Source organism: Mauremys mutica, chromosome 1, assembly GCF_020497125.1.
Source record: "Mauremys mutica isolate MM-2020 ecotype Southern chromosome 1, ASM2049712v1, whole genome shotgun sequence".
Taxonomy (NCBI): Eukaryota; Metazoa; Chordata; order Testudines; family Geoemydidae; genus Mauremys; species Mauremys mutica.
In genome coordinates, this window is record NC_059072.1 from 158,431,038 (window position 1) to 158,573,739 (window position 142,702).

The window sequence follows — 142,702 nt, forward strand, 5'->3', positions numbered from 1 at the left end:
TAGGATCAGAAAATGATAATCATTGTAATAAACTATGTTTTGCTTGAACGGGCAGCAGGGATGCAATGGGGGTAACTGGGAATGCATGACGAAGTGCCAGTTTATTTCCTAATGACGACACCGGGGACATTATTAACAACTATTAAATGACGGAAGCGATAGTCGGGCGAAACGAAGAACCGGTTGGCCAAGTAGCTAATAATTGGTGCCCACGGGATCATTTCAGGGACGGGATCAGGCTCGTTGGCGCCACGTTTCTTTTCATGCTTTAGGGGGCCCCGTGACTCGGGCGAGGGAGACGAGGCCTCCCGGCCAGCGGCCCCGGGGAGCGCAGGGCCCCCAGCAGCCAGAGGCAACGTGCCTCGGAGCCGGGGCGGGACCGGGGCCTTGACACCTTCCGGGGGCCACCGGCGGGAGCTCGCCCAGCCCCACCGAGCGGCGGGGGGAGAGGAGCTGGCGCGCGCGGAACGGCGGTTCCCGGCCCACGAGGCAAGGGGGGGCGGGGCGGGAGCGCAGAGCCGCGAGGCCTCACCCGTGGCGGTTGGGGAGGGGTCGCTCTATCCCTCCGCCGGGGTCTCTGTGGTGGGAGGCGGCCGCTCTGCCTTCGTCTCTATGGTCGGCGGCAGGGGATGCGGGCTGGTAGCGACACCGCGGCGGAGGCAGGTGAGGAACGGCCCGGCCCGGCCCCCGGGGCTCTGAGGCGGAGGCGGGGGGGGGAAGTCACCGCCCCGTGGCCCGGCTCTGAGGCGCCACCAGCCGCCAGCCCTTCCCGCGAGCGGAACAACGGGGCCAAGGGCAGAAAGCGGGGCGGGGCACCAGTAACACCGGCCCCGCCCCCGCCCCCGCCGCCGGTACACCGGCGAAGCACGTACCCGCCGCCGGAGCCGGGGGCGAAGCTCCAGCGCTTGGCCCGTTGCGGTGACTGGCGAGCGCGCCGCACGCGTGCCCGCCCCCCGCGCCCGAGCCGGCTGCCCGCGCTGGGAGCTGCGGGTCCCCGGTAAAGCCTCTTTGCCTCCCTCTGAACGTCCCGCGAAGATGGAGAGGAGCATCTGGGCGCCTGTTGTGCAGGTGTGAAGTCGTGTGGGGCTGGGGGCCCCGGGGGGTGTGTGTGTGTGTACTGGGCTCAGCCCCAGCTGAGAATTGCGGTGGCTTTGCCTGTCTGTCTCATCAGGAGTTTGGGGTGTGCTAAGCCAAGTTGGAGTGGGTGGGGCTGTCAGTCTCACTTCAGAAAAGAGAAGGGGTGTGTATTTATAGGATGCTGTCAAGTCAAATTTGGCCCAGAGTTTAGTCTCTGTGAAAATTAAGTTCCTTCAACACCCAAGAATAGTATAAATCAGTGATACTCAGACCTCAGTGGTTCAGGAGCCAAATTAGCCATCAACATTACCCAAAATTCACAGTAGTGTGACTTCATTGTTTCATTTACTGTAGTATTATTCCTATTTAAACATAAGGGAAATCTTGAGATATAAAATTATTCTCACAGTAGATGAGTTAATAACTTAGTGCAAGTTGATAACATAATTGGTTAATAACATAAAAGCATACTGACTGGTTAATAATTAAATCATAGTGTTTTAATATCATGTTCTGTAAAGAGGGCCAGGAGACACATTAAAGAGCCATTTGTGGCTCATGAGCCAGAGTCTGAATATCACTGGTATAAATGTTTCTGTGAATTAAAGCAAGAATTCCCCTGGAGACAAATAAGCAATCCACTGCAATATATGTATAAGGACAACTCATATGTTGCAGCAATGGGAAAAGGAAATCAACTATAAACAAAAGAGAAACAGCCTTCATTGATATTTCCTTGTCTCAGGAGAAATGCAAAAAGTAAAGCAACAACATAAACAATGCCAAGTAACTGTACCCTTTAAAATTATTCTACTATTAAATTATTATCAAAATAGTAGGGAAATTTATTATTTGAATGTTCAGCATATTCAAAGCACTTTACTAGCATTGGCCCTCATACTGTGGCTGGGTAAGTCTAGGTTGATCCTTGAGTCTTCAGGGAGTCCCACTGAATTCAACCATTGCATTACCTAACACATTAATTGGACCCTGATCCAGCAAACACTTAAGAAAGTACATAACTTTATTCCTATGTAGTGTCATAGCCTCACTAGTTAAATGGTAAAATGACATATGTGCTTAAGTGTTTGCAGGATTGGGGCCTAAGACTGTAACCTCTTTGGAGTAGGGGCCCTGCTGTCTAAGGCCTCTGAGGACTACTGCAATGCAATACAGGGGCAGTGCTTAATATTAGATTTAAGTTTTAACACTCATTGCCATGAAAAAAAATCTTTGTTCATGGGAATTTACAGTGCCTTGTGCTCCTTGTACCATTCCAGAATGTGAGTTTAATTTCCAAAACTCCAACATTGGAAAACCAGGAAATGCAGAGTTAAGGTCCCCTTGTATCTTCCTTAAAAGATTAGCATTAGGGTTTAGGATTAGCACAGGGTTAGTGGCCTAGTGAACAGGGAAAAAAAAAGTCATAGATGTGAGAGATCTTGATTTTTTCATAGGGCTTTTGACACAGTCCCACATGACATTCTCATAAGCAAGCGGGGGAAAATGTGGTCTAGATGTAATTACTATAAGGTGTACAAAAGCTGTATGCAAAAAGTAGTTATCAATGGGTTTATGCTGGGTCTGGTACAAGTCAATATTTTCATTGATGACTTGGATAACAGTGATCACAAATTGAATATGAGCCAACAATATGATGCACTTGCAAAAAAGACAAATATAATTGGAGTGTGTTAACCAGAATGGACCTAAGACATAGGAGATAATTGTTCTACTCTATGCAACACTGGTGAGGCCTCTGCTGGAATATTGTGTCTAGTTTTGGGTGCCACACTTTAAGAAAGATGTGGACAAATTGTTCCTTTAGACCCTACTCATACATATGTAAATACACAAAACCACAAACATTATCTTCCCCATATGTCTTCTGTGGTTTATTTATTTTGCAGGATGTTTAAGTCTTTCTAGCCATGTGTCAAACTATTTTACAGATCGGAAAAACTGTAACAAACGGAATTAAGCCAACATTTTCAGAAGTAACCTCTCATTTGGAATACCTTGATTTTTTGGATGCCCTAGTTGAAACACCTAAGGTCTCATTTTTTTCAGAGCTGCTGAGTAACACACAGCTCCCATTGTCTTTAACGGGCTGTGAGGGCTCAACAACTCTGAAAACTAGACTCAAATAATCTCATCTTAAAACCAAGGAGCCCAAAGCTCACTCTTCAAAATTTCAGTCTGACTTGTCCACGGTCACATACAGAGTCAGTGGCAGAGCTGAGAATAGAAGCCAGTTGTCATGACTGAGGCATGGGCAATCTGACCTAGTGGTTGCACCAGAAGTTGGGTTGGGTCAGATGCCAGAGGTCAGTCAGAGACAGAGCAGACCAAGAGTCAGGAGTCAAGAGGCAGGCAGGGTCAGGTTCCCAGGAGACTGGGGTTAGGCATCAGGTTACAGACCGCAATCAAATAGCGAGGCCAAGGATGAATGAGGATCGGAAGCTGTAGTCTAGGATCTGTTGCTAGCAGGGTCTGAAGCAGAAGCAGGGAGGTTGTTCAGACAGCTCCCCATCATTGCTTCCTGGTTTTATATACTGGTATCAGCCCACCTGGTGGCTATCAGGGGCTACCAGTCAGGTCCTTCAGGAGCAGTACTTCCTGCCGAGCCTAGTTTTGTGGGGTCCTCCCAAGGACACCTAGCCTAAGCCTCTAGTGGTGATATGGAGGCATCAGTGGCCCAGAACCCCTATGGTCCTAGGTTCTAGCCTTGCGGGTTCTTACACCAGGAGTCTTGGGTATAAACCCTGTATGCTTGTCTACATGAACATTAAGGGCAGCTCTACACGTAAAGCTGCTTTAGTGAAGATGGTACTGCACAGATGGGAGAGCTTCTCCTATTGGCATAGTTAATCCACCTCCACGGGAGGTGGTAACTACGTCAATGGGAGAATCTCTCCTGTTGATGTAGCACAGTCCACCCCAGGGGTTAGGTTGGTATCTCTGTGCTGGTCAGGGATGTGGATTTTTCACACCCCTGAGCAATGTAGTTATACTGATGTAAATTTGAAGTGTAGACCTGGCCTTAGTTTGCAGCAAGCTGGGTGTGACTCTACCCCATACAAACCAGCTATGGCCTAACTGTCCATGAGGACACTGCTGACATGCATTAACAGTTTGTTAGTGAGCTTTGATCTAGTCCTCTTTGAAATGGGACTAAGTCAGAGCTTATTAACAAACTATTAATGCATGTCAGCCGGATCCACACAGATAGTTAGTGCATGGCTGGCTAGTGTGGGGTAGATTCACAGCCCAGCTTGCTGCAAACTAATTGTTCATGTAGACAAGCCCTATATCTCACTGAATCTGCCAGGGCTGTTGGGGTGCACTTGAAGAGAAGTATGGAGCACAAAACTCTGTCCTTGATGACATGCCACTGACTGACTTTGACTAGCTGATACTGAGGGCATGTCTATACTGGCAGAATTACAGTGCCAGGAGTTACAGTGCCGCTCAAAGAGTGCTGAAGGGAAACTGCTGTTGTGTGTTTATACTGTCAGCTGCCTGCACAATAGTGTGTTCACACTTGCAGCGGTATTTGGAGCAGTGTACTTTGGGCAGTGTAATCAGTTGGTCGGGGCTCGACCCTCCAGCGGGCAGGAGGGGAGCCACACCGACTCACTTCTTATTTCCTGCTAGTCTGTAGGAGTGACAGGGAACAACGTTAGGTGGCCCAGGCCCTCTGGTGCAGGTGCTGGGCAACAGCAGTACAAACAGGCCCAGGCCCTCTGGAGCAGGAGCTGAGCAAACAGCAGTACAAACAGGCCCAGGCCCTCTGGAGCAGGAGCTGAGCAAACAGCAGTACAAACAGGCCCAGGCCCTCTGGAGCAGGAGCTGAGCAAACAGCAGTACAAACAGGCCCAGGGGCTGGGCTACAGCAGTACAAACAGAGCAAGATACAGGGCTCAGTGTATAAGCCCAGGCCCTAGCTCAGGGCGGGGCAGCAACAGACACAGGGCTCAGACCCTCAGGCACGGCTGAGCAGCAGTTCAAGTTCAGGGACTCAGGTCCTCAGTCAGGAGCTGAGCAAACAACCGGTAAGTCCAGACGTTTGGTTGGGGTGCTGGTGTGAGGGGGAGACTGCCACCCGTGAGTGGGGTGGCAGGGGGAACACAGGCCCACCCACTCCACTGTGTCCCAGCCCGGGGCCCTAGCAGCGGCGTGGATCCGCTGCAGTCAGTGGGGATCCTGGCCGCAACACACTGACATCGGCACTTCAGTGCCTGCAGCCTGACAGGGGTCGGCTACCCCCGGGCTACACTCCATTTCCCCCTCAGGGCCTACCTCGTCGGCCGCATTGGGTTCGGGCCAGTCCGTCTGCATCGGCTCCTCTGGAGCAGGGCTTGGCGGCAGGTCCGGCAGCTCCTCCGGGAAGTCGGGCCAGGCCTGCTCGGGCGGCTCCTCCGGGTAACAGCAGGGCCTGGGGGGCTCCTCGTCGTAGCGGGCGCTAGCAAGCCTGGGGGCTCCTCGTCGTAGCGGGCGCTAGGCAAGCCTGGGGGCTCCTCCCAGTACCGGCTCCGGGGAGGCTCTGGGGACTCCTCGTCATAGTGAGCGCGGGGAAGCTCCGGCCAGGCAGGGTAGTTGCCTCAGGCCAAGGAGGGTTCCCAGCTGGGAGCTCCCGCCGGTACGTCTGCTCTCGGCGGTGGCTGGCCTCTGACTGAGCTCTGGTGCGCTCCTTTTCTACTTCCTGCCCCGCCCCTTGACTTCCGGGGGGCGGGGACTGGTGGCGGTAGCTCCGCCCACTGGGGGGTTGGCAAGGGAGCTCCCTCTGCCTGGCAGGAGGGGAGCCACACCGACTCACTACAGGCAGCTATCCCACAGAGCACCTCTTTCTCTTCTGCCGTTAAGAGTTATGGGAAGCTGGAGAAGATCATGGGGCATCCTGGGTCCTGTCTGGGTCCTGCCTGTGATGCATTGCTTCGCTTCCCAGCAATCCCTGTGTTTCTGTCCACATTTGGCACAATCTTTCAACAGTTTCTGTATTGCGCACCCTGCTTCTTCAGTCTGCAGGAATGGATCCCGAACTTTTGACCAGTATGCAGCTTGCTCTGACTAACACGTCATGAGTGGCATGCCCATTTTGATCCTGGGAGACCCCGCCTACCCCTTAATGCCGTGGCTTATGAAGCCGTACACGGGACAACTTGACAGCAGCAAGGAGTAGTTCAACAACAGGCTGAGCAAGTGCAGAATGACTGTTGAGTGTGCTTTTGGACGTTTAAAAGCCCACTGACGCTGCCTGTATGGGAAGCTGGACCTGGCTGATGACAATATTCCTATGCTTATAGCTGAGTGCAGTACACTCCATAATATTTGTGAAGGGAAGGGTAAAAGCTTCACTCAGGGCTGGACCACAGAGGCTCAGTGCCTGGAGGCTGAGTTCAAACAGCCAGAGACCAGGGCTATTAGAGGGGTGCAGTGTGGAGCAATAATGATCAGGGATGCCTTGAGGCAGCAATTTGAAGCTGAAAGCCACTAATATTTGTTGCTATGCTCAGGATTGCAGTGCTTGTAATGCTAGGAGGTGATTGGTGCAGACAATGCAATATGTGGGTTTAACATAATTGTATGTTGCTTTGCATGGCTCCTTTTGCTTTCAATTAATAGAATAAAGATTGCTTTCAAACCAACACAATTCTTTTATAAAAAAAAAAAGAACAACCGGAGGAGAGAGTCAAACAAAAAAAAAACCAAAAAAACCATCAGCAGTGATGGGGATGGGGGAAGGGAAAGTCCCAGGAGGAGGAGGAGGGGTCCTGAGATGGCTAAAGATTTGTCCAGGGATCATATCCAGCCTTCTCCTTTGGAATACAATGCAGCAGGTACTGTGCTTCAGCAGGGCCAAACTGCAGAGGGATTGGTGTTGAGTGCAGTAGGTAGTGGGAGTCCACACTGCTGGACTGTGAGGGGGGAGGAGTGGAGTGCCGCGGGTATAGACTGGAACCAGGAGGTTGATAAGAGTGTGTTGGCAGTGTCTGGGGGGAGCATGAGAGAGACTTTTGCGACAGCGGCTGCAGGGGAAGGTGGGCGTGGAGCTGCTTGGTTTTCAGTGCTAGTATCTCCTGGACTGTGTCTGCTTGGCGCTCCATAACCTTTAAGAACAGCTCCCTGGCTTCATTCTGGTGTGCCACGTTCGCCTTTCAGTCCCTCTTCTCGCTGTCCCGCCACTCCTTCAGTTCCTTTTTCTCAGCAGCGAAGTGCATCATAAACTCACGCAGAAAGTCCTCCTTAGGTCTTCTTGGCTGCTTTCTAATTCTGCGCAGCAGTTCAGCTGCCAATAACACAGGGGGAGGCTGGGCTCCCAAGGTCATCTCTCTGAAGTTTAAACGGAACATTTTACAGAAGCAGTATTGTTTGCAGCACAGACAACACCGATTCAGTGATTTAAAACACAGCCAGTACTCGCACACCTGTCACTAACTGGCTGACCGCAGGCAAGCACACATGAGCCACAAGACCCCCAAAATGGTTCATAGCCGCAGGGGCAGGTCAAATCACTCATCCCAGACCCTGCTGTATACTGGGCACGTGGCTCTTGGGAAGAGCCAGCCCTTTGGGGGGGGAGGGGCTGATAATCATTCCTGTCCCCTCACTTTCCACAGGAGGTGATCATTATGGAAGATATCTCGCTGCTGAGGGTGAGCAGGGAATCAAGGGAGGGTCTTCTCCAAGCCTGTGGCTTCTGCCTTGGCCCCATATGACTTGTCTGTGTGCAGCAATGGTCCCCTCCTCCCCCCACAGTGATGGCACAGTGGCATAGGAAAGATACCATTAATGAGGCAAGAAACAAAGCAGCTCTGCCCAGTATCTCCACAAGAGATTCCTGGAGATCTTTGAGGGAGATTCCCGTTAAGTGAGGGAGTCTATCAACAGCCTCTTCCGCTACTCAGACTAGGCATGCGGTGGGAGAAAAGCCTGCTTTCTGCAACCCTCCTTCCCCTGACCAACTCGCTTCAGCGACTCCCAAAATCAAATCCACTTACTAGGGGGCCTGATCTCCTGTTTGCACTTTGCCAACATCCACCAACAGTGACTGGCTAGCCTCCTCCCTGATAGAAAAGAGCTGGCTGTGTGCATCTCTGACCTCTGAGTCATGCTCTGCCTCTGGGTCTCCCCCCTCCACATCCTCGTCCAAGATTTCCTCCTCCTGGCTCAGTCCACTTTTGACTCGCACTTGAGCCGCCGAGTATCGCGTCCAACTCTTTGTAGAACCGGCAGCTTGTGTGCGCAGCACCGGAGCGGCGGTTTGCCACCCGTGCATTCCGCAGCTCCTTCACTTTGATTCTGCACTGCAATGTGTCCCGGTGATGTCCCCTTTCTGTCAGGCATTGTGAAATCTGTCCGTAGGTCTCACAATTCCTATGGCTGGAGCATGGCTGGGACTGTACAGTCTCCTTTCTCCAAATGCTGATGAGGTCCAGCGGCTCAGCATTGCTCCAAGCGGGGGATCACCTGGTGCGTGGAGCAGGCATGGCCACCTGGAAAGATGCGCTGAGACCACTGCACACATCACTGAGCAAACAGGAAGGGGACTTTAAAAATTCAAAAGGAATGTATGGGGTGGAACTGACAGTTGGTCACAAGAGGGCAGGGGAGTAGAGTTCAAACCGATGACCAGAAAGGTGAGACCAGGCATTGTGGGAGACATCCCAGAGGCCAATCACAGCTCTGTAATTGACCACGGCGTCTACACTCTCACTGTGGCACTGTAGCCCTGGCGCAGAAATCTGTAAACCTCTTGTTGGGGTGTGTTTTTTTTTTTTACAGTGCTGTAACTGTGCAGTTTCTGCGCACTAAGTGGCTTGGTGGTGTGTACATCTTGGGAGTTACAGTGCAGAAAACTGCTTTACTGTGCAGAAACTTGCCAGTGTAGACATAGTGACAATGTGATGGAGAGGGCTGTGGGTGTGGCTGGGGAGGAGGGCTTGGAAGATGGTGCTAGGCAGATTAACCTAGGTAAGGATGATAGAAGCTTTACTTGAAGAATCTCCATAAGGACAGAGGCTATGGGGGCTCAGGTGAAAATCTTCTTTGTGTTTACGAGGCTCTTAATCCTTCACAATCCAGACTTCTTACTGTTATTATTGTTCATTATTTGTATTGTGGTAGCATCTTTGGCAAGCTGCCCTCCTGGATCTGTCTGCATGCCTCCAGGATAGACTGCTGTCTGCTTTGGAAGATGGAGAGAAGCTCTCTACATACTCAGAAGGGGGAGGTGTGGGGGGAGGAAGGGAGGAGGAGCATGTAGGAAGGGACGAGGGAGTGGCCTGTGGGGTGGAAAAAAGCTGAAAGTGTTGACTTAATTTTTTTTTTTGATGGTTCCTGCAGTGTTGAGCTGACTCTTTCCTGGCATGTGCCAGGCAACAAAGGTCTCTTTGTGGTGTGGGGTTTCATGGCTGAGAAGTGTCTGCCATTCACACAGGAATCTCCATAACTCTGCACAGAGTGACTCCTCTACAGGAAAGAGAGCAGCAGCAGTAAGTAGATCTAATGTACTTGCTTCCTCTTGGTTTGAAAAGATAAAGCCGGTGCGCGGGTGGGGGGGGAGGGTTTGGCGGGGGTTGGTGGAAACTTAATAGCCATTGAATTCAGTGTTCCCTTTCTGGGTGAAGACTGAAAAGTTGGTTGAAAACATTTTCTTTTGGAAAAGGTAAATTAAGGAAATTAAGCTTAGCGTCTAGGCTATGGCTACACTTGCACTTCAAATTATTGAAGCTTTGAAGCGCTAAGTGTAGTCAAAGCGCCAGCGCTGGGAGAGAGCTCTCCCAGCGCTGTCCGTACTCCACCTCCCTGTGGGGAATAACGTACAGCGCTGGGAGCTTTGACCACACTGGCGCTTTGCAGCGCCACAATTTGCAGCGCTGGAGAGGGTGTGTTTTCACACCCTGCTGCAGCGCTGCAAATTTGCAAGTGTAGCCATGGCCTAAGGAAGTGCCCTAAAGCAGTGACACAGATTAGAGTTAGCTTAATGGAAAGCTAAAACATGTATTGACCTGAAAAACCTGTGAGAAGGGGTTGGAATAAGCATTTCAGAATTCAAGAGCTGTGACTGTCCTGCATGATAAGCAGATACCATAAGTCAGTATTTCTACTTAGTTGCTGGTAAACAGATCACCTCCTTGGAAGCTGTGGGCCAGAATGTTGTTTTGTCTGTCCATGCTGCCCTCAGCAATAACCTCCTTTCAACTTTGGGGATCCAGTTTGAGTACAGATGTTGAATCATAAACTGCAGAATTCTGATCTGATAAACACTGTCCCAAGAACTCTTCTATACTTCAGTCCCTGCTATAGCATGTGTGGACCAAATGTGTTTTTCAGTATGGGTTGAATTTTATCCCTTCTTCTGCAGGTATAGAGGAGCCTCTTTTAGTGGAACTGGTGTATTTCCACTGAGCAGGGTGTATTTGCCATCCCCTGTACAGCATTTTCATGGAGCTGTCAGCATGCTGTCATGCAAGACATGAAGCAGGCAGTGGTTGGAAGGCTGGGGCTAGATTATACAGAAATGATCAGGGTCAGAGAATTTGTCACTGTACGGATCCCTGAGTTGCTCTGCTGCTGCTCCCCATCCAGATTGCTGTGTGGGATTCTTCCCCCTCTCCAGTGCTTTGCTGAACTACTTGGGCTGGAATATGGGGAGATCTTGTCACTGCAGGAGCTGTTACCAGATCAGCCCGTTACTTTGGGGTATGCTCATTTATTCAGGTTACTCTTCTGGGGGGGTTCTGTAGTTCTATCAATGTACTGCTTGTGTCACATGGGTTTTCATACGGAGCTCTACTTCTCCCTTATGCAAGTCCCCTCCCAATGGAGCTATGCTGCAGGACCTAAGTTCTCGAGGGCTTGGTTCCTCTAGCCCCAGAGCTGGATGAACACACACACACACTAATAGAGCAAGTCTGAGCGGACTGGGTCAATCAGCACTATCAAGCTGACCCCTTATATGTCCCTGGGCTCAATGGGCTGGATCAAGCAGCACTTTCAAGCTGCCCCCCCCCATCCTTATATGTCCCAGGTTCAGCATGTCCCTATCCCCACTCTCACATCACAATTGTACTGGTAGTAACCTATTTGATGAGCAAACCCCACAGTATTTTGGGCGCTACAGGGATCTTTAGCTTAGGTAAAAGAAGCGTTGCTGTAGAATAAATGGAGGAAGCTAAAAACACAAAAGAGTAAAGTTCAGCAAGAGAGAGAGAGAAGCAACCAGCTTAACCATAAAAGCTATTTATTGAATAATAGTGATAACTACACAAGGAGGGCTAACCCAACATAACATACATTAAGGTTAATGTCTAAGGTAGAAAGGAAAACAGAGAGAGAGAAAGAGGGGGATCTCCACCCATTCCATGAGGCTTGAACTGGTTGGGGTTCCAAGGTAATGGTGGTAGCTCAGGGTCCTGAGCACGATCAGTCAGGAGAAGATGGAGTCTCAGTGGAACTGATGCATAGTTTGGGTCTAAGAATCAGAACACTTACTTGAACATAGGTAGGGGTTTTTGTAGAGAAACAACAATGGTTCAAGGGAGAACACTAGATTTGTTTATGGGCAAACTGATGACTCACGGGTTTTCTTTAGGCTAGACAATAGGAGCTGGTCACTCTTGGCTGTGAGTGGTGTTTTCTTCCAGGGAGCTCACAATGCAACTAGGCTGCTTCAGTATTTTGGATATCAGTCAAGGATTCATTACTAGAATTGGTCTGATAACTGCTGAGCTGGGTGTGGGCAGGCGTAGGTTCATTAACATCTGGAGCAGAGATTCCCATGATTCAGTGCTTCCCTGTTTTTCTGGTCCCAGAGTTCAGTGCGGTTCTCTGTTCTTCATTCTGTATGCTAATCTCTGTCCCATCTTTCATGCAGATGAGGCTAGGGGACTTGTCTCTGCTCTCTATTCTGTATGCAAATAGAGATGTCTTAATTTTGTCACTCTTGTCAGGATGGGTCTAGGGCCATGGCTACACTTGCAAATTTGCAGCGGTGCAGCAGGGTGTGAAAACACACCCTCTCCAGCGCTGCAAATTGCGGCGCTGCAAAGCGCCAGTGTGGGAGTGCGGCTCCCAGCGCTGTATGTTATTCCCCACAGGGAGGTGGAGTACGGACAGTGCTGGGAGAGCTCTCTCCCAGCGCTGGCGCTTTGACTACACTTAGCGCTTCAAAGCGCTGCCGCGGCAGCGCTTTGAAGTGCAAGTGTAGCCATAGCCTAGGTGTGTTTTCCCAACGCCCTTCACTGCTCTCTGCAAGCCTTTTCTCTGATCGGTATTGGTTCAAGGAGAGACCTGGGGGGGTGGAGGGCGTCCCTCATGAATCAGACAGGCCAGACACTGCGCCCTGATTTCCCCCAAAACACAGAGATGACTGGTATCAGAGCCCCTTGTGGATACACTAACTCAGTGTGTGAGTATGCAAATGTCACTGATCTGTGTTGTACCTGGAGGATGGGCAAATTAATTTGTTTGGTTTGGCAGGGTTGGTTGCAGTTTTATATAGAAATGTGGTTTGCAATACCTATCCTGGTCTTGAAACGGAGGGTCTGACGTCTGACACATATTGTTCTCAAAAATCTGATAGCACTGTTGGTAAAACCATTGACTTTGGTGTTCTGGCTAAATTCAAATTTGGATAATTGTGTTTTACCTCCTTGTATTTTCCGATGGAGTTTCAGTTGGGTATGATGGTGTTCTTTGCTTCCTGTCCTAAACTGCAGTATGTTTTTGCTGTGTACTGGTAAACATTTTACCACCATTGTGATTACACTTCATCAGCGGGGGGGAAGTGATTCCTTTTTATATGGTTTGTGAAGTTATTGTACAAAATAAATAAAATTTGAAGTCTGTGCATGTTTCTCAATTATCTCTGCCCACAGTATTCAGGTTTATCTATTGTGAGAGGAGTTTATCTAACTGCAAAGTCAACAGTTATACTTGGTATCCATATTTATGAGGAATAATTGGCCTGTATTAAAATACATAGATGCAGGCAGAACCATATTTGCAGAGCTTTGGAGGTATGAGTTCTCGCTGTAAAGTTTATATAATAGTACACTAGCTGACCAGGGCTGGATTAACCTTGTGTGGCCCCGGTGTCAAACATATTTGTGGGCCCCCTTGTAGTCGTGGGCTTCGAGTGTGGGCCTGGTGTGGCAGTGCCATTGGTGCCATAGTATACCTGGTACTGAATCTCAGAGACATTTTTCATTTTGATCACACACTTCTGCATGACTGTATGCATTGCCATACACAGCTCCCTCAGCCCCCAGTTTTTCTTATTGAGCTGTACACCCATGTGGGTTTACCAGTGTCCACAGTGAGCAGAACTTTCATAGTGATAAGGGGAAACTTCCCACAGATTTATCTCCTTCCTCATTCAGACCTTCTGTAACCACCCTGTCACCAGTCACTGTATGTGGTTCTGGTCTCAGCTCAATAAAGTTCCACAGCCAGCAGATACCTGATCAATTCTGACAAATGCCTTCCTCAGCACCCATCCTGCCACATACATATAAAATAACTATAACTATAACTATATAGTTTGTGAAGTTATATATATATAACACATCTCATTACATGTCCTATACATCGCATTACACATTTTTGGATTGGCTTGGTTACTTCGCAGGAACCAATCATCGTCCACGCTTGACCTACTCTTTACCTTATCTCTACATTCCTAACTTATCTTGTTTATAGTAAATGGTTCTTTGGGTGTTCTCCCTCTTAGCTGGCTCAGTCATTCTGTCTTTTTAGCCTACAATATAAGGTGAGCGGGGAAACTGAGTCATGCATAGTCTTTCATTAAAATAAAGAGTTCCCCAGTTCTCCAGTATGGGCTAGTAAATGTGGAACAAAGGCAAAAGAAAATTATTTCTACACAAGTATGTTGGGGTTCCCTCCGAGACCTCTTTCCATCCGCTCAGCTTCCCAAGAACTCAGTTCGACTCCAGACTTAATTGCTCAGGTATCTTTATTTAGCATATTCCAATGCTACCCTGACTGAGTCAGACTGAAATGCGAGTGTGGGAGAAGCAGGGTACATCAGAGCTCCAAATTTACTCAGAAACTCCCTCCTTTTATTTATTTTTATTGCTGAAATAAACACAGACTTGCTAAGGTGATTGGTGAGTTACAGGATGAATTGAAGCCTAAATCCCCAGTCTAGAGGGAAAGGGTATGCATGTTCCCACCCCAAGAAAGGTGACAGCTTGAGGCATGAGACCTTAGTGGGGGTACCCACAAGGAGGCCATGAAGGTGTCAGAGGTGTCATTACTGTGAAACTGACACATGCACACTTCGGGTGTGGGTAGCTATTTTACCTTGTTTAAAGGAATACATTCTCTGAAGTGAAATCTGCTGTTAATGAAACCAAGCCTATAGATGATTGTAGTAAGTTGGTCTTGGTCAAATGCCTTTAAACAGAGTCAGTTTCCAATATGTTAAGAGCTATATAAAGATAACTACGTTATTTAACTTAACATCCCAAAGTATCCTAGAGCTCTTTGCAAATCACACTATATACAATGATAACTCATCCACCAACTAAGGGAAACAACCTCTGGGGAGAAAAGTATCAGTTGTTTAATGATGCATGGCAACACAGTGGTTTATGAAAGATAGTGAAGACGAATATTGTATCTAGTAGAAACTAGAGGGAGAATTTAGGTAGGCAAAAGGTAAATATGTGAGCTGAAATTTGGCCAGAATACCAGGGTTAACAATGCCTTCTTCTACGTGAAGGGGATTTTTAATGACCACAATTGGGAGTCAGGACATCATATGAAGTTTTACTTCAGTGAGTAGTACAGTAGAAATGACAATGACACTAGAGGAATAGAAAGATCAGATAAGGCAAAACTTATTAAATGACAACTGAATGGGACTTGAAATTTGGGTGGAACGTACTGATGTTTCAGCAAGCAATATTAAAGAACAAATGCTACCCTGTTAACTTAGTTTCAAACTCAAGAGTGAGCAGTGATTTGACTCAAGTTATATTAGTCACAATATTTTGCCCTTGCCTCCTGTTACCTTCCTTCCTCAAATTTATTGGTGTGGTATGTCTGCTGGTGAGATTAAGCAAAATGTGGGAAAGTGACTTTTCAGAGCTGAAGTGAAAGTCAGTGAAAATCTCAGCATTTTGTTTCCTCCTTGTTTTCCCTTACCTTTTTCCATTTCTTCCTTGTCTTCTTTTCATCCCTTTTCCTTGTCTTGTTTTTTTTCTTCTCATCTGCTGTTGCCTCCTCCTCTTTGGCCTCTTCCTGACTGAGCTATTCCCTTCCTTTAGCTGCTGCTCCTTCACCACTTCTTCTTCTTATTCTATTGCCTCCTCACTTCTTAGTTGTTTTCTCTACTCCCTGGGGTTGCTGCATGCATTCTCTCTGCCTTCACTACCTGTCCTGATATGCTCTGAGTGCTCTTTCAGTAGCCTGCAGCTCATACTTAAAGGAGCAGGAGAAATAGAGAGTGGGTTGAGTACTGGTGACTGCAACAGTGTTGGCATTAACAAATCTCCATACCAATGTTCGGGTCCCTCTGGTGGCTCAGTATAAGCACATGGAGACCACATTATTGAGCTTGTTTTGGTGTTCATTGAACCAATGTACTGAGAAGTGCATTAGTCTTCCAGCATTTTAGAATGTAATAATGAAAGCCAAAGAATTGATAGACCACCATTATGCATGCACGAATGCCCTTGCGTAGAGATACCCGTCAACAAGGAGCAAGGTGAGATTTTGGGCAATCTCCAGAGAACCCCAGAGGGAGTGGTCAGAAGTGGTTGGTTGGGACTGTAAACCAGGAGTGGAAGCATGAGGAATCTTTAGTGCTACTAATACAATTGTAAACCTAATCGTGGAGTGTTGGCAGCCATGGAAACTCACAAGAACATCATGACTAACAGAAAAGTCAAACTGGCAGTGACCCTAGCCTGGTCAGTCACCCTAGCAGCACACAAGGAGGACAGGAGTGAGGGCCAAGCTGCTGCTGGACTGCTTTGGAGTCCTGTAGCCACTGCAGCCCACCTCCAGCCTGGAGTCTGAAGAGAGGAACTGGAAGAGACCTGATGCCCCTCTCACACCCTGAGCCCCATCCCATCACATGGGACACCTGTTCCCCTACTTGACACTCTACTCCACAGATCAGCTAACAGACCTACAGCTATCAGGGTGACCCATTGCTAGAAGAGATTCACTTCCACTTGATCAGCCACATCACAGCCACATGCCAAAGGTTGACCTGCTTATCATTGTCATTGCTCATGTGAGGAATAGCTCTGTAACGATGCTGGCTTTGGTGGGACCCAACTGAGAGTACCAATTCAGGACAAATGGCTTAAAGCAGGGCAGTTATAGCCCAAGGCTGGGGTTCCTTTGCACACCAAGGCAAACCAAACCAGCCAAACCAAGAAGACTTCAATTTTACCCCACTGGCTAACCATGAGTCACACAAGCAATTTCCTTAGACACTCCAGTTTCCCAGTATCACCACCAATGCCACTTGTTATGAGGACGAATGGTTATGAAAACCAATACTGCAGTAAAAGAAAAATGGTTCTCCCGATCCCAAAGGACCAAGCCCCAGACCTAGGTTAATATACAAGTTAGATCTTACCCACAAATCACGCTGTTGCCAATCCTTTAGCATCTAAAGGTTTATTCATAAAAGGAAAAAGATCTAGATGAGCGCTAGAATTGGTTAAATGGAATCAATTACATACATTAATGGCAAAGTTCTTGGTTCAGTGCTGGAATAAACTGCAGGTTCAAATTAAGTCTCTAGAATACATCCACAGCTGGGATGGGTCATTCAGTCCTTTGTTCAGCGCTTCAGTTTGTAGCAAAGTCCCTCCAGAAGTCAGAATCAGGATTGAAGACAAGAGGGAGGAGTTTTCAAGGCCTCTTATATCCTCAGCCCTGTGGAAGATCACAGCAGCAAGATGAAGCCTGGAGTCACATGGGCAAGCCACATGTCCATGCATGACTCAGTTCTTTACAGGCCAATGCCATTGTGTACATGTTAGTTTGAACAGTCCCAGGAAAGCTCAGATGTGGATTGACATCTCCCAAAGTTCATTATCAGCCAAGTGTTTCTTGATTGGGCACTTACTGAGAATAGTTCTTTCTTAAGAAGCTGACCAAATGCTTCACTGAGGCTACTTAAAATTAAAACACATTGATATTCAGATACATAGCTAATATTCATAACTTCAACTACAAAAATGATACACCCATACAGATAGCATAATCATAATCAGCAAATCATAACGTTTTCATAGACACCTCTAACGACGACCTTTGTACAATATTTGCTGCAAATATATAACAGTGATCTATACGGTTACAGGTTATATCAGTAACCTCACATGCTCCAAGTTGGGTAGCCACCTAGCGAAGCCTCCATGAGGTGCTGGAAAGGAAGCAGCATGGTGGATCAAGAGGTACCAGGCTCAGCACAGACCTAATCCATATAGCATGTAAAATACCAGTAGCTGCTGGCAGCCTATTTACACTTGGTGCTTCAGCTGTTGCTAACACCAATGAAGCTGAACTTGTATTAACAATGATGGGAAATGTTTTAAAAATTCCCCTATTATAGATAAATGTTATAGAATCTTACAGGCTTGACAAGCCTGTATGTTTCTAATTTAAAAGCAAGTAGGCAGCCCCCCTGCCTCACCAAAAACAACCACCACTTTTCAGGCTGCTTTTATCCATCACAAAGATGCCAAAAAAGGAAAACACCCAATTGTTTCCCCCATGGCAGGTCTTCTTTAAATGTTATGAAGCTGGTGCTTCCTCTGTTCAAAAACAGTACTGTGCATCAAGGCCGTATGGTTGTGAGGATGAAGAGTCCTGAGCTGATTAGAATGAACTTCAGAGCCAGAATTCAGTGGTCGCCTAGCAGGCAGCCTGTGAATCCCAGCCTTAGAAAAGGCAGCTGCTGAACTGTTTCCCAGCAGAAAGCTCAAGATGGCTTTACTTACATATTGTTCACTTGGCACATGCTTCAGGTGACTATGAAGTGAGCGGGAAGTGTTCCCGGTCTTTGATTATTGTAACATTTCACCTGTCTGATTTTATTCCAAACCAGTGAGTGTGTCAAGATTTACAGACTCAGGAGATGGTCTGGTAATTTTGTGGCAGAAGGGAGGTGCTCTTGCCAACAGGTCTGACATTGCGAATATATGGGTGCAGGTAATATTTCATGCTCTAAACAATGCAATGGCACCTTCATCACAGAACCACCTGCAGGGTCACCACCTTGGACATCAGTTAAACAAAGCCACAGCACATACTGGCTGCAGAGCTGCAGTAGAACATAGCCAGAGTGGGACTGGAAGCCAAAGAAAGGAGTGCTAGAGCGGCTGGACTCTCGGGTCTCACAAGAATCCCAAAGGGCACACAAGCAGTGTTATTTCAAAAACCAGTGTTGGAGGAATGTTAGTGACTTTGCCATCGGCTGTAACTCTGGCCCTTTCATCACTCACTCAGTGGCCATTGGCACTCCATGTATCTTCATACCATTTTCAGTGTTATGGGTGGCAGACAAGATGTGCAGTGGCCACTGTTGCTGCTAATGCAAGTTATGTGCACTGTTTCTTCAAATCCCATAGTACAGAGGTTGTGGGAGGTTCTAGGCAGAAGCTCTGCAGTGAAGCAGGGACAGACAGGCAGCATATCTTTAGGGATAATACTGTCTTCCTTATTTTAAAACTGTTTCTTGTTCATTGTCAGCAGAAAGTGACTCTGTAATTCTGACATTGCCACATAAATTGTGCACTGTTAGGAGCGTTAATGATATTCAAGCCTGTATATTTGCCTGAAATAGAATCTTGGCTCTTGTTTGCCCATTTAATTTTTGACATCTTTATATTCTTATTAATATGTGTGAACAAAGACACTGTTTTACATCTGCCCACAAACAGATTGGGGGGTGGGGGGGGAAGAGCTAAAGTGTTACTAAGCAAAGTGGGAGTGTAATATACAAGGATACGCTTGAAGGACAGTCCTGCCTCAAACTCCTCTCCTGAAATAAGGTCAAGCAACCAGTTGGGAGGGGCGAGGGGGATGAGGGGGGAAGGTATAAAAAACACTAAAAGGCCAAAGAAATACCTGTCCCGACTGAAGCATAACCTCACTCCTTACCCCTCCCATGGAATACTGAAGCCCCCAGACTCATGACCCTCCAAAATGGAACATGACCATAGATAGTAAGAAGTGGGGCCAAAGGTGTGCGTTACAGGTATAATTATGCCTGCTAAGGAGGGGGGAACTAAAACACTGGGAAGAGGCTCTGTGGTGTCAGAGCTATGGATATGCTTGCTTGAAACTAACCCCAATAAACATTGTATTGCCTGCACTTTGGACTTCTGGTCTTTTTCTTTCTGTCTGCGTGACAAGAATCAGGGGAGCGAGTGAAGGGAAAGCCCCCCTTGTGATGGGTTAGATCACAGAACCCCACCTTGGGAGCTGCCACTCGATGTGCCAAGACTACCTCTGCTCCTGTTTTCCCTGCCAGCTCAGGACTACTCCAGCACCCTGTCTTGCTGACCCAGACACTCTCGTCTGCTCCAACAAAGACCCAGGGTCTGAATTACTTGCCCGAAAGCTGCAGGTTTACCTGAAAGCAGCTCACAGAAGTGTGCTTGTCTTTAGCACTCAGATGCCCAACTCCCAATGGGGTTTAAACCCAAATAAATCCGTTTTACCCTGTATAAAGCTTATGCAGGGTAAATTCATAAATTGTTCGCCCTCTATAACACAGATAGAGAGATATGCACAGTTGTTTGCTCTTCCAGGTATTAATACATACTCTGAGTTAATTCATAAGTAAAAAGTGATTGTATTAAATACAGAAAGTAGGATTTAAGTGGTTCCAAGTAGTAACAGACAGAACAAAGTAAGTCACCAATCAAAATAAATTAAAACATGCAAATCTATGTCTAATCAAACTGAATACAGATAATCTCACCCTTAAAGTTTTTTTCCTCAGACTGGACACCTCCCAGGCCTGGGCACAATTCTTTCCCCTGGTACAGCTCTTGTTCCAACTCAGGTGGTAGCTAGGGGATTCTTCATGATGGGTCTCCCCTTCTCTGTTCCACCCACTTATATATATATCTTTTGTATATTGTCCCTCTGGGTTCCCATCCCCTGTTTCTCAATGGAAAAACATCAGGTTAAAGATGGATTCCAGTCAGAGGTGAAAGTAAGCCGGTCCGGTCCAGCGTACTGGCAAGAGCTGGTGCCGAATTTAAAGGGCTCAGACCTCCCCTGGCTGTGGGCAGCCCAGAGCCCTTTAAATCCCGCCCACGGCTCCGGCGGCCAGGCTGGGGCTGGATTTAAAGGGCTCAGAGCTCTGCGGCGGCCAGTGCCCCGGGCCCTTTCATTTGCCCCTGGGGGCTTCCAGCCACCTCTGTAGCTGGGAGCCCTGCATTGATTTAAAGGCCCTGGGGCTCTCAGCCACAGCCAGTGCACCAGGGCCTTTAAATCTTGAGAGGCTCTGCCTCTTCCGGTTGAGACCATGCCTCTTCTGGATGAGGCCACGCCCCGCTTGACCCCTCCCCCCCCTGAGGACACCACCTTGACCTAGGTACCTCCAGAGGGGGAGTTGGGAAGTAGCCTGGTGACAGCCGCCCCGAGTCTGGCTGCAACACTGCTGGAACCCATGTCAGTGTGTTGTGGCCGGGATCCCCACTGACACAGCAGTGGGCCTTTGGCTGCTGCTGGGGCCCCGGGCTGGGATGCAGTGGAGTGGGAGGGCCTGCGTTCCCCCCTGCCACCCAACACGTGGGTGTCCGTCTCCCTCTCTCCCCGGCTGCTTGGAGCCTGAAGCCTGGGTGTGCTATTTACCTGGGTTTGCTCAGCCACTGCCTGAGGGTCTGAGCCTTAGGGTATGGCTACACTTACAAATCTGCAGCGCTGGTAGTTGCAGCGCTGGTCGTCCAGCTGTGCAGGGCCAGCGCTGGTGTGTGGCCACAGTCACAGCTACCAGCGCTGCAGTGTGGCCACATTTGCAGCGCTGTTGGGAGTGATGAATTATGGGCAGCTATCCCAGCATTCAAGTGGCAGCAACGTGCTTTTCAAAAGAGGGGGGTGTGGGGCAATGTGACAGGGACTGGGGGGGGGGGGGGAAGAGAGAGTGGATTTTTGGAACTGACACTGTGCAAAATCAGAAAATTTTCCCACCCCCTTACTGTTAACTGCAAACAGCCTGCATCCAACATACTCTCTTTCCCCCCTCTGCCCCCTCCCCCCGTTTCTCTCAAGCAAAGCAAACACTCAACCCCTGTGAATGAGACAGGCAGGGGGTTATCTCATTTCATTGTTAACAGTAGTTACAGATTGATGACAGCAAACAGGAGCTGTTTGAAGCAGCTCCAGGTGCACGGAGCCCAGCTGAGTTGACAACAAAACCCAACCCCTTCTTCTTTAACTGCAAAAGCCTGCAGACCATTAGATTGTTCACAGATTGATCACAGCAAACAGGAGCTGTGTTTGTTTAGATAAGCAGCTCCGGTAGAGCAGCTCCGGTAGCAACAGAGCTCCGGAGGTTCACAACAAAACAAAGAGAGGCTGCATAACAAAACAAAGGGAGTAATTTAGTTAAAAGCATTCTGGGATACATGCTTATACCCTGGAGGCCAATAACAGCGCTGGTGTGTGGCCACACTTGATGACCAGCGCTGCAGCACCAGCGCTGCAATCCTTATTCCCCATGCTGAATGAGGTGTATGGCCAGCGCTGCAGCCAGGGAGTTGCAGCGCTGGAAGTGCCCTGCAGGTGTGGCCACTTACTAATTGCAGCGCTGGAAAGCCTCCACCAGCGCTGCAACTCGCCAGTGTAGCCATACCCTTAGACTCACTGCTGCTGTACCTATATAAACTGCTGCTCAGCCCGTCTGAGCCTTGAACTCCTTGCTACCCTGCCCTGACCCAGGGCCTGGGCCTATTGACTATATAAACTGCTGCTCAGCCCTTGCCTGAGGGCCTGAGCCATGAACTCATTGCTGACCCAGGGCCTGGGCTTGTTAATTGCTACCTGTGTTTGCTCAGCCCTGCCGGGGGCTTGAGCCAGGACTCCTGTGGCCGACTGATTCCCCAGGGGCCAGTGCATGGACTAAGGGAGGCGGTGTGGTTCCCCGCCGCCCCAGAAAGGGATGAGCCCCGATGAACCCTCTCTACAGATCTATTAACATGAAGAGTCTGCTTTATTAATCTCTATGTCCTAAATATGCATAATAATTTAAGACCAATACTTTATATCAGGGGTCGGCAACCTTTCAGAAGTGGCGTGCCGAGTCTTCATTTATTCACTCTAATTTAAGGTTTCGTGTGCTGGTAATACATTTTAATGTTTTTTGGAAGGTCTCTTTCTATAAGTCTATATATTATATAACTAAACTAGTGTTGTACTGTAAAATAAACAAGGTTTTCAAAATGTTTAAGAAGCTTCATTTAAAATGAAATTAAAATGTTGATCTTATGCTGCCGGCCCGCTCAGCCCGCTGCTGGTCTGGGGTTCTGTTCACCTAGGCCGGCAGTGGGCTGAGCGAGGCCTGCGGCCGGGACCCCGGTTGGCAAGGGTCCGTCAGCCTGAACCCCAGACCAGCAGCGGGCTGTGCGGGGCCAGCAGCCAGGACCCAGAGGGCTGGGGGTGGGCTGGAGTCAGGGCTGGGGGCTGGAGGTGTCAGGGCAGAGGGGGGACTAGGTATGGGTGGGGGTGCCAGAATCAGGGCTACGGTTGGGGGTGGGGGGGATGAATGAGTCAAGCAGAGGGCTGGGTGTGTATGAGGGAGGTACAGGGCTCAGGGCAGGGGCCTGGGAGGTGTGCGAGGCTCAGGGCAGAGGGCATGGTGTGTGTGTGGGGAGGGGTCGGGTGTCAGGGCTCAGGGGAGAGGGCTGGGTGACTGCCCCCTTAAGAACTCCCAACCCCGCTGCGCCTTGTCCCCTGACTACCCCCTCCTGGGACCCCTGCCCCCAACTGCCCCCCAGGACCCCACCCCTTATCTAAGCCTCCCTGTTCCTTGTCCCCGGGCTGGACCCTACCCCATACCTGTCCCCTGACTGCCCCAACTCTTATCCACACCCCCATCCCCAAACAGATCCCCAGGACTCCCATGCCCCATCCAACCGCTCCCCGCCCGCTGACGGGACCCCCAGAACTCCTGACCCATCCAACCCCCCCCACACTCCCTGCCTGCCCCAACCCCTCTCCACACTCCTGCCTCCTGACAGGACCCCCAGAACTCCCAACTCATACAACCCCCCCCTCCCAGCTCCTTGTCCCCTGACCACCCCCCCCGGACCCTCCTTGTTCCCGCTCCCCTGACTGCCCTGACTCCTATCCACCCCCTGCGCCCTCACAAACCCTGGGACTCCCATGCCCCATTCAACCCCCCCTGCTCCCTGACTGCCCCCTCCAGATACCCGCGCCCCTAGCCCCCGGGATCCCCCCCATCCAACCCACCCTGCTCCCTGTCCCCTAACTGCCCCCACCTCTTATCCAATCCCTCCAGCCCTGGGCCTTTTACCTTGAGGCTCCACGCAGAGCCAGACACGCTGCCCCGCGGGAGAGCACAGCCCTGGCCCTCAGAGCGCTGAGTGCGGCGGCGGCAGAGCTCCAGTTGAACAGGGAGCATGTCTGCCTCCCCGCGGAGCCAAATGCTGCCCCGCGGGAGCATGCAGCCCCAACCCCCAGCAGCAGGGCTCCAGGTGAGGGGAGAAGGGCGTGCTCAGCCCGGCGCTCCGGCCCGGGAGCGTGGACCCCGCGGCTTGCCGTGCCCGGAGAGTGGGGCCATTTGCCCACCCCGTGTGCATGGCTATGCTTCTGCTCCCTGCCCCCGCGGGGGGAGCAGAGGGCAGAGGAGAGCAGGCCAGGCTGGGAAGGATTTTTAATGGCATGCTGGAGTCCCGTCAGGCTCCAGCGTGCCATTGAAAATTGGCTCGCGTGCCATCTTTGGCACGTGTGCCATAGGTTGCCGACCCCTGCTTTATATAATTGTCAGTAACCTGACCCTCAGTTCCCTGTCAGGTTAGGCCAAGAATGTTGTTTCTCTGACCCTCTAGAGCTCCATGTTTCTTTGTTGCTTATTCGTTAAGGGTTTTGATGAACCAGTTCTTGGCGGAGGTGGAAGGGAGAGGGAAGTGTTGCATTGATGGTGATCAGCTTCTCTTGTCAGCACTGGATGGGGCAATACCTTCTGTGGGGTGTTATTTAGCATGACTGGAGGTAGCACTAAAGTGGGGGAGCTATTGAGAGGGTATTTGTAGCCAAGGATATCTAGAGCAGAAATGGAGGGGATTAGTGGAGGCTTGTGGTGGGGTACGATTTCCATGGCTGACTTAATGTGAGGTGGGAGGAGAACTGTATAGGGCATGGCATGGAGGCAGAGAGGGGCCTGTCAGCTAGCAAACTAAGTGTGGTTTGCTCACTTAGGACATGTAAAGCTGTGGGGTTTCCTGAAGGCTGGAGGATGGCCTTTTCAGGGGGCATTATTTGAGGGTAGGTTTCTAGTGTGTTCATGGTAAGGGAGACAAAATGGGGATGCTCAGTCAATGAACTATTGGCTGCAGCTATGGTGTGGGGTTGTGAGCTCCACTCCGGAAACACCCTCCATGGTGGGGATAATGTACAAGTAGCTGAATTGGTTTTGGCAAATCAGTGTGGACACTGGCTCACACTTAGCCAGTTCAGCAAGGCTAATGAGGACATGCTGAATTGTTTGTGCATCAACCTGTTCAGTTAAGTGTCTACTATGGATGACATTTAACAGTGAATGAGGGATGCCGTGCATAGTTCTTGTGCCCTCCTTCCCTCTGCACAGCCCACTGGAGTCACAAATAAGGAAGAGATGGGAAGAAGTTGCTGAATAGGAATCCTGTAGCCACTGCAGCCTACCTGTCTCCCTGCCAATGCATGTCCCTCTCATCAACTACTTCTATTTTGAAGAGCTTGTCCAATATAATATATTACCTCACCTACCTCTCTCTCTTACAGCTTGAAGTGTTTGTACTGAGAGTGAGCCTGGAGCATTGTTCTTCCTTCACAACTCCCTTCCCCACCAGCTAAGATTCTAAAATCTTCTAGAGGAGACACACCTACCTCAAGAACTAAAAGGATCCTATCCTCACCTTATCACTCAGCCTTTCTATCAGAGGGAACCTATTCCCAACCAATCAGCTCACAGAACTTGGGTGAGTGTGGAAGAATTCATTGATTTGTAGGGGGAGAGAGTGAGGAACTGATGGATGTTTTTGGGGAAGAGCATTTTACCCAGAGAATGTTCCATGTGTTGCTAACGGCACGTCTTCACTGGCAACGTTAATGCTGGCAACGTTAAAGCGTGGCTCCCAGCGCTGGTGCACTGTCTACACAGGCACTTTACAGCACTGACACTTGCAGCGCTCAGGGGGGTGTTTTTTCACACCCCTGAGCGAGAAAGTTGCAGCGCTGTAAAGTGCCTGTGTAGACAAGCCCTTAGTGAGGTAGAATGTTTTTCAGAGATTCCTTGTTAGAATCTTGGCAGCACATCACTCGCGGGGTGTGTGTGTGGGGGGAAATGCAAGTGCTCATGGCGCAGAGGTTGCATTTTTGGAATGGTGGGTGGTGTTCCCATGCTTCAGAGTTGGCACCCCAAGGCCACTTCTCTGCATGTGCCTCATCACCAGTAACAATGATTCTGCAGTCAGAATTTAGTTAGCTCTGAGGAAGTAGCAAGAGAAATAAACTCTTGAGTCAGTGTGTCTTAGTTGTATTTGCTCCGTAGGAGTAAAAAGCCGTAAAACTGTGCGCTCATCACTAAAGTTTGTAGATGCAAGATTCAATATGCACAAGGAGGAGATCTGCTGAGATGCCATTATTATATAGTTACTTTTATGACTTTGTGCCTTAAATGTGAGGGGAGTACTCTCTGCTGGATAGTGCAGTGGCTGTTAATAAGTGACTGTGTGAACCTTGAGTAAATTATTTCCCCCTCTGTATTCCTGTTTACCCATCTGCAAAATGGGGATGATGACATCCACCTCACAAGGGTGTTGGGGGATTTAATTTGTAAAGTACTTGGAGTTCCTGTGATGAAAAGCATTGTGTTTTACCAGTATTCTCATTACCCATGCTGACCTTTAGCTGCTGCCTCTTGTTTTCCTTCTGTATTGTTGGTGGAAGGTGTAACTTCCAGTTTGACATAACCCTGCTAGATCTGACTGAGCTAAAAATAGCAAAGTAGCCAGGTAGTGTGAGCAGCAGGAGAGGCTACCCATCCCAAGTACACTCTCGTCTGAGACCTTAGGTACATACTTGGGCAGCCAGCTTATCCGGCCACTTTCACATTCACTCCATTTTTAGTGCATTAGTGTGGGGTTGAAAGTGACCAACAGTGACTCGGTGAATTATTTGCATGTAATTTGTTCTCCTTGGTGCAGGTTTTATTTCTCTCTAAATCTAAAAAGCAAACAAACCGGTCCTTCCCGTTCTCAGAGGTCATTGCAGAGACTTGTACTGTTTACACATTTTACCAAATGTTCCAGTGCTTTTCCTTTTGAAATTCTGGGGGAAACGGTGAAAATGAAAGGCCAAGCAAACTCAGCTGCGTCCCTGTAATGGTGAGGTGCAGAATAATCCACAAAAGAACAGTCTTGCATCTGAAGAAGTGGGTATTCACCCACGAAAGCTCATGCTGCAAAACGTCTGTTAGTCTATAAGGTGCCACAGGATTCTTTGTTGCTTTTACAGAACCAGACTAACACGGCTACCCCTCTGATAAAAGAACACAGAGATCAGTGAGTACAGTCTCAAGGGCAGGAGAGATAGACAAGGGGGAAGGACTGAGAAGAGGTGGGGCTTTAATTTGACTCTTGTTTTTGTTTTTGGAAGGGAGATTCTGCCCCCATGCTCTTGCAGATGGGAACTAAACATTTAGTGGGGAGGTGTCAAATATTATTGCACTAGTCTCCTCTCCCCTGAGTTCATGCAGACTCAGGGCCTTTCCCTCTGAATGGCAGTGTTCCCCCCACTGTCCTTTCTGCTTTCCTGTGGCCCCTAGGTTCTCCTCTTTTATCCCCATTTAACCTTTCCCAGTTTCCTCTCGGAGCAGGAATGGGGACCCTGGGGCTTTGCAGGAAGTAGCGTTCCCTCCTCCCTGCTTGCTGCTTTCTGCCCTGCAACTGCTATGCAGAGCATCTCCCTCTCCTTTCATCTGTGCTTCTGCCAGGGGTGGCTCCAGGCCACAGCACGCCAAGCGCGTGCTTGGGGCGGCATGCCGCGGGGGGGGGCGCTCTGCCGGCGCCGCGAGGGCGGCAGGCGGCTCCGGTGGACCTGCGACCGGCAGAGCGCCCCCCGCGGCATGCCGCCGTGCTTGGGGCGGCGAAATGTCTAGAGCCGCCCCTGGCTTCTGCCTCACTCATACCACAGCCCTGTGAGGGGGGCAGGAGAGAGTTGTTCTGAGAAGCTGCTGCTAGGTGCCAGTGTATTCCCTGAAAAGGCAAAAGCCCTCTTCTCCTACCAAAGAAGGTGGAACCAGGGGTGGGTAAAACCAGGTCACTTCGCCAGCCACAGACTTGTCCCTCACACTCAGCAGTGCCCAGCTGAGGAAGCGGGAGGAGGAGACAGATTGTGACCACATAGCCCCCCATCCTGAGACAGCTCTGCTGGTTTCAAAATAACTTTCCTTGTTCTTAACACTGTCTATGTTTGATCCAACCTGTATCACTGGCCTTGTCTCTCACTGCTCCCCTCTTCTCACTTAGCACCAGCCTTCACCTTGTCCTTTCCCACTGCTTCAGTACTACAGGGAGTTGGTGCCAGAGCCTTCTCTGCGGCTATTCCCTGCTGGGCTGGAGGCAGGAGAGGATGGGACTTCCTCTTCCCCTGAAAGAAGTGGCTGGGGCTGTTTCAGATCTACCTCCAGAAACCTCCCTCAGCTGCAGGAAGATCAGCATCCTCCCCCGCTTCCTGCCCCCATCACTCCTCAGCTGTGGGGGAGGGGTAACTGTATGGAGAGCTGCTCCCCCACCCACCCAACCTCTGTGCATCCAGACCCTCCCATACCCAGGCACCCTTGCCAAGCCTCACTCGGTACATCCAGAAGCTCCGTAGCCCTTCATACTCGAACCCCACCTCACTGAACCTCAACCCTTGCATCTGGAGCCCCCCTGCATCCAGACCCCCTTTCACCAGACCCCCATCCCTGCACCCAGACCACCCCCCACTGAGCTCCTTGCACTCAACCTCCCACCCTGATTCCCTACCCCCTGCACCACCCTGAGCCCCCACATCCAGACCCCCACGCCACTGCCAACTAGCTGCACCCAGACCCCCCACCAAGCCCCACTCTGCCAGCACCCATACACCCCTGCTGAGACCCCTGCACCCAGACCCCTCCGCTGAGCCCCAACAACCTTTATCTGGAAGCCCCTGCAGAGTCCCATTGCCCCTGCATCTGAAACCCCCTAATGAGCCTCTGTACATCCAAATCCCCCACACTGAGACACCCCACAGAGCTGCCTGCACCCAGATTGTCTCACATAGAATCCTCTCACCTCACACCAGGATCCCCCCACACTGAGCCCCTCCACACTTGGATCCTGCCTGGTTGAGCCTGCCTGCCCCACACCTGGTGCACCTGGCACAGAAGGGCAGGGGCCCAGGGTGTTTCTGGGGCAGGCCCAGGCCTTATGCTGTGTCAGGGTTGGGTGCAACCGCACCACTGAGTCCGTGTCCTGGGGGTAGAGGCTGCAGGGTCACGGCCATCCTTACCCATAAGCAAAGCACGCAGCTGCACAGGGCACCAGGAAATTTGGGGCACCACATTTCTTGGTGCCCTGCGCAGCTACGTGCTGCTCCAGCCCCTGCTCTGGCTCTTCCCCAGGACCCCCGCCCCTGCCCCACACCCCCCTTCCCTGCCCCAGCCCCGCCTCTTCCCACCTCTGCCCAGCCCTGCCCCCACTCCCCTGAAGAGTTCAGCAGGGCTGGGCTGCTGCATTCATCGGCAGCGGGAGTGCAGCAACCTGGCCCCAGCCGCGCTGCCGGTGAGTGCTGGGGGGTGGTTTCCTCTGCCCCCCAAGCCAACCCTCCCCCCCACGGAGGCCTGGAGCCCACCCCCTGCTCCTGTCCTGCAGAGGCCTGGGGCCCGCCCCCTCTCCCCCACGTAGGGCCCCTTAACAGCTAGGGACGGCCCTGGGCAGGGGGATCTTCCACCTTCGTGCAACCTGTGCTCCCCACTGCCATCCTGGAGACTCTGCATTTATTTATTGACAAATAAAACTTGCAGAATTTTAAAATATTGTGTACAGAATTTTTAATTTTTTGGCGCAGAATGCCCTCAGGAGTAGTCTTATCAGTTTCGGTTAACAATTAAACTCTGCTGGCTGCCGGGATCCCGTGCCCGGTTGGGCTGGCAGAACTCCTTAATGGTTAACCATTTAACCAACAGAATTTTAATAGGTTAAATGGTTACTATTTTTAAACCCTATTTACATCCCTACTTTGGACTTAACTATCTTGAGTAATTTTGTATATTCTCCAAACTTTGCCACCTCACTGTTTACCCCTTTTACCAGATCATTTATGAATATATTTAACAGAGCTGGTCCCAATACGGATCCATGGGGATACCATTGTTTACCTCTCTCCGTTGTAAAAACTGACCACTTATTCCTATCCTTTGTTTCCTATTTTTTAACCAGTTACTAGTCCATGAGAGAACCTTGCCTCTTATCCCATGACAGCTTTGTTTAAGAGCCCTTGGTGAGGGACCTTGTCAAAGGCTTTCTGAAATTCTAAGTACACTATGTCCACCGGATCACCCTTGTCCACATGTTTGTTGGCCCCCTCAAAGAATTCTAATAGATTGGAGAGGCATGATTTCCATTTACAAAAGCCATGCTGACTCTTCCCCAACAAATTGTGTTCATCTATGTGTCTGATAATTCTGTTCTTTACTACAGTTTCAAACAATTTGCCTGGTACTGAAGTTAGGTTTACCACCCTGTAATTGGGATTGTTTCTGGAGCATTTTAAAAAAATTGTCATCACATTAGCTGTCCTCCAGTCATCTGGTACAGAAGCTGATTTAAGTGATAGGCTACATACCACTGTTACAGTCTAATTTCTCTCTTCCTTGTATGGTCTGTATCATGAAAAATTAACATCATAGCTATGTGATCATGGGTCAGTGAGAGGGAGTGTCTTCTGGACATGGAACCTGTGAGGTGGTTGGGGAAAGAAATAAAAGGTTGGTTCTATCATGCTGTCTGGAGTGGCTCATGACCATGAGTGCTTACCTCAGAGCAGACTGTCAAAAACAGGGCAGACACCCCAGACTGGTGGTATGTTGGTGAAATCTAATTATACAACCCAGTAACAAATGTGAACTTCTGGATCACTGTAATAGTCTTATCATGGAGTCACAGACAGTTCCTTTAAGCTCTCAAGTCTATCTTGTCACTTAGACAAGATGGACTTAGTGATAAATGGTCACTTACACCAAAAATCACAAAATAGTCAGGTTGCTTGCAATCCCAAGAGACTAGTCACTTACCCCAGCTCAAATAGATATCTCACAAAAGATGCCTGTAGCCAATTCTGTAATAAACTAACTAAAGGTTTATTAACTAGAAAAAAGAAATGAGTTATTTACAGGTACAAGCAAGCAAGCATATAACACAAATGAATTGCAGCTTAAATCCTTAGAGTGATAGAGTCCAGAGTGACCTAGACAAATTGGAGGATTGGGCCAAAAGAAATCTGATGAGGTTCAACAAGGACAAGTGCAGAGTCCTACACTTAGGAAGGAAGAATCCCATGCACTGGTAGAGACTGGGGACCGACTGGCTATGCAGCATTCTGCAGAAAAGAATCGGGGGATTACAGTGGACGAGAAACTGGATATGAGTCAGCAGTGTGCCCTTGTTGCCAAGAAGGCCAACGGCATATTGGGCTGTATTAGTAGGAGCATGGCCAGCAGATCGAGGGAAGTGATTATTCCCCTCTGTTCGGCACTAGTGAGGCCACACCTGGAGTATTGCATCCAGTTTTGGGCCTCCCACTACAGAAGAGATGTGGACAAATTGGAGAGGGTCCAGCTGAGGGCAACAAAAATGATTAGGGGGCTGGGGCACATGACTTACAAGGAGAGGTTGAGGGAACTGGGCTTGTTTAATCTGCAGAAGAGAAGAGTGAGGGGGGATTTGATAGCAGCCTTCAGCTACCTGAAGGGGGGTTCCAAAGAGGATGGAGCTAGGCTGTTCTCAGTAGTGGCAGATGACAGAACAAGAAGCAATGGTCTCAAGTTGCAGAGGGGGAGGTCTAGGTTGGATAATAGGAAACACTATTTCACTAGGAGGGTGATGAAGCACTGGAATGGGTTACCTAGGGAGGTGGTGGAATCTCCTTCCTTAGAGGTTTTTAAGGCCCGGCTTGACAAAGTCCTGGCTGGGATGATTTAGTTGGTGCTGGTCCTGCTTTGGGTATTGGACTAGATGACCTCCTGAGGTCTCTTCCAATCCTAATATTCTATGATTCTATGTAGCGATCTGTCAATTCAAAATGTCTCCTCCACCTCCCCTGCCCCCCCAGGCTAAACCATGCCAAGCATCATGGGGATCTCTATGGTTATGTTTAGAAATCCTTGCTCCTCCAAGTCCACATAGCATAAGAGAGATTCAGTTTCTCTTTGATAGGGATTTTTATCTCTTCCTCTCTAGAGTCCAAAACTGATGGAATAAGTTTATGCATAGGTCTCTCCTTCCTGGAGGGAGTAAGGAATGCAGTCAACAAAGACTCTGTCCTTAGATGCTACAAAATAGGTCAATGCTTTCAATGGGCTATTCTTGTATGCAGGACAAGCACTTCACTTTTATAAGTGCTTCTTTTCCCGTTTGTTGTGTAACACAGTTACAGAAGTTTACAATGCAAACACTCAGTATAATTTTGTACCATGGGCTATAGAGAGATTATAAATGAGAGTAATACATGTAACATCCTACAAGCATTTTATCAAGTCTAAACACTAAGCATGTTCTTATCAACTTAACACCTATTATCTGTTTTGATGATGCTAACACACAAGTAAACAAGACTGGTTTCCAGTTATGCATTTGTAAATGTTCAGTGAGGCCTGGGGCCTTGGCACGAGCTGGCACCTGGTCTGCCAGTATCATCGGGAAAAATTTCACTTGAAAATGAAACTCCCACTCAGAAAAACAGGAAAACTTGCCTCCTCCCAGCTAGTTCTTCAACATTCTGAGAGCAGATGAGAAGAAAGTGGAGGGTAGGGGTCACGAGGTGGTAATGGTGAGTGGGTGGGGAAGGAAGGATTTCTGACACTAAGCAAGCATTGTGTGGCTCACTCCTGGGGTGCATCCCTGAGAACATCTCTCCTTAAACTTTGAAGCAAAGCAAGTTTAATTCCTCAGAGGTAATTTCAGTTATACCTCACTTTTTTCAGGAGTGTGGCTAGAGGCAGGCCAGGCAGAGCTTCCTGCCTTCCAGTTGGTGTTAATTATTTGTACTGAAATAGTCTTAGAGACTCAAAATCAGGGCCCCATTGTGCTGGGCACTGTACACACACATAGTAAGAGACAGTTCCTGCTGCAGCTCATAATCTAAATAGGACCAGACAGAGAGAGAGGGTGGGAGGGGAAACAGAGGCCCAAAGAGTGGAAGAGATTTGCCCAATGTCACACAGCAGGTCAGTGGGAGAGCTGGAAACAAAACCCAGGTGTCTCGACTTACTGTCTCGTGCCCTGCCAACTTTTTGTAGTGCTGCTTTGGCTCTCCGCTTCGGCTCCTGCTTCTCTGTTAGCACCCCTTGTACCTCATGTTCTTCTAGTGAATTCGATGGGGTGGGCAGGGGGAGTGTGTTGCAGTGTAGCTGGGGGAATATAAATAACCTCTTCTCTCTGTTTTGGTCTAGGGTGAGTCATGTGATGTTTGCCCTCCAACAATCGCTGTACCAGAACTCCATGGATTCCAAAGCAACAGGAGGCTCAGCAGCCTTTGATATCTCCCAGCTTCCTGCCTTACTGTGACATTCCTTCTGGGTCCTTTATTTTCACCCTTCTGAAGTGTATGGTGAAAGGGCTGCATCGGGAACATTGCTGAGGGAGTGGCTTGCAAACGAGAGAGGGCCATGGGCTTGAGCTCTGTCATCCTTCACCTCTCCTACAAATTCAGGCTGCTGCTGCTTTTCATCTTGTGCATGATGGTGGTGGCATGGGCCACCTCCAGTTACCTTGTGGACACTGTACAGGAGACTCCCAAAGGAAAGAGCTTGATGGAGAATTTCAGGAAGGCAACCATGCTGGAGAAGGGGAATCAGAAAAAGAAGGCCATGACAACTGTAGAAGTTCACACAGTGAAGTCCACCATGAGTCACTGCCCTGCTCTCTCTCCCTACCTGCGTAAGTGGCTCAGTCTTCAGTATCTTTAATGAATGAAATCTGCTTTTGTGCTACTGATTCCTTGGTTCCCCTCTGGCCACCTCTCACCCAGGTGCTTTTCCTGTGAACCGAACTCACAGCTAGTGACTGTTGCATAACAGATAAACAGCATCCTCTTAACAGTTAGATATCCCTTCACCCTAGAAATACTTAAGAAGTATAAAGAGATGTGTAGGACAGTTTAATACATTATGGGGAGAGGTTGTTGGGTCCATGCCATTCCCTGCCCAGTGATGGTGCTTTGGCCAGGTGAATTAAACTAACTCTGGCAGCTCATGCGTTACCTATATAACTGTCTTCGTTCTGAAAGAATAGCAAAAACCCACCATGCTAACACTGGAAGGAGATGGAATGAGCTTGCCTGTGAGACTAGTCAGGCCCATCTGCACTTACTGGCTATGGCAGCCAACTAGACAGTGGGGACAGAAGGGGCGGGGGAAGGAAAACCCATCAAAAACAGCTGTAGCAGCCTGATATCTGGATACTGTGCTCCATTGGCAACTGTAAGTACCTGGTTACTGGGCTCATTGCAGGTCCCATACTGTACTTTTCATTGGTTAATCTGTTAAATCTGCAGTACTTGAGTACAGCCCATTTTCTGAAATGCATATTGCAATGTGCTGAACTCCAGAATAATAATTTTGTAAGAAATGGGTCTCTGCCCCTACCTGACTTGCTTGCCGATTCCACTGGTTCACTCTTCCCCCCCCCTCTTTATTTTATGCTGAACCCTGCTTTTGTGGTAAGAGATTTCCATCCTCCTCACAACCCATACACTTCCTTCCCCTTTCCATCTCCACAGCAGATGTGAAAACCCTGGTGGGAAATGAAATGCAGTTTCATAAGTGCACCTTCCTTTGACAAAGACTGTGTGACTGTTTAGGGGATTAATGCTGTCCTCCTGGCTAGGGGTCAAATGGACATCTTCAGAGGCTTCCTTAGACTCCTTGTTGTTTTCTTAGACTGGCCATTTTTATTAGTACTGTAGCTCCATGGAACCTTGAGTGGCCCATGGAACCTTGAGGTTCGCCATATTGGCCCATGCTACCTTTTTCAGCTTTACTGCCAGGGGGTGATTTCTATGTTAGCAGCACAAAGCTTCTGGACCACGTTGTCCTCTTTGTATGCCCACACTCATGCAAGCTGGTTGAGCAATACTGACATTTCTTCCTGAAAAAAAAAATAGTTTTAAAACATTTATTTTTTCCTGGGAATTTTTTTCAGTCAAAACTTTGCAACCATCTCTAGTCACAGTTGTGTGATTTCTTCTCCCTCAAGTGAGCTTTCTCTGTGTCAGCAGAGGCCATGATTAAGGATCAGCACAGCAGCTATTGAAAAGGTCTCATTTGGGCATGGGAATATTGGATTGAGTCATTTCCTGACCCTAAAATGTTTACATTCTTCTATGTCCATGGTTAAAGCCTATTCTCTCATCATTTCTATTCTCACATCTCTCTCCACTCTTGTTCCTCCCCTCCCTCTCTTTGAAGCCCATGTTGAAACCATGACTATCCTTCTGGTTGAGTGGGACTCTTTTTATGTATCACTGGCATTGCTTCTTCAATGAATAAATGCTAAGCAACTCCAAGTACCCACTCCCTCCAGGACTCATGTATTGCCTTTACAGCACTCTCCATTCCGTTTGATCTGGGAAGCAAGATAAAACAGAATTTGGGATTGAACCCAGGCTTCTCATGCTGTTGTATGGACTGTGTTACAAAGGAGGTCAGACTAAATGATCAGAATGGCTCCTTCTGGTCTTGGAATCTATAAATGCTGGAGTGCAGAGCCACTCCCCTGAAGGCACTGAGCTAGCCCGAAACCTGAAATGAATTAAGAATGCTTCCTGTGCTTCTCCTACAGAGGGCCCCAGCAAGCTCAAGTTCAAAGCATCTCTCACATTGGAAGAGGTTCAGAAGGAGAACCCACAGGTTGCAAAAGGCCGGCATCGCCCTGCTGAGTGCTCAGCACTGCAACGAGTGGCCATCCTGATCCCACACCGCAATCGAGAGAAGCACCTGTTATACCTGCTGGAGCACCTCCACCCATTCCTACAGAGACAGCAACTGGACTATGGTATCTATGTCATCCACCAGGTGAGGCAACAATGAAGGCAAGAGAACGACCTGCCTGGGAGGGATGGGAGACTGATTAACGCCTGTGCATCCCAAACTCTTCTGCCCTGTAGATATTCCTCCTGGCTTTGTGATGGTGTCTTAGGGCTGGCTGTCTCCTTTATTGGCTAGAGAACAAGGGCATTCCTTTTGCTCAGAGATCCTGTCTTAATTAGAGAAGCTCTTTAAAAATGTCCCACCTTCGCTAACACCAATTCAGTTCTGTCTATGTTAACAATGTTGCGAGCTTCAAGACAGACTGGTTGGTAGCTGCCTCTTGTGCTTTATGCACGGTGCCATCCAGCCTGCTCAGAACAAGTCTAATTGTTATAGCGCTAACATGGCTTTGGCAGTCCTTCTGCACTGGGGCTCACTCTGGTGCTAATACTGGGGAATCTGGACTATTGTTAAAGATGGGAATATTTTTAGAAAATGTCCTTGATGTAGCTAGAGCTTTTAAAATCATACATAGAAAGCCCTTGCCAGCCTGAATAAATTATTAAATGTATTGTAGCTTACTTACCGTTCCCGAGCTAGGGCTTGAGGTGACCTGACCGTCCTAATAATTTTGTTACTGATAAAATTAACTTACCTAGCACGTTAAACTTACACAACCAGGATGAAATGTTCTCAGGCCCAAAATTTTGGGGGTGTTCAGATTGAGGATCTTGGTTCATGGGTCTCTTCCACGCCTTCAGATAGTTTATTGATAGTGACAATCATTATTCACATCATAGTACTTGTGTACAAATTCCTGTTGTCTAGAACAAAACACTAAATAAGAACTCTTTGGCATACAGGTACCCTTTGAGTAGCAAAGATGAATGGAATGTGAAGTCCTGACAGTATGTTTGATACCTCTGAGATTCTGCGATCTGCCTGTTCACATTCAGTGACTCTGCTAACTTAATTGCTAATTTCGTAGAGCATTTTAACCCTTGCTTGGGTTTCTTTCATGCCCAGCACTGGTGCTGTGGTCAGGGTGAGCTTGAAACAGCAGCCTGCTCTGGGAGTAGAAACCAGCAAATGCTTTTCTCGTAACCCACTCTCAGGACTTTCTGTTTTTAAACTTCCATTCACATGTCTGCTCTACTCTGATTCACTATTCAGATAGCAGAAAACAAATAAATTAATGTAAAACTCCCCACCCCGTCCTGTTTAAATAACCTCACAATTGTGTCATAAACCAAGAAGAGGCAGGAAATTCTGAATGAAGGCCTATTTCTAGTTCTAAATCATCTAGGAACAGGAGCAGCAGTGATTGGCAGGATCTGCTTTTACTTGGAATATCCTGTCTTGTTTGTTTGTTCATTGCTCTGAATCAGAGTTGTACAGGTTGTCTGAAGACGGGGATGTCCTTCCTAAACTACTTTAGGACGTATTAAAGAAGGCCCCAAAGCTCCGTCTGTCTAATCTATCAACAGTACCAGGTCTTGGTTTCCCTGTTTTGCTGGAGGGTCTCTCTTCTGAAGACTCAGATGTGGACTGGGACTCTCCCATAGTCCTTTATTGTTAGGGGGTGGTGATGGATAGGCACACACAAAATCAGAACGTGTAAACACAGAGGAGGGATTTTGAGGATCTGCTGTTGCTTGCTCTTGTTAACTGTGAGGTCATAACCTTACTAGTTGTCCACACTGTGTTCCAGAAAAAGCAGGGTGGACCACACCTGACTTTTTAATACTAAATATGCAGGGACTGCCTCTTGGGTGATTTTGGGGGAGCGAGAAAGAGAAGCAACGTGCCTTTTAAGTCTTCTACACTGATCATGAAAAGGGCACCAACCCAATCCTTTTCCCTCTGCAGGTCACCTTCACATTATTTTTAAAATATGTATTTTTTTTTAAGGGTACTGGTGAAAGCCCTGCAGAACAAATGTTTCCTTTGTCCACAAAGTAGGTGCTGAGCTGTTTTCCGCAATTTATTCTTCCACCAGTGTGCCTTAAGCCTGCTTATAGGGGGAGAAAGGGGAGTTTAATCTCCATGGGTTATGCAGTCCTTGGGTTTAGGCTGAAACTGGCAACAAGAGGGGCAGTTAGAGCCAATGGTAATTGTGACGTGGCTCTCTGCATGTAGGAACTGGATTGGGATGACCTGATCAGTGACTCCAAACAGCTTTCAGATGTTAGATTCTTTGTAACTACCAGCCTAGGCTGAATTTGACCTAATATGTAAGTGAAAGGCCATACTCAACGGATATGCATGCCTGCTCTTCCCCCAGGTTTATCATCCCCTGGATGTGAGAAGGGCCAACTTCTTCAGACTCCTTCACAGAGCACTTCTCTGTCTTCCTGGATGGATCCTGAAAGGACCCCATCTCATTCCTCTGAGAAGGGCTTTTAAACTCTTTAGTGTTTTGATCTTCAGGCTTCCAGCTTTGGCAAAACAACTCTGACACTTCAGCCTGGAGACAGGATCCTAGAAGCTTAACAGCTTGTCACATTGTCTTCCAAGTGTGGTTTGAGGCTGCTTACCTAGGTTTATTGCGTTGTTTTCCTGTTTGTTGTCTCTTCAGATCTTTCTTAAGTTAGATCAGTAGTCTTACAGGAAATTCTATTAACTCACCATAGTTACACAATAAATGTACCTCCCTGATCAGATCACTTATCTATTCATATCATCATTGCACATCAGTATTCATAGATTAATACATTGCAGCTCATTCTCTGTCACAACTGAATCCTATGTGGGTGTGTGCTGCTTCGTCTGCAGGAAATGTATGTTAGCCCAGGGTTAAGTCCAGTGGCGACTGATAAAACAATATTGATCCTAATTTTTTTAGCAGATGGTTTTATAAAAATAAACATTGATAAAGATGGAAAATGGTTAACTTCCTTTTTAAAGGGAATGTGAACTGTCATTCTCTTTCTGTTTGCACTGCAGGCTGTTATTCACACATAGCCACAGGATGTGTGCTGCAGGCTAGTGTGTGAGTGGGTGCGTGCGTGCATGCAAATACATGCATGCTCATTAGACGGCTGCGTCATTTCTCTAACGTGAATTTTGTCACCAGCATAGGCTTATGAAACGACCAACTACAGCTCGAAATTCTGCAGCTACAATTTAAAATAAACCTCTAGAACTGATCATTCTGAAAAGGGAAGAGGCACCAAATTATAGCAAAAAGTAAACATGTACAATCCAGTAAAAAATAAAATAAAATCCCAAGCCAGAAGTCCCGGTACAGTTCCGTGTATATAAAAGACAGTGTGTGTAGATTGCGAGTGGGTTACCAGACTGGGTGTTAGGAGTACCACATTTTTTCCCCAGTTCTGCACATAATGTGTGGCCTTTAGCAAGTCACTACTTCTCTGTGCTTTAGCAGAAAAGTGCTAAATTTTATAATAGTTATTTTTGATGTTTATGTAACTCATGCTAACTGCATTTACACTCTGCACTTTCTAAGCTACATGGTCATTGCTCTTTCATTACTTTGCTTGATGGAAATTCTAAGGCAAGATCAGTGATGGGAGTAGAATAGTATCACACAACTTAGGTTACTTCTGGCAGCTAGATAACCTGTGCCTTGTCTGACTCTGTCCATGGCCATTCATGACAGGTAGGGGATGAAGAAACACCTCCCAATATTGGCTGCTTTGATGCCCAGATAATATGTCAAGGAACAGCTCTTTGTTTGGTATGAGAACTTGGTACAGTATAAAGGCTAAGAGCCATGAAGGATACTATAAACTATGTAGTTAGGATGGAATCCGGGCAGGCTGCAAATAACCTTTAATGGGTTTGATGTATGCCTTGTTTTCCTTTCCTTTTTCACAGGCTGGCAATACCAAGTTTAACCGAGCTAAACTGCTGAATGTAGGATACCTGGAGGCCCTGAAGGAGGAAAACTGGGACTGTTTCATTTTCCATGATGTGGACCTGGTGCCAGAGAATGACTTAAACATGTACACGTGTGACAAACAACCAAAGCACCTTGTAGTTGGCAGGAACAACACTGGGTACAGGTAGGAATGAAAGAGTTTGGACAATATTTTGACTAGTAACTGCCAGATTATTGGTAACATTCCCCTTTCTAAAGGACCCTTAGATTGGTGCATTCCCTGCCATCTCATACAATACTGTGCCCTTTTATAGCGCCTTCCATCCAAGGATCTCTACAAACATAAATTACCGGTAATTTAGTCTCTCAAATCACCAGTGAGGTAGGTCACTGTGGTTAGCCCTGTTTCTCACATGGGGAAATGGAGGTTCTGAGGGGGCTAAGTGATGTATCGCAGGTTATGCATAGACACTGTGGCAGAACTGGGAATTCATTTCAGGTCTCCTGGTCCTGTGATTTTTAGCAGGATCATCCTCCCTAAAGTTGCTCTAATAAAGTTTCCTCTTCTGTAAGATCTTCGTATCAGGCCTACATCTGTAGAAGAGGTAACTTTATTAGAGCAACTTTTGGGAGGATGATCCTGCCTCTCATTAGCTGTTTGTGCAGCTCATAGCACAGTGGGGTCCTGATATCACTTGGGCCCTCTAGGTGTTACTGTAACACAAATAATAGATCTAGAGTGTGAAATAGGAAATCAAGTCCCACCCTCCTCAAATAAGCGAGGCCCTCAAATTTGGCATGAATACTTAGAAGAGTTTGAGTAGGAATGCAGTAGCATTTTCTTTGAAGACATCCTTCCTTTTTTAATGCCATGCCAATCCAAATATTAGTGATAAATGTTGTGCTACTCAAAAGCTGATGTGTAGTGTGTGAAAGTAGAACTCCTTTATACCCTTTATAAAAAGATTGGGGGTGGGAGGTGGCAGGGGGCAGGGAAAAGACTAAATGTGCAAATCCTTACACGGGATAAATCTTTCCCAGATCTGAAGAAGAGCTCTGTGGAGCTCCAATGCTTGTCTCTTTCACCAACAGAAGTTGGTCCAATAAAAGATATTACCTCACCCACCCTGTCTCTCTTACCACTCAGTCAGTCTAACTCCAGGATTCCAACCAGCCTCATAACAGATTTCTGGAAGTACTGTGCCTTGCAGAGAGAATACCAAGGGCCATAAGACAGCCCACTGAACACAGTAAAAGCAAGCACCTCAGTTATTCAAGAGATAGTTGGATTCCAGAAGAGTAACAATGGAATGCTCCTTGAGGCACTTGAATGGCCTCAGATGCCCTAGTTACTACATCTGTTTTGAGTAATGAATCACAGATGAATTTTTGCTCTTAGTAGCGATTTTCTTACAGTTAATTTTCGAAGTCTTCCTTTGTCTCTGGGAAAGAGCTGCTAGTTTTCATTCAGATGATTTAGTGCTTCAAGCCTTGGTTTGGAGAGAGAGGAAAAAAATCTGTCAGAAGGATAGGTATGTTGTTAAGGCACTGGACTGGGATCTTGGTTTAATTCTTGGCTCTGCCACACACTTCCCATGTGAGCTTGGGCAAGTCACTTTTTAAAATCTCTGCCTCCTATACCCATCTTTAAAATTGGGACAGTTCTTCCCTACATCCCAGCAACTTCATTATCATGTGTGTGAGATTCAGATCCTATGCTCAGGAGACCCATGTAAGAAGCTAGATAGAGCCCTAGTGAGCCTGGAACCACATGTTAAAACCCCATCAGGGTTGACTCAGCCTTTTGTCCCGCTGAGGTGGATAAATGAGGCAGTTTACTATGTGCAGATCTTTCAAACAGGACCCAGGCGCTGACTGTTCTTATTTTTCCCGGTGGGTGCGCCACCCCTGATTGGCATTGTTCTGCCCCCTCCCCCAAGGCTACTCTCTGCTCCCCTCCCATAGCTGTAGTTTGACTGCTATTTTGTGGGGGGAGGGGTGCGCCCATGCATGCGCACATGTGCACACTGAAGCCAGTTTCTTTGGCTTGCTGCCTCTCCCCCTGCCTGGAGTGGTACCTGGACTGCCGGGACTGGGAGGTGGGGAGGGACTGGCTTAACGGGGGTGGGGAGGACTGGCTTAACAGGGGAGCCCCAGCAGCTGCTGGCAGCTGCTCCGGCACCAGCTGTGGCAGCAATGTCACTGCTCTAGTGCTGCTGCAGCCACCTCCCTGCTGGGGCTGCTGTTGCTGCGGAGCAGATGCCACATGCTGGGCTCCTGCTTTCCCCCCCACCCTCATTTCTGTAACCCCTCCTCTTCCCCATCCCCTCCCTCTTCCTCTCCCCACTGTCCCCTGCCCCATCCCCTTCTCTTCTCTCCACCCCACCCCTTGCCCTGCTCTCCCCCCCCAGCGGCACTCACTGTTGTATGGTAAACAGGCAGGCACTAAGACCCAGGAGGCAGTGGCCTGGAGCACTGGAGAACAGCTTCTCTGTCCTGCCCCTGAGCCAAAACAGCTTCTCTGCTCTCCCTGAGCCAAAACATGCTGGGCAGGGGGCGTTGGAGGGGGAGGCGCAGTTCGTGAAGGACAGAGCAGAGCCAGTCCTACAAGGCAGCTTGGCGCTCCAGAAATCGGGGGCGGGGGAGAAGGGGCACATGACCCCGTGTAACCCCCTCCACACACCCTACACCCCCCCTCACCTCTCTTTGAGGGGGGAGTGCTCCCCTGCACTCTCCCAAACTATGCCCGTACTCCGTCCCCTGAGCACCTTCCGCTGGCTGCTCACTCCTTCCTGCCCCTCCTGCCTTAAGGGCGTGTGATGGGGGTGAGAAGAGGGTGAGGAGCAAGTGGCGGAGGCTTCGGGGGAAGAGGTGAGGCAGGGCACGAAGAGGCGCAGCATAGGCGGGGCCGCAGGGGAAGAGGCAGAGTGGGAGCAGAGCCTCAGTGCAGAGTGCGGGCAGGGCCACTGTCCATGGGTGCTGAACACCTCCTTTTTTTCCCCCCATAAGTGCTTAAGCCCCAGAGCACCCACGGAGTTGGTGCCTGTGAAACAGGATCTTAAAATGTAAGGCCCTATCTGTTCTACATAGACACTTATAGGGCATTTTTTGTCAGAGGAGGGATTTGCCCCAGTGGCCTTGTAGAAAATTGCCTCTTATCCCCTGTTGCTGTGTGGTGACTGTCTAGTTGGCCGCTGCACTCTCCCCCAGAGTGACTACATTTAAGTAGTTCTGTATTTATATAATTTGCAATTTGATCTTCGATTCTTTGGGAGGGTAAGAAACTTTTCTCATCATGCTTATAATATTGAGTCCCAGAAGCTGAGGATGGAAAACCCTTCTAGCTCAGCCAGCCCATCTCCCTGGGGTCAGCACACAGTTGTTGCTATTGTATATTTTCTAGTGGTCCCTCCCTTACCCCCCACCAGTCTAGTTTTAAAAGTACCAAGTGAGAGGCTTCCACCTCTTCCCCTAAGGAAGAACCCCTCTGAGGTTGCTGAAACACTAATACACACACAACCAGGTCATTAGATGGAGCCTATCACTCCTTTCCGATGGCTTTGTTAAAAGCCCATTCACAACACTCAAAAGAGATTGACTTTTCCTGTTATAAGCTGTTTTCAGCCTTAAAGCACAGGGGTCATGCAACAGGGTGTCTTGAGTAAAGCAGGTTTGTGGAGCTTCACCTGATAAACAACAGATTAGAAACAGCGCTTTATTATCCCCACTGTTGAGCACAACAGGCATTCACTGTTCCGCAGATGGGCATCCTGGTATTTCCCCAAGGCTGGGATGGTGCCACTTGATTTGCTTCACTGAGAGAGACAACAAAATCACATTCACATTGAGGCCCATAGGTGTGATGGCTATAAACCCTTGTTTACTGTTCCAGGAAATGTTGATTATTGTGAACAATGGGGGTAATCACTGTGGGCAACACTATTGCAGGGAGTCCAATGACTCATTCAACAGAGAGCAAAACTGGATAGTGAAATGGGTGGGGTGTGTGTATATGGGGCCTCATTACAGTTCTATAAAAGCAGCAAAGAGTCCTGTGGCACCTTATAGACTAACAGACATATTGGAGCATGAGCCTTCGTGGGTGAATACCCACATCCGACGAAGTATTCACCCACGAAAGCTCATGCTCCAATACGTTTGTTAGTCTATAAGGTGCCACAGGACTCTTTTTGCTGCTTTTACAGATCCAGATTAACATGGCTACCCTTCTCAAACATTACAGTTCTACTTTCTTTGCACAGATCTAATGTCATTGGTGTGAAATGAATTCAAAACCTTGAATTGAAGTCAGTGTTTTATTGGTCCCTCCCCATTCCTTGGCAGGCTTAACCCACTGTCCCATTTTAGATCGCTAGCAGAGCTACTAATTTTAGGTGCTGGGATCACACTTTCAAATGGGCTTGTACTCAAACCCCCTTGTTCGGCTGTACAGATGGGGTAATTGCTGGTCCATCTAGCTGATCAAATCACTCTGCTTTTCTAAACCACCCCTCACTACAGTTTGTAGGTGGTGAGACACAGCTACAATTCACAGCAAGTTCTATCCAACACAAGACCTCAAACCCTTTCCCCACCATCAATCCTTGCATGCTGCAGCCTGATGACCTCCTTTTGCATGCTGGGGGAGGAGGTGAAGGGAAAGTAGGAAGAGAAGTTGCGAGAAGGAGGGGAAGAAGAGGTGAGACATCAGAGGGAGAGAGTATCCAGCCAGAACAGCATCTTTCATTGCTCACAGACCGACCAGGCACACTGTCTCTAGAGAAGCAGACTGCAGTCCCAGAGAGTGACAGGAGTACAAGGGGCAGCCTAAATCATCTAACCGTAGAAAGAAAATAGGCTGGGAAAATAGGTGGGTGGGAGCACTTATTTTGGTCATTGGTGGGAAACTGTTCCATGTTGGGCACATTAAAGAAATGAATAATAGCACTTGGATCTTCCAGGCTGTTTACATTGCTTATCCTCTGTATATACGGTAATGGACACCTTCTTCCAGTCTCTTCAGCTTATGCATTACATCTGCTTAGACTTACTCACACGCACTGACCCATATGTAATTTAAAGCCACTTGCATATCACCTGGCAGGCTGCGTTGTAACCCAGGCCTTAAGGTCAGAGGAGAGGAGTGTGTCAGAAAAAGCAACTAGCAAGAGGGCGAGTAAAGTGTGTCACCTCCTAATTGGTGTAATTTCCAGGACAGAGAAGCTAGAAGCTGAAATTAATCTCCCTTAGAGTCAAGCTCCCTTGCACTAATTTATCGCTGTGTAACTTACACTACCTTACACATTACAGTATCTTAACACATCACCTCTGAATTTGTCCTGCCGTGCCTTTAGCTCTGTACCATTGCAATCAGTTTTTCATATCCAGTCTTCAAGACTTTACTGTCAAATTGTGATACTACCAATCCGCTGATTAGAAAATAGCTCTCCTTCTTTTCAGTATGTCATTGTGTAGCCTTGCTGCCTCCCTTTTCATCTGGAGCCCTTGGGATACAGAGCCATCTTTGACTGGCAAGGAGCGATCTAGGGTTGAGGAGCAAAGTAAAGAATGCTCCAGACTGCCAGTTGGAGAGAGAGTTGTTCTGATTAGCACTCTGAAGTGAATCACTGTTTTTTGGAGAGAAATGGGCCTAAATCCAGGACCTGAACACCTTTGAATTTTGGAGAAAGTTCAGACCTTGATTCAAACTTTGCAGCTTGGGCCCAAGGTTCAGGGCTGTATTTCCAGTAGTATTAGTTCTTACATTTCATGTCACTTCTATCTTTCAGGTTTTTTCACTATACCTTCTTGTCTGTTTCTAGGTTGCGTTACCAGGGATATTTTGGGGGAGTAACTGCTCTAACAAGGGATCAGTTTTCCAATGTGAATGGATTCTCTAACAATTACTGGGGCTGGGGTGCAGAAGATGACGACCTCCGAATCAGGTAACCAAATGGCTAGTGGGAAATGGGTGTATGTGGTATGGTATAGGATTTGGATGAATGGGATATCTGCCAATAATATCCCAAGTGTGACTTAACATGAGCACTTCAGTTCAGAAGGAATAGGGAAGGGAATGTACCACTGGAAGTTCTTGAGATATGAAGAGTAAACGAGTCAGGGAATTTGCAATGCGCGTGGCAGGGTATTACTGGCTGATCAGCAGTGTGTTGTTGGGTGCTGGAATCGAGATGACACTTGATTGTGGTTGTGTCTGGCAGCAAGATACTTACATAGCTGCGCTCTCTGGGTGATGGGGAAACGATTGATTTCACCGAGAGCAAAAGCGTTAATTCTGGGTAGGATTTTCAGTGTTGTTTTCTTCTGTGTATCCAGAAGAGGGGCATCTCTTGAGAATCCTCCTCAGGGCTGCAGTGGAAGCAGTTACATCTGTATTCTGCTCTTTGTCTCGTATTAAACGTACTGCTCTCTTTTGAGCCTCCTCCTAAAGGAAGTTCTGTGAAGAGAGTCTGAGGATGCAAACTTCAGGCTGTGGCTACACTTAGCACTTCAAAGCGCTACCGCGGCAGCGCTTTGAAGCGCTAAGTGTAGTCAAAGCGCCAGCGCTGGGAGAGAGCTCTCCCCCACCTCCCTATGGGGAATAACAGACAGCGCTGGGAGCCGCGCTCCCAGCGCTGGGGCTTTGACCACACTGGCGCTTTGCAGCACCGCAATTTGCAGCGCTGGAGAGGGTGTGTTTTCACACCCTGCTGCAGCGCTGCAAATTTGTAAGTGTAGCCAAGCCCTGAGTGTGTCTCATTCATCTGACAATTTTCTGCTGTATTCAGTCAAGAAGCCTTAGGGCTTCAGCTCCTCAAACTCTATTTAGCTTTCTGACTGCAAGCTAGATGCTCTTTCAGCTGCTTTGGTGACAAATAGCCCTGGGTACGTCTCAATTCTGTGGCCATGAAATTTGCTTTCAAACTCTCCACTTGCAGGAGGATTGTGTTCCATAAACTTTTATTTAAAAAACAAAACATCCAAAATGTTCAAAGGTGGGTGCCTGAAGTTAGGCTCTTACTTGAAGTACCTCACATACATATGCATTTATTTAGTGCTTGTTGTTGCAAAGAGACCCTTCAAAATGTAAAGAGGTTAAACTGATGCAATGATGTGTCTCAGTCTGCAGACAGCCTGAAACAATAGTTCGAGAGGTGCCAGCTGCCCAGTTACTGCAGTAAGATGTTCACTCTGAACCCTAAAGATGAATGTGAACCTATTGACTTCATTGGGGCCAGAATATCAATATTATTATTTCCTTGTTCATGTGCCTTGGTCCTTCTGACAAACAGCCAGTTTGTGTGTTTATCCCGCTATGCTAAACTGCCTCCTCCGTTGCCAAAATCCACAATGGGTCCCCTACCTTAGTAGTTGACATCTTTAGCTTCCCTCTAACTTCTTCAATGCCATTGGATTTTCAATGTAAAAGCCTGTAGCTCATTGAAAATGGAATGGGCAGCATAAAATAATGTGAGTTTAATATCAAAAGAAATAATAATAGAGTTAAATATGCATTCCATAGACTGTGTTGTTTTTAATTTTCCTGGTGATACCCTGGCATTTTCAGCTCTCACCTGAGAGCCTTAGAATCCAGGGCCCTGCCACAGAAGTTGGGCCAAGTTCACTGTAGAATGAATGAGGCCTTGCCATAGACTCCCTGGATGAATACAGCCAACATGAAACAGACCACAAGGCTAGAGAGAACGGCTGTTTAAATGCTCTGTAGTATAATGTGTTTAAACCCCCCAAATAAGCCATACTAGCGTAACCGTTAATTGCTTGTGGTCAAAGGGAATGGGTGACTGGAGCCCTAACTGAGTGCTCTGTGGGAGAAGAGAAGTTTGCTGGGCTCCATTTCTATGGTGGAGTGTGGTGTGGGGGAGAGAGGAGGGTGTGTCTGAGTTCTTTGGGGGTGTGGCTCTCTGTTCTGTCTATATACATGTTTTAGCTCCCCATCATCCTCTAGGTGCCCTTGAGAAGTCTGTGACCCTCTTCTTGCCATGCTTACAGGTACTGTTCTGCTCACTGTAATGTTATTACTTTCAGGGTTGAGATGCAGAAGATGAGGGTGATGCGGCCATCCCCTGATGTAGGAAAGTATACGATGATCTTCCACACAAGAGACAGAGGCAATGAGGCGAATGGAGAAAGGTGAGTAAGGACTAGCACTCCATTCCACACCCTCTCCCTGTAGGGGGAGACAGAAAGGACTGATGGCACAGCCTCTCTCCTGCTAACACCATCTGGGAAAGTGCTTTCTGCAGTGTTCTTCTCCTGTGAGCCTTATAGGAGAAAGAGGCTAACAATCTAGGCTTGTTCCTGGAGACCACTGCCTGGTATCTGAGCACCTCTTAAAATTGTGCACATAAATGCCTCCCCTCTCCCCCCCGCCCTCAACAACTAAGACAGAGTTACAGTTACAGGCACATATCCATCATTTGGGTGCACCTTATCTTTCAAGCCTCAAAGGTTAGAAAGCCAGGAGTTTTCATGAAATTATAGGCTCCCTGTACATGTGTGTCTGATCCTGCTGAGGGAAGGGAAAGCAGGACTTTCTGCTTCCCAATACACATGCACACACGAGAATAGATGTAAAACTGGGTAAAGGAACACAGACTTTAAAGTGCTCTCACTTCTCCTTCAGATCCCCCAATAGCATAGGTGCAGGGTAGAGCTTGATGCTCCTCTGCTGTGAATTGTAATGGCACCTCCAGCTCTGGAGTAGGGGTTTCTTAACTCCACAGGCCTATGCATATTTTTTTCTTTGATTGTATCCTTAGGATGAAACTCTTGCGGCAGGTGTCCCGAGTGTGGAAAACAGATGGGCTGAACTCCTGTTCCTATAAACTGCTCTCGGTGGAGCACAATCCTTTGTACATTAATGTCACAGTGGATTTCAGCATGCCACCCAAGATCTCGTAACAGTGTTTCCTGTAGATTCTAGGAGACGGGAATAGATCTTCCGCTTGCGGTAGCTGCTGCAGTGCCTGGAAAGGCAGTGTTCTGCCGGAAGGGCTCCCCCAGCAGCACAGAGACAGTGCAGAGGAAATAGCTTCTTTCATCCTTTCTAATTATTTGGTTACTAATTTTGTTTTGTGGCAGCGCTGTGCGTTAAGCAGGGGACCTGGACTGACTGAATGGATATGTCGCCGTGCCTGTTAGTTTGTTTTCACTAGGATATTTAGTCGACTTGTTCGGACTGTTGGCTTTTTATTGGCCTTGTTGGGAACTTGAACTACACCCACTGAAAGGCTTCAGCTCCAGTAGCTGTTTCCAAACCTTCTGCAATTAGAGAGCAGGACACAGGAGCCAACACTGCCGTGTTTTCAAAAGGAGTGAGACGGTGTTATCATACAAAGCGCAAGAATATTTCATAGCCGAAAGTCTTGTTTAGAAAAGCTGATTTGATCTCAGCCTGGTTGAGCGAGGAAAGGGAGAGGGAAGTAAGCTGCAGCCACATTGAAGAGAGTTTAAAAACTCTCAATAAAATACAACCCATTTCACTCCAAAGGATTCCCTTGTCCTTCATCAGTTCAATTCAGTACCTAGTGGGAGTGCTCAAGAGTCCTGTGGATATATGAAAGGCTCACTTATTTCTGCAGCAAGACTGTAATACAGACACTAGTATGGTTATCACCTTTCTACTGTGCCAGTCTGGGCTGGGCATTGAGGGAATACACACAAATAAGTCATGTATAAAATGGATTGAGACTACCCCCCGTTTCTTGCTTCCGAGACACTGTTAGCCTGGTGCTCAGTGTGGCATAAATACCCAGCAAGGTAATGACTTGACTTTTTGTAGTTCTCACTTTAAAAAAAAAATGGGGTTGATTTGTGGATAAACTGGTTAGCAGTTGCGGTAAATTGCAAGTTTTCCCACTGCAAATGCATGGGAGTGTTGTAAGCCCCTTCTCTACAGCAGCAGACAACACTGTGTTGGTGCTTGATGGGTAGATGTTGGTTGCAATCAATAAATGTAAGATCATAGTCTTCTCAAGAAGAAAAAGCTTTGATTCTGATGTTTGTTATATTATTTCCTCCAGGAAGCAGTAATTTATTACCTAGAAACTTAAATGTTAAAAACCCTGCTCATGGTAATGTGAAGTCTAAAGAATTATTTCCTGTGGCTAGTTGCTAAGCATATTCATTCTATCCTGCAGAGGAAAGACTCAAGCTGTTACGGCTTACTGCTTTTATGAACAGTGTCCATCTTGGCCCCTGAGTTTGCCAACTGCATCCATTTGCTCTTCAGATTAGCTCTGAAATTACTAATATTTTGGAATGTACCAAAAATTGCTGAGATTTTAAAACCAGTACCAGTGCCAGATTTTTCCACTTCCACTGTTTTTCCTGTTGTTGCTGATGGTTAGGCAGGTGGTTTTTTGAGGGGAGAGAAAATAAACACTCCCAACTCCATCTCCCCTATGCAAAACTGTCCCAAAAGCAGCCTTTGCTCAAGCCCACCAGGGCTGAACAGGTTGACTGCATACAGTGAGGTCACAAAGGGGGTAGGTCCTTCCAGACACTCTGCTTCAATCTGAAAAGTTAGATTTTTTTTACACTCTTACCTTTTTCATCAAATCAAGCAAATGGGCCAAGTTTTACATTTCAGTCATTCTTGCTCTCACTGCATTGTGTGCCCAGAATGCTTTTATAATGGGAAAAGTGTGGAGGGTTTTCCTAACTTACTCCTCAAAACCTAGGATTTTACTTGAAGGTATGTTTGGATTTGGTTTTGTTTTCCAATTCTGTCAAAAAGCAAGAGACCGCATCTTGAGAACTTGAGACAAAAGGTCAATGTTTGGAAAATTAAGTGTGTGGCAGTGACAATTAGAAGTGATGTATAATAGAAATAGCAGATGTTTGCTATCATTAATGCTATAAAAGCTGAGACACTGCTCCACCCTGAACACTTTGAAAAGTAAATTCCATCATATGCTGCCATCTGCTGTTTCCCCCTGAACTCTGCAGCAATAAACGTTCCTTATAGTAAGGAAGCTGCAGCTGTCAAAAGTGTCTGCTTCATGCAGGGGAGCTCTATCCCACCACACATTCTGTTGTGGCTATGACACAAGGACTTCCTCATCCTGGGCTAGTAGACTTCAGACGGTGGAGAATATGACATAGTCTGTAGACTGAATACAAAGCAGTTGCTCTGGAGAAATGGTGTTTTTAGAACAGACTAATCTCTAGGGCTACCTAATGACAAAAGGAAATTAAACAGTATTTGCATTTTGTTTGGTCCTCTTGTCCCCCCTACAGAATGCTACCACCAGTCTATGCTGAACAGGAAGGCAAAAAAGACTTTGCAAGTGCAGAAGCCAGTAGTCTTTCTTAATATTCCTCAGCTGGTTGTGCATGCCAGAACTTATGCTCTTTCTAGTAGTTTCTGGATGCATTTGAGAAGTTGGTTAGTGAAAAACCCTGTTTTAATAGGCACAGGACATAAACTAGAACAGCTTGGTAAGGCATAGAGAAAGAGCAAATAGAGATAGTTGGGACACTGAGGCTTTTAATCCTAAAGTGTGCAGATTCAGACCCTGCTAGGGGAAAGGAAATTAAAAAAATAGGGCTTTCCCCTGAGACTGCCAGTCCTTACACAGCCAGTCTGTTGATTGTCAGGACATAATACAAAGCCCCTGTGTGTGTACTGCTGCCTTGTTAAGGGGTGGGAGGGATTCAATTTGTATTAAGAAACAGGACAGGATAACTAAGTGGTGCTTTACTGCCAATGTATTGAGAGGGGGTCTTTTAGAAATAGATTAAATCTATCTTGGGGGGGGAGGGGTACAAAGTCCAGCTTCAACCACTTCTCCTTTAGCCTCCAAGAAAGATGACAACTCAGTTGGTATTCTTATTCCCATTAAGGATAAGTAATTTTTCCTTGTTAACATGTCTATTTCCCCATCCTACAACAGAAATGATCCAGAATGGAAGGCAGTGTGAAATGAAAAATAAGGGGCTTACCTTAGCTGGAAGTTTAAAAGATTCAACAACCCAAGGGACAGACTGGTCTAATTAAACTTTATTATTGGCTAGACCTGAGGGTCACTCCACAGCTGTTTAGGAATGGGTCAGTCCCCTTCCCCTAAAGGGATTAACACATTTAGCAGTGTGACCTCCAGATAACACAGAGGAGTAGGGGACTGTTTAAATAGCTTCAGCTGCTTAAAAGATGTAACCCTGTAAGAAATACAATAGGAGCAAAATGACTTCTTTAGATTTATGACAAAGCTTGCTTGCAGTCAGCTAGGAATAAATGGCTGGTCACAGTGACACAGAGGAAAGGTAGTGAAATGCACTAGCTGTCTCACATGATCTGTGAAAACTGAAGAGATGGCCCACTGGATGGCTGAAAGGACTGGTAAAGGGGGAAGATACAGGCCTTTAACTAGGGTGTTAGCCCAAGATTAGTTACTAAAGCATTAAGAACTGGCACCTTTGTAGAACTAGCTGAGAGTTCACACACTCAATGGAGAAATGTCTATCACAAAAGTGATGTTCCCCGTTATTGCAGGCTCAGGGCTAGGCCAAGGACTGAACTGGCTGTGGAGACTGAACTCCCCTTTTATTCAGATTTCTCCAGGGCAGAGTTGAGGTGGTGGCAGGAATTTAGGGAAGCCTGCATTGTACTTCTGAATGGATGAGAACTTCAGGGTCCAGCTCTCAAGGCAGTGTCACTGCCAACAGCAGCGCAGAAGTAATGTTGGCAGTTCTGCAACCCCCCCTTCCATAACCTTGTGACTGCCCCACAACTCCTTTAGGAGTCAGGACCCCTACAATTACACCACCATGAAATTTACAGTTTTAAAAATCTCATGACTCTGAAAATGACCAAAATACACTATGAATTTGGTAGGGTCCTACCAATTCCTGCAGCTGAGGGGAGATTGGTAACTTATGTTTAAAGTAACCCTTTTCTAGCTCTTATAGATACATGGAATGTTATTTCTACCAGTCCCATGCTGAGTTTTTTTAGAACACTACTAAGTGAATAGATTATAAATTAGATCAGCACTGGCAGACACACACACACAAAAAAGTTATGCAGGAGGCCAATACTCAGGTTCCTGCTCTACTTATGACTAGACAAGACTTTGCTATACCAAGCCGCTAGACTTCCTGTGGAGAAGCTCATGTACATTGCAAGTGGTCACATAAAACAGGAACCATAAGAGGGCTATTAACTTTCAAAATCTTATATTTAAACTTCCTGAAGAATATTTACAAAAAAAATGTAACAGTTGGAAAGGGAAATATTTAACACTAAAGAAAAAACTTATTTCAAGAAAGACTGCAACTAGAGAATCTCTTTACCAGTGAGATGGGACTGAGGTTTCTTTCAAACAAAACATGAAACACCTCCTCAGAGTGGCTTTAACCCAATTACCATTTTAAAATACTAGGTTATGTAGCTGGCATTCAACTAACTATCCAGCTAATGGGTGATACTGATTTAAGAGTAGCAGCTTGGAATGGATTTGCCTGGTGATGAATAAGGATGTACTCCTCAAGGCTGCAACAGAGGTGGGTGGGTGGGGGTGTGTAAAGGGCTCAGTAAGCATCACATTTTACAGTGCTTAAAAAGGGATTCTCTACAATAAACTGAATCCAGTCTAGTAGTTGTCATGCCTCATTCCTGAAGACTTCTCTTTTAACCCTTGCATGTTTGGAGGAAAGGTGAAGCCCACAGCAGGAAATAATTCCTCAATCATTGTAGACCTCCAATTCCTGATTAACAATAGGCTGGCACCTCCTGTGCTGTACAATTTCCAGGTGCTGCACCAATACTCAAGCTCTCTTCTCGTTGTTTTTACCCTCTGGAGGCAGCGTGGGAGCATTCCCAATGTCCACAGTGATGTTGGTATAAAGAAGGTGCTTCTTTCTTGAAAGGAGTTTGAACTCTACAGAATTCATTCCATCATCCTTCCATGTTTTTTTGGTGTTATGCAGTGGAGCAGGCCTGAAGGGAGAAGAATACCTGTAGTTAGATAAAAGGACAGCAGGGGGAGACTAAGGGAGGTATTCCCAGCTTTGTCCACTCAGTTACAATACAACACTCTATATGTGAATATGATTAAGTAGCTTAATCAGAGAGGCACTTTCAGGTAACACTTGAAGTAAGATGTAGACAGGCACATAGGGAAGCTGTTCCAGGTGGCAGCAGTTTTATAGGTAAAGCCTGTTCCACAAAAAGACCTCAGATTGTTCCTTTGCACAAAGGAAACCCGTTCTAGACAAGCAGAAAGAGCAGAGACATGCTGTGAGGTGCAGGAGACGGGAGTAATTGTATGGTATTAAGGACCATTTGGAACAGGAGCCTGAAATGAATGGGGAGGACCAGTGGCATGTGTGAGTACAAGGATGATGTGGCAATGCTGATCTGTATTTATGAAAAGGCAGTGGGAGCACCACACTGCACATGTTGGAACATGGAGAGGTGGGGCCTGAGGAGGCAAAGGGGGCAGCGAGGATTTCAGAGGTAGAATGGAGATGCAGATGGCTGTATGTTGACTTGCGAACAAGTGAGAGAAGCTGTTAAGGAGCTCAGCCTTAAGGATAAGGCAAGTGGGAGGGCTGAGATGCCAATGTAGACAGCCTCCACACCACCAGATAAATACCTTCTTCCAGCTTTTGGTATGTAAGTAGGTCCTTGGGGATTTAAATTAGAGGGCCCACCTTCCCCACACCTGCTGAATTCAGTGCTCTGATTTCACATTTTTAATGGGTCTGCATACAGCTTCATGTTTGTCTACTCCTAGCATAATACTTTGTTACATACAAATCTTAAGACATTTATTTTGTCTGAGATGTACATAAAAATCTTGAGAGGAGGGAAGACATAAGAGAAACAAGCTTCAATATTTCCAAGATAACTTCCAAATTAGTAATCTCAAGGTGTCTTGGTTCTTCATATGAAGAATTTGGTGACTATTTAGAATTCATATTTTAACAAACTATTACTGTAGTGTCTGGAGCTCTAATCATAGGCCAGGACCCCCACTGTGCTAGGCTCCGTACAAAACTCTTGCTGGCAACTGCCAATCAAAAGAATGAGCTTACTAATAAGGACTTCAAACAATGCGATGAACTAGTATTAAAAGCATCTACACTTTAAAATATAACCACCGAAAGAAAGTAAGGTTCAGTTGTAATTGGCTTTTGACCAAACAATATTGCTGATATCACAAATGTTCTTTTGTCCATGAGTCCACAGGCTGCCAGCAGGACTGCAGGAATTTAAGTTGTAATCAAAACAAATCAAGCAAATGCTTCCAAACTGTGTGCTCAACAAAGCCAGAGACAGTTTCTTTAACTAGCAGCACTGAAAAGCAGGATGGTGAAAGGCACAGTCCAAGAAGCTGCTTTCTGCCCTGCATGAGGAGGAAGTTGATAGCACTCAGTCAGCAGGCTCTACAGACCAGGGATGGCCACGCTGGAATTAGGACAAACGAGGACAGGGCCCTCCTACAATAGTTACCTTATTGGGTACTCTTCACTCCCTTTGTGTTGCTCAAGATCCACCATTTTGTAGCGTCCAAGATGAATGGGGGTCCTGACTATTTTCATTCCTGCTAACTGAATCCTTTAAAATGAAGACAGAGCAAAATCCGGGTTTATACACAAGAATGCCAGCTCTAGGCTACACAAAGTACAGAGATGTTTCCTGGTAGAAACATAACCAAAGCAAAAAAAACAAAACAAAAAAAAAAACACACAACAGGGCTGAAAAGACAGTTCTTCAAATTCAAGAAGAGGAAGAAAGATTATGGTACTCAGTGGTACCTCCTGAATTATGGCACAATGCACCACTAAACTGACTGACACTACTTGTAGAGACTGTGATGGGAACACTTACTTTACCTGAAACTAGTGTGGTACATAAGTGTGAGCAGGCCAGCAGCAGAGCATTATGCTACCATTCAGATGAGCTAGAGTTTCAGAGGCCGTAACTGCTGTGTCTGAATGCCCAGGCTAGGGAAATTTACAAGTATTACTAGCACTCCTGCCACTTGAAGTGAATCACTGGCAGTTCTGGATAGATCTCAAGTGCAGAAAAGGCTCCCATAGCCAGATCCATTGCTACTACCATGTTCATTTAATTTGCTGAAGATTTAGGCAGTTTAATTTGGCAAATTAACAACTTTGGAACTTTTTATTCCATTTCTTTCAATAAAAGTTTCATTTTAGAGATAAGTGCTAGAAATAGATAGCAGCAAGCTGCACTGCTACATTCCTGCTCCTAAGCCCTTGGGAAAGGCCAGTGTGCCAACAATTTAGACTAGAATGATCAAAAGAAACCCAGAAATGGTATTAATTCATTAAGGGAGTATGTTTTCTGAATGCAAACATACAAACTCTTGCTACAGCCCAGGTTGAGGTAATGGTACTTTACACTGCACAGAAAAATGGACACAACTGCATAAAGCTGAGCTAACTTTGCTGTTGAACTCTAGTCTGGCAATGCCAGACTAACTGTAGCTTTTTGTATTTAAAGTTGTATTACTATGTTAATGCAACAATGAAAAACCCACAAAATTAGCATAAACACCCCAAAAACATGGTCTGTGCTTTATGTTAATACTTAAATGGTTCCAGTTAAGATGTTGAAGCTCATTTCTCATAGGAGGTGAATGAGAAGGATACTAATGCCTGAGTTTAAGGTTTAAAAACACAACTAGCTGATGCTGTTGAACCCAATTTGGCTTCATCCGTATTGACTACAAAACAGTGGTCAGCGTTGATTGGCCAACCTGGCTCTTCAGTTGTGTTTAATATAATAAAGCTTTATAGAGAAGACAAGGCCAGCAAGGGTTCATGCCATACTTCCAATTTTATTTGTGCTGTTCTACGGCATAGGTGCTCAGTCCTTTCTAAAACTCAGCTCTTAGGGGTCTCAAGCTGGTCACTCAAAATTGAGGCACCCCAAATCACTGCAAACTTTTGTAAACACAGGCCTGTATGTTTGTGAACAAAGAATTATTATTAGCCTCCACCACCAATAGCAATGTGCCCCTCAAGTGGCTGTGGTTATCAATTATTTGTAGTACATAATTCTCACAGGATATTGCATGGGATTTACTTTCCTTCAAGGAAGGTATGTTTGGGGTCTACTCAGGCTAACAGTGCCCCTTGAACAGATTTATTCCTTTAAAAAAAAATTATATATGAAGTGCACCCTAATGCATAGTACTCTGGTAGGGCACTTCTCACCACTGGCACCCCACTTGAGACCCATGTTAAGAGCGGAAGTAGTGCAGAAAGCATTGGGATGGGTCTCCCATTTGTTTTTAGAAATTCAGGATGCACTATAGCCTGATATTCCATTAATCAAATAGTACTTTCATTGCTTTAATAAGATCTCTGCTCAAAGGAAGTAACTGTGTTAAACACCTAACTTTCCATTCTCAGGAGCACAATGCTTGGTAAGACTCCCAGTGTCCTTGAACAGAATGTGCCACTGAAAATTACATAACCTGTCACACTGTGCAAGAGCAGGAAATAAATGTACGATTTTTACTGCCAGCTAAGTAGTATAACCTCCCCAACAGTTAGTAGAGCTGTACCACTGGTGAATTACAGCTACAGTGCTTGTTAGGGTAGATGAGGCCAAGGGGTCTTTATTCTGTACTCTACAGAGCTACATTGGGCACAGCAGCTGTAATTAAAAACTCTATATTCACACCCATAGCACATCACCTTCCTAGCAACAAAACATCACATTTTGCCAACATGGACGCATATGGTACTTTAAGGCTCTATGGTACGTCATTACGTGTCTGACAGTTTAAAGACAGTAACGTAAGGAATCCAGATACCTAGCTCCCCAAATACTGTGTACTTACTGAAACAGTCTTTCAGGTGGTAAATGCTAGGTCCTGAATCCCCTCCTATTTTTAAATCTAAAGCTTCCCTTAAAATGCCCTAGCTACCTTCTAGGTTTTCTACCTTGTCGGCCTAGTATTCTCTCCTATGGAATGATTAATTTCGGTGAGAGTCAACTATCAGTCACTAGTGGTTTATACAGCTCTTGGAAGAACCCCAGAGACAGCACAAGGGTATTCAAGGCAACATTATCTAGCTCCTGAAGCCCAAGCTATCTGAAGAAAGCTAACCTCCTACTGTACAAAAGTGATACTTTAAACAGTATTAGATCTAACATGCCCCGACCATCAATTCTGAATTTAAATGTCTCCAGAACTGAACTCTGGAAGGATGCTGATACATTGCAGAGGATTCAGAGAAGAACCACCAGAATCATTAAAGGATTACAAAACATGCCTTACAGTGATAGGCTCAAAGAGCTCAATCTAACCTATTTATAGCTTAACTTTAAGGGGTGACTTTATTACAGTCTGTAAGTATCTACATGAGGAACAAATATTTAATAGGCTCTTCAATCTAGCAGAGAAAGCATAACTGTCTAGTTTCAACTTCCAGCCACTGGATTAATTCGGACTGGAAATAAGGTGTAAATTGTTAATGGTGAGACTAATTAACCATTGGAACAATTTACTAAGGGTTGTGGTGGAGTCTACATCACTGACAATTTTTAAATCATGATTGGATTTTTTTTCCCCCCTAAAAGATGGTCTAGGACAGTGCTTCTCAAGCTATCTGATGTGGGGGACCGGCAATTTTTTTCTCCCCCAATGTGCCAGGGACCAGTGCCATATTATTATCCTATTCGACGGTCTTATGAGGAAACTCGCTGCGGACCGGCAGCCGATGGCTCGCGGACCACCACTTTGAGAAGCACTGGTCTAGGACAGGTGTTCTCAACCTTTTTCTTTGAGCCTCCCAACCCCCCCAGAACATGCTATAAAAACTCCACAGCCCACCTGTGCCACAAAAAATGTGTTTCTGCATATCCAGTAGGTTAAAAGCCAGGGTTAGCATTAGGGGATAAAAAGCTGGGCAACTGCCTGAGGCCCCATGCCACAGGGGACTTCGCAAAGCTAAGCTGGCTTCATCCCCAGGCAGTGGGGCTCGGGCTTCGGCTTTTTTCCCTGGGCCCCAGTGACTCTAGTGCCAGCCCTGCTCTCAGATTTATTTCTGGTTGAGAACCACTGGTCTAGGAATTATTTTGGGGAAGTTCTGTGGCTTGTATTAAGTAGGAGGTCAGACAAGATGATCATAATGGCCCCTTCTGGCCTTGAAATCTAGGAATCATAGCACTATATAAAATTAAAGTTGTCCAGAACCTATTAGCTCTTTTATAGGGCTAATGGAGCCCATGTAATATGTTGTTACTTTAGACCTTTATTCAGTTCTATTTTAAAATGGCCCAGTTCTAGCCATTAGTACCTTGCAGCAATGTCATCGTCTTCACCACGACTGCCCCAGTAGGTGTTTGGAAACCCATTTATCTTCATGTAATGCTCTGGAGTCAAAGCAGAGACACCTCCAAAAAAGGACCAATATGGCAAACTGGAGAAGAGCAAATTGTCAAAATTGAGAGTTTACATCAGTCACTTGACAAACTGTCTTACACTACAGCGATAAGTCACATGCATGACGGTCTCAGCTTATTGTACTTGTATTGCACAAGAAGCTGGATGATAGTTTTCATATTTATGTGGCAAGTGTATTGAACTAAAAAGAACCTGTAGAAAGTTTTCGTCACTGAATAAGTGGGATATTAAGGACTTCAGTGCAGAAGATCAGACTGGTAAATTCAACTGAGATTCCTTCTAACCAGCAAAATTCAGAGATAAACTGTTCTGCAACTCAGGCATTTTTTCCCCCCAGTGTGAGGGAAATACTGTACTCTGCTCACAGAGCAGGAAAGAAAATAATTAGCCATCAATCACAGGAAGATGCATTTCAGTTTGCTTTGAATAGCTGCTGAAGGCAAAAAGGGGCCTCAAAGGACTGGGTTTGTCCTGGTGTGTCATAAAATGATCCATGATAATTATATAGCTGTGGAGGAGGGAAGCCATAGCTGTTGAAAGTGATGTAGATTACAATTTCATCAACATCTCAAAAGACAGCTCAGTGTTCAGATCCCTACTCAGCAGCAGTATGTCACATCACATTTACAACGAGGGGTCCAGTGGCACCTTAAAGGCTTACAGATTTATTTGGGCATAAGCTTTCATGGGTAAAAAAATCCCCACTTCTTCAGATGCATGGAGTGAAAATTACAGATACAGGCATAAATATACTGGCACATGAAGAGAAGGGAGTTACCTTACAAGTGGAGAACCAGTGTTGACCAGGCCAATTCAGTCAGGGTGGATGTGGTCCACTCCCAATAATTGATGAGGAGGTGTCAATACCAAGAGAGGGAAAATTGCTTTTGTAGTGAGCCAGCCACTCCCAGTCCCTATTCAAGCCCAAATTAATGGTGATAAGTTTGCAAATGAGCAAAAAGCATGTCACATTTGTGCTGCTTAATGCTCTCCATCTTGCATCTTAGGGAAGAAGAGAACAAAAATCTTTCAGTTTCAATATGGGTGCATGGGGGAAGAGCAGCAGGAATCATTTGACTAGCTACTCTGACACATGTCCCTTCCTGAAACAGCCGCCCAGGTGGGAATACATTGAGGTAACATCCTTCAATGTTCCATGAAAAGGGACTGCTGATAAGATCATGAAAAAAAAAAAGTGTCCATCCCAAATGCAGACCTTTACCTGTACTGGAATTTGTCTATGGCACTGGCAATGTGTTTGGGGTAGTATTCATCACAGACGTAGAGGTTATAATCATTTTCAGGAATTAGGTCCACGTCATGCAGAAGCAGACAGTCCCAGTCTTCATCCTTCATGGCTTCCCGGACACCAACATTAAGGAGCTTGGCTCGGTTAAAAGTAGCATTCCCAGCCTGGAAGAGAAAACATACAGTTTACTCACCAACTCCTGGAATGGCTTCAAGGGTCTAAGGCTGCTCACACTGAAGTCAATGGCAAAACTCTCATGGATTTCAATTTGAGTGAGACTGGAACCAAGTGATGCTGGGAAAAGTTTTCAGAAGTCCCTTAGATGCTTTTGAAAATCTGACCTACTGCCTTAGCAACTCTATGAACTTTGGGAAGTTGAGTCTTTTGCACATGAGCATAAAGAGAAAAAAGGTATTTCTAATCTCTGTAACAGACTAATGTAGATCTTAAACTATACTTCCCTGCACACAGAGATTATTGCCCTCATCCCTCTTTAGGATATGTATTCTGATTTCTGGCTTCTTTCTAGTTACATACTATTTAAAAAGATACTCCCCTTCCTAACTAGCCATCAGTTTTCACCACTAATTAATTCCCCCCCCTCTGAGGATTCTTCACACCACCACCACCAGAACTCATCAGTAACACCAACTGTTTGGCCTATGTAGGTGTGATCAAATCAGAGTTTGTACCTCACTCTAGGCAAACAGTAAGGATACCCAGTTCCACTCTGGCACCTCCTTCTGACTGACTCAGAAGCAGCTCCGATGAACTTGAGAGGACCCATATTCAGTCCTCTTTCACAGGAAAGATCACCCTTTAAGTTTAAATTGTCCCTCCAAAAAAACAAAACAAACATGGAACAGTATCTAGTGCTAAGATACAATGACAAGCGCTTTAGAGATACAAATTATGTGCCTCTGTACATTCATATTCACAAACTCTATATTTCTCAGGGGGAAATTGTTTGTCCACTTTTCATTCACAGTCAAACCACTCCTTAACTGGAAATCTCAGCAGCAGTGATAGACACACATCGTTTTGATTTACCTGGTGAATCAAGTAGATGCCATAGTGAAGCTGTTGGCGCTGTAGGAAGGGATGAAGATAATAGAGAAGGTGTCGCAGGTGCTTCTCCTGGTTCTTGTGTGGTACAATGATGGCTGATTTGTAGCGAGCCAGGCAATGAGGAGGGCTGTAACAGCCTCCAAACTGAACAAAGGGATTTTTTTTTATTATCATTCTTTCACTGGGGAATGCATTAAAGGTGATGGTTAATGGACCAACTGTAAGAACAAGGGAAGGGGGGGGGGATAAAAAAAGTGAAAATCTGGTGAATATGAGGTTGAGCCAAATCACTGTTCAAATCCATCAGAATAAAAACTCATATCTACTGCTGGAAACACTTGAGCTATACCCCACTATACTGTTCCCTGTTGGGTATCTACAAGGGAGGCCTTTCAATGGGCTGATCCACAGTCCTGTTCTGACATTTGCTGTTGCTCACTCAAACTAGAAGAGAAGACCCAGACTCCTGTGAAGTACATTGTGTAAGCAGACCACAAGGGTGTCCTGATAAAAGGCAAGATATTTATCATTGCAGGATGGTTGTTTCTCCAACTACTCTTCTACAGTCACATCTGCCTTCTTTATTACCTTTTCCCATTTATGTATCAATGTCTCATTTCAGGTAAGGGATCAAGGACAAAGTGGTCTGGAGGAATTGTGGTGACTACAAAGAAACTATTTTGGAGAAAATAGAACTTAAAGGGAACAGGGGCACTTTCTATCACTGCAGCCCATGCCACCCAAAGATAAGTTCCCCTTCTGTTCTCAGGGCAATCTGATATTATTTAGCAGTAGGTGGAATATTTCCTACTTTGAGAGTTCACAGCAGCTCTCAGTCCATTCTGTTGTGAACATGGGCTCTGACGCCTTCTTAGCATCAGGAAAGCAGACCCTTGTAACCCTACAGTTTATTTTGGTGGCTTCTTTTCCCCTCCCGCACCACTTTTTACCCCTCTTAATGAAACCGAAAGCTTTAAGTATTTAAAATAAAATAATAATAATAAAATCATCAAGGAACCAGATGTCTAACTAATAAAGAACTCTGATTTTTGACTCTGCTACCAAGAATTTTTCTAACCAACTACTCCCATATTTGCTTAACTGCAACAAACAGAATGGCTGTTCTTCAGGGAACTGTGCTATTGAGGGGGCTGGGGGACCACTCTAGATCATACCTACCGTGGCTAGGTGATTACTATGATTGTATTAGCTGCTTCTAGGGAACTCTCCGCTTCGGTCTTTAAAAACAAAAGACTTTATTCCATTATTGTTTTTAATCTGTACATTTCTATTATACTGTTTTTTATATTTAAAATAAAAAGCTAAAGTAACTGTTTTCATATGCAAGTATTAACTATTGCTCCAGTGTCAGTTGGCGTTTGTCTAAGGCCTGGTCTACACTAGGACTTTAATTCGAATTTAGCAGCGTTAATTCGAACTAACCGCTCAACCGTCCACACCAGGAAGCCATTTAATTCGAACTAGAGGGCTCTTTAGTTCGAATTTGGTACTCCACCCCGACAGGTGGAGTAACGCTAAATTCGACATGGCTAGCTCGAATTAGGCTAGGTGTGGATGCAAATCGAACTTAGTAGCTCCGGGAGCTATCCCACAGTGCACCACTCTGTTGACGCTCTGGACAGCAGTCCGAGCTTGGATTCTCTGACCAGCCACACAGGAAATGACCCAGGAAAATTTGAATTCATTTTCCTGTCTGGGCACTTTGAATCTGACGTCCTGGCTGGACATCGGGGCGAGCTCCGCAGCACCTGCAACGATGCAGAGCTCTCCAGCAGAGGAGTTCATGTTATCTGTGAATAGAAAGAGGGACCCAGCATAGACTGACTGGGAACTCTTCGATCTGATCGGTGTGTGGGGCGAGGAGTCTGTGCTTTCGGAGCTGCGCTCCAAAACAGGGAATGCGAAGACCTACGAGAAGGTCTCCAAAGCCATGAGAGACAGAGGATACAGGCGGGATGCAACGCAGCGCCGCGTGAAAATCAAGGACCCCAGACAAGGCTACCAAAAAATCAAAGCGGCAAACGGACGCTACGGAGCCTGCCACCACTGCCCCACCAGTGACCGTGGACTCTGACGATGGGACAGTGTCGACGGCCAGTTCCTCGGTGATGTTCGCGGACGGGGAAGATGAGGAAGGGTTTGTGGAGGACGAGGCAGGCGAGAGCGCTTACAACGCGGGTTTCCCCGACAGCCAGGATCTATTCATCACCGTCACGGAGATCCCCCAACAACCCTCCCCGGCCATTAACCCGGACCCTGAATCAGGGGAAGGAGCAGTCGGTAAGTGCTTTAACCATGTTAACTTTTATTCTTAATATAACAGGAATCTTAACTGTGTGAAAAAGAGGTCTCTCTAGATATGGGGATAGAACAGAAATCATCCTTGGAGATCTCCACGAAGCTCTCCTTGCGTTAATCGAAAAGCATCAGCAGGAGGTTCCTGGGGAGAGCTGCCTTATTGGGTGCTCCGTGGTAGCACAGTTCTCCGCGCAAGGCTTTCATGAGGTACTCAGGGAGCACTGCCTCCCCGAGCACGGCTGCATCGGGCCCTGGTTCGTGCTAGCTTTCACGCAGCATGCGCTCTCTATCTCCTTCAGTGACCCTCCTCAGGGTGATCTCGCTCGGAGACTCCTGCATCTAATTAGGGTAATTACTGTAATTTTACGCCTGGTCCAAAGTATTTTTAAAAAATCTATGGACAGACGGCATAGCACAGACTCAGCACGCAGCTGCGTGACGAGCGTAACGGAAAGCCAAAGAATATAATGGACGCTCATGGAGGGAGGGGGGAATGAGGACGCAAGGTATCCCACAGTTCCTGCTGTCTCCGAAAAGTATTTGCATTGTTGGATGAGCTCCAAATGCTTCTAGGGTCAAACACAGTGTCTGCGGTGGGTCAGGGCATAGTTCGGCAATTTGCGCACACACCCCACCCACCACCAGAAGTGAAAACAATCCTCTCTTGACTCTTTTACATGTCACCCTATCTTTACTGAATGCTGCAGATAGACGCGATGGTGCAGCACTCAACACCAACATCCTTGCTCCCCCCACGCTATGGATGGCTGATGGTACAAAACGATGGAAATCCGTCCTCATCATCAGCCTATTGGCACATGGGGCAGTGCAAAAGGGCTGGTAACCATGCCGACTAGCATCAGTAAGGTCGATCAAGGGCGCCTGTCCCTAATTTTTGATGGCAGATGGTGCAATATGGCTGGTAACCGTCCTCATCATTGCAACAGGGGGCTGAGCTCCATCAGCCCCCACCCTTCATTGTAAATAAAAGATTCAATTGCCCCTGGACTAGCAGAGGGATGATGGGCTCCTTCATCCACACTCCTTAATGTCCTGCCTGGACTATCATTGCAGCTGGAGGCTTCCTTCCACTCATTTCTCACAAACAAGTCACTGTGTCTTATTCCTGCATTCTTTATTACTTCATCACACAAGTGGGGGGACAATGGTATGGTAGCCCAGGAAGGCTGGGGTAAGAACAGAATGAACAGGTGGTGTTGTTGCAGGAGCACCCCCTGTGAATAGCATACAGCTCATAATTTATGCAGGATCGGACACAGAGCATCTGTGCTCTCTGGTTCTATGATACAGTGGTTCTCTAGTACATTTGCCCATAATCTAGGCAGGACTGATTCTATTTTTAGATACCAAAAAGGAGGGATTGACTCAGGGAGTCATTCCCAATTTTTGATTTTGCGCCCCTGGCTGCTCGGCCAGGGGCACTTATGACAGCACCAAATGGGGCAGTGCAAAAGGACAGGTAACCATGCCCATCTTATTACCATCTTATTACCAATTTATGGTATGGTAGATGGTACAATATGGCTGGTAACCATCTCTGCTGTCATGCAAAAGCAAAAGCATGCTGCTGTGTAGCGCTGCTGGCCCGCCTCTGTCAGCGGCATCTAGTACACATACAGTGACATACACAAAAGGCAAAACAGTGTCCATGGTTGCCACGCTATGGCGTATGCCAGGGCAAATCTGGGAAAACGGGCTTGAAATGATTGTCTGCCATTGCTTTCCCGGAGGAAGGAATGACTGGCGACATTTACCCAGAATCCACCGCGAAAATGATTTCTGCCCCAGCAGGCACAGGGGTCTCAACCCAGAATTCACAGAGACAGTCTAGACTCAGTTAATTGTTCGCAAAAATGTATCTTTGCAAGGAATTCACTCCCTGTTTCCCATCTCACAGCTTCCACTGTCTCCAGACCTGCCACAGCATCCCCCTCGCAGAGGCTGGCAAAGATTAGGCGGCGAAAGAAAAAGACAAGGGACAAGATGTTCGAGGAACGTATGGGCTGCTACCTAGCAGAGGCGGACCAGCAGAGCCAGTGGAGGGAGACCGTCTCTCTGTGCCAGCGCTCACACAGCGAACGGGAGGAGAGGTGGCGTGAGGAAGACAAGCAGGCGACTGAAACAATGCTTGGACTAGTGAGGGAGCAAACGGACACGCTCAGGCGCCTTGTGGATGTTCTGCAGGACCGCAGGAGGACAGAGACACCCTGCAGTGTATCTGCAACCGCACTCCCCCGCCACAAAGTCCCATACCCCCCTCACCGAAAATAATCAGGAGGAGGGGCGGCCGGGGACGTGAATACTGTCACTGCACCACAGCACAGTGCTCAAGTACCCAAAAGCTCTCATACCCTACATTTGCCGAAGTCCTTCACTTCCAGACTCACAGTAGTCCCAATCCCAGTCCCATCCCCTAACTGTCTACTTAATTAATAAAAATGCTTTGCTGTTAATTACTGTTTCCGTTATGTTTTTTCAAAGAAGACTGTGTTTGAATGGGGGGCGTGGGGAAGGGGGTGGTTAATTGCATAGGACAGTCACCTTTCCCAGGGTACAGACACGGGGGCAGGATCAGCAGCGGGTCACACACACGGTGCAGTCAGTAGGCACCCTGGTCGGTTTTTGGAGGTGGTTTCCAGGATCTGTGTGGGCGGGGGAGATGTGACTTTGCAGCGGGGGAGGGCGGTTACAGATCTTATACAGCGGTCCTTGTCCTGGACCGCTGAGTCACGCAGCTGAGGAATCTGTATCCGTCCTCCTCCACCACAAGGTCACATATCCGCCCGCACACAGAATTCCATAAAGAGGGATGGCAGGCTCCGTTGAAAGAAGCATTCCGGCACTGCGGACCGCTCTAGGAGCAGGAGCCTGTCATTCCTTGAGTTTAGAGGCGGTCTTTACATCACCGCACACCCTACCCAGCACAGCCTGCGTCCCAGTTTCAACCCTTTCACGAAAAGTCATGAATAAAGAAACCTTTGTTAAGTAATAATGGGACATGTATTTTATTTTTACACGTGTGCTGGAAGTGGGGGTAACGGGGTGAACGGGGTATGTAACCGAAGAGGAGAGTCAACAGTAACTGGGTAAAGAAACTGGGGCAGGTTCAGCTTCTCTGTAAAGAAACTGAACAGTCACAGGTCACGCTGCTCGCTGGTATTTGAAGAGTTCCTTGTCGCTGTCCCAGGCGCCTGTATAGGGCTTCATGAGCAAGTGCATTAGCGGGCAGGGTCCCCGAGGATGACTATAGGCATCTGCACATCCACAACAGTTATTTCGTGGTCCGGGAAGAAACTCCCTTCCTGCAGGTGTCTGAGCAGCCCACAGTTCCTGAAAACACACGCATCATGAACCTTGCCCGGCCACCCGACGTTGATGTTTGTAAAACGTCCCCTATGGTCCCCCAGTGCTTGCAGCACCATTGAAAAGTAGCCCAATTTCTCATCAGCTGACTGTGGAAGAGGTGGACGATAAAGTGCGAGGAGAAAACGGCGATGATCGCAGCGGGCTCCGTGCTTGCAGTGCTGTGGCGTCCGCGCTGTCGCTGACCAGAAAAGTGCACGAACAGATTGCCCGCAGGCGCTTTCAAGGAGGGAGGGAGGGAGGTTGTGATTGACGGTTCAATGACGACACTTACCCACAACCACCCTCGACACATTTCTCCCCCCAGCAGGCATTGGGGGCTCTACCCAGCATTCCAATGGGCAGCGGGGACTGCGGGAACTGTGGGATAGCTTCCCACAGTGCACCGCTTCCAAAGTCGACGCTGGCCCCGTGAATGTGGACTCAGAAATTCGAATTAGTGTATTTAGTATGGATACACAAATTCGACTTCATAAGGTCGAATCCACAAATTCGAACTAAGTTGATTCGAAATAGTCTTGTAGTGTAGACAAGGCCTAAGAGATACTAACAAAATATACTTGTATTCAGATTCAGTTGCATTTATGGGAGTCACTAAAACAAAGGGTATGAGGTTTTTTTGTTTTTTTTTTTAAACAAACAAAAAGGTGGTGGTGTTTCTTTCAGTATAATCAGGGCTCTGCATACTGCAGGACCAAATTCAGTAGCACCAAACAGCAACGCCTGCTTTCTAAAAATCAACCTTAATTTATTCTACTGCCATGCAATATTCTTACTTTTTTTGTTCTCCCACCCCCACCGCTCATAGATGAATTTTGGAAGTGTTTTCCCAACCATGATTATTTTAAGAGGATAAAAGTTGTTTGTCATGCTCTCCTGGCCACGTGGCTCCTCAGTTCCTGTGATGTCATCCAAGCAACCTAGCTCAGATCCTGCTTCTTTCCCTGCCACACATGGGGAGAAAAACAAGCTTCCTTTCAAGCTGCATCTATGGCTTGTATCCCCAAGGACTTCTGGCTCCCCCACATAGGGTGACCAGATGCCTCGATTTTATAGGGACAGTCCCAATTTTTGGGTCCCTCTTATATACGCTCCTATTACCCCCACCCTCTGTCCCGATTTTTCACACTTGCTGTATGGTCACCCTACCCCCACACTCCCTGGCTGCAAGCTGGACTTCAGGTCTGGTTCCCTAACCCCGGCCTCGTGGGTCCATGGAACAGCATAGAGAGCAAGCACTATAATACAATGAACTCCCTCTTGTGGGGAAAGTAAAGGCAGCTGCATACGGATCTCTGCAGAGCAGGTAGACAGAAAAATCATCGGTGTCCAACAGGAGCAAAATAGCAAATTTCAGGGCAAAAGTACTGAAAAATGCCATTGTCCAGAGTCCACAGTTAAAATGAATGGATCAGTTCACACCTTTCTGAGCTATTATTTCAACTCTGAATACTTGTAAATCGATGAAGTGCTGTTGGTACATTTTCAAAGTTCTCTCTACAACCATGAGTGCAATTGAAAAATAAAATATCGTTTATTAACACTCAGATTCTGGAGCACAATTCCATAGGAAGCTTTGCTGCCATGGAAGACCGGACCCTGAGCACAGTGCACTCTTGTACTGTAGCGGGAATTAAGACGCCCTTGCCCTGGCCACTATCGTTCATTCTCTCTCAGAAGACACTATTTACATAAAGACCAAGCTTCCAACTTGTGCTCCCTTAACCACCACTGGCTGATGGCATGTAACAAAGGCAAGCAGCAAGGAGTTCAGGTAGGAGATCCTCTCTTGAATCATATTATTTATGAAATGATTCGCAGAAAAAACAGGTTAGTACTACTGACTCAAAAAACAAAGTGTAATTTCCCCAAAGCTTCCTGAGCCGTTGCTCTGCATCTATAACATTACATGGACACCGATGATTTTTCTGTCTACCTGCTCTGCAGAGATCCGTATGCAGCTGCCTTTACTTTCCCCACAAGGGGGAGTTCATTGTATTATAGTGCTTGCTCTCTATGCTGTTCCATGGAGCCAGGAGGCCGGGGTTAGGGAACCAGACCTGAAGTCCAGCTTGCAGCCAGGGAGTGTGGGGGTAGGGTGACCATACAGCAACCATGTTTAGAGACATACAATTATCAACCAGAACAAGCAGCTTCTAGCTGCATATATAAAAAACCACAGCCCCCACCCATCCCTTTAGCTCATCAGCATCACTGCAGGACATGTTCTCAGCTTGCTTTACTTAGGTAATGCATTCAAACTAAGAGGTTTTTGCAGGTTTTGGCTGAATCCAATTCATTTCAAGAAGGGAAATGTGAGACCTTTCAGACTTCTTGTGTGCACACTTTGGATCAGATGACCTTACAATGGTCCTCTTGGTACACATTTAATCTGGTATAAGTGGGTGCAACACCACTGACTTCAACAGATGACTTCAATCAGCACGATTCATCTTGTCAAAGGGGAACTTAAACAATTAGGTTTTTGCACTACCCTGAATGGAAACAGCTTGTCCTCATGGGGAAATTTATTGGTAGAACTATGTCAGTACAGTATGATTATACCACTATGGTTATACTGGTATAACTCCCTGTGTGGACTCCCTGAATCCAGAGTAAGAGTGTCCACATGTGCAGTTATATTAGCGTACTGTAGGGTTACCACCAGTCCTGAACTGGACAGGACAGTCCCAAAATGCAGAGTTCAAGTCCTGGTGTGAATGACTCCAGGACAGCATGTGTCCTGGATTCCCTGCGGTGTCGCTCCACGGCTGCCTGAGATTCCGGGACTGCATCAACCTCTTCCTGGGGTGTGTGTGGGGGGGGGGGCGTGGGGGGGATGAGACAGATGACTGAGGTGGGCCTTTGTCCCCCCTCACCATGAGTCACCCCCTTTCTCTTCCCCCCACCCCCCAGCAGCCAGAGCCAGGCAGTAGTAAGAGCTACTCAGGGACCCCAGGTCGCTGTGGGGAGCCACTAACCCTCCACCTGTCCAGGGCGGGGTGCCTGAGACTACAGAGGCGGGTGGGACTCCTGCATGTGTCCCGCTTTTGCCTTTTGAAAAGGTGGTCACTCTAGTGCACTGGTACATCACCTGTTATGTCACTATACTGGTACAGTAACTCCTCGCTTAACGTCATAGTTATGTTAGTGAAAAAAAATACGACTAATTCTTATGGGGAAATTTCTCTTAATGTAAATAGGAGGGATTAGGTTCCAGGGAAATTTTTTTCCACCAGACAAAAAACTATATATTATATAGATATACACACAGTATACATTTTAAAAAACAAACAATTTAATACTGTTCACAGCTACGATGATTGTGAACCTTGGTTGAGGTGGTGAAGTCAGAAGGTGGAAGAGAGGGATATTTCCCAGGGAATGCCTTGCTGTTCAATGATGAGCTAGCACTCGCTGAGCCCTCCAGGGTTAAACACATTGTTGTTAATGTAGCCTTTCATCAAGGCAGCATGAACAGGAGGGAGGGGAGCCAGCATAGCTGACAGAGATAGACATACACCTTGTCTGTGTGGGGGTGGGGGGGGGGGGGAGATGCACACTGCCCCTTTAAGTAACCTGACCCACTCTTATAGACTCATAGACTTTAAGGTCAGAAGGGACCATTATGATCATCTAGTCTGACCTCCTGTACAATGCAGGCCACAGAATCTCACCCATCCACTTCAATAACTCAGACATAGGTTAGGGGTTTGTTATAGAAGTCCTCAAATTGTGGTTTGAAGACCTCAAGCTACAGAGAATCCTCCAGCAAGCAACCCGTGCCCCATGCTCTTAAGTGCATTGTCTTTTTAAGTGGATCAGGAAGTTGGGGCAGCAGCTGCTGCCCCAAGCTCTCTGTCTTTCTCCATCTGTGTCCCCTCCCTGCTCTATATGGAGAAGGGGTAAGCAGGGGGCAGGAGCAGGGGGACACCCTGACATTAGCCCCTCCCCCCTTCCTCCTGCACAGCAAGCAAGAGTCTCTGGGAGTGGCTCCAAGGCAGAGGGCAGGAGCAGCACAGGGCAGGGGCACCTGAACTGCCAATTGCTAGTCTGCTGGGCAGTTGCAGCACAGGGAACTTTAGGGGAGGGGGAGCTGACAGGGGCCCGGCTGCCGGTCCACCCTGGTTCCAAGCCCCCACCAGCTAGCTGCAACGGGCTGCTCTTCCTGCAAGCAGTGGACAAAGCAGGCAGCTGCCAACTTTAAATGAGCATGCTCCCTAATTGATCAGCAATGTAACAAGGAAACAACGTTAACCGGGAAGACTAAGTGAGGAGTTACTGTACTAGCATAACTATACCAGAATAATTGTACACTTCCCTATGTAGACAAGCCCACATTGTTTAGATGAAGAAATAAGAAGAAGTAAAGGAGCATTAGCTTAAGCACCAAATCCTAATGATGGAAGATGGGCCCAATCCAAAAGTGTGTCCAGGCCAGGCCTCTCAACTGCAGCTGAAGGCTTAAACCCTATTCATAGAAATGCCCTTGCCTATTTTTTCCTTTTAAATACAAAAAAAAGTATGATCCCTAATAGAAAAGTATCAGATTGGTCCCTGCAGTCTTGTCACTCACTAGCACCACAGCAGATGGTCATGCTTCCAAGAGGGGTATGCCAGATGGGAGTAAGAAGGAGGGACTATTTTCGAAGACATTTGACCAAGTTTGCTCCTAGTATAAACCCATTTAATTCAGCAGGTACATGAGGGAGGAATTTGATCTATCTAATCATTCACACATAACGACAGAGTGTATATTGCTGAAAAATTCCTTGCTGAAAATCTTTCAGAAACAAGATTCTGCCACAAGCAAAAGATGAACTAGAAGAGACAATGCACTGAACCACATTGCTTCCAGTAGATATTACAAGCAAGGTGCAAAACTACAGGACTTCAAAGTTAAATGATAAATAGATTGATTCAGTTTGACTGGGCTCAAGTTGAGCATACAACAAACTGTAGGTTTGTATTTGACAAAAAAAAAAAAAAGAAAGAAATAGCAGGCAGCTGACTTTTGCTTAGACAATCTTCAAGATGGAGTGAAGACACAGAACATTTACCACACACATAAATGGAGAAAGGGCTGCACTTCATAGAAGGCCTAATCTGAAGCTCATGGGTATGAGAGTCTTTCCATTGACCATAGAGAGATTTGGATCAGGCCCAAAGCGACCTATTACCAGTCTCCAACTTGAAGCTTCAAGAATTACATTTGAAGTCTTATTTAATGGAGATTTATGAAATAAGAATTGGAAGGACAGATATTTAGTCCATATGTGACGCTTTTAATTGCAATGGGACTCAAGAGGTTTTTATTAATAAATAATTTGTATACCTATTTTAGTTCTGGGGAGAAGAGTAAATGCCTTTTACAGTAGCATACATTTAAAAGAGGTTTGAACACAATAGATCATGAGTATCTGGAGAAAATTTCTTTTTATGCACTAAAAAAATGTTATTGGTTAGAAAGTTAGCAAACTAAAGCAGAATCTTATTTCTCACACTGCAAGTGTTCGAACTCCTCACAAGGTTGCTTTTTGCAGTGTAATGTTTCAAATGCACAGTTCTAGTTTCCTCTAGAGGTTTCCATAAATGCTAATTACTCTAGAGTATTTAATCTAATTAAACTCCATGTTTAATTTGCTCTCATTTTGGCAGTGCCATATAAAACATTCTCTGATAGGTGAAAGGCAAGTTGTACAGTGCTCGGCATTTGTTTGTTTGGAGGTTAAAGATAATGTAAAGCCTCCTATTTAAAGAAAGCCTTTTAAGAGAGGAGGATTTTTGTTAGTGTTTGCTGAAAGGGAATGCAAGCGTCCCATTCACTAGTCTACAACTTGGGTCATAGTAAGACTTTTCAGTCACTATCTATCCAGGCCCTCTTAAGTGAATCGGTGAGCTCTAGTCTGCTCTAGACTGAGTCTACGCCTCAAAAAACAATAACTGGCATCTGTGCCAATAGTCTCACGGACAATTATTTCAATGGCCATGAGGAACATCGCTCACAGAAGTGGCTGTTTCCAAGAAGTGACTGAGGCATACAAGCAAGACAACATGAGTGAGAAACCATGCATATTGCCACCACACTGCCTGTTTATTTCATTTAATCTCAGCGACAGAGGGAAAAAAACAAAAGGTTGATCAAATATTGTTATAAAGCCTGTAGAGCTAGTCTAAACGCCCACCCAGATTAGTAAATCCATGTTTTCCAACTAAACCAGGCAACTGTTCCAAACAGTTGTGTTGTGCCCACACATTTAAAAAAAAAATAAAAATAAATAAAAGCTAAACACAATTATGTGAGGCAAGGTTGTGTATCCCCTCTTACCATGCTGCCTGATCACATTTGCATCACTACATCGCAGAGTATCTGGGCAGCTATCATATAGTGCGTCAGCAGTGGCAACTGTACATGAAAGACGTACACAGATTATGGCATTTGCAGCATGGAGGCAATAGACTGTGAGGTGCCCTACCACAGAGAGCTTGGAGGAGGGAGGACTGGCTGAACTGGTTACACAGCAGTTAGAAAATGTAAAAACATTTCCAGATTGAAACATTTTGTGATGTAGCTGAATCAATACTACCAACGGTGAAAGTTCTAATGTAGACTAAACACAGTTTATTTTTTAAAACCACTGTGTCATCTAGCCCTTCTTAAAGCTCTGCCAGACTGCAAAATTACCTGTGTCCAATTGGGCAGAGCTCTGAGAAAAGCTGGACACTGGTAAATATAGCACAGCACCCAATCTACACTACAGCTTGTACTGCAGCAGCTACAGTGCTACCTACATCACTGCTGGAAAACTGGTACAGAATTTCTGTGTGTACATAAAGATCCAATCCAAACAGCATTACAAACTGGCAATAAGAACATGGGCCAATCAAGGCCTCTAGGAATGTAAAACACTCAGCTGCCATGGTTACTGAGTATTAGCTATGTTACGTGTTGACAAAAACCAAAACAAACAAAAAACGTATGTAGTGTATGCAACATGGCCAGCTCTAACTGGTTATCAGCTCACTGTGAAGTATAGCATAAACAGGGCCTAAGCATACACTGAACAAAACCACCTGCACTGTTTGACCACATCACATGCTATCAGAATCAGTAACTTTCTATGCATCCGAAGAAGTGAGCTGTAGCTCATGAAAGCTCATGCTGAAATAAATTTGTTAGTCTCTAAGGTGCCACAAGTACACCTGTTCTTTCTGAGTAACTTTCTAGTATCTAGATTTAGGATGAAAGGAAGAGATTAATCTAGCCCCAAGAGTGGAAATGCTAGAAGAAGCTTCAGACATTGTAGTAAATTACTGAAAAATATATTTCCCTTTTGTAAAGTGAAAAAAAGTGTTATTACACTGATGCACTAGTTCAGACACTAGCAATTTATACATACCAAATATCGGTGACTGGGCTGTGCAATATGGCATAGTTTCTTCATTAGGAGCTCGGGTGAACAAGCTGAGATTTGTATACACATCCTGTGTTTTTGAGTAATCCCAAGGCTGAGGTGCATCTAAAAATCCTCGAAACACACTCGATGCTCCACCTCGGTACAAAATCAGGATAAATATTGCTTGAAAGACAGCTAGGAAGAGCAGAAAACAAGGATTTTCAACACGAGACAAGGACATGGTTTTAGGCCATCCACTGGAACTAGTCTTGTTGAGAGTTTAATTCTCTAGAACAACTTCACATTTTAACTTCAGGGCTACATTTATGTATGTAAGCATGCCTGTCCGCTTCAAAGGGCTCAGCAAAACAATATCTTTTGACTGCGGTGCATATTTCAAGCACGGTTTCGTTAAGTGCAGTCCAAACCGCTAAACTTTAGCCATCTTCTGTGCATCGCTCTTCATTCGTCCTCAACATTCAACCTGCGCAGCTAATTAAAGAGAAAAAAAGACACCTTGTTACAGTAATTCCACCTAGGGTGACCAGACAGCAAACGTGAAAAATCGGGACAGGGGGTGAGAGGTAATAGAAGCTTATGTAAGAAAAAGACCCAAAAATCAGGGCTGTCCCTATAAAATCAGGACATCTGGTCACCCTAATTCCACCACAGGACGCCGCCCGTTTCCCTACTAATCACCACGGACAGTCAAGCTGTGGCGTACCCGGGCCAGGCTGGGTCTGCCTTCCCCTCATTACCCCGCTCCCTGCCACTGGAGAAAACTATCTCCCACAGGGCTGCAGGCGGGGTGAGGCCCCCGTTGCCGGCAGCCAGGCCGCACAGACTCGGAGCGAGCCGCCCCTTAAGGCGAGGGGAGTTCGGGCTCGTCCCCGCGCCGCGGTGCTCCCTGTGTGGACGCTCGGATCCCCCGCCCCCCTAGCGCTGCCGGGTTTCACTCCGGCTCAACGCGGCGCGCTGGTGCCAGAATCGGAGCGTCCATACAGGCAGCAGCCGCGTGAGGCGCCAGCGCCAGTCAGAGGCGAGCGGGGGAGGAGCGGCCTGCGGGGCCTTGGGGCAGCCCTGACGGCTGCTGTTCGAGCCCCCCAGCGCTGGGTTATGGGAGGGGCCGCCGTGACCAGCCCCCCTCACAGCGGCGGGGACCAGTACGGGAAGGGCCTTCTCGTGTCTCCCCTCGCGCTAGAGCGAACCCAGGAGTCCGGCCGGCGGCGCGGCGCAACGAGCGCGCGCCACAGAAAGCCCCTCACCTGCCTGCGAAGACAGCAGGCGCCTCCGTTAAACCGCCAGCGCCGCCACTCGCCACGCCCCTTCCCGGGCCACGCCCACCCCGTAAAACCGCCCGTCTCGCTCCTGTAATTTGCATAAAATGGATCCACGCGGCCTCAAACTCCATGCGAGACCACAACGCCCAGCATGCAACGCGGTTCTGCAGGGACTACAGCTCCCAGCATGCAACGCGAGCGGGGGAAAATTAAAATTCCCCAGTGTACGCACTAAAGACCCCCCCACTCCTGTTCTACTGATAGGGAGCAGTGCATGCTGGGATGGGAGCTGTGGCCTTTAAGGGGTGACCCTCCAGATTGAAAGAGAAGAACCACATTTGGTTATAGATGTGGGCTGATTCTGTATATCAGGCCCCATCTGCCCTGCACTAAACCCATCACAGTGGGGTGGTCCCATCCCAGGCTAAAAAGCACCCAGAATCACTTATACAGAATTGCCAGTTAGTGTGCTATTATGATGGAGCCCCTCAGGAAGCCCCCCTACCCCTGAGAGGGCTGGGGTGGAGAATAGGCACAATGGGACATAAGCATCAGGCTGCAAACAGGGGCTGCTAACAGGGAGTTTCACAAGGGAGTTCTCCAGGTGAAGGAGGAGCAAATATAGCATCTGTGGGGTAAGTGACTGTGTGTAGTGTGTGTTTGTTTGTGTTTGAGGGTTACTTGCTGTGTGCTGAGCTTGTGTTTGTCAGTCTGTTTGTTTGTTTGGAGGACCGTGTGCTGTGGCTGGCAGTTGGAGGCCGCGAGCTTCAAAGGAAGGTTTGAAAGCTCGAAGCCTCTGGTAATTGGCTGAGCCTTAATCAGTGGGCGGGCCATTAACTCAGGCCAGGGCTTTATAAAGCCGTGCACAAGCGACCAGGGGCTGCTAATAGGGAGTGTCGCAAGGGAGTTTAGAAGGGGAGTGGGAGCCCCTTGTCGGCCCTAACCCCATCCCTGTAGTCCCCTTAAAACCTATAAACCAAACTACATTCCAAAACCTCCTTCTGTAAACCACCCTTTCATTAACTAGGAGACAATGCAGGCAGAAGCCCAGCAGCAGAGTGGGGGCTATCCAGTTTATTGTGCTGAGTGTTGCATGTATGATTACCTGCCCTGTGGGCAGGTGGCGTATGTGTGCAGTCGGTGCAAGGAGCTCCTGGCCCTCAGAGACCATGTACGGGCTTTGGAGGCCAGGGTGGCGGAACTGGAGGAGCTAAGAGAGGCAGAGAGGTATGTTGATGAGGCTTTCTGGGACACTGTAGAATTGTCCCACCTCCGCTCAGACAGCTCCTCTGCTGTTGAGGAGGAAGAACGGCCCAGGGAAGCAGAGCAGTCAATGGGAGCAGAGGGAAACCTTCCCGTAGTTGGGACCCTCCTTCCAGATGGTGCTGGGGTTGCCACTCGCACTGAGGTTGCCTTTCCGGGGGAGGGAACTCCAGTTTCTAGGAAAAGGCAGGTGTTAGTAATGGGAGATTTGAGTATTAGAAACGTAGATAGCTGGGTTTGTGATGACCGGGAGAACCGTATGGTGACTTGCCTGCCTGGTGCGAAGGTTGCAGATCTCTCGAGGCATCTAGACAGACTTATGTGTAGTGCTGGGGAGGAGCTGGTGGTCGTGGTACATGTAGGTACTAATGACATAGGGAAGGGTAGGAGAGATGTCCTGGAAGCCAAATTTAGGCTGCTGGGGAAGAGACTGAAATCCAGGACCTCTATGGTGGCATTCTCAGAAATGCTCCCAGTTCCACGCGCAGGGCCAGGTAGGCAGGCAGAGCTTCAGAGTCTCAACGCGTGGATGAGACAATGGTGTAGAGAGGAGGGGTTCACGTTCATTAGGAACTGGGGAAACTTCTGGGATGAGAGGAGCCTATACAGGAGAGATGGGCTCCACCTAAACCAAAGTGGAACCAGACTGCTGGCACTAAACATTAAAAAGGTTGTAGAGCAGTTTTTAAACTAGGAGATGGAGGAAAGCCGACTGCTGCAGAGGAGCGTGTGGATCAGACACAGACTTCTCTTAGGGGAGAGTCTGATGATAGAGAATCTCCAGGTTATAGTCAGGAGCAGAGGACTGAAGAGTATAATGTAAGGGCCGGATCAGATGATAAACAGTCACATAAAAAAGAATCTGGCACATCAGAAAAAGGCAGGCTAATAAACAGGGACAAGTTTTTAAAGTGCTTGTACACAAATGCCAGAAGTCTAAATAATAAGATGGGTGAACTAGAGTGCCTTGTGATAAAGGAGGATATTGATATAATAGGCATCACAGAAACCTGGTGGACTGAGCAATCAATGGGACACAATCATTCCGGGGTACAAAATATATCGGAAGGACAGAACAAGTCGTGCAGGGGGAGGAGTGGCACTATATGTGAAAGAAAGTGTAGATTCAAATGAAGTAAAAATCTTAAGCGAATCCACATATTCCATAGAATCTCTATGGATAGAAATTTCATGCTCTAGTAAAAATATAACATTGGGGATCTATTATCGACCACCTGACCAGGACAGTAATAGTGATGATGAAATGCTAAGGGAAATTAGAGAGGCTATCAAAATTCAGAACCCAATAATAGTGGGGGATTTCAATTATCCCCATATTGACTGGGAACATTTCACTTCAGGACGAAATGCAGAGATAAAATTTCTCGATACTTTAAATGACTGCTTCATGGAGCAGCTGGTACGGGAACCCACAAGGGGAGAGGCAACTCTAGATTTAATCCTGAGTGGAGCGCAGGAGCTGGTCCAAGAGGTAACTATAGCAGGACCGCTTGGAAATAGTGACCATAATACAATAGCATTCAACATCCCTGTGGTGGGAAGAACACCTCAACTGCCCAACACTGTGGCATTTAATTTCAAAAGGGGGAACTATACAAAAATGAGGGGGTTAGTTAGACAAAAGTTAAAAGGTACAGTGACTAAAGTGAAATCCCTGCAAGTTGCATGGGCCCTTTTTAAAGACACCATAATAGAGGGCCAACTTCAATGTATACCCCAAATTAAGAAAAACAGTAAAAGAACTAAAAAAGAGCCACCGTGGCTTAACAACCATGTAAAAGAAGCAGTGAGAGATAAAAAGACTTCCTTTAAAAAGTGGAAGTCAAATCCTAGTGAGGCAAATAGAAAGGAGCACAAACACTGCCAACTTAAGTGCAAGAGTGTAATAAGAAAAGCCAAAGAGGAGTTTGAAGAACGGCTAGCCAAAAACTCCAAAGGTAATAACAAAATGTTTTTTAAGTACATCAGAAGCAGGAAGCCTGCTAAACAACCAGTGGGGCCCCTTGACGATTGAAATACAAAAGGAGCGCTTAAAGACGATAAAGTCATTGTGGAGAAACTAAATGGATTCTTTGCTTCAGTCTTCACGGCTGAGGATGTTAGGGAGATTCCCAAACCTGAGCTGGCTTTTGTAGGTGACAAATCTGAGGAACTGTCACAGATTGAAGTGTCACTAGAGGAGGTTTTGGAATTAATCGATAAACTCAACATTAACAAGTCACCGAGACCAGATGGCATTCACCCAAGAGTTCTGAAAGAACTCAAATGTGAAGTTGCGGAACTATTAACTAAGGTTTGTAACCTGTCCTTTAAATCAGCATCGGTACCCAATGACTGGAAGTTAGCTAATGTAACGCCAATATTTAAAAAGGGCTCTAGAGGTGATCCTGGTAATTACAGACCGGTAAGTCTAACGTCGGTACCGAGCAAATTAGTCGAAACAATAGTTAAGAATAAAATTGTCAGACATATAGAAAAACATAAACTGTTGAGCAATAGTCAACATGGTTTCTGTAAAGGGAAATCGTGTCTTACTAATCTATTAGAGTTCTCTGAAGGGGTCAACAAACATGTGGACAAGGGGGATCCGGTGGACATAGTGTACTTAGATTTCCAGAAAGCCTTTGACAAGGTCCCTCACCAAAGGCTCTTACGTAAATTAAGCTGTTATGGGATAAAAGGGAAGGTCCTTTCATGGATTGAGAACTGGTTAAAAGACAGGGAACAAAGGGTAGGAATTAATGGTAAATTCTCAGAATGGAGAGGGGTAACTAGTGGTGTTCCCCAAGGGTCAGTCCTAGGACCAATCCTATTCAATTTATTCATAAATGATCTGGAGAAAGGGGTAAACAGTGAGGTGGCAAAGTTTGCAGATGATACTAAACTACTCAAGATAGTTAAGACCAAAGCAGATTGTGAAGAACTTCAAAAAGATCTCTCAAAACTAAGTGATTGGGCAACAAAATGGCAAATGAAATTTAATGTGGATAAATGTAAAGTAATGCACATTGGAAAAAATAACCCCAACTAGACATACAACATGATGGGGGCTAATTTAGCAACAACGAGTCAGGAAAAAGATCTTGGAGTCATCGTGGATAGTTCTCTAAAGATGTCCACGCAATGTGCAGAGGCGGTCAAAAAAGCAAACAGGATGTTAGGAATCATTAAAAAGGGGATAGAAAATAAGACTGAGAATATATTATTGCCCTTATATAAATCCATGGTACGCCCACATCTCGAATACTGTGTACAGATGTGGTCTCCTCACCTCAAAAAAGATATTCTAGCACTAGAAAAGGTTCAGAAAAGAGCAACTAAAATGATTAGGGGTTTAGAGAGGGTCCCATACGAGTAAAGATTAAAGAGGCTAGGACTCTTCAGCTTGGAAAAGAGAAGACTAAGGGGGGATATGATAGAGGTATATAAAATCATGAGTGATGTTGAGAAAGTGGATAAGGAAAAGTTATTTACTTATTCCCATAATACAAGAACTAGGGGTCACCAAATGAAATTAATAGGCAGCAGGTTTAAAACAAATAAAAGGAAGGTCTTCTTCACGCAGCGCACAGTCAACTTGTGGAACTCCTTACCTGAGGAGGTTGTGAAGGCTAGGACTATAACAATGTTTAAAAGGGGACTGGATAAATTCATGGTGGCTAAATCCATAAATGGCTATTAGCTAGGATGGGTAAGAATGGTGTCCCTAGCCTCTGTTCGTCAGAGGATGGAGATGGATGGCAGGAGAGAGATCATTTGATCATTGCCTGTTAGGTTCACTCCCTCTGGGGCACCTGGCATTGGCCACTGTCGGTAGACAGATACTGGGCTAGATGGACCTTTGGTCTGACCCGGTACGGCCATTCTTATGTTCTTATGGAGGGTCTAATCCTGCTTGCGAGCAGGTGGTATAACAACACCTGAGCCATCACAGGAATGCCAATCCTAAGCATTTAAAATCAAAAGTCAGGCCTCCAAAAATCATGAGCCCAATTGAACCAGGGTGCTGGAACAATTTTTATAGCGGATACCATGGAAATTATGTATTTGGTGTTTGTTATTAGTACTTCAAGCCAGCAGGTGTGTGACAGCACCCCCAGCACTCCTAGTTTCAGCACCACTGGGCTGAACATAAAATAAGATTTAATTTCATTTTATTTACCTTCTGGTTTTGGAGCCTTTAGTGTGCACTAACTTCATGTTTTCAAGCTTATCTCTGTGCCCATGAGGGCTAAAAACTTACTGGAGAAAAAAAAGGAAAGAAAGCTGAGAGGCTCATGTAATCACATGACTCCCACAGCTGGAGTTTTAAGAAAAACACCAAATATCTCAAAACTCGTGATAAAATCTCGCAATTCCGCTCCCACTAAATTATGGGTTCATTTTTATCATTTTCTCTAGGATCACTTTAGTGTCATAAGGACACTAAAGCAGGGGCAGGCAACCTATGGCACGGGTGCCGAAGTCGGCACGCAAGCTGATTTTCAGTGGCACTCACACTGCCTGGGTCCTGGCCACTGGTCCAGGGGGCTCTGCATTTTAATTTAATTTTAAATGAAGCTTCTTAAACATTTTAAAAGCCTTATTTACTTTACATACAACAATAGTGTAAGCAGAGTCAGGATGAGCTCTACCCTGACATCTGGTGGTGAATTATGGCGAGTGCGGAACAGAATTTCAGGGGCTGATTGTGTTTGCATAGGCTCACCCACCACACCTAGCATAGACCACGGCAGCCTAAAATGGTTACTTTGACATCTGTGGGATCCCCAATTTCTTTGTTATTGGGGCAGGAGGAATAAAGTGTTGTCACCCTGATTATGTGAATGAGGAACTATGAAACTGCTTTATGACAGAGAGTTTCACCATCAATTAAGTAGCACTCGCTAGACAAAGGACATGGGTGCCAAAACCTAGTGAATTGAGAGAGGTTGTGTGTATGTGTGCCTGCCCACCTGCCCCCTTTTGAGGGCCTGGCATACTAATTGCACCTCCTTCTCTCTCCCCCCCCCCCTCCACTGTTGAATAGCAGAACTAATTTTGATTCTATTAGGAACCTAGCTAGAGGCTGCTGAGCTGAATTCACTTTGGACTGATGGTGCACCAGCACTGGGGCTCCCCTACTATAAGCTGAAATCACCAAAAGAGCTGAGATCACTGAGTGCTGTGTTAACTAGTGGGGGAGGATAAGGTTTTGCTGGAAAATCGTCCTACAATGATGAGCAGGGAAACAGTTAACAATATTGACATTAAAAACTATCATCTTTAGGCTGAGGCGAACAGGAAAGTTCACTTCTATCAGTGCTCTTGTTTCAGACTGATTGCAAGTTCATGCAGACATCACTGTTTTTGTTAATTCAGGTCATGCTTTCAAGGTTTTTCTCCACAGTCATAATGGCTACAAGCATAATTGTTTTTAAATGAAAACTTAGGGCCCAGAGCACAATTCTACAGAAAGAGATATAATGTGATCTAGGGTATTGTATATTCACATTGGCCTCAGGACTACTGCGTTCTCTTTCTGATTCTGCTGCTGACTCATTGTGTGTGACCCTAAGCCAAATCACTTTCATTGTCTGTGGCATCACTGTTCCCATATGTAAATGGGGAATAATAATACTGATCCACCCATATCAAGAGGAATTCCAGTGTATCAGATTATCACCACAACCTGGTGACATTTTCATAGAGGAGTGCAGGCATGTATTTACCTAGTTTTATACATCCGAGGCCTCATTTCCATCTCTTGCCAGTTTTATACCAGAGCAGCAAGTGGAGTTACTCTTGCTTGACACCAAAGGGTGAGTTGAATGTAGACACCTCTTTCAAACACAGTATCACACATGCCATGTTACTTGATCCCTCTGATCTGGGCAATAGTATCTTAGGATATGATATATAACAATAACACTGCTGTGATTACAGAATGAAGAGTTTCTTTACAACAAGGGCTATACATTTACTTTCAATGAAAGCTGGGGATCTGTAGGAAATGACACCCTCTGCAGGGAATCCTAAAGGAGGCCGAAACAAGCAGAATTGGATTTTTCCTGCCTGTGAATTCCACTCCCCCTGCTAATAACTCTCACTTTCCTGCATTACATCTTGTTTTGTGGTCAGTAAAACAAAAAGACATTAACTGTTCTCTTGAAACCCCAGATAATTACAATTCCAACTGCCTGATTCTCCCTGTTGTGGACTCTGAAAGGAATTCCTCTCTGCACCAGTCCTGAATCCAGCACAGAAACTATGCCTGGTGGCCTATGCCTCCTCTGTCCCAGGACCGCAGGCGACAACTGGATCAGGACCTGGGGGGCAGATTAGAGCAGACTTGAGGACTGTCCAAACTTATGTTTTAGCTGCAAAGGTCCTCATGCTGTTGGGTCACTGTAGAATAGCTAGGGCAGAGGAACATCCTGGCCATGCCCTCTCTTTCCTCCACACAGCCCCTTGGAAGGAACCCTGGTGGACCAGTCTGTAATCCACTCTGGTCCCACGGCCTGCTGGGGATATTAGCTGGTGGCTCCTTCATAAAGACATGTACCTGCTGTGGTTCATGAATTCCTCTTACACCAGTCCCTTTTGAGATGCATGGGAGACCCTGGTGCACATATAAGTAGGGTGCATCAGGTTGCAGCCCCTCTTTTGGCTCCTCCAGAATCTCTTATTGAGGATCTGGCTGCACTTCTCCCTGCATCTCCTGATCCACTCACACTCCAACCGTGGCCCCACCAACTTGCAAGACTTCCTCGTCAACCTCCTCCTGGCACTGACCAAGATGGCCATTCATCTCAATGGGAGGAGGAAGCTGGATTGGGGGTTGGTGCTCTGCGACTGTGGGGCCTACTTCTGCTCCCTTGTCCAGTTATATGTCCAGGCAGAGTTCCTCTGGGCAGTGGCCACTGACTCCCTGGATGCCTTTGAGGAGCAGTGGGCGATGTTGGGGGTTCTCTGCTCAATATCCCGCATTGGATCCCTGATTCCTTACTTCTGGCCTCACTCCTGCACCTGTTTCTTTCATTTGTTGTCCCCCGTATTCAAGTGAGGCCTGGGTCAGTGGTTCCTCCCCGTCAATTGATGGGGAGGGCCTTTAGTTTTGGGCAGGCTTACAAGGCTCAGACTCAGCCATCACACACTCAGCAGTTGCAGTGATAATCATCCTTGATCTGTTCCCAAGCACTACCAGCCAATGGGGAAGACAGCAGCCCACCTGGCCTCCACCTCAGTCCCTGTGTATGCACTGTGAGGAAATTAATGCATTAGTAGCCAGATTAATACCATGCCAAGCAGCCAGCTAGCACATGCTTACTCCTGTAACCCTTCTGCCAGGTGAAGTCAGTAGCAACAAGAGCTGGGTACAATATCTAGGGATTCCTCTTAACAATATAAAACAGAACCAGCTCAAGCCTCCACCCAGTAATCTGGGGAAATTAAACACTGGCCCATGGTGCCTCTAAGAGGCAATACTTTTCCACTCACAAGTCTGTGTATAGCAAAGAAGAGGTTTAATAAAAAGGGGAAAGGAACCCAGCATTAATTTGGGAAAACACCAAAGCCACATTTCGAAAGCATATGACCATGAGCAAACACCCAACCCAGAGTATGCTGGGCAGTGTCCTATGCCTCAGTTTCTCACTTTGTGGTGTGAAAGTCCGCCAACAAATGTTCCTTTAATACGCCACTCCCCTCTCCCTCTACTGCCCCCCACTCACAGTTGCTGTCCTTGGTCAGCGAAGACCCAGAGTTCAGAGGTGCATTCACATGAGTTCACCTCCCGCCCCGGGAGGAAAAGCATGGAGCAGTACTTCAGCCGCTGCACTGCCACTGCAACGGGCTGCTGTTCTCTTCGCCTTCGCTGCTGCCGCCATGGGCTGCTGTGCCATCAGTCGCTGCACCGTCGTTCACTCGACTGCTGCCGTCCCATTGTCGCGTCCCGCTGCCGCTGTGCTCTGCTATGGCTGTCTCTCTGCTGCAACGTCGAGTCCTGAGGTTCCACCACTTAACCCAGCTCTCCGTGATGTCAGAGAGTAGTGGGGAACCTAATGGTTAGTGCAGATGGTGCCGTCTCTTACACTGCAGCACTGCCCCACAGCAGATCTAAGGCTCAGCAGCTGGCTAATCAGTGATTTCAGCTCTCGTGATCACTGAACGAAAAGATGATGCTCAATTGAGCCTAATCAGTCTAAATGGTGGAAAGAGAAGGGTCAAATTCTGCCTAGGACTCCTTAGGCAAAACCCACACCACCAAGTAGGAACACCTCTCTCTCTCCTCCCACTTTCACTGGGATTTGGCATCCCTACACCCTGCGTAGCAAGGGAGGGTCAGATTGGCTAAGGACCGTTCTGCTGTCCTTCGCTCATACAATCAGGATAACAACACTAAAGTGATTTGTAATCCAACACCATCCAAAATTGATCACCAAAATTCAGCTCCCTCTGCTGAATACTGAGGCAGAGTAGGTGTGTTTATGCAAATATGGTCTGTTCCTGAAGTCTTTTCCCCCAGCTCATCACTAGATGTCAGGGGAGAGCTCATTCAGACCCTGCTTACACTCCTATGCATATTATTATGGGTTGTGTTAGAGCTTCAACAAGCTCTAACACAGAGTGGGCAAACTACGGGCCCGTGGGACCATCCTGCCCGGCCCCTGAGCTCACGGCCGGGGAGACTGGCCCCCCTCCCCTGCAGCCATGCTGCCATGCGAGCAGCGCTCTGGGCGGCAGGGTTGTGCCCTCCTGCAGCCAGACATGCTGCTCTGAGCGGCATGGTAAGGGGGCTGGGCTGGGGGATTGGAAAAGGGTAGATGTTGGGGGCGGGTGTTGGATAAGCATGGGAGTCCTGGGGGGGTTATGTCAGAAGGTGGGGGGTGTGCATGGGGGACAGGGAACGGGGGGGGTGGATAGGCGTGGGGTCCCGGGGGGCTTGTCAGGGGGTGGGGATGTGGATATGGGTCAGGGGGGCAGTCAGGGGACTGGGCGCAAGGGGTTGGATAGGGGGTGGGGGCCAGGCTGTTTGGGGAGGCACAGCCTTCCCTACCCGGCCCTCCATACAGTTTTGCAACCCCAATGTGGCCCTCAAGCCAAAAAGTTTGCCCACCCCTGCTCTAACAGCTTCCTCCCATTTAGGTGTAACAGCTCCCTCTCATTTAGGATAAGCAACTGAGCACCTTTATGGCAGCACCTCGCTGAAACAATGGGAACACCACTCAAACCTGACCTTAGCCACATGTAGCTTCTGAGTAGAAGCTGAACCACGTGGACCAAGTGGTTTCCCTGGGGACTGACAGAGTAAATTCAGGGACTGGGGCACTGACTGATGGAGCTTGTGAGTCTATGTGTGAGAGCAGCAGTGAGAAACACAAGCGAGAAGCTGAGAAAGCAGCAGCATAAAGCTAAGGATACAGTCACAGGAGAACTGGTAACATGACCCTGAAAAAAAGTTGAGAGAGCACTTTTGGGCTAAGTGCTAGCTGGAAAGGGGCTTGGAACTGTGAGCTAAGAAACTGTCTCCTGTTATTTGAGTCCTTGTGTTTAAAAACAAAACAAAAAACCCCCAACCAAAACAGGCTTTTGTACATTCTTTGTAAATAAACATCAAAGAAATACCAGACTCATCATCCATTTCTGCTCCTAAATGTACCCCAGAGGACCCCAAAAACTGGCTAACTGTTTGGATCAAAAAGGGGTAACACTGTACTGTTTGAGTCACCTGGACCCTTTGCCCCAAGCTTCCATTAAACCAGAAACAAGATCCATTTTTCCCCCAGCCATTTTCGCTTTAATGACTGAACCAGAATCCCTCTCCACATATCCCCCAAATAGTGAGGAAGTTTGGATTTGGGAGCTGCAGCTGGGTCAGAACTTCATGGCTCCACCCCAGACCAAACCGCTGAGCCGGTCATCATTTCCCACTGTGAATGCTGCTTTAGAAACTTGTGATGTCTGGAAAGAAAAGTTAACTTGACTGCTTAAAAAAAAATTTAACGGGCTCCACTGAAGTGTGCTAGGGAGATGGCAGGCATTTTAAAAGCGCCTGAGCTCAGCTGCAGTGGCATGGGGGGGGGGGGGGGAGAGAGAAACAATGCTAGAATGGCTATTTAAGCACCAGGCACAGGGCTATCTTCACAGCCAAAGGTCTGTCTTTCTCATTTTCATGCAGCTGCCTGAGAAATTAAATGCTTGTGTGTGTCTAGCTATCTATAAAATGCAGAGCTTCAGCAGAGCCTGAAATTAAGTTTGTACAAGGGACTGTGGATGTCCCAGGGGGGGCTTCACCGTCCCTCTCCCTCCAAGTGTAATTTCACCTCAAACTTGACATGAGAATGAGAAAAGTACCTCACACCATTTAATGAAATTCATTCTTTTTCACTTTCTCTCTCTTTCTCCCCCATGGGACCTATACCAGGCCTTGTTCCCCGTGAAAAGCAGCACAGCGGTTGTCTGCCTTAATCCCAGGGGTGCCTAATTAATGCAGAGCCCAGGTCTGGCTCCTTAGTTAGAGGCGAGGTGGTAACTATCTCCGTTAGAGGTGTGTTCTCAGGGGATGGCCCTTGTTGCCATGCTGTGATGAGAAGGGGGTTCTGTCCGTTGGCTTTTATGAGTGAGCTATGTACTTGAGGACTTCAAAAAAAAAAAAACTACCCCAGGAGGATTGCCTGTGTCTGCTTTGCTTTGCTGATCCACACAGGTGGTCGTTAGCAGTGGAGGCTGAGTTCTGTTGGGAAAGCATAGGAGGGCCATTGGTGTAGTGAGATGCAAATGGCACTGCCAGTGAGGGCAGCTGGACTCGGGGGGGGGTGGGCAGCTGATGCTCCCCTATAGGGATAGTGTCAGGGAGAGTGGAAGGCAGCTTTAATCCCTTCACTGTAAAAGCCCTCAGCTGCCTGACCCATGCAGTGCAATCCTCCTTTGGGGATCTTGTTTGTGGGCTGCATGGTCCGCAGTGCGAAGGAAGTTTTGGCTGCCTTACACTGCTGCAATCTCCTTTTGGGGAGGATTTTCCACTTCACCAGGGTATTTGCTGGCTTCTGGCAATACAGACCCTAGAGCAGGGGTGGACAAACTGCAGCGCACGAGCTGCGTGTGGCTCTTTTATAGCTACGTCCCCACTCTATTCTTCACCTACCAGAGTGGGGTGGGAAGGGAGTTCAGGGCTTCTGCCCTGTGGCAGGGTGGTGGCACTAACAGCTTCTGCTCTGCAGGGAAGGGGGTCTCAGGGCTTCAGCCCCATGGGAGGCACTTGCTGGGGCTTGGGGCTTCAGCAGGAGCAGGGCTGAAGTCCTGAGCCCTGGCAGGTGAGCCCGGCTCTCGAACTTCTGAAGATTGTCGTATGTGGCTCAGAGTGGCGCTATAGTCATACCTAGCAAGTCCCATGTTGCTTCTTATGTGACCTGTCTGCAGATGTGAACATGTGGCATAACTAAGTGGGCCTTTGCCTGGGGGGCAGCTCCAGCTTCCAGGCCTCTAACTCCACGGATTCTTCACTACCCCCCTCTCCCTTCCAGGCTTGGCATTGCAGGGATGGAGAAGGGAAGGGGAAAGTGGAGCCCCTCTGAGTTGCTGGGCTCGTTCTGCTTCCTCTTCCCCAATCCTGTGAGAATGGTGCCTCTGCTCCTCAAAACTCCTCTTGGCTCCTGAGGGGAGGGGTGAGAACATTGCCTGCTTCCTGCAGCAGCCCTGATTGGCTGCTCTTCTCCAGGAGGCAGGGCAGTGGGGAAGGCAGCCAATCAGAGGGGACTTCTGACCCCGCCCTCCGAGGCAGGGCTGAAGTTCTCCCATGATGGCAGGCACCTCTGGATTCATCTTGAGACTGGCTGCAGCAGTGGCCAAAATCGTGTTACTCCCGATGAACTCCTAGGAGTGGGCAACACTGTTATCACTGATTATACCATTGGTTCAGGAAGCCCTCACCTTTCTGTTAAAGTAGAGCCCACATGCCACGTATTAATACAGAGCTTGTCTATGTGACTATGCCTCCACCCACCTGTGATTGTGTGGAGCATCTCCTATTCATCATTAGGTGGACTCATCTGCTCTCCCATTTACCATCACTCAGTCCTCATCTCAACACCCATTCCTGATCACACAGCCCCGACTTCCCACAGGTGAAGGTGTTTGGGGCTCAGCGGGGGGGGGTGTCTAGGTGCAGAGGAGGTGGGGTTCATTTTGGTGAGGGTACAGGTGCAGATGGTTGGGGCTCAGTGGGGAGGGTGTTTGGGGGGCTCATTGGGGTGGTACAGATGCAGGGTGGGTGGGGCTTGTCAGGGTGAGGGTTCGATGGGCCTGCTTAACAGGGGAGCCCCAGCTTCTGCCAATGGGATGACGCATGCTGGGCTCCAGCTTCTCCGCTTCCCCCATCCCCTTCTCTTCCCCAGCCCATGCCCCATCCCCACCGCTCCATCTCCTCCCCAGGCTTGGGGGATAGCGGGGAAACTGCCAGCATGAGCTGGTGGAGTGGAGCAGGTTGGGGCTGGGTTGATCCACTTCCTGCCACCCAGTGATTGCAGGGCGGGCCTGACCCCACACTCATGGGGCGGCAGGAAGTGAAGTGACCCTGACCCAGCCCGCTCCGCTCTTCTCCCCCGGCTCCTGGACTTGGGGAGAGGGGGGAACTGCTCCCCAGCACTCACCGGCAGCGTGGCTGGGAGCCGGTGGAGCGGAGTGTGCTGGGGCCGGGTCACTCCACTTCCCGCCACCTAGTGAGTGCAGGGTGTGCCCGACCCCTGCTGCAGTCCCCCAGGACATGTAGCTCAGGGGAGGATGTTTGGGGGCAAGGGGTGGAGTGGGGTCGGAGCTGGGGTGGGAAGAGGCAGGGCAGGAGCGGAGCAGGAGCGGGGGCAGCTTTCCTGGCCAGTTCAGCTGGCCGGGGGATCGGGTTGGCCGGGCCCCTTCTGACTCTGGGCCCAGCGCCATAGTGCCATAAACTTGGTATTGTTCACAACTGTACAAGCCAGGCCTCCTCTCCCATTTGCAGTTGCCTTGATCCAATCCTCTGATTCACAGCTGTGGAACACTCCTGTGGAAATCACAGCAATTGCTTGCATGGAAAAGTAATATTAGGAAAGCAGTTCATGTATTTTTAATTTATTTTAATCTGATTTAGCAGGTGGAAACACTGAGGAGCATTAGAACCATGGAAGAAGCCAGCTCACCACAGACCAAGTGCTCTGTGGTACACAGTTTGGGATTTACTGCCTTAGCATTTCTGTGCCAGTCCCGTAAGGCCTGAGATTGGCCTCCCTCCTAGACTAGTAAACCAAAACATATACAAAATGCAGTGTGCAGAAGAACTGAAGGGAGAAAGATTTCAGATGGAGAAGAACCAGGTTTTCAGCATTTTGAATCCTTTCCTGGTCCCTCCTGTTCCACTTTGCGATTCGGAGCTGACTGTCCTTACATATCCATATCCCACTCATCCACTTCCTTAATTGTGTTGCCCCCTCCCTGAGTGAAGACAAACAGACAACTCCTCAGTGATGGCTTCTTAGGGGTAAGCAGCGCCAATCCTGGTTTGCATCTCTGAGCGGCTCTTTTATGGGTCACTTTAGTTTTCATGTCACCAGCCTTAAGGACCATGCCACCTTAAGATCAGGCTGGGGTGCAGAAGTCATGATCTGAGGAATTTAGACAATGAAACTATCTTCCCCTCCATCTTATCTCTCACCCCCATCACATCTGCAGCCTCCACAGCCCTGGAGGAAGGAAACTGTATACTATCTTTCCTCCCTCATGGCTCTAGCATCAGATGAAGACTAAACTCAAGAGAAAGCCCTTGGAAACCTTCTGACTTAGAACAGAGGCTCCCTCCACAGTATATTCTCTATTATAAAGTCACTGCCTTTTTCTTGGAAGGAAACAGCTGCTTGCACTGTAAGCAAGAGCACAGTTCTATACTGACCGTTTCACAGCATGTTTAATAATGCCCCAGTACCATTCATTATAAACAAACGACCATTGCAGATGACATCCTGGCCATTCTCTCTCGTTTAAATTATTTTTTGCTATTACAACAGGAAAGGTTAATAATATTCATTGTTTGGTGACTCCAATGCATTGCAGAGAATATGAATATCAGACATTCATATTCTGCTTAAATCCAGGGGCTGTGAGGCTTTCCCCATACTGTTAAGTACAGCAAGCCAGACCCACAGTTTCCCATTATTCCAGTCCTGTATCCACACTTCCCAACTCCAACTATGCATCTCAAACCTGAGTTGCAGCACTCACTGCTGTCCCACTCTTGGGACCTTTCTGAAAAGCTACCATCCTAACATGTGGCACCTCTTGCTCTTCCAGTTCTTGACCTCCTCATAGCTCTGCAAATGCACCTGAATTCCTACTAGCACTCTCTGCTACCCTTAGTCTCGTCTATGAAGAAACAACCAGTTATGCAGACTGATAGAATGGTTATGTGATTATGGACTCCCAGACTGGACTGTAGCCTGATGCAATTGCTGGCTCTACCACTGAGACCTATCGATGTTTGTTAGTGATGTGATTTTTGCCAACACAGCTGTTCTGGCAAAAGTTCTTTTGCTGGTGTAGCTTATTGTATTTGGGAGACTGGTATAGGCTATCCCAGCAAAAGGATTATTTTTTTGCCATAGAAGGCCAGTCTACACTTAAAATTTAGGCCAACATAGCTATGGAACTCAGGGGTCTGAAAAATCCACAACCCTGAAGCCTAACCCTCAGCTAGGTCAATGGAAGAATTTACTTGGAAGTTTGCTTGGTGCTGCCTCAGTGCAGGGGGCTGGACTGGATGACCTCCTGAGGTCCCTTCTAGCCCTATATTTCCATGAGTCTATGATTCTATGAAGAATGCTTCTGTCCCTGGGCGCCAACTTATATGGGCTCTTGGAGCTAAAGCCCCAGGAATATTCATAATCAGGGGCTCTGCTCCACCAATATTTGGAGCTAGATTTTTCCCCTCCCCGGAGCTTCCCTGCCTGAATGTAAAGAGAGCGCACAGCGCGTCTCTCTATCCTTTGCTGCTGCTGCCGTAGCCTAAGGGCTGCAGCATTAGCATAAGAGGAATGCTAACCGCTGCTGAAGCACTCAGGAGGGGGAGGGGAGTGGAGGGGGCCTCTCCTCCCCTCCCCTCTCCTGCCCCTACCTGGAGGAGACACAAACGGGCCAGGAGACAGACATCACTCACCTTAGCAGCTGTTGGGGCTTCCGTGAGTGTTTGACCCTATGATTTTTTATTATGTTTGAGTGTTTGACCCTATGATTCCCCCCCTGCCCCAGCCCCAGTCCCAGCCCCTACTCCTACCCCCAGTGAGGCACAGCAGGCTGCACAGGGGAGGCAGGAAGCCACATGTGAAGGCAATGCCCCCTCCCCCAGCACCCACCAACCCACCCGCCACAGGAGGGATGGGAGAGGGAGGCTTCCTAGACCTGAGCAGCTGGGGCTTGGGTGAATAGCCAGCCACCACCCTGCCTACCCCACTTCTGCCCCATGCTGGGCAAGGGGCAGCCCCCCCATCCACAGTGAAGTTATGGTGAGGGGCAGCAACATGGAAGGCCACCTGTGCCCCCCCCCCCCAGTACCCATCATGGGGGAGGGGAGTGAGCTTTCTGGACCTGAGAGGGGCCCTAGGAGCATGTGCAGAGTGTGTGTGCCGTGGGGGGGCAGGAGGGGTCCCTCCCCTGGAGCTTGCTGCTGCCAGTGGTGGTGATGGGGAGTCCTCTCTGGCCCTAGCCCTGGGGCAGCCTGTCTGCACCCCAAGTTCCTCATCCTCAGCCCTGCCTCACCCCAAAGCCTGCACCCCCAGCACCGAGCACGCTCCTGCACTGTGAACCCCTCATCCCCAGCCCCACCCCAGAACCCTCACCTGAGGGGAAAAACATGCAACTTAAATTTGGTGGTCAGTTTGGAGTATCATTGTATTTAGCACAATATTTGATTATTTTACACCCTTCAAAGTATGTAACTGGTCGTATACAGGTGTTTTCTCTGAATACTGTCTGTGTGCCTCAGTTTCCCCAATGCATTTCTTAAGGCTCTAGATGGTGGGATAAGGGGGTGTGATTGTTGTAAAGCCCTAGAGGGCCAGTGTGATGCTGTCTGCACAGAGAATGGCCGACACCCTGTCTCCAGGCAACTGATGGCCTGGGCCACTCTCCTGCAGGGTGCCAACTGAAGGTGTTTGGAGTATCATTGTATTTAGCACAATATTTGATTATTTTACACCCTTCAAAGTATGTAACTGGTCGTATACAGGTGTTTTCTCTGAATACTGTCTGGGTGCCTCAGTTTCCCCAATGCATTTCTTAAGGCTCTAGATGGTGGGATAAGGGGGTGTGATTGTTGTAAAGCCCTAGAGGGCCAGTGTGATGCCGTCTGCACAGAGAATGGCTGCAACCCTGCCTCCAGGCAACTGATGGCCTGGGCCACTCTCCTGCAAGGTGCCAACTGAAGGTGTTGGAGAACAAAGAGATCAGGTGGCCTCCTAATGCCTGGAAAAGAGACAAAGGCCAGAGGAGGGAGTGTCAGTGCCTGTGCAGACTTCCAGGAAGCGCATGGTGTGGAAGGGGATGCTGGGATGCTTTGGAACAACTCCATACAAAGCCAGTCAGGACTCTGGGGGAGCCTCCTCTCGGAGCATACTGTCTCCAGGGCAAGAAGCTTACACCTTCCTGACCTCGGAGCATTCAGCATGCCCTTCCACACCATGCACTTTCCGCAGCGAGTCTGCCCAGGCAGGTCCTGGGGCAACCAGAGGTCCCTGCACCCCAACTCCGCAGTCAGATGTGACTCTCAGCCAGACAGTAAAACAGAAGGTTTATTAGATGACAGGGATACAGTCTAAAACAGAGCTTGTAAGTACAGAAAACAGGACCCCTCAGTCAGGTCCATCTTGGGGGGTGAGGAGCCCAGACCCAAGTTCTGGGCCTCTCCCGATTTCCCCAGCCAGCTCCAAACTGACACTCCCTCATCTGGCCTTTGTGTCTCTTCCGGACAAGGAGGCCACCTGATCTCTTTGTCCCCAACACCGTCAGTTGGCACTTTGCAGGGGAAACTGAGGCACCCACACAGTATTCAGAGAAAACATTAAGAACATTCCCACTTTGTCACAACAGGTGCAACAAAATTTAATACCGTATATTGAAGCAGGCAAGTGCGGCTTCTGATTTTCCACTTTTAATTGACCGTTGCAATCTTGTGGTGCTGATGCATTGTAGCTTCATTTTATATCAGCTTACAGGGTGAGAGCGGGGGGGGGGGGGTGACCACCATTTTGGACCCCACCAAAAATTATACGAACCTGCCGCCTATGCTTCTGTCAGCCTAGCTCCATCACTCAGGGAGGTGGTGTTTCTACAGCAACAGAAAAAACCCTTTCATTGCTGTAGGCTGCATCTACTCTACAGCGTTACGCTGGCACTGTAGCTATGCCATTATAGTCCTTGTAGTGTAGACCTGGCCAAAGCTGTGTCTACACTACAAAGATATAGCCGGCATAGCTACACTGGTATAGGTATAACGGCAAATCTTTCAAGTGTAGACAAGTCCTCAGGCCAAGTCTACACGAGGAACACCTTGCTGGTATAGCTACACTTGTATACTATACTGGCAAAGTGCTTCTAGTGTGGACACAGCTTATACTGACAAAACTGTACTTTTACTGGTATAGCTTACTCCAGCCTCCCAAGTGAACTAAGCTATACCAGACAAAGCACAGTTTTGCTGGTATAACTGCATCTCCCTATGGGCTTTGGCCGGCACAGCTGTCAGTCAGAGATCACACCTTGTCACACCCCTGACCAACACAGCTATGCCAGCAAGAAGTCTATAGTGTAGAGTTGGCCTCTGTCTCTCTGTGTCTCAGTTCCCCATATATAAAATGGGGAAAATAATACTTTGCTTTCTCGTAGGGTTTCTGTGAGAATAAAAAAATCCACCAGTGCCTGGGAGATGCTCAGTTACTATGGTGATGAGGGCCATGTAAGAACCTAGATAGAAACATTCACTAGGTACTACTCTCAGAGCAACTCCATTGTTTTACTTAGGGCCCTAAGCAAAGCTTGAGACAGATTCTACAATTCTCCTTAGTTAGCGGGTTTTACTGAACAATGTCACTTCCTCGTCCTCTTGGCAATGACCCTGCCCTCTTAGTGGAGGGGCACCCTGGCCCCATGGGAAAATGAAAGATCTTAAATCAGCCCCTTTATTTCTTTTCTCTTGCTTGTTCATTTATACTGAAACAAAGGAGGCAAAAAGGTCACTTTCTCTTTTTAATGCTGGTGTCAGTCTAGTGCTGGTGAAAGGAGCTAGCCTATGTGATGACTGGGATTGGTGGGTTGGGCCCACCAGAATGAAAGGTGAGGGAGGGACCGCAGAGCTCAGACAACGGACAATCCTAGAGACTGACCACCTCTGAATCCAGGAAAGGTACAGCATGGGCAATGGCAGAGAAAGGCTTCCCTCACGATCCCCCTACCAATGTGCAACACCCCTGCCCTGGAAGGACTCTTTCTAGGAGCAAGTGGGGAGTTCAGTCTCCAGGGCCTATTCACTTCTTCGCCTCCAAACTGAGATAGCCAAAATGGTGGCCAGTTAGTGATGTGGACACCGACCCATTTGGGCACTGGCCTGAGACCCTCCAAACTCAAACTGAGGCCTCTCTCTGTTTCTCTATTTGCCACACATTGCATTATCTCTCGTGTCTTCTGTTCAGATATGTTTCATCTCTCTTCCGCTTTCCCTTTTTACACTTGCTCCCATCGAAGTGGGCAGTGGAAGTTTTGCTACTGACTTCCATGAGAGTGGGACAAGGCCCATCTCTACTCCTCAAATGTTTTTAGTGGTCCTTTTCTCAGGAGCTTCCCAGAATTCTATGGTGGGCATGTTCTGACTGGGGCAATCACTTGCACACATTTGGCCCAGGCTGCAACTGCTGGAAGAGTGGGAAAACGACACATTCTTAATGCCACCTGTCCCTCTCACATAAAGCATCTTTCTTTCCCTTATAATTTACTCACCTCATTACTGTGCTTCTTATTATTTTGCTGATTAAAGACCTCAGTTAAAAAAACAACAACAGGGAACAAGAAACATGACATTTCAGCAGTGAATGCAAGATCTGCCATTCCTCAGTGAGATCTAAGAGTGTGGGATAACGGGGGAGGAAAAAATCTCCTTCATAAACATGTTAGATGATTCAGGTTAAAAACCAGGAAATAGGCAGAAAAGGACCATAATTTAAATAAGCCAACAAATATATAAATCGCCTGCCTACCCAATTTTTTTGGCGGTGGCTCAGTTACTCATAACATGTCCTGTTCCAATTCCCCCAGCCATGAAAAGCTTCAATGCATTTTGAAAGCCTGGGGCTTTGGTTTTTTATGGCGTGAGGGAAAATTGTTTTCAAGGTGTGATGAAAGGGCATTTTTAGGATTGTTCAAGGACTCTTCCTGTAGAAATCTGAGTAACAACCCCTCTCCCACACACACGCATTGTACAAATACTTATGCTTTAAATCCTGTTCAGCCTCAGTTCCTATTGCTTTCTCTTTCTTTGAATTCTATCCAGGCTGTCTGTGTCCTACCCCACCAGGGGAATGAGGCTTGCTCCGGACTGGACACAGTCCCTTCTCTGCTCACGCCGCCAAACATTCTTCTCCAAGTTCAGTCCTCGTCACTTTCACTGCTGTTTAGTTGTCATTTACTGTCTCCTCACTTCTAGTTCCTCAAGGTTTGTTTCTTGATGGTTGTGTTCTCTGTCCCGCTGACCTTCCTCACAGAGGGTGATCAGAGACTTATGGTTCTTCACTGTCCATTCCCCTCCACTCCTTAGAGATCTGGTTCTAGACTGGAGTTTAGGGAAGAATTCCATATATACAATCCAAGACTTTTTATCAATCAAATGCTTCATGCTAGTGCAACAAGGATTCCAGTGCTGAGGGCCAGGCTTTAAAGTCCATCCAGACACTGTCCCCTGCTTTCCAGTGTCAGAGAGAACACACAGCAAGACAGCCTATGAGGCACAGGAGCTGTGTGGTCCTACCTCCCCCTGGCATGGGAGAAGGTGTTTATCCAAAGAACTCAGCAAATGAAGATTTGACACCGTGTGGCCCCAGTTTCCAAACATAGAGCCCAGTTCTCTGTTGAGGTTCTCAATCAGCACCTAGGCACCCAATTCCTTAGAGGCGATGCCTAAGTGCCTCCTTGAGCTCTGAAATGTAGAATTAAGTGCTCTCACTTAGACCCCTGCCCCAGTGTGTGTAATGGACAAGAGTGTCTCAGACAGAGGCAGCCCTGCCAAGCATTGCGTCTTCAGAGGGACACCCCCTCAGGTTGGATTTACTTTCACACAGTTTTGAAAACAACCCTGTCTTATGCTGGTGGATTTTCCCTTGTGCTTTCACGAGATCTCCCTCCTCCAAACCCTCACAGTCTTGTGGACGCTCAAATGTCATGTCCTCACTGGGGGACGCAGGCTGCACACTGAGTGTTCTGTCCACTGGACAGCCCGGATGCTGTTGCTTCAGCCCAGAGATGGCACAGCAGGGATTTTAGATTGTTTCTGATGAAGTCGCCTTCCAACAAGTGGTTGAAAACACAGGACCCAGGAGAGCTCTCACAGCCAGAGATTGGTGGCAAGTGCATAAAGTCAAAGGTGAAATTCTATATGGTCATGCGGCACTGCATGAGCCCTGACCCTGGTTTTTACTGACTTTGGAGTAGTGGGGGTGTTGGTAGACATGGCAACAACCCGGGCATTCCTCCAAGGCTTCAACAAAGTGCTGAGCAGAGCTGGTGAGGTGGGAGGCTGCTGTTGACACATCTTGGGAGTAAACTCTCCCCTGTACCTCTGCAGAACCAAACAAAAAATGGAGTAAGAAAGGTGTCGATGCAGACAAAATGCCTCGAGACTGCATCCCACACACTGTATCAGGAGACCCAGGGTGATCCCTCGGCTCAGTTCAACACTGTTCCATTTCATGGGATAGAAAAAGGGACAGTGGTTGTATTCTTTAAACATGCTATAGCCTGGGACAAGTCCCAGGGTGGGAGGGCATGGCTGAAGCATGGTTGGGTACCCTCTATGCTACAAAGTCACTGGATTCTTTGACATGGCTGTAACTCAAGTGTGGATGGGCGTTAGCCAGGGTTAAACCTCAGTTCTCTAACGCAGCACTATCATTTTTTTCCTGTCCACACAGGCAAAAAGAAGCTACTGTATAACAAGGATACTGTGTAACACTGTACTTAAGGATGGTTATTTTATATAGCATGTGAAGTGTTGACTCTAATCAATACACAGGCCCAGAAGGGAGACAGATGATATCAAAATGTAAGGGTAGATTAGACAGAACACCTGGGCAGTTCTCACACACATGCCTGCTGCAAAGAAAAAAAGAAGAGGTTTGTGTTCTTTTTTGCTCCTTTAAGATGCAAGAAGGGGGCCTAACGGGTTTTGTAAAACAGAATAATGTTTTCCCCCTTCCCTGTTTTTTTTGTTTTTTGTTTTTTGTTTAAATAATAGAAGGACAGCATCCCTGTTTTTTTCTGGAGGACTTATTGGGGGGTCTCAGAAATGTGGCTTGTGAGCTTTCTTAAGCTCTTAATTCACAGGGCAGTGGGAGGTGCATGTTTAACAGAGAGTGCTTTTCTCTGAAGTGTGTTTGTAAATAGGTATTTATTAATAATCATATAATATACATCTCGCTCATATGCTGATTTTCATCACTAGATCTCAAAGCATTAACCAACACAATTTTTCAAAAAGCCTTTTAAGGAGGCTGAATGATAACCACTTCTCCTCTCAGCTAATCACACAGGGTGAGATTCGGTGTTTTCCCTCTTAGAGGTCCAGTCCAGACTTTGTCGCCTAGGAGGAGGAGGTGCCATGGTGGCATTAAGCCATCTTTGAGTGTTCCTTATCTACAGCTGCTCTGGGGCCCCTAATTTAGATAACCCTAGGAATCTCCCCCATCCCTGACCCACCCCTCCTACCCCCAGCCCTCCCCAGCATGCCCCCAGTGCCAAGGTTTGCAGGTGGTCCTCAAAGAACAGCCTTATAGCTGTCTTCTGCAGTGCCTGCACTGAGAGAATCCTTCACTGGCCAGATATGGGTTTTTTAGGGCCCTTTTATGTCATTCCTGTCCTTTTGCCTAGCATAAAGGGGTTGAAGTGGGGGCTGAGGACCTCACTAATGGTCCTTAATCCTACCAGTTCTTCAGTCCTTCATAGAGTACACCACAGTGAACAAAATCAGACTTTCTAGTGCAGAAACCAGAAGAAACTTTTTAAACTTCCAGGCCTTTTTTTTATCCCTCATAAACAAGGAAGAAAAAGACATGGGTCTAATTATTTTGCCCTTTTTATGTCCCTTTTAACATGGATAATACGGTGTTCTCTCACAGATTCACCCCACACTGCACTCATTTGGCGAGGCACCATCAGTGGTACGGGGGCATATGATAAGGAGGAAGTAGATGGTATTCATGGCTGTACCCGCTGGAGTGAGGTCTACATGACTTATATGTTGCCTTGCACTGTGCCTGTGGTATCCAAGAGAAGTGCACCCCGCTGCAGCCTGTGCCAGGAAGCCTTGCAAGTAGTCTGACGGGGAGCTAATCAAGTGTTGAATCCAGCAGCAAGCAGTATCTGCCTGGGTCCTTATTCCCAGGATCTAAGCTATCACAGTGAAGGGGAGGGAGACTTCCGAGAGGCACTGGACTCTGCCAGACAGATCTAACCCATACTAGGGACAAATCCCCAGGCGAGAGACACCGCATGTTTACTAAGAGACAGAAATATGCCTAGTACTATAGCTGCAGAAGCCTGAATCAAATCAGGGAGAAATATTTTACCTTTGTCTTCTCCACACCAGACTTTACAAACTTGAGTCTAGGTATGCTCTGAAACACAACAGGCCTGATATCAGGGACAGTGGCAAAAAACGCAGATGGGGATCTCAGATGTTTAGCACCGTCACCACTAGTGGTGCTGGGTTAAATTTTTAAGTGGGAGCACTGCAGCGTGGCCTGGCTCTCGATGCACTCCCCAATACAGTCTCCCTTGCTTGAGGCTGCTGGGCTTTTCAATGAAGTGTCTTCATGCCAAATATCTGCTGCTTTGGAGATCCCTACTGGAATGGGGGGTACACACAGCCTGGAATATTGGAGCAGTTGCCCTTGAATGGACCCTGAAGATGCTGAGTCAACTTCACTGCTGGTGCTGCAAGTGGGCACAGAAGTCAACAGAACTGCCCCCGCTGGCACCAGCTGAGAATCTGGCCTACACGAGCTAGACAGGACAGTCACAGAAAGGGACAAAACTCTTTCCAGTAGCGAAGCCACTGGTGGTGCATGAATATCTCAGCCTTGTCTGGGTTGCAGATCATTTCTTATAACAAATAATCTGCAGGAAACCATCCCTCAGATAGTATATGGCACGGGCATGGCATTTGTTACAGAGGATGACTCAGTGCCTGGCCAGGGGAAAAATGAGAGGGAGAGAGCAGCATACAGAAGAGAAAGAGTGTCCCTTTTGGTGCACAGTAGTGGGGAAGGTATAGCCAACGCGACCTCCATCCATAATGGAGTATGCTGCACAACAGAATATTAAGTTAAGTTGTTGTGGGATAAAAGGGAAGGTCCTTTCATGGATTGAGAACTGGTTAAAAGACAGGGAACAAAGGGTAGGAATAAATGGTAAATTCTCAGAATGGAGAGGGGTAACTAGTGGTGTTCCCCAAGGGTCAGTCCTAGGACTTATTCATAAATGATCTGGAGAAAGGGGTAAAAAATGAGGTGGCAAAGTTTGCAGATGATACTAAACTGCTCAGGATAGTTAGGACCAAAGCAGACTGTGAAGAAGTTAAAAAAGATCTCACAAAACTAAGTGGTTGGGCAACAAAATGGCAAATGAAATGTAATGTGGATAAATGTAAAGTAATGCACATTGGAAAAAATAACCTCAACTATACATACAATATGATGGGGGCTAATTTAGCTACAACTAATCACGAAAAAGATCTTGGAGTCATCGTGGATAGTTCTCTGAAGACATCTACGCAGTGTGCAGAGGCGGTCAAAAACGCAAACAGGATGTTAGGAATCATTAAAAAGGGGATTGTATCTATTGGGTTTCCAGGAAATGGGGCGGGCTTTGCCCGCCCCATGCTAACGGAACCCCCCCCCAGCCTAAGGGGAGGTGCCACAGAGCCTCAGAAACCCACTAATTGCGGGGGACAACTAATAAAAGAACAGGGACAGGAGTGCGGTCAAAGGGTCATAAAAAGGGAGCCTGACGGGGACACCGAGCAGAGAACCCCGGACAGCGCCCACTGCTCCTCGAAGGCGTCAAGGGAGCCAGCGGACGCCGCCCAGAGGAACTCCGCCCGGAGACGTGAACGGACTAAGGATCGGAAACAAGCCCCACAGTCGCAGGAGTCTCCATTGGCCAACCGCCTCTCCCTGGTCACGTAGATGGCCATTTTTGCCAGGGCGAGGAGGAGGTTGACCAGGAGGTCCCGCGACTTCGTGGGGCCACGGATAGGGAGTGCATGGAGGAGGTGGGGGGAAAAGTGCAGCCAGAAACGCAATAGGAGATTAGTGAGGAGCCGGTATAGGGGCTGCAGCCTGGCGCACTCTATGTAAATGTGCGCCAGGGTCTCCCTCACGCCGCAGAAGGGGCAGGTGTCTGGGACAGGGGTAAACCGTGCCAAGTACACGCCCGTGCTCACGGCCCCATGGAGGAGCCGCCAACTGATATCCCCGACGGGCCTCGGGACCAGGGTGGAGTACAGGCTGGCCCACCGGGGCTCCTCACCCTCCAGAGGTGGCATGAGGTCCCGCCACTTAGTGTCAGGGCGGGACACGAGGGTGAGGAAGTGAAGGGTGTGGAGCACGAGCACGTAGAGCTGCTTCCTTGGCGCGGTTTGGAAACGGACCGGCTGCAGATCGTGCAGCCGGCTGGCGGAGAAGGGGCGGGGGGGCCGGTCGGGTCCACGGGGCAGAGGCCCGATGAAAAGGTCTGGAGGGCTCGGGGTGGGGGGTGGGCGGGGCGTGCCCTCACGCAGGACCCGGTCGAGGTAGGCCCGAGCAGCGGGCGGCAAAGCGGCCTTCACCTCCTGTAGTATGAGCCGGGGAGTACAAGGTCTGGAGAGCCCCATACGCCGAGCGAGCGTCAGGGGATCCAGCCAGTCTCCCCGGTCGTAGTCCAGGAGGTCTCCAACCCTGGTAGCTTCCGCCAGGACCAACCTCAAAAGGGGATTGTAGCAGGGTGGACCCCTGCTCCTGCCCTAAAGGGGTTAAAAACAGCCCCTGGGAAGGGGCTGTGGTGGGAGAAAGCAGCCTTTAGGCTGGGCTGATTGGGAAAGTGGCTGCAGCTGGGGCCACGCCTCAAACTGAGCCACAGGGCCTTATAAGAAGGCCAGGGAAGCCAGAAGCCAAAACAGTCTCTCTCTGCATTCAGAGGGAGAAGGGCCTGGCTGCAGGGAGCTAGACTGGGTACCTGAGTGGAGCAGGGCTGGGGAAAGGCAGAGGAGCTGGGGAGCTTCAGCCTGGAAAGCCCCAGGCTGCAGCCTAGCAGGGGGCTAACAGGTACTGGGGGTTGCAGAGGGCAGCCCAGGGGTAGGCCAAGGCAGCAGGTCCAAACCCTCCTTGCCAGTGATGAATAGGCTGATACTGCAGTCTGCCCCAGGGTGTGGGGCTAGACAATGACTGGCAGTGGCCATACACTGAGGCAAGGTGGGGATAGAGGGTGGGGGTTCCCTGAGAGAGGAGACCCTGAGAGAAAGGGGTTAATGCTGGGGGGGCAGCACCCCATGTAAAAGGGCACCGGGGTCCAGGGAGGGACTTGGGGCCAGAGAACAGGCAGATCACTGGCCTGCAGAGGGCACTCCGTGCTGGAAACCAAGCTAATTCCCCAGAGTCACCAGCAGGAGGCGCCGCAGGGGTGAGTCCGACCCGTTACAGGGATAGAGAATAAGACGGAGAATATCTTATTGCCCTTATGTAAATTGATAGTACGCCCACATCTTGAATACTGCGTACAGATGTGGTCTCCTCATCTCAAAAAAGATATACTGGCACTAGAAAAGGTTCAGAGAAGGGCAACTAAAATGATTAGGGGTTTGGAACAGGTCCCATATGAGGAGAGATTAAAGAGGCAAGGACTTTTCAGCTTGGAAAAGAGGAGACTAAGGGGGGATATGATAGAGGTATATAAAATCATGAGTGATGTGGAGAAAGTAGATAAGGAAAAGTTATTTACTTATTTCCATAATACAAGAACTAGGGGCCACCCAATGAAATTAATGGGCAGCAGGTTTAAAACAAATAAAAGGAAGTTCTTCTTCACACAGCGCACAGTCAACCTGTGGAACTCCTTGCCTGAGGTGGTTGTGAAGGCTAGGTCCATAACAGTGTTTAAAAGAGAACTAGATAAATTCATGGAGGTTAAGTCCATTAATGGCTATTAGCCAGGATGGGTAAGGAATGGTGTCCCTAGCCTCTGTTTGTCAGAGGGTGGAGATGGATGGCAGGAGGGAGATCACTTGATCATTACCTGTTAAGTTCACTCCCTCTGTGGCACCTGGCATTGGCCACTGCCGGTAGACAGGATACTGGGCTATATGGTCCTTTGGTCTGACCCAGTATGGCCATTCTTATGTTCTTAATATATAGCCAGAACAGTACCTATCAGTCTGTTTATGTAGGGGAGAGGATGTTATATGGCTGCCCATGATCATGAGATCTGAGTTTCTTCCATGACAAATAAGTGACAAGCACCATCTCAGCTGATACACCAGGGACTGAACTAGGGACCCCCACAACTGAACACAACAGTCTCTACAGCTTGAGCTAGAGCCAGGCTGAAGCAGCCCCAGTCTTCTGACTCTCGGGCCCAGAGTGGGACATTTAACACACTGATCACCACTGGGTTACAGATGCACAGCTCTGCTGTACGCTGCTGCTGCGCGCAAAAGCTGAGTTTTTACTCTTCATTTTCCACCGGTTCAGCAATGGTGGGAATGATGGTGTGGACAGGGCTGGAGGCAGCCTTGGCATTATCAGCACCAGTTCAAAGCAGGTCTAGATGACACAGTGATTAAGACACTGGCAGCTACCAACTTCTTGCCTACGCTAGAGCTGCCATTATTGTTACCACTGGTAGAGCCAAACTGGGGTGGGTGGGGGTGATTTTTGACAAAGAAGCCACTAGACAAAAACTTAGGGGACAACACTGCTGACAAAGGGAGCACATGCACATGGTCTCAAGTCACTCAGCACACTGCTCCTTGCAACAGATGTGTGCCATGGCAGAAAGTGCGGTGTCATATAGAGCAGCTTGACAGAAGGGGGTTCTGCAGCAATCAGGGGGGAGAAAATCCTCTCCTGTAGGCTGCAGTGAGGTTATGTAGCCCTCCTGTGACTGCTAGTGTAGTCCTTGGGTTCTAGCAATCCCTCACAGTTGCTGTGCCACTCCCTGCATTGGCAGGGCATTGGCCACTGGACCCTGCAATTGATGGAAATCTCACAAGATCAGCTGGATTTGAAGTTTTTTTCCTGTTGTAACGGTGGAAATCTTGCCAGATCAGACATGTCATAAGGTTTGGGTCACATCAGAATCAGAACCAGAAAAACTCTTCTGGATTTGGTTTTGACATGGAACCAAAACCTCAGGGACAGATATTGATCCATGAATTCAACTCCCAGGCCACCTGAAATCCAAAGTGTGTTGGGAAATGTGGTGTTTTTGTCACATTAGTCCCTTCCAATAACCACCAGCAGTCACTGGAACTATGTTCAGCAGCAAGAGCAAGCCACTGAGGTCATTCAGGCTACGTCTACACTACCCGCCGTATCGGCGGGTAGCGATCGATTTTTCAGGGATCGATATATCGCGTCTCATCTAGACGCGATATATCGATCCCCGAATGCGCTTATATCGATTCCGGAACTCCACCACCGCGAACCTCAGTCATTGTCGATAGAACCATGCTCAACAGATCAAGTAAGAGAACAGTCTGGGGCAGGTGTGTCTGTGGACTAGGCTGAATTTAGATGTTTACAGAGAGATATTAACCAGAGCAGTACAAAGGTCAAAGGCACAGGGATACTCACAGCCTGGGGCTCTCTCTCCATTTACACCTCCATCCTTAGGTCCGAAAATCCATGTTTGCCTTCATTACCTAGCATTGGCCTCTCGGTCCTGGTGTGCCAGACCAAAACCTACAGAGAAACACACAGGGAGTTCACAGGTGCTTTGGATTCCATGGATAAATCAAGACCAGCAATCCCAGTGTGTTAATTCCTGAACTGTTCGGGCTCCAAAATATGTTAGGTGTCTGGGTGAAAGCGACATGAGTCAGAGCTGGGGTCAGAGTCAGAGTTTATTAGAGCTCTTATACCCAACAAATTAATATGCACGTGAATGAAACAAACAATAACAATGAACAGATGCGCCTGACACCAGATCAACCTTCCCCCACAAACCCTGGAATTGGGGAAGGAATCAGGATCTGAATTCTGCAGCTGGGACCCACCTCTAATACTATAATTATAATGCATAATAACCATAATGCCTCTTTGGACTCATACGGTTTTTCATTTGCAAAGCACTTCACAGATATTAACTGATCTGCCTAACTATTGTTCTGTGCTCATGTGCTTTGGTGTAAGGTCAGGTGCAATGGAGGATGGGAAGGGCCGTGACAGAGGGAGCAGGGGGCTGAAATGCTGGGGTGGAGGGAAGGAGTATATCGGAGGTTTAATGTAGACCCCAGAAGGGGGAGCTGTGCTTTGAAATCCCTTGTCATGCTGACCTTTGTGCAGTTGGCTGCTTTGGGCTCCAGTCCATCCATAGTCACCAAATCCTTCAGCAAGCTGCTTTCTTGGTAGCCTGCTTTAACTCCCTCCAGCTTGAAAGTGGCTTGAGGCCTCTCCAAGATCAGTCTGACGCTGACTGCAAATCCAGCCATGTCAATAGCAAAGGGCCGGTTACGGTCAAAAACCACCTTCCAGCCCACCACTTTCCCCGCTGGGCTCACTATGGGAGACTCGTACCTCAGACCCCCGGCGAAGGCCACTGGCCATACGGATACCCTCCTCGTATAGCGCATCTGTGTGCCAGAGAGAAGCAGTGCAGTGAAAGGTTCAATGCTGTCATTTCACCCCCACCTCCCTATGTGTACCACGCCCCTACTGCTCTATCCCCCTTTGACTCCTTTCCCCCAGCATCACCGGTGCGAACCACCCTGCTGTAACTCCTTGCATCCTTCTCCTTTTCATTCTTTGCCTCCTCTCTTCTCACTTCCACCCTCCAGACTGCCCCAGGCTTTCCCCCATCCTTTCCTCTCCACCTCACCCTTATGATCACCCCTACTCCTTCTGCCCACTAAAGTGCTTTGTTGACTTTGTACTTGTACCTTCTCAACACTCTGCTCTGATGCTCACTTGCCCATCCCCCATTCCCTTCTTAACAACGCTGAAATCAAAGCAACCCCGTTCTCATCACCCTACCTTCCCATCGCCCCCACTCACCCTCACTCCCATCCATCATCCCATCGCTAAGAGGTAAATCTCTCCTTATTCACGATCACAGCAGCAATCTCACCTTCTTCCGTTTTATGGACACTTGGTGCCCACCACCTGTGCCTTCCTATGCAACCAAATGGCTCTTGGCAGGATACTCTGTCCACCAACACTATGGGCCAGGGAGGTGACATTGCAAGGACCTGGAGGTCTGAGGTCACTTTTACCTCCCTCTCCTCCTCTTCCTTCCAATCATTCTCCTCCGCTCAACACTGACTGTTCCACCATCCTTTAGCCTCCAATCATCTGCCATCTACTGTCCCCTATAGACAGAGGGGGAAAGACAGAGTCCTACCCTCCTCCCAGACTGTTCAGATCCTCTCTAACCTCTTACTGGCCTTGTGTTGATTGTTCCATAGAAACATGAATTCCCAGTGCTGTTAAACCACCTAACCCTGACCAGGCCTCCAGGTTCCTCCTAATCACTCCAACTGACTCCACCCTATGACTGACTTAAGCAGTCTCCATAGCCAGCCACCCTCTTCTGACACTCCCTTGTCCTCATCCCCAGCAACCTTCTCTGTGCTGTCACCCGTGCTGTCCATGGCCACCTCCTAGAAGTGTGTGGGGCTCCCTAAAAGTGCCCACAGGTGATGGAGAAAAGGATAAACTAATGAAGGATGATGAGGCTTCTTGTCCTCCTCAAGTTTGAGGATTGGAAACAGGGTCTATAGGATAACTATGGCATGTGTGTTTCAGGTGGTGCCCTATGCTTTGGTGAACCTTACTGGATGATCATCCCCTTGAGTTTGCAATATACTGGAAAACTCAGAGCAATTGGGTTTCCCATGAAATTTCTGGTTTGGCTTCCTGCTTCTAGCTGGGCTGGAAATACCATGAGGATAGCCCTTTCTCATTGCGTGCTTGTTCTTCTTCTGCTAGCTGGGACCCAGAATATAGTGGAATGAGGAAAGGGAAACAATGGTCGATTGGAAAGTTGAACAAACTTTTTCCAATCTCCATATAGAGCTCAAGGGCAGGTTTGAGTTTTGAGTGAAGTTTTTGTTTGGGGCTTGTTTAAACCAAATCAGTTCACCTTGTCCCTTCACTGATCTACAGCATTCACTCTACAACCCCTCCCAGAACAGACTTTGTAAGAGGAGCCTTTCACCATGGGCACAAAGGCTTAGCACCATGTCCTGGCACCAGCATGGTCATGTGACTTAGCAGGGGCTACAGAGGGATGAAATTGTCCATGCAGATCACAGAGCAGCTGTGGAGTTGCCCTGTATCTGCATCCCATGGCTGAAGCACTCCTTCCTCACTGGGAAAAAATGGCTGGTACTTTTGCAAAGCGATCAGCTCTCTGGCCTCACTTGCCCTGCACCCCACCACCTTGCATGTGAAGGCAGAGGGAGCCCCTGTGGAGCAGAGCTCCATGACACACACTGATGTGGAGCCCTTGACTGGGGCTACCAAATCCTCCTCCCTCTTGATGCAGGAGAACTAAGCTAGTACCACTGGGTTGGGGTTCTTTGTAACTGCAGAACGCATGGCAGGATCTAGTCTTTATGGGCGACAGCTACATTTTGTTCTTCTCTTTCATGAAGCGCAATGGTTCCTACCTCCTCGAAGAGCTCCAGGCTGTAGGTGTTATCATCATCAGCAAAGTACACAACCCCTTCTGGTGGCTGTGTGTTGTTGAAGCTGTCTCTTAGCCAGTGCAGCCCCAGGTTCCTCTGCAGTGTCCCCCGTGGCTTGTGGGATGGGATCGAGGGTCCACTCATCTTCAGACTCTGCGGGCTCTCCACATTCAGGTGGGTGAAATTGAGCCCCGCCTTCTCCAGCAGGTTGGACACCAGGTTGGTCCTCCGGGGTGAGTCCTCCACCACCAGCCAGTGCAGGTTCTGCACATGTAGGAAGGTGTTGGCTAGTCGGGTCAGCTCAGCCTTCTGCACCGCTCGGGTGTAGGTGGGCGTGATTACAAAGATGGTTGGGAGAGTGTCCGACCAGGGAGGAGGCCGAGAATACACATAGTTCTGGATGACTTTTGGAGCCACCCCCGAGGCTTGCTGCCAACTGCAGGACGGGAGCCCTTCTTCCCGCAACAGGGATGTACCATTGAAGCGAGCTTTAGCTGTTGCATTTTCTTCTGTCTCTTCTGAGGCAAAATGAAGAAGATGGAAGTTAGGGACTAAAGCACAGCCTGATCACTGCTATATTAGGTGACATTTGATAACTATCTATGATCTATCTGGGGCAAGGGCCCTGGGTCTACAACATTTTCATTCTGCAAACCACTTCATAAGAGAACAATCCTTTCATAGGACCATTTCTCCCCTCCCCTACTGCTTGGTTCTTTAGAGGTTTCACCCTGCAGATTACTTGTGGTCCATGGAGAACAGATTGAGAACTACACAGGTGGGACCTTTTTGAATGTATGAATGGTAGGACGTGAGCTCCTCCTGACCAAGCTTGTTCAAAGCTGGAAGATGTGCCAAATGTCAGAGGAAAGGAAATTTTGCCTAGACTTCACTTGTGGCGCTGATGGTACAAGGTAAGTGTAATCTCTTTACAGGCAAGCTACAGCCAACAAACACAAAGCATGTTAGATATGTCAGAACTGTGCTAAACTTACATTCCTAAAGCTGAAATAATTTGTATAGGGGCTGGGTTGTGAACCAAACTCTTGGGTCTGAACATTCATGAGGTTCAGGGAAATGTGCTATAAAGCAGAGTTTCTGCAGCTTTATCATATTGCGCATCACTTCTTCCGATGGAGAGATTCCCAGCCGTGCCTCCCCTCCCAACCTCTGAAACTACAGCAACCATATTGCTTGGTTACTTGAAAATCCTGCGTCCGCTCTAGTGAAAAGACTACATGGAAATAAACAGCTTTAATGTGATGAATGTATCACCCTGTTTTGTAACTGTGCTCTTTGTTTCCCCACCCTGATTTAAAATTAATTAGGTCTTTAGAAAGTGGAAACTCTAAATGTCTTAGGCAGGGTACACCAGTGGAGGAAGTCACTGCAGCAGGCTGAAAAATGGAAAATCATTTTTGTGAATGATTAAAAAATATTTCCAAGTCCTTTCCTTCTGCAGTTTTCGAAAGGGAAAGATGATAAATGTTTGTGCCATACGGCCGGGGTACAATCTGGAACTGTGGTGCTATTTTGAGGTACAGAGGGTCACAATGTTTATTGGAAATTTTTCATTAAAATGATTTTTTTTTGTTTTTCATTTTTCTCCCTTTCTCCCCTCCTGACTCCTGACATTTTACTTTTGAAAAAAAAAGAGGGGCGGGGGAGGACAAAAGGGGGAGAGGAAAAAAAAACACATTAAACAGAAAAACAACCAAAAAGTTCATTTTCCAAAAAATTAATTCAAATTTCCAAATTAGAAAAAAGGCCGTGTTTTGTTAAAAAACGTGGTGGTTGAAAAATTCAGATAGGATCTACAAGTCACTGTAATCTATGCCCTCTCAGTGTGGTGCTCTGTCCCCCTCTAGTGATGGCTAAGCCACCTAGCTATTAATGAATCTGCCGGAGCATTGACTAACAGAGCAGGCTCTCTTAGCCCAAGCAGCAGAGGTTCATGCACTAAGATCCAGAGGTCCCAAATTCAATCCCTGCTGCCGATGACCCGCCCAGGGATGCTGATGTTACAGGTGGGGGTTACATAATGTTATTGGTTGATGGCTGACACGTCACTGCTGTGACTGAATCAGCCCTATGGCCTAGATGGAAAAGCTGTGTGGCCCACCCATGCATTGCAGAGTGGTGTGAGGAACTGGAGCTCCACTGTGGTTGTTACCTCTGTGCTGAGTGGTAGCACGCTTTGCAGTGGGCCATCTTTTGTTTGGAAGAGGAAATCTGGGACACAGACTCCAGGTATTCCCTGTTAGTCTATCTTTATTCACAAAATGGACCCCAGTCCTGTTTACTTTGAACAGAGATGGCAAAAACAACAGCAAACTGCACATAAGCAACTCCATTCGCAGAAACCAGACAAGTCAACACTATGTCCTGTTCCATAACCAGAAAGCAGCTCTCTCTCTTACCCATAGCCCTACCTTCAGCCTGCGGGCTGACCCTGAGTCCTGCCTGCTCCCTGTATTTTACCTGGCATGCCCCATAGCCCAAGACTGTATGAAGTCCATTATTCTCAATACTAAGCGTGGGCTAGTTCAGGTGGGCCTGGGTGTTGACTCTCTCAGATTTGTTTCCTAAATTATCCCGCCAGTTCAACACCATTGGTGGTAGCAAAGAAGGGGATTAATAGCATAGTCAGGACTCCAGGTATGTGTGTAAAGCCTCATGCCATCTAACTCTGCTTAGAGTAGGGCTACATGATACAATGCCAAAACATCAGCAGCTTCTCCTATGGTGGGAGGGGTTATGGAAAAATCCCACTATAGACTAGTTGCTCTGCTGCACAAAAGAATTCCTCAAGCAGACTGGCCCAGATCCTCAAAGGTATTTAGGCACCTAGAGCCCACTGAAATCAATCCTTTGAGGATCTGGACCATTCAGTCATAGTGTCTAGAGTGGGCTTCTCTCTGAGGCTTCCTGCAAACAAGGGAGAGTGTTCTTAAGGATTGCCTGCCTGTTTGCAGAAGTCAGTCCCTGAGGGGTCCTTTGGGCAAGTTTCTCTTTGTTTCACCCTTTCTGTGAAGCGTTTCTTATCAAGCGTTCACATCAATAATTCCTTGCACGCATTTCAGGAACACCCTGGCCGTAACACTGTTATGATCAAATCGTAACCGTGTGAAGAGCAGAGTCGCTTACACTTACTTCTCAGCAGGATGAGGTAGCGGGTGGCTGGGTACTGATGCCACAAGGTTAGAAGAAGAGCCCATGGCAAAACGATCAGGAGTGTGGTCAGAAGGTTACGTCTCCTTACCATGCTGCAAAGAGCTTCCAACGCCCAGGCATCTCCCTACCTTTCAGAACAGAGTATGGAGTAAGCTACCTGGTGCTTGTACAGAGAGTGACAGACACCAGCAAAGGCTAGCTCAGTGCTATCAGATACGCAGCTAACAGACTAGGTCCAGCTCACCTAGGGCTGGATCCTGAATGGTGCTGAGCACTCTGGCCTCGATCCAGCAAAGCATTTAAGTCCATATTTAAATTTAAGCACGTGACTAGTCCCATCACTCTCCAGAACTGAGCCATTAAGGTATTTTATCTGCCTGCCACAACTGGTTCAGATACTACAGAGTGCAAGCTTCCATGTAATTTTTTTAAAGGACACGTTTCTAGCCTGATGGTTGTGAAGAATACCTCCCAAATGTGAATTTAGGGTACCCAAAGCATAGTTGTTTGCCTTCCTGCAATCTGAAACAACAGCCCGAAGAGAGCCGTTAGTGAACCCATTCATCCCAAGGGGGTAACTTCTAAGCCTTGTAGTGACACTACAAGTGACACTAGTTTCAGTGACACTAGTTGAAAATTTGACTCGAGGTACCAAATTTGTAGCATTACTGCAGTTGTGCGTAAGACCTGAATAACTGCAGAGCAAATGGATACAGCAATGGGCTGAAAGATGCCTACTATTCTTTTCTCTAATTTAATTTTAATTCCGCTCCCTTATACGTATTAATTCCGATACAGTCTTTACAGTCACATCCTGCTTTTTGCACAGGTCCCCTGCCTCATTCAATGCACAGCAAAGATGGTGCTCACTGCTTGGGTAGTTAATCAATATCTCTTTTTATCCCCCTCAGTCATTGTCTGGCCCCTGCATTATATATGACACATCATCCAAACCATGCACGACATATGGAATTATTAATCTCCTTGTGGGCTTTTCTATGGCTCTCATCACCATAGAATCTGAGTGCTTCACAGGTATTAATTAATTTACCTTTAAAATATCCCTATGAAAGGAGGGGAACTGAGGCACAGAGTCATTAAAGCCCACAGTTTCAGGAGGGGCCACTAATTTGGGGTGTTTCATTCATTGGGTGTCCAATTTGAGACATCTTGGGCCTGAATTTTCACAGTAGCTGAGCACCTACCAAAGGTGCTGGAACCAGGGTGCGGGGGATGCTGCCGCACCCCCTGACTGGAAGCGGTTTCCATTATATTACAGGGTTTATAGTTTCGTTCGATGGCTCTCAGCACCCTGACTTTATAAATTGTTCCAACGCCCCTGGCAGCTACAGCTACTGTTGACTTCAATATGGATTGTGAGTGATCCACACTTCTGAAAATCAGGTCCTAGGGTTCTCAGGTTGGGCAGCCACTCAACAAAATATCCAAAATTAGTGGCCACTTCTGAAAACATTGATGGAAGTGACTTGCTCGCCATCACACAGAAAGTGTATGGCGGAAACAAGGACACAATTCAGATGCCAATTTTGGGTCATAACCAAAGACCATTTTTTTTCTTCAAAAAGTCCCCAGCCTCATTCACCACACAACTTCCAGCATCTCCTTTCAGCTCTATGGATCCAGAAGCTCCCAGTCCCATTATTAAATGAGCTGCCTGTGCCATGCCACAGGCAGCAAAAGCCAAGCATAGTAATGGAGATTTAATCCTTCTGCAGCATAGCAATCCATGTGCGCACACTGAGTTGTACAGCAGCAATGCTGCCTGTTGTCAGCTGAGGACTCACCACTGTCGCTGTCAGCAGAGTGCCTCACTGTTGACCAGTTTTGAGACCAGCGTGTGCCAGACTTTGCTCCCCTTGCCCTCCTGGGGCTGGTTCCTCGGGGATTCTTCTCAGGTGCTGAGCGCATGTATTGAGCCCTTCCCAGCGAGCCTCTTTCCTCATGCCTATCTACCAGACAGTGGCTGCACCAGTGCTCCCCCTGGAGGCCTACGGGAATAAAATTTTCATTAGCCACAAAGACTCAGGTTTCCCCTGTGCAATAAAAGCAGCGACTGTGACCATGCTTCCTGAGAACCATAGAGCTGCTGCTATCAGCATGACCCCTGAACTCCTAACACTCCCAGCCCCCCTTCCTGCTCTTCCAGGTAAAGAGCCTGTGGAGGGGCAGTGCCCTGATACCAGTATGATGGAAGAGAGGGAGCTTAGCACATTAGCAGAGTGACCTGAGTGCGAGTCCCTTCTCTACCACAGATTTCTTGTGTGACCCTGGGCAAGTCACTCACTCTCTCTGTGCCTCAGTTCCCCATGTCTGAAATGGGGATAATGTCTCTTCCCTAGCTCACATGGATGGTGTGAGGATAAATATATTACAGGCTGCAAGGCACTGTGATACTACAGTAATGGGGTCCATGTAAGCACCAGAGATAGATGGCAGGGGGCATGACAGTAAGTGGTGTAGGTTTGAGTTCTCCTGGGACCAAGTCTTTAATCTTTTCATTACTTTTATATTATTGTTATTATTATTAATAATAGAGGTGAGATGGGAGTTGTTTCCCTTCCTCACATTATGAAGCAGGTGGTCTCAGATGTGTGGGGCAGGAGGCAGGAGCCCAGGGGCCAACCTAACAGGGATACTGCTACATCCACGGCTAGCCCCTTTGTGTTTTGTGGAGTGCTGATAGCAAGTGCAGCATTGTGTGGCTATAAAGGAAGACAGTAACTGGCTCAGTATATGTGGCCAGGCTGCCTTCTAGCAGCTGGGTCCTAAGCAAGGATAAGGGACCTAACGGAAGTGCCAGCCAAGAGACTTCGCTCTTCACTCAAGTGGCAGAGTCCTACGTGTCTGGGGAGGAAGGTCAAACTTGGACACAACCTGGGGTCAGGGCTGGTCCACACTAAGAAGGGGGGTCGAACTAGGGTACGCAAATTCAGCTACGTGAATAGCGTAGCTGAATTCGAAGTACCCTAGTTCGAACTACTCACCCGTCCAGACGCCGCGGAATCGAAGTCCGCGGCTCCAAGGTCGACTCCGCCACCGCCTTTTGCAGTGGTGGAGTACCGGAGTCGACCGTGGCGCTTCCGGAGTTTGAACTATCGCGTCCAGATTAGACGCGATAGTTCGAACTCCGAGAAGTCGAACTCACCGCGTCGACCCGGCTCGTAAGTGTAGACTAACCCTCAGTCTGGCTGACGTTCAACGTACCTGTATATATGTAGATTTCTCACAATGATCCCTGCCCCTAGGTTCTTGGAATATGTCACAGGCTTATCACATTAGCAGCATGGAGCAGCTTTCCTGACACTAGGAACCATGAAAATAGAGGCAGTCACAAAAGAAATTCAAGCCCTAAAACGGAACAAGGGCTCTGAGTTCTCTTGTTACACCTGTAGGCATCTGGCTCTCCCTTTGTCTGTTCTCGGGTGCAGGGCCGGCTTTAGCAAGTGCGGGGCCCGATTTGTGGGGCTTGTACTCACCGGGTGGCACTCCGAGTTTTTGGCGGCACTGTGGCACTTCGGATTGCCACGCTCCGGCCAGGGGAGGGGAGCCGGGGGCTTGCAGCACTCCACCCAGCGCTCTGGGCCCGGGGAGCAGGGCCGCGGGCTTGCCACGCTTTGGCTGGGCGTGGGGCCCTCTTAGGCGTGGGGCCCAATTCAGGGGAATTGGCCTAAAGCCGGCCCTGCTCGGGTGGTCACATCTCATCTCCCTGCTTGAGCTACCTGTCATTACAAGGGTCTCTGCACTGAGGTCTTCTCAGGCAGTCTGTATTTCCCCCTTACATAAAAGAAAGACCTGGCCTTTATTATACAGTAACTGTTTGTTTCCACAAGGCAGCCCCACGACTACCACAAACTCAGATTGATTCTGGAGGGAAGGAGAAGACAGGAGGAGGATGCAGCTTTGTTACCAAGAGCAAAGAGGTGAGCAGATCAAAGTTAGGAGAGCACACAAATTCTGCTTCTAGTTCCACATCTTCACAGCCTGCTCCCCAAACGCTGCAAATATATTGAGCCAGGGTCTGTGTGCACAGCTCTCCAGGTGTTCTTTGTTCTTTTACTTCTACATGTTCATTCTCTCTTTATTGGTTTTCTCAAGTGCCCCGTACTGCAGAACCTAAGCACTGCATGAGGCCAGCACAGTCAGGTCCCCAGTGAGCTTCACAAGGGATTCCGCTCTTCACCCGTGTGGGTTCTAACAACCCCGGCTTGCATTACACGTCATTTCCTCTCTCACAGCTTTCCCTCGCCTTCATTTTTCTCCATCTCTCTCTGTTTCATTCACCCCCTGTGGTGGGGCGACTGCCCCACACAGGCAGGAGAAGGGCTAAGGCAGCCTTGGGGAGACTGCGCAGAACCCAGCCAATCAGAAAGGGCTCATTGGGAGAGCCAATCGAGAGAAGGCTTGCTGGAGCAGCCCATATATAAAGTGCTGCTCAGCAAAGCAAGGGTAATCTCTCCCTGAAGGGCAAAGGGGAAGGAATACTGGAGATACTGCAGTGTTGGGCAGGGTAGCAGCGCAATAGGGGAACTCTTGGCTGACCATGGCCAGACTGAGGCCCTGAACCAAGGGCAGGGAAGGTGCTAGGGCTATGGGGGAAGTGGCCTAGGGAAAGTAGGCAGTGGGATTAGGAGGCGGGGCAATAAGTGGCTGCCAGTTATAGGGTCCCTAGGCTGGGACCCAGAGTAGCAGTCAGGCCTCGGTCCCTCCCTCCCCCTTTACCCCTACTTGCCAATGAGGAGAGTGGCCTAAATCCAAACTGCAGTTTGCCCCTGAAGCCAGGAGCTAGACTAGAGATTGTGGTTGGCTGCTGAGGCAAGTAGAAGGACTGAGGGCTGCCTGTCCCCTGAAAGGAGGAGACAGTGGGCTGGGGCAAGGCTGGAGGGCTGTGTCCTGAAGAGGACACTGGTCTGGGAGTAACGTGGGTCCAGATGGTGGAAACAGTGGAGGAAGTGAAGTAATGGCGAGTGAGACACCGCTAGTAAAAGGCACCTTGGTGGTCCAAGAGAGCTATTTCCCAGCACAACCAGCAGGAGGTGCTGCAGTGGTGAGTTGGCACCATTACACTCCCCTTTCTCCAGTATGCATGTTTCTCAGGACTAGAGTTGTTCTCTGCCAGCTCCACACTGCCAATCATTGTAGCTTGAACACCTGACTGTCCACTTCTCCCACAAGTGCTTGTGCAGTTTCTTCCGCACTGCCCCTTTTGCATGGAATTCCCTCCAATGAAACCACCAACCTGCCCCCCTCTAGATACCTCACTGCGACCCACTTATACCATGTTACCTATGGGAGATTGCTAATGGCCAAACCGAGGGTCATTGGGACCTACTGAGATCTGTTTGATATATTTATTTACATCTTTAATTAAAAATAAACTCTAATTGGCTTAGCGTCATCAGTTTGTGCACACAGCTAGTCTGTGTGACTGTGTGTTCCCAGCATTGTTACCTTCTTCCTCCCGTCTCCATTCCCTCCTTTTTCATTGCTACACCCATTTATAGTGTATTTTCTTAAATGAAATATATGGATCACAAGGCCAGACAGGATCATGATGATCATCTAGTCTGATCTTCTGCATAACACACTTCACCCAGCAGTTCCTGGCTGTAAGCTCTACAGGAAGAGGACTACCTCCTGCTATGTGTGCACAGCTCTTGTCTTGAGGGACCTATGGATACTGCTGTAATATAAATTGTATTTATTATTATTAATGGTCTCTCTAAGTTTCTCTCTTCCATATTTTTTCCTTTCTGACTATCCCCCTCTCCCCATCTTTTTCTAGTGCCTGCTGCAGTCCCTGTTTGTATTATGCACCCCTAACAACATTAGCTAGATGGCTGATGGATGCTTTCAATATGCTGCTTGTAACCTTCTTGAGCTGTTTTCCAATTACACATCTCTCTGCTTAATTTCATCCATCAATCTTCTGCTTTGTGCGTGCGCGTGTACACACCCACGCCCTCTGGGGCTAGGTTTGACTGTTTCTTGTATTATGTGTGACTGGAGCAGTAAGAAGCATCTGGCTGTAGCTCAAAGCATCTGGTGTGATCGGCTCCACCACAGTTGACCATCACCAGCCTGTTTAACTCCCAGAAAACATTTTGCTACTAAAATGCAATATTAACAGTGGGCAACTCAGATTCTGGGAGCGGCCTAAGGCATCCCAGGCTGGAAAGTAACCTTGGTCATGTCTACACTGCACCCCACTTGCAGCAGTGTATACAGTGTGCATAGCTACATGCTGCAGTGAAAAGCACACCATGTCCACACTGGTGTGTATCTACACACGTTGGTGACAGGCTCTGGCAGGGGGGAGGCAGCAGGGAAAGGCCCCGGCATCAGAAAAGGCTCAAGCAATGGAAAGTTGCTGGGACCTTTCCCTGATGCCTCCTTACTGCCAGAGTCTCCCCACTACTGAACTCTTTCCTTGAGGTGGGGAAAGACACCAGCAGCAGGGAAGGGATACTACACTGCTAAAAATAGCAGTATAAACGGGGGAGGCACTGCTTGGGCAAGTAGAGAGCCTGCAGTGTACATGGCCAGGTACACACCTACAGGCATGTCTTAACTCTACTTGCCTGAGCTGGGCCTCGCTGTCTACACTGCTGTTTAGATGTGTGCTGCGGGGGCTTGCAGGGTATGTACTCCCCATGCTGCCAAAACAAGTGTGCAGCACAGACAGCCTCATTGCTTCCTGAGATGATGTACAATGGTAGGCATCTTGGTGGAGGTTGGGATAGTCCTCAGGAGAACTGGATTAGGTGGCAGCCTTGTGGGGTGGCAATAGAGATGGCTTGAAAGCATACTCAGATGGCTAAGGCTAGGGAGAGCCGGGCTGGGGAGTGATATTTGAGAGGGCTGTGTTAGGGAGAGGCCTCAGCGGCCTGGGGTTTGTGAGGCAGCTGCATGCGTTCAGGAGCAGTGTTTCGGAGACCCAGGTCTGGGAGAGCCTTGTTGTTAATCTTCCTAATCCTCCTCCTTTCTAATGACTCTAAACTCATAATAATCAGTGCAGGGCAGAGGCTGGGTTGGCAGGCAAGGTCACAGGCCAGAAAAAGAGGATGTGGAGGCAGCACAACAAAGGAAAAGTGGGATCATACTAATGAATAATAATAATACAGAGCACATTCCTAGCACTTTCCTGGCATTAACTAACACTCCAGCTCCCAGGAATTCCATGTCATTCCCTCCATTCTACAGAGTGGGGCTGCAGTGCAGGATTCTGTGTTCACCTGCATTTGGAAGGGACACCCTCCAGTTCACACAGATCACCTGCTCAGTCTCTGAAACACTCTTATCACTTGTGTTGGAGCAGAATCCATTCTCCGTCCCTCTCCCAGGAGGAGCAAGGGGCTGGGGAAGACATGGAGAAGAGAAAAGTCCCTGGGGGATAAGAATGAAGGGAAGACAGAGATAACAGTGGAGACAAACTGGGACAGAGAAGGGAATGGAGCAAAGGAGAGAACCACATCAGAAAGGAAATAGTGACTTGAAAAGAACCTGAGGAAATACGTGAGCTTTGCAGTCTGCCCTGGAGCTCAGTAAATTTAGACCCAGGCTCTCAGCCCCCAACACTGGCCTACTTAAGTCAATGGAAACGCTTCTGGGGAGGAGACGTGCCACCGGCAGAAGGAGGGTAGTGTGGACATGAAAAACTGCAGCCATTAATGGGGTGGCTGTACTTGACCTAACATAAGTTGATTTAATTGTGTAGTGTAGATAACGGCACAGACTGTCACCGTGAAGAGGGAGTGGGTTTCAAGGACAAGGGCCATTTATCTGTAATATCCAGCCACCTGATGTATAAATCTAGGGTCTGTTGATGCAAGTGTCCCCAATCAATCTCAGCTGATCAAGCCAAAATTTTCACAAATTCCCAGTAATTGTGGGTGCCTTCATTTTTGGCTGCATGTTTGTACCATGTGTCTGTGGAGCTGAGCAGAGCTGTTGGCAGGGCAGCACAGGGGCTGAGCAGGTTCACGTTTTGTATGCACAGGAACTTTCCGCAGTATTGTGTTAGCCTGTGTTCCGCAGCCTGTCTCTCTCCACTGGCTCTGGAGCACCTTGAGGACATCCATGCAGATTTCATGAATTCCCCAACTGCCGGCATTGGGCATGCAATGCTGCAGGCAGAGCAGCGAGCCTTCATTATTGATGAGGCCAACCTCCCTTCAAACAAGGAATGCATAATTCATGGCAACACTTGTATGTGTGGTGCTCAGCAACAGCTCTGTCTCTGCTTACTGAAATCGACAGGAAGTTTGTCCCCTCTAAGCCGTTCTTTTGCATCTCATCCCACAGACTCAGCAGCCGAAGTGTCAACGTGTGCTGTTTAATACTGGTTACGGCTGAGGAGCTGTGGTATTTCCCTTGCCTAGATCATCTCCTGCCTGTTTCAGATGCACAAATAAAACAGGAACGAGGAAGCACATAAGTGGATGACACGGGCTTGCTATGCAAGAAAGCTGCAGAACTTCATGTATATGACCATGGTAATGAGCCCCACTTACAGAGGCTTCCTTCTCCCCAGTGGGACAGTCCTCTCCCTGATGCAGTGCTGAATGAATGGGGACCATTGTACACTGAAATGTTGGGTTATCTCTAAAGCAAGCATTAAGGGTTCATTTCCAGGACAGGACGCCACAGCCTGTGGTGGGACAGGAAATGCGAGGAGAAATCTGGTTCTTCGGCTGAGTGGCAGCATTTTCTTCCCTGCACTCTGCTGGATCTGGCATTCCGAGTAGCCAATGGCAGGGAAGGATGCTGCATGCCAGGCGATAGTCCCTGCCCCCTTTTTCTAATGAAATCCTGAGTGTACCCTAACCCTTCCCAGCACAGGCAGTGTTCCTGAATTGTACTGCACCCCTAAGGAAAAGGGATGCTCTTGTGATGGAGAAAAGTGCTTTGGGTTTTAGTCCTTACTCTGCAAGTCACTCCTCATCTGTAGGAGGGGATAAATGATCTTGACCCAAGGGATATGAGGCTGACTTCACTGAAGAGCTTGGAGATCCTTGGATGGATGCAGTGCTAGAAAATGACAAAGCAGTGAATAATATGGGGGAGGAGGAGACAATAGTGGCTGGATCTAGAGCTAACACCACTTATGGGGACTGGATGCTCACATCTAAGCTGCAGCTTTCAGTGTGTGCACCCTTGGGGTGGGGGTGGGAGTGGGGAACCCCTCCCTGGGAGGAAAACCCTACACCTTCTGCTTCCCTCTTCCTTCTCTCCCCTCCTCCCCCCAAGGCTTAATGAAAAGCACCATCCTTTCCCTGCCTGCTTGGTTTATCTCTTTTTAACCCTATGGATCTGCAGTGTCGTCAGCCTAGAAAACTGGCTTTTCTTTTGGGAACTCACTTAGTGTCATACCCCTCACCCCACTGCTGGCCTCCAGACCCTGCCCATCAGATTTGTAAACAGCTCTGCATGGCTCCTTCCCTGAGGAGATGTGTCCCAGACGTGCTGATCATCTCTAGGTGTTCCTTTACACTGGATTCTATTCACAAAAAATTTGGAGGCAGTGCTAATGAAATCTGCAGGCTAGTTCCTCTGCGGTCCAATGCTTTTGCGCTAATACCTGCCATCTTAGTTAGCAAGGGAACAGCCAGGGGTTATGTTGGCTGTGAGCAGGGATGAACACAACTGGTTCAGGTAAGTGCTGAACTGAACTCTTGTCCCAGACTCCTCCAGAACCTTCCTGGGGGATAGAAAGTTCTGTTAAGTTTCATTTTTAGAGAGGCTCAATCCAAAACCCTGATCTGAACAGTAGAGTCAGACCCAAACCTCCCTAAAGCCAAATCGCACAACTGGCCCCTATCTCTGCAATGGGCCTCATCAGAACCCCCGGCACTTTGGGAACATTTGGGACTGGTTCAGAACATTGCAGCTTTGGGCCTAGTTTTAATTTGCATGCATCTGTGCTTGTTAATCATGAACAGAAACGCTGGAGGAAAAAGTGACAGATAAAACCAAACAGACATGGGAGGGACTAGATGTCTCATGGGAGCCAGCTCTCCTGAGAGTCCTAACTCAGTGCTGCAAACGCTTCGGAACTGTCTAACCTCAGAGGAACTGCATTTTTGGGTGCTTATCTAAACCAAGATTTGCCCCTTCTGCTACCAAACACTTGCAGAGTGGAGATCCTTTTTAGGCAACGGTGGCTATTATGGAGTATTCATTCCAGATGTATCGGCATTAAGCAGCCCCAAGAGATGCATTATTAAAAGATAGGAAATGGGTTTTGTTTGAGAGGCAGACCAGGTCTTTTAAGGAAGCAAAACTGAATAGTTCCAGTGTACTGGAGCATTTCACCCAGAGCTTTCCTGACTATGTTCACACATGATGCCTGTTCAGCAGGAGCGGTAGCTGTCATTGCACATGTGGGTTGTAAAGAGGGGAAGGCAAACCCCATGACATTTGCTTCCAGAACATTATCAAAGGCTGAGAGGAATTACTCTCAGAGAAAGAGACATTAGGCATTATTTGGGGGATAATTAAATATCACGAGTGCCCTTGATCACAAGCTCCTTGTTAAGATACTGGGTCCAGAGGCTGACACTGCACCTCTAGCAACAGCCAGAATGCAGAGATGGGCTTTGATCTTAGCTGCATCAAATGCAAGCCTCCAGAGGACATTGCTATCACTAATGCACTACCCTGATTGATTATTCTGCTCATTTTCCCTACTTTCAGAGCCAGTGTACAAACTCTCTTACCTAGTGAGCCTTCCCATCACCCCCAGCAAGTGCCAAGGAAATGGAGAGAGACCCTGCTTTGGTTAAAGTAATGTAATACACTCCTTCTGGATGGCAAAATCATATAGCAAAGAAGAGCCATTGGTGCAGATTCAGCAAGGTACTGAAGAACATGCATACCTTTAGCATGTCAGCCATCTCACTGAAGTCAATAGGGGTGTTCACATGCCCACAGATACACAAGTGTTTTAGTTTGAATATTTGCTACTACCACCAAGATCTGCACCTGCGGCGGCTCCACCCGGGCCCGCGCCCTAGGCTTCAAGGCGCACCGCAGCGGCCCTCCTACTCGTCGCGGCGTAGCCCCCGCGGCTCTCGTTGCCGGCGACGGCCGGGTATGGGCCCGACGCTCCAGCGCCATCCATTTTCAGGGCTAGTTGAACCTGCTGAATCAGGGTCTGAGTCCACTAGAAAAATTGAATTGTTCATAGAGAATGATTTTGCCATGTGGCATGGGGTAGTAATACCCTGCTGCTTTCACTGGAGAATGATGGTTGAACTATGATCAATAAAGCATAATGAAAATTAAAAGTTTGCCTTGAAGTTTTTTGTGGCCAGACCTGGAATATGACAGAGAAGGGAAAATAGCTAATGCTAATTCTGCAGTAGCCAGCAAAACAGGTCAGAAATGGTCTCTGTTTACTATAGGAGTGACCACTAGGCCTTGGCAAAGGCTACACATTTATTCCAGAAGGCAAGGAATAATATACCTGAGGAATATTTCTTCTGTGGAGAATAGCAAGGCCTTGTGAGGTGGACTTGTGGCATATTGGTTACCCGAAGAGCTGGTTCTCAAATCTTCCTTGGGATAAATTCATTAAAGCGCATTAGATCTCTTGCTTATTGTCTAGCATCAACATATTATGCTGACACCTAAAAATATATCTGGTGGAAAAAAATGTGGTGTATATGGCAAATTTTCTGTTACAGCTGTATGCCAGTCCACTACTCAAAACTCCAGCAGAATTAAATCTTTAACATCAGTTTATAGAGTTGAGCTACTTAGATCAGGTTTAACCAAGAGACTAGGATAGAAAAAACAGCATAAACCATGTACAGTATTTGCCCCCGAGGATGTGAAATTAAAGGGGAAGGAGGAAGTAGAGGAAAGGAATTGTCAGGAAAGTAGTGGAACCAGTGGTATACCTGGCAGAGGTAAAAGAAAGGGATTCTGAAAAGGAAACTACTGACCATGTCATTTCCAGGAAAGGAAAATACTTCTACAAAGCAGAACCAAACAAAAACATTACAAGAGAGGGTAAATCTGTGCCTGTCTGTTGGGATGACAGGGCCATAAGCAGATTCAAGATGGCAGATTTCAGAGTGAGACACAAACTCTGCTTTTTCTCATGGAGAATTTATAATTCTTTCTTTCTCTGTTTTCCTTTAATTGCAAATACATGTAATCCAGACTGAAAGTGCTTGTTTTGCTCTTTGTACATAATTTCCTTGGGACATCAGTGCTATACTATGCCCAGAAGCACATTTGCACACCTTCATGCTTTTGTGAGCTCACAAGTTGGGGGCAGGAAGGAATTTCTATCAGGCTCCATCCATACATAGCATGGAAAAATGGACTAGGTACATTACTATTTTTTTCCAAAATGTTCCTCTGTAGCCTGAGGCATTGGCCAGTGCTGGACCAGATAAAATGGCCATACTAGGTCAGACCAAAGGCCCATCTAGCCCAGTATCCTATCTTCTGACAGTGGTCAATGCCAGGTGCCCCAGAGGGATACTCCAAGATGGCAATTTCTATGTTCCTTCCACCCATTAAGCCTACAGAATTATGTTTGCACAGAACAGCCATCACGGTACACTGTATACAATAGACTGATGGTAGGAAACTACCAAAAGATTCTTCTCCCCCTCACTTTTGCAGTTCTCCTCTCTGCTTTCTATTTATAGAACCACTGGTAACCTCACCCAGCAAGATGGAACACACATTCCTTGGTACGCCTTGTCACACATAGCCCTGGCCCTTGTCCTCAGATGCTACCAAACTGCAAGTGGAGAGCTTATCTTGGGCAGAATTACTAGGCAACAGGGACTCTCCAGCCAGAGGTGAGAGATGAACCAGTCTTTCCTGGAACCTGTCTATACTTGGAGTCCTTTTTCAGAGAACTTAAAGATCAGTAGTGTCTTGTATCTGAGGCAAGATAAACAGCAATCTTCTACAGAAATTAGAGATGGGTCAGTGCTGCAAAACTCAGATTTGGATTTGAACTTCCCCATGTTCTGTCTAGTTTGTGCATCTGTCTGTGTCAGAGAGTGGAATTACTTAAGCGCCAATCAGCTTTTGATTTCATAGAATCATAGAACTGGAAGGGACCTCAAGAGGTCCTCTAGTCCAGTCTTCTGCACTCAAGGCAGGAGTGAGTATTATCTAGATCATCTGTGACAGTCCACACCCCTAGCATGGGCTATTGGTCACAGTCTGTAGCGCCACCCTTTGGTGCCAGGCAGCATGGCCTGATGGCCAGAGTCTATAGCGTTAGGCTGTGGCCGCCCCAGTAGGGGGGTCCAGGACCATCTGACTCCACCAGGCCCCAACCAAGGGCCCTAACAGTGGCATAGCGGCTTGCCACTGACTCAACAGGGGGGTCCTACCGAAACACATTGAGCTTCCCTGGGTGGGAGGTACCACTCTGTCACCCTTCCTGGGTCACTTCCTACCAGAGTCTGTGTTGGGGCTTCCCATGAGATGTCAGGTCTTGTGTGTTCAGCTGGGCCGGTCATCTCCAGGGTTTCCTCCAGTCGCCGGGGTGCAGGTAGGCCATGGACGGCTTCGATTCCCGGCGCAGTCTGTAGCTGGCCCTCCACAGGTGCTTCCCAGGCAGGTCCTTCCCCTGCAGCCTCCAGCCCAGAATGAGCTGGTCTCCCTCCCTTTATACTACTAGAGCACTTGGAGCATGCCCAGTCTTGCCAGGGGGGCGGGACTTCCGCTGTCAATACCTGGAGCTTAACCCTGTCTGGGCTAGTGCGGGGTAAGCAGACTCCGTCACACCATCTCTGACAGGTGTTTGTCAAACCTGCTCTTAAAAATTTACTGGTTAGAAACACCATTGGCTGCTTAGAAACACTAAATTAGAATCTGGATCTCAAATCTCCCAAAGCTAAGGGGTGCCTAGATCTGGGGTTTTGGTTTGGCCCAAATCCATTCTGGACCAGAACCTCACCGAGGATTGAGGGTGTTTAAAGGCAGGGTTTTGACTTTGGCAACTCATCTCTAAATGAAAACCGAAACTCAGGAACCCTTGTCTCCTCCTGAGATCCCCTCTCCTGCAAGCACACGGCAGCACATTCTCTCTAGCTCTGTCTTATTTCCACTGTTGGCCTACCTTCTGCTTCTCCTCACTCACCGCCCCTTCTTTTCACATTGCCCTCTGGAGCAGGCTGGCTGATTTCCCTGGAGCTTTCTCCTGATGTGCCAGTCCAACCTTGGCATAACACTAATTTCTGAGTCTCATTTTTCCTGGTGTAGATTTCTGGTTTCAGAAGGTCACGTCCACTTTCCCCTTGAGCAAGCATGCAGTTCTGGGTGGGGAATGTAAGACAGACTGGCATCTCTGGAGGTTAGACCATCTGGATAAGTAAGCAGACAGTGCTGCAGATACAGAGAAGCAATGAAGGGCCCCTCATATTCCTCTCTTTTAGGATAGGCTCTCAGAGTCTGCAGTTCTGTTGACTGGTGAACGGTTTTGTCTGCAGTAAAGCATCCCTCCTGGGTACTCTTCATCTTATTATGTCTCTCCCTGCAGTGGGACAGTTGGTGATCTAATGTGCAACATCAGAATGACTTAGAGGTTGTTTTCCACTTACACACACACACTCTCACTCTGCAGCTGTGACTGTGGTGCTTCGCATGCTGCGCTTCACTATGTGTGACAGATGTCTCCCTATCGCCAAGCAAAGGCAGGACTAGGGCAGAAGCAGCTGCTCATGTGGAAATGTACGAGTCAGTAAGTCAAATGAGACCTCCTTCTGTGCAATCTCCCCAGAAATACCTCTGAATGCCAGGAGGAAGTGGATTGCACAGCTCTTGGGGGGAAATCTGGCCTCGGGATCCTGGTGCTCATCTGACTCCCATTCAGGGCCAGGAGGGACTACTGCACCTCTGCACCCAACTACAACAGGGCTGTGCCTTACAGACACCCTCTAGCCCCTACCTCTGTCAGAGTCTTGGCTATAACTAGGGGCCTACCAAACTCACAGCCATGAAAAACACGTCACAGATGATGAGATCTGGTCTCCCCCACGAGAGCTGGCTATTGTAGTAGGGGTCACAATATTGCCACCTTTACTTCTGCACTGCTGGCGGCAGCGCTGCCTTCAGAGCTGGGTGCCTGGCCAGCAGCTGCTGCTCTCTGGCCACCTAGAACTGAAGGCAGCGCCACTGCCAGCAGCAGCGCAGAAGTAAGGGTGGCAATACTGTGACTCCCCCCAGACCCCTTTTTGGGTCAGGTCCCCCCACCCCATCACACCACCATGAAATTTAAGATTTTTAAAACCCTACGAGTGTGAAATTGGCCAAAATGGACTGTGCAACATTCCCCACATTCTGGCATGTAATCTGTGTTTGACTCTATGGAGGTCTGAGATGAATCTGGCCCATTAGAATCACGGAGAAAAATCTATGCACCAAATTCAACTGAGTTGTGTTGACTTATGCCAGTGGTGAACATGGTCCTGTTGTGCGTGTGTGTGTGTGCGCGCGCGCGCATTAGGGTGTTGCATGTATGTGTAGGAAATGTGTGCCAGGCATGGAGTACTGCTAGCATGGTGATGCTGAAAGGGAGCAGTGACATCACAAGCCTTGTTGCAGGGACTCTGGATATCAGAGGGAAGGGCACCTCTCTGTAGTGTGGTTCTGATGCATAGGATTTGTGTTTAGCAGAATGAGGGTATGAGAGGGACTGGATGCTCACACCAAGATCCATCAGTCATCTCCAGTGACGGGTCTTGGGCTGTGGGGGAAGTCGAAGGGGGGAAAGCAGTATTTAGTGTTTATCATAGACTCAGAATCCATGGCCAGAAGGGACCATTACGATCATGTAGTCTGATCTCCTGTATAACATGGGCCATAAAACTTCCCCAAAATTGTTCTCAGAGCAGATCTTTTAGAAAAACATCCAATCTTGAATTAAAAATTGTCAGTGATGGAGAATCCACCATGACCCTCAGTAAATTATTCCAATGGTTAATTACCCTCATTGTTGAAAAAAAAGTATGCCTTATTTCCAGTCTGAATTCATCTAGCTTCAGCTTCCAGCTATTGGATCATGTTATACCTTTCTCTGCTAGATTGAAGAGCCCATTATTAAATATTTGTTCCCAGGTAAGTATTTATAGAGTGTAATCAAGTCACCCTGTAACCTACTCTTTGTTAAACTAAATAGATAGATTCAAGGAGCTCAATCACTATAAGGGAGGTGAGGGCCGGCTCCAGGGTTTTTGCCGCCGGTGTGTGTGGGGGGGAGCCACGATCACAATCGGCGGCAGCTCCACCACGCCGCTTCATTCTTCGGTGGCAATTCGGTGGCAGGTTCTTCCCTCCGAGAGGGACTTGCTGCCGAAGAGCCGAACGTACTGCCCCTCTTCATTGGCCGCCCCAGGCACCTGCTTGCTGTGCTGGTGCCTGGAGCCAGCCCTGAGGCAGGTTTTCTAAGCCTTTAATCTTTCTCGTGTCTCTTCTCTGAGCCCTCTCCAATTTTATTAACATCCTTCTTGAAGTGTTGACACCAGAACTGGACACAGTATTCCTGCAGTGGTTGTACAAGTGCCAAATACAGAGGTAAAATAACCTCTTTACTCTAACTCTGGATGTCTCTGTTTATGCATCCAAGGATAGATAGCATTAGCTCTTTTGGCCTCAGTATCATAAAGGGAGCTCATGTTCAGCTGATTAGCCATCACTATCCCCGAATCTTTTTCAGAGTCCCTGCTTCCCAGGATACAGGCCCCCATCCTGTAAGCATGGCTACATTCTTTGTTCCTAGAAGGATACATTGATATTTAGCCATATTAAAATGCATTTTGGTTGCACCCAGCTTACCAAGCAATCCAGACCGCTCTGAATCAGTGACATGTCCTCTTTATTATTTACCACTCCCCTAGTTTGGGTCATCTGCAAACTTTATCAGTGATGATTTCATGTTTTCTTCCAGGTCACTGATAAAAATGTTAAATAGCACAGGGCCAAGAACTGATCTATGCAGGACCACACTAGAAAGAGTGGATGAGGATTCCCTGTTTACAACTACAGTTTGAGACCTACCATGTTAATTTGATCTTTCTAGGTTTTTTTTTTTTTTAAATCAAAATGTCATGTGGTACATGCTTTTCAGTAGTCTAAGTATATATCAACACTATTACCTTTATCAACTAAACCTGTAATCCAAAAAGAATTAGTTAGTTTGAATTAATCCTGTTAGTTTGACAGGATCTATTTTCCAGAAACCCATGTTGATTGGCATTAATTATATTACCCTTCTTTAATTCTTTATTAATTGAGTCCAGTATCAGCTGCTCCATTATCTTGCCTGGGATCGATGTCAGACTGACTAGTCCTGTAATTACCCGGGTCAGCCCATTTACCCTTTTTAAATATTGACACAACATTAGGGTAGTTACAAGAGACTGGAAGACCACTAATGTTTCAGCTCCTGGAGTCATGTCATTACATGAGAATCCCAATTTTAATTAAAAAAAAATAAAGTAAAATTTAAGCTCTCATGGTTGCAGAGCAAGGCCTGGAAATGTGAAACCTAAAGGCTCAACAACAAAAAAAATCAGCAGACAAATAAAAAGAACTAGAACAGATTAGTTTACAAACTCTCATGATTTGAAGCCAATTGCATGATTTTTAATACTTGGGGTTGGCAATATTGTTGTAATTTATGTCCCAGGTGCACCACGGGATTGCACAATTGCACAGCATGAGAAAGAGGCCTCTCTCCTACTGCACCTGCTTAGCTAATGGGTTTCATGAGTTGAAAGAGAAGGCTCTCATGTGCCTAATTACTCAGAGGCCCCAGTGTGCCACTAAACCTTCAAAAGCAATAAGTGTTGGTGACCCCAAGCATTCAAAAACTATGAGTCAGGTCCCTCCCTCCTCCCAAAAATCACAAAATTGGTTTGAAAATCAGGAGCCTGTTTTAAAATAATACGTTTTGGGTTCTTTGTATTTGCCTTGAGGGTGCTCTCACTTCATGTTTTCAAGTTTTTCTCCACAATCATGAGGGCTAGAATTTTTTTTTATTTAAAAAAAAAAAAAACAAAAAAAACAAACCAGAAAGTGATTCTCATGTAATAACAGGACTCCAGAACTGGAGCCTTCAGGAAAAACACCAAATATCACTAGAGCTGGTAACACAGTGGGGACTATCAGAGGAACTGAGAGTCTGGTAGGCTCCTAGCTGCTGCAACAGAAGAGGGGCAGGCTCTCCACTGGTGCAGAGGAGATAGGCCGTCCAGAGGTGTTATGGGATGGGCCATCATGCTGTTAATGGCAAGTGGGGAGGGTAAGCACTCACCTGCTTACCAGATGGAGGCAGTGAGGGCTTGTTGGAAGTGGAGTGACAGGAGAAAGGGGAGTGAACTCTGACCTTGTTGAGGTCCATCTGGCATTAGGTAGCACCAGCTGTGCCACAAACACTTCCCCCTGTCCCATACTCCACCGGAGGATGTTTTTACTAGCTGCAGTGGGTCAGTTGTGACCCTCTCTTCCTGATGACCTAGGGTGACAGGGAGTTGTAGGCCACAGCTAACAAAGGAGGGGAACTCCTGGCTGACTCAACTGTACCTTTAGAAATTGTCAGTCATAGCTCAGAATGGGCTCATGCTTTACTGTGGCAGCTGCTCCCTGTGGGCTGCATAGAAGATGCTCAGGGATAATCAGGATTTCGTTTCTATTTGCTTGAGGCTCTGGTATTGGTCACTTGAGCCCGAGCTGGGAGATCTGGTGTATGAGGATTTTATATGTAGACCTGTCTTGACATGAGTAAGTGGACATAGGTGAGGTCTCATTTCTTGGGAGACAGGATTAGGGAGGTCAATGGATGAGGAGTCTGGAAAAAGAATGTCTGTGTTAGCTAAGATTATGGGGAACACCCAGGGAACCACTGACAATGGACAAGAGAAGCCAGAAATGTAAGATGAAGTAAAGAGTAAGCGCATGCTGTACAGGGATTCATTCCTACAAAGTGACCAAGCTAATCCCAAAGCATGTGATGCAGTGTATAAATGTACATCAAGGAAGAGATTTTCTATGTAACTTTGGGTGTGTGGTACACCCTATACCTGCTCCCAATGCTTAAGTCTGATCAACTCAGCGTAGCCTCCTGTATGCCAAATAAAGGAACCTGAGTGACAGAACTAGAGTCAAACTGAGTTCTTGAAAAACCGAGTAGAAGAGATCTCAGGGGAAAGCCAGTGGTACAATAGGTTGATTTAAAAAACAACAAAAAACCCACTTAAAGATTTAGCAGAGAGATGATGTACAATCAATAACTGATCAGGAGAAGAAGCCCAGAAATAAGAAACTGCTAGGACATGTATCAAAGGGGTGCAGAAAGAAACCCTTGTCCCAAAGTCCCCCACTGGGGAGGGCTTGTCAACAGATACGCTGCTGTAATGCTTCAGTGTAGACCCTACCTCCCATTCGCATAGGTAATCAACCTCCTTGAGAGGCCGTAACTAGGTCAATGGAAGAATTCTTCTGTCGACCTAGCGCTGTCTACACCTAGGGTTAGGTCAACTTAATGCCGTCTCTCAGGGGTGAGGATTTTTCACACCTCATAGCAATGTAGCTGAGTTGACCTAACTTTTTAAGTGTAGGTCAGGCCTGAGTATATCCACTAATCTAAAAACCAAAGAGGTAATAATTGTTTATTCCTTCCTCTTTGGGGCCACTAGGGAGGGCACCACTGGGCGTCAGGATTCCTGGATTCTCTTTTCAGCTGCGATTTCTTCTGCAACTTTGGGCAAATCACTTCTCGTCCCTCTGTGCCTCAGTTTCCCCAGCTCTACAATGAAAACAATAGTGCTTATGCACCTTTGTGAAATGATTTTTAAGAACTAATGCTGTAAAACACTAGTGTTATTACTAAAAAATACACAAGGAGCAAAGAGCATCATCTTCAGACCTTGACAATAACCTTAAGCTATGTGAAGGGTACAGGTTTCATCCATGAAGATCAATGTGCCGTCAGATTGGGGAATAATAGGCTCTTGTAATAGCCCCTTACCTCCAAACAGCAGGGATGCGGAGATGTTAAGGACTCTTCAGTTTAATCAGAATCATTCACTTAATTTTAAGCACAGCCTGACAAGGTTTTTTGGTCAGACTTCAAGGAAGAGAAGGCCTTGCCAGTTCTGGAGCTGTGGGCGGCAGGATCTTATTCCGCTCACAGGCACAGATAAATGTCATATCTGTGGCATGAGAACAACACTGCTCAGTGCTTTTCATCTTCAAAAGGCATTCATTAACACCCCCTACCCCCTTGAGGTGCTCTCTGCCCCATCTGGGATGGGAGCATCATTACCCCCATTTTAGGGAAGGGGAAACTGAGGCACAGAGAAGGGGACTGATTTGCCTAAAGTTATAGAGGGAGTCACTGACAGAATCAAGAATAGCCCCTAGGAATTCCTCGCTTCTGGCCCTATATTCAGACCACTGTACAACACCTCTCCCTGGGGTTTGTGTGCTCCTTTTATGCACAGGGATGAGATGGGGGAAAGGACAGAAATATGGATGGATGGGAGAGAGAGGAGAATATAACAGAGAGGAGTCTGAGTGAGGGGGATGCATTGAAGTGAATGGGGGTGAACAAGTGGGGAAAAAATGAGGAGGAATAAATGAAGGGAGAAAGAGCAAGAGATTAAATGGGAAGGAAAGCAGAGGAGTGAGAGAGAGAGAGGAAGACACAGGAGTTGGCATCTGAGCTCTCTCTAAAGAAGAGAGGAGTTAACTTGCCCTCTTTCTTTCCTGATCTTGCCTTAAAATTGCAGGAATGTGGCAGCACAACATCAGCTCTCTGATTTATTAATTCCATCCCATCCCACCAGCCCACAGAACAAAAGCATCTGTGTTTGCTCAAGAGGAGCGCATGAAGGGCCTTATTCATGTCGGAGCTGGAGAGAGAAGCCAGCAGATACAGGAAAGTCATCGGTGCCTCACTCCTTTTCACCTTTGTGTGGACTGGAAAAAAACTCCACTGAGATGAAAGGCAACAAACCGTGATGTTATCAGGAGGGAGAGAAAAAACAAGATCACCAGCAGGGTCAGTCAGTATGGGCTTCTCAATGAGAGAGCAGCCACCTTGGGCCTGGCTGCACCGGTGAGGGAGCCATCTCAGTGAGGTTGGTTGCATGAGATGGCTGGTTCCCTTGCTTCTCCTTGTGATGGCTCAGCTTGGCCCCCAGAGCACAATATTTTGGCTGGAACTGCTCTGCCACACCCATGCACAGCACTCTTTGCAACCATGGTTGCATTCTGGTAGCCCTGAAGCACCTATCCCATACAGCCCACTGTTGAAAGTCAGATAATTCACTAAATCTATGGGCCAATAAAGGAATCATCATCTTAAGCTTTGGCTGGTTACTAATCTATAGCCCCTTCCACTTGAGGATCTTAGAGCACTTTGTGAATAGCAATTACATCTTCCAAAGCCCCAGAGGTAGGTTAGTATTATCCATGTTTATTTTACAGATGGGGACATTGAGGATCAATGAAGTGACTTGTCCAAAGCTACCCCATAGGCAGGTGCTGGCATAGAACCCAGCATGGCCCCAACAAGGAGGCGTCATGGGATTTCTAATAAACATGAGGGGTTAAGAGGACACCAACTGTACAGCGCTCTGAAAGATGGCACCTGCAGCAGTGCACTGCCCCCTAATGCCAAACCAAGGGTGGGTTCTGCATCGATGCAGAAGAAAGTGAGCCTGCAAAACCACTGGCACTTGGGTTTTCTTTGGCAGTCTCCTATACATATACATATTGGCCAGGATCAACCCTACTTAGCTTGCAAAAGGGACACACACAGCACTGCCTGACATGCTAAACTCATACACAAGTACCCCCACAACCAATTGTTCTCCATACCCAACATAAGCTTTCAGACAGACATTATTTTTTTAATTATATTTTAACAAGAGTTTAAATTGTTTGAATGTTAACTCCCCGCCCCCCCATCTCATTACTTGGCTTAGTTACAGGAGCAGGGAGTAGCTGAAATAGCTGCCATGACCTCAGTGCCGGGAGGTACCAGAAAAATACCAAGACAATACAGTTTGGCTTTGTATCATTCATAAACCAGCACCACAAAATGCTTCAAGGCAGATGATAGCTGTTTCGAGTAAACACAAGCAACGGCGGTTGCCGCACTGAAGCAGTTCAGATCAAATCAGAACCAGCTTGATCCTTCTCCAAAAGCATGAACTGAAGCCAAAGTGAACCTGTTCTGAGATTTGAGAATGAGGTTGAACTGAATTATTTTCCACATTCAAGTGAACCCAGGAATTGCCAGACTGGATCAGTCCTTTTGAGGTCCATCTAGGCCAGTATCCTTCCTTCTGATCAGATGCTCCAAGGAAGGAGCAAGCAGTCCTACAAGGGACAATTATGGAAGCTTCTTCTTAACCTTAGGCAGGTAGTGAAGCATGAGGATTTACGATTTCAAAAGGGCTAACTTTACTAAATTAAGACGACTAGTTAGGGAAGAGGACTGGACCAACATATTTAGGAATCTAAAGGTAGATGACGCCTGGGGTTACTTCAGGATGAAATTGCAGGAGTTGTCAGAGGCATGTATCCCGAGAAAGGGAAAACGGCTCGTAGGTAGCAGTTTTAGACCGAGCTGGATGACCAAGCGTCTTAGAGGGGTCATTAAGAAAAAACAGAAAGCGTACCGGGAGTGGAAAATGGGAGGGATCAGCAAAGAAACCTACCTTATTGAGGTCAGAGGGTGTAGGGATGCAGTGAGAAAGGCAAAGCGACGGGTGGAGATGGACCTAGCGAAGGGGATTAAAACCAATAGCAAAAGGTTTTTTAGCCATATAAATAGGAAGAAAACCAAAAAGGAAGAAGTGGGACCGCTTAAAACTTTAAACGGAGTGGAGATTAGGGATAATCTTGGAATGGCACAATATCTGAATGAATATTTTGCCACGGTCTTTAATGAGGCTAATGAAGGGCTAAGGAATAGTGATAGAGGGACCGATGGGAATGAAGATATGGGGGTAGACATTACGGTATCTGAGGTGGAGGCCAAACTTGAACAGCTTAACGGAAGTAAATCGGGGGGCCCGGATAATCTTCATCCTAGAATATTAAGGGAATTGGCGAGTGATATTGCTAGCCTGTTAGCGATGATTTTTAATAAATCTCTAAATTCGGGGATTGTACCGTTGGACTGGAGATTAGCTAATGTAGTTCCTATATTCAAGAAGGGGAAAAAAAGTGACCCGGGTAACTACAGGCCTGTTAGTTTAACATCTGTAGTATGCAAAGTAATGGAAAAAATTTTGAAAGAGAGAGTGGTTAAGGAGCAGGAGGCCGATGACAACTGGGATAGATTACAGCATGGATTTACGAAAGGTAGATCGTGCCAAACCAATCTGATCTCCTTCTTTGAGAAAGTAACAGATTTTTTAGACAAGGGAAATGCGGTGGATCTAATATATCTGGATTTCAGCAAGGCGTTTGATACGGTACCACATGAGGAATTATTGGTTAAATTGGAAAAGATGGGGATCGAAATGAAGATCCAGAGGTGGATAAGGAGTTGGTTAAAGGGGAGACTGCAGAGGGTAGTACTGAAAGGGGAACTGTCGGGTTGGAGGGGGGTTACCAGTGGAGTTCCTCAAGGTTCGGTTTTGGGTCCCATTTTATTCAATCTATTTATTGCTGACCTGGGAACCAAGAGTAGGAGTGGGCTGATAAAGTTTGCGGACGACACCAAGTTGGGAGGTATTGCCAATTCGGAGAAGGATCGGGATATCCTCCAGGGAGATTTGGATGACCTTGTAAACTGGAGTATTAGTAACAGGATGAAATTCAATAGTGAGAAGTGTAAGGTTATGCATTTAGGGATGACTAACAAGAATTTTAGTTATAAGCTAGGGACGCACCAGTTGGAAGTAACGGAGGAGGAGAAGGACCTGGGAGTCCTGGTTGATCGTAGGATGACTATGAGTAGGCAATGTGATGTGGCCGTTAAAAAAGCTAATGCGGTCTTGGGTTGCATTAGGCGGGGTATTTCTAGTAGGGATAAGGAAGTGCTAGTCCCGTTATATAAGGCGTTGGTGAGACCTCATTTGGAGTATTGTGTGCAGTTTTGGTCTCCCATGTTTAAGAAGGATGAGTTAAAACTGGAACGGGTACAAAGAAGGGCCACTAGAATGATCCGAGGAATGGAAGGCCTGTCGTATGACAGGAGACTTGAGGAGCTCGGTTTGTTTTCCTTAACCAAAAGAAGGATAAGGGAGATATGATTGCACTCTTTAAATATATCAGAGGGATAAATACCAGGGAAGGAGAGGAATTATTTCAGCTCAGTGCTAATGTAGACACGAGGACAAACGGATATAAATTGTCAGTCAGGAAATTTAGGCTTGAAATTAGACGAAGGTTTCTAACCATCAGGGGAGTGCAATACTGGAACAGCCTACCGAGGGAAACAGTAGGGGCGAAGGACCTCCATGACTTTAAGATCAAGCTAGATAAGTTTATGGAGGAGATGGTATAATAGGATAACGGGCTTAGTCAATAGGTCAATTAAGTGCCAAACTGGTACTTAATTGGGTCAAATTGGGTCAATGATATGATATTCTTAACCTCTTTCAGAGGGTATGGCTGGAGAGTCTTGCCCGCATGCTCGGGGTTCAGCTGACCGCCATATTTGGGGTCGGGAAGGAATTTTCCTCCAGGGCAGATTGGCAGTGTCCCTGGAGGTTTTTCGCCTTCCTCCGAAGCATGGGGCAGGGGTCGCTTGCTAAAAGAGTGGGTAGATCAGCTAATGTGGCCTGCATCTTGCAGGAGGTCAGACTAGATGATCATAATGGTCCCTTCTGATCTTGAATTCTATGATTCTATGATTCTATGATTTACAGCCATTCTACATTTGGGAATCTATTTAACATAACAGTGGATGTTTCATTAGGCCTCTAAATGGCTCATGCTTTTCAGAATCCTGCCAAGCTCTTAGCTTCACGGGTATCCCTGCAGCACAGTAAAGAAAACCTGCGGCTGGCTCGTGCCACGGGACTTGGGCTGCTTCGCTGCTATGTGGGTTTCCAGGCTTGGGCAGGACTGAGCTCTGGGACCCTCCCACCTTGCTGAGTCCTAGAACCCCAGCTCCAGCCTGAGCCTGGAAGTCTACACAGCAGTGAAGCAGCCCGAGCCCCGTGAGCCTGAGTTGGCTGGCACAGGCCAGCTGCAGGTGTCTAGTTGCTGCAAAGACATATTCACTGGTATCTCATGGCAGTGAGTTCTACTGGTTCAATTGTGTACGAGTAGTTCCTCTTAACACTACAGTCGCTGCCTTTCAATTTAATCAAATTTCCCCTTGCTCTTTTACTATGAGGAAGGGTGACTCGAAGTGCTAGTCTACCTACTCTGTGCCATTGATTTCCATATATTATCGTGTCCTCTCTTACATTCTTCTCTCTGAACTAAATACCCCCAATCTTTTCAATCTCCCCAAATGTACGAGGCAATGTCCCAATCTTGCAAGCCAGCCTGTTCTCATAAGAACTGGACCTCAATAATTTAAAAAAATAAAAATAAAAAATCAAGGATCTGAATCCAAACTCTGTATCTCTACTCAAGACATTTTTAACACTAACTTGCACACTCAAGAAGTTTATATCATGCTATTTTTATTTCCTCCCGAAGGCTCCCCAAGCACTTCACAAACTAGACACAGACAGCACCATTAAGATGCAGTTGCTCAGGGTGTGGTGGTGGGGAGGAAGGCAACTACACGGTACAGCATGTTCAGTAACAGTGGGGCAGGAAATCTTTGCCAAGAAGAGTGGGACAAATTCCAGCTCTTAAGAAAAGGACGAGGGAGCCTTAATGTTCCTGCAGAGAAGATGGGATTTTGGTCTAAAAGACTCACATACATTAAATTGCATGGATCTCATTTGATTTAACGTAGAGCTTGTTTACAATTACAGCACGGCAGCTGCATCAGTACAGCTGCGCCATTCTAGCGCTTAGAGAAAACCAGTGGTTCTCAAACTTTTGCATTGGTGACCCCTTTCACACAGCAAGCCTCTGAGTGCAACCCCCCGGTATAAATTAAAAACACTTTTTTATATTTAACACTATTATAAATGCTGGATGTGAAGCGGAATTTGGGGGTGGAGGCTGACAGCTTGTGACCTCCAGGTAATAACCTCGCATCCCCGAGGGGTCATGACCCCCAGTTTGAGAGGCCCTGGCGAAGACGACACTTATGCTGACAGGAGAGCTTCTCCCATGGGTGTAAGTACTCCACCTCCCTAAGAGGCGGTAGCTATGTCGACGGGAGAAACTCTCCAGTGGACAGAGTGCTGTCTACGCCTGCGGTTAGGTCAGTATAACTACACTGCACAGGGGTGTGCATTTTCCGTGCCCCTGAGAGACAGTTATGCCAATATAAGTTTGTAGTGTAGACCACGCCTTAGAAAGATAAAAGACTGAGTTCATTAAAAGCAATTCAGCCACAATTAGAGGTATTTATCAGAGGTGGACTGAATCCCCTACATGGGCGATAGTGGGGTCTGCCCAGCTTACCTCCCAGACAAGAATGAGCGTTACACAGTCACACACCTATGGCTGAGAGCAGGGTTAATATTTGTAGTACTGTATTTGTAGTACCGTAGTGATTAGAGACCCTAGTCACAGACCAGGAGTTCTGGGGCTCACCTGTGCCTTGTATTGAGTATTCTTCCATTGAATCAGATGCTCCCAGAAATTTTTAGACTGATCATTTTGTTAAAGTCATGATGAGCTCAGTGGCCTTTTGCTACTTTCCAGCCTTGCACTGGGGCTGGGAGTCTGAAGATCTGGGTTGTATTCCCAGCTCTGCCACAGTAGGACTTGGGACAAATCTGCACTGCAGTGTCTCCATGCATAAAGCGGGGATAGTCATACTGACCTGCAGAACTTCATGAGGGGCAAGAGGTTGCAAGGGTTAACTCTGTAATGTGTGTAAAGCACTCTGATCCTGATGGGAGGCAATAGAGACAGGCAAAGGATTATTATCATTAGACCTAGATGCCAGTCCCAAAGGGCAAACTTGGGTTTTAATACTCTCATGGTTCAGTGGAGGGGTGTGTATGTGTGTCAGGAGCCTGAGATTGGGTCAGGTCTGTCTTGACATACATTGGGATTCCCCTAACATCATAACATGACCAATGATCACAGGGACATGTGTGATTTTCCCTGGGCACACTTGCAAGACTGACTCCAGAGCTTTCTCTGCCCAATTCTGGATGCTCCATGTAAGGGAAGGTGAGAGCGTAGAAGGTTTCTCACCAGCATTAGTGGCTTTCATGATGCAGGTAAGGATTTCTCCTACCTCTCCATAGACACAGGCCCTTGGGGAAGAAAGCCTGAGCTGGGAAACAAAAGAGAACCTGCTGTGGAGAGGTAGCGTCATGAGCCAGATGGTCTGGAAGTAGCCATGCTGCAGGTGCTGATGATAGGGATGAAGTGGGGCTGGAAGCAGTGGCCCTGTGGACACTGGCTATGGGTTGTAGGGAAGTTAGAAGCAGGGGTGCTCTGGACACTTGCACCAGGAGGCATAGCAGGATTAGAAGTAGCTCTGAGTGCCGGCTATAGGCATGCAAGGGGGCCTCAAAGCAGGTTCAGACTCGGTCCTGGTAAGAGTGTTTTGGGTGCTGCTGGAAGCAGGGTTGAAGCGGATGGTGGAATCAGCCTGCAGTAGCTGATATGAAATATGAAGTAGGGGGTACGCCAAGTGCTCATGAATACAGAAGAGGCCGGGGATGCTGCTGGATGTAGGAGCCTGGGGGTGCTGTGGTAAGCAGGGAATGGAAGCCTTGCAGGGAGCGCTCCTGGGATTAAGCCACATTTCACTCCCACCACGGATACATCTACACTGCAATCGGGTGCAAACAGGCATAGCCACCCTAGCTTTAATCTAGGTAACAGCTAAAACAAATAGCAATGAAGAGGGATGCAGCAGCGCAAGCGTCGCATGGGTTATACGAGCCACCTGGAACCCTGGGTACATAGCTTGTGTTGCCAGCCTGCCCCAGGGCCTTTGCTGCTGCATCTTCACTGTTATTTGCAGTGTGCTTGCTAGATTGAAGCTAGCACAGATGTGCCTACCCCAGCTATAATCACACCTCCGACTGTGGTGTGGACGTACCCCAAGAGGCAACATACTGGGTATGCCTTTGATGCTGGGAATTCCTGGCCCGTGCTGACATGTTGTTGAAATGAAGGGAGTAGAGTGACCAGATGTCCCGATTTTATAGGGCCTGTCCCGAATTTGGAGTCTTTTCCTTGTATAGACTCCTATTACCCTCCACCCCCTGTCCCGATTTTTCAGACTTGCTGTCTGGCCACCCTAGAAGGGAGTGTCCTTTCAAAATCGCCCCAGGTATGAGTGCAACAGGGGCCAGCAGCAAGAAGTTTTAATGTGTGTGCAGAGTAGATAGATTTTGTTAAATACTAAAGATAGATAGATTTTGTTAAATATTAAAACAAATACCATTTTAATCATTTGCTATCTACTTCGACACAGTCCTTAAAACTCCCCCGACCCTACAGGGCAATTGCTGCTAAATAACCCTGAGTCCGGAAACAGGATGGAATGTAAGGGCCCCAGAGCCATGTACAGTGGAGGTGTGTTTCTCTCTAGGTCTTTTAGGGAGCAATACTACTTCTTGAGTCCCACACACCTCACTGGATCTTTCAAATACCTTAAAAACCAAAAGGTCCATGTGTACTATTTGCACCTTAAAAATCCCCTGTCCCTTTTCATAAGAGTAGGCATTTGCCCCAGTGTCCCTGGCCCAGATTCTTTACCTCCTGCCCCATTGCCATGCAGTGTGTTGAAATACAGCCACCTCTGGAGTGAAGGACAGCAGTCAGCCTTGCAATGGTGCTCTGCATAAGTGGCTTGTGTAGTGCTCTGGGGCCCACAGTCCTCATATACGAGTGTAAATAATTTAGTAATTGTTATTATTACTTGGCTCCTTTGCCATTTTGAATGTAGCTACTGTGCTTTAATTCAATATCAATTGATTTCTGAAAAAAAAAAAACCCCACCACAATATTGAGTGCTCTTGCTGCTATACATACCCACCACGCAGACTAACTGTTCTGTGGAGCCTTTATTCAGTGCAGAGTTAAGTGCATTGAAAGTGGCTGCTGCTATTCCCAGGAGACTGGTTGTGCGCCTTTACCCCTCACAGGGCACGTATAGCAGCTACTCTGTGAATGGCACTTAAGTCCTGTGTGTGTCACATGTGTGACATTAACAACTGCTTCCCTGTAATTCACAGATAACAAAACAAAAAGCTGTCTTAATACAGTATCTCGCTACTAGGCTTGGAGTAGAAAAGAGATGCAGCATGTGGCTAGAAACAGGTTCAGCTTTTCTAATGCCCCTCACTCCTGACCTGCAGCACCACCTGCTGTTCCAGTCCTGGGCTCCCCACACAGCCCTGCCAATGCCCCTCACTCCTGCCCTGCAGCCGTTTTCCCCAGCCCAGCTCTTCCACTCCTGGACTCCACAGATAGCTCTGCCAGCACGCCTCACTCCTGCTTTGTAATCTTCTCTACGACTGCAGGCCTCTCTTCCCCAACCCCTTGTCAGTGCACCTATCTCCTGAATGACAATGGCCTCTCCTCTGCTGGAATGCCATGCCGCTCTCTCAATGCGCCCATCTTCTGACTTGTAATGCCCACCTGTCCTAGGGCCTCTCGCAGACAGACTGCTGCTTGGCGACCAGCAGAAATGAGGCAGAGGTCTCCACAGCTGTTCTGCACATTAAAACCAAACAAGATTTGAACCCAAGTGGATGTGGAACCAGGCTAGAGCAGAAAGCAGCGGTGCTCCTTCACTCATACACAGGCCTCTTTCCTACCACTGTCCTGCCACAGGGCAGAAAGAGCCAGCAGAAGTTGCATGTTGCCACCAGCTGTATATTTATCCCCAGTCACTACTGCTGGGCAGCATACATGCTTGGTTCTGCCCTGCTGACCCCACTGCTCAGTGGATCTACCCCTGCCTCCCCTTGCACTCAGAGACTAGCCCCTTCCAGGGAGTTACTCAGGAAACAGCGGCAGCTTCCCACACTTGCAACATCTTGGGGCTTCCCTCCCCCAACTCTTATACCTTTGCTGCTAACATAGCTTTCCCACCTCCCGCTGCTCCTGCTTAGATGGAGTGATTGGCAAGGCTAGGTGGGAGAGCCAAGCGCAACAAAATTCTCCTAAGAAACCAGCAAGTTTGCGAGAAAACACCTATTTAAGAGCAGAGGTGAAAAGGGCCAGATGTTTTTCTTCCCCTTAACACCTCCCTACCCCCTTCCTCCCACCTTGAAGGCCCACTCGCTGTATCTTCATGGCTTGTTCAAATAAGGATTTGGACCCACTACACAGGAATTTGACATCAGGCATTTGTGGTGTCTTGGGTTTCTCTGGGTATATCTACACTGCAAACAAACAAACACCCACCCACCCCAAACAAACAACAACAAAAGACCAGGGCCGCCCAGAGGGGGGGGGCAAGAGGGGCAATTTGCCCCAGGCCCCGAGCCCCACAGGGGCCCCCACAAGAGTTTTTCGGGGCCCCTGGAGCGGGGTCCCTCACTTGCTCCGGGGGGCCCGGAAAACTCTTGCGGGCCGGGCGCAGGAGCTTCTTCGCTCCCAGTCTTCACCAGCAGGGGGGGTGTCCTTCCACCCCGGAGCGGAAGGACCCCCCCGCCGGCGAATTACCGCCGAAGACGGAGCGGGACCCGCCGCCGAAGTTCAACTCGGTCTTCGCCGGTAATTCGGCGGCGGGGGGGGCCCTTCCATTCCGGGACCCGCCGCCGAAGTGCCCCGAAGACCCGCGGCGGGGACCCCCCCGCTGCCGAATTACCGCCGAAGACCGGGCTGCGCTTCGGCGGCGGGTCCCGCTCCGGCGGTAATTCGGCGGCGGGGGGGGGGGGCCTGCCGCGGGTCTTCGGGCACTTCGGCGGCGGGTCCCGGAACGGAAGGGCCCCCGGAATCCTCTGGGCGGCCCTGCAAAAGACCCACAGCACCAAGTCTCAGACCCTAGGTTAATTGATTTGGGCTCATGGGGCTTGGGTGACATGGGTAAGAACAATAGTGTAGACTGAAACCTGGCCAGAGGGAGGGTCTCAGAGGCCAGGCTCCAGTATGAGCCCAAATATCTACACTGATTTTTTTAGCCCCGTAACTCAAGCCCAGTGAGTCAATTGACTTGGGGTCTGAGACTCAGTATTGCAGATTTTTCTTTGCAGTGTAGACATACCCTCTGTGTCATCAGAACATCTTCATCAGGGGGCTATAGCCTCTCTCAAACTGAGCAGGAGAGAGAGTGTTGCCTAGCAGTTTAAACAGAAGACTGGAAGCTAGGACACCTGGGTCCTGTCTCCAGCTCTGCCAACAATTCACTGTGCATCATTGGGCAAGTGATTTCACCTTGGTTTCCCTGTCTGTAAAACAGGAATAATATCTTCACAGCCCCACTGTAAAGGTGAGTTAGTGAATTTTGGTAACATGATTTGAGATCCTATCTCAGTTACTTAGATGCTATAGATAGAT

At 47.6% G+C, this 142,702-nt stretch overlaps 3 protein-coding genes across 9 annotated transcripts in view; 1 reads left to right on the forward strand and 2 right to left on the reverse strand.

Annotated features, from left to right (window-relative positions):
* Positions 1 to 509: 509 nt before the first annotated feature.
* On the forward strand, positions 510 to 49,428 carry B4GALT4 (beta-1,4-galactosyltransferase 4). 3 transcript variants are annotated; one of them, XM_045001222.1, is made up of 9 exons: positions 510 to 663; positions 9,424 to 9,572; positions 25,087 to 25,283; positions 33,002 to 33,488; positions 35,391 to 35,623; positions 39,419 to 39,606; positions 45,245 to 45,367; positions 47,469 to 47,573; positions 48,203 to 49,428. In XM_045001222.1, exons 4-9 carry the CDS (start codon positions 33,218 to 33,220, stop codon positions 48,342 to 48,344), a joined length of 1,062 nt encoding a protein of 353 aa, XP_044857157.1. In that variant the 5' UTR covers positions 510 to 663; positions 9,424 to 9,572; positions 25,087 to 25,283; positions 33,002 to 33,217; the 3' UTR covers positions 48,345 to 49,428. The 3 variants fall into 3 exon arrangements, with proteins under 3 accessions (XP_044857157.1, XP_044857159.1, XP_044857158.1); XM_045001223.1 differs by lacking the exon at positions 510 to 663 and adding an exon at positions 867 to 1,068; XM_045001224.1 differs by lacking the exon at positions 25,087 to 25,283.
* Positions 49,429 to 52,605: 3,177 nt separating this feature from the next.
* On the reverse strand, positions 52,606 to 75,601 carry LOC123360495 (beta-1,4-galactosyltransferase 3-like). Of its 4 annotated transcripts, none has more exons than XM_045001218.1 (7): positions 75,520 to 75,601; positions 74,258 to 74,746; positions 61,137 to 61,372; positions 60,060 to 60,250; positions 58,731 to 58,853; positions 54,904 to 55,008; positions 52,606 to 53,385 (listed from the first exon to the last, which is right to left on the reverse strand). In XM_045001218.1, the coding sequence occupies exons 2-7, from the start codon at positions 74,493 to 74,495 to the stop codon at positions 53,214 to 53,216; spliced, it is 1,065 nt and encodes a 354-aa protein (XP_044857153.1). In that variant the 5' UTR covers positions 74,496 to 74,746; positions 75,520 to 75,601; the 3' UTR covers positions 52,606 to 53,213. The 4 variants fall into 4 exon arrangements, with proteins under 4 accessions (XP_044857153.1, XP_044857156.1, XP_044857155.1 ...); XM_045001221.1 differs by lacking the exon at positions 75,520 to 75,601 and adding an exon at positions 75,463 to 75,481; XM_045001220.1 differs by lacking the exon at positions 75,520 to 75,601 and adding an exon at positions 75,404 to 75,422.
* Positions 75,602 to 95,315: 19,714 nt separating this feature from the next.
* LOC123360004 (galactosylgalactosylxylosylprotein 3-beta-glucuronosyltransferase 1-like) overlaps positions 95,316 to 142,702 on the reverse strand; it is a 47,914-nt gene continuing 527 nt past the window's right edge. Inside the window, exons 2-7 of one of the 2 annotated variants that reach the window (XM_045001181.1) lie at positions 112,936 to 113,139; positions 111,110 to 111,254; positions 107,939 to 108,474; positions 105,605 to 105,901; positions 104,904 to 105,011; positions 95,316 to 97,636 (exon numbers count right to left, since the gene is read on the reverse strand). In XM_045001181.1, the coding sequence (XP_044857116.1) occupies positions 104,925 to 105,011; positions 105,605 to 105,901; positions 107,939 to 108,474; positions 111,110 to 111,221 (1,032 nt within the window). In that variant the 5' untranslated portion in view covers positions 111,222 to 111,254; positions 112,936 to 113,139 and the 3' untranslated portion in view covers positions 95,316 to 97,636; positions 104,904 to 104,924. Of the gene's footprint in view, positions 97,637 to 104,903; positions 105,012 to 105,604; positions 105,902 to 107,938; positions 108,475 to 111,109; positions 111,259 to 112,935; positions 113,140 to 142,702 lie in introns of both variants that reach the window. The other variant, XM_045001171.1, reaches the window with a different exon arrangement.

Excerpts from the sequence above, each read along its gene's own strand:
- B4GALT4 (XM_045001222.1), top strand. The coding sequence starts at position 33,218 with ATGGGCTTGAGCTCTGTCATCCTTCACCTCTCCTACAAATTCAGGCTG. Across the intron at positions 33,489-35,390 it reads TGCTCTCTCTCCCTACCTGC|AGGGCCCCAGCAAGCTCAAG; the intron begins GTAAGTGGCTCA and ends CTTCTCCTACAG. Across the intron at positions 39,607-45,244 it reads AGGAACAACACTGGGTACAG|GTTGCGTTACCAGGGATATT; the intron begins GTAGGAATGAAA and ends GTCTGTTTCTAG.
- LOC123360495 (XM_045001218.1), bottom strand. The coding sequence starts at position 74,495 with ATGTCCTTGTCTCGTGTTGAAAATCCTTGTTTTCTGCTCTTCCTAGCT. Across the intron at positions 60,251-61,136 it reads GCATCTACTTGATTCACCAG|GCTGGGAATGCTACTTTTAA; the intron begins GTAAATCAAAAC and ends TTTCTCTTCCAG. Across the intron at positions 53,386-54,903 it reads AGTGAAGAGTACCCAATAAG|GCCTGCTCCACTGCATAACA; the intron begins GTAACTATTGTA and ends TTCTCCCTTCAG.